Genomic DNA, 144,179 nt, shown 5'->3' with positions numbered 1-144,179 from the left:
TATGGTTGTAAAGTCTTAAAAGTTGTTTACAAGGCTAAGCAACAACACGATAATTATTTTTTAGAGGCGCTTTAGTAAGCACAAAGGTGCTTGGTGACAATTTCACAGTTAGTTTGACTGGGTTTAGGTGAATTTGTAATAAATATTAATAAAATGTGCATAATATTTTCATGAGTTATAGATTGATCTTGGCCTGACATAAAATCAAAAGAAGTAGACTAGTTAGCTATAGCAACACCACGGGGGGGGGCATGTGCTCCAAATGCAAATGCACCATCCTGGATCCGCCATTGATTGTGTGTCCCATGTTTTTGTTAACCAGTGCTTAGTAAATGCCGTATAAGTATTCACCCGACCTATTCCATAGCTCCTTAACCAGATTACTGCACCTTTTGCACATATCCTCAAAATAATATTAGGCCATCATTATTAATTTCCTTGTTTCCCACCACCACCCACATAAATTTTTATGTACCCGGCTACCCGCACCAAATTTTAATTATTTGATTATAGATCATGTGAATGCACTATTTCATGATATAAGCAGTCACAGAGTGACCAAATTGTGAAGTAAATGCATTAGCTCTGTATATAAAGGGTGCCATGGAAATCCCATGACTCTTGTTCAACAGGGTGTGTCGGAGTACATTCCTGGCAATTAATTGTTTTAAATCATTGTTACACTCTCACTTAGCTAATTCTAGATTTATTTTTGTATAGCCATCTTATGATTGTACAAATTCTGTGTTGACCCGGTATACAGGCAGTGCCTTTGCCAGTAATTAATAATACTATAGTACGTTCGCGTTGAGCTGAACCCTCAAAAACGATTAATAACTCACGATTGCTACATTGCTCGATACGTAGCGCTTCTCGATCCGCTAAAAATATATTAAAAGTGCTTCATTCGAATGTAAGACACTCCAGTTATGACACTGTAAAGTTTTGCCATACATTTTCAATGGGGAAGCCTCTAAAACGTGGCCCTTTGATGGTCATGTTGACACATGTTTGTGGCGAAGCCAGACGTCACACACCTGCCCTCAACACGCATGATTTTATGTAAAAGGCTGTAATACACTTTTACAAGAAAAATAAAACATAAAACAGAGTTGCATGCTGGGGCCACTGTTGCACTGTATTTAGAAGATAAGTGGCCTGCTTATATTCAGGTAAAAAACTTCTTCAGCCTTAAAAGAGAAAAAAACCAAATTATAACAGCTCAAAATCCGTTATGTAGCATTAGTGTTCCTGCAAGTGAGCCAAACAACATGTATTTTACTTCACATTCACTACAGCTGACTATCGTCTTCTGTTCCCATTTAGTCAATTTGTCATTTTAATCCTTTTCTCATCACTTCGCCACACATGTACACAATTTTTCCAGCCAGCATTTTGTTTTTGAAGTTACATTCCCAAAAAAAACTCTAAAAGTTTCAACAAATGAAATAATACTGTTTGTATGAATTTGGGCTGGTAGCACCTGTAGTGACTTCCAAACACTCCTGCACTGATTAAATATACAAGGGATGGTATGTTCAACTTCTGCTAGCCCAAATAAAGCAATGATATTTTTTATTAAAGTGCACACACTTACACTTCATCTGTATTTTCATGTACTTCACAGAGTTTAATCCCAGCTACCTGATGACTCCTGGAGAACAAAATCACGTTGTAACACCAATGCTGCAAATATCAAACAATCTTACATCAGATGAAGTAAGCCCAGAAGAAGGCTTGGACCTGCTGCTGCTAGTGGACGATTCATTAATACCACCATCACCATCTTCACTATCACTGCTGATTTGGATGAGGAATTGCTCTAGAAGTTCTTCATTACCCAAGTCTCATCCAAATACACAACTGGTCTTCCTTCAGTTCTGTTGCACCTCATTCGTCTTTAATATTTATGATGCTGATGGACTGTGCAGGGCTGCTCATAGCATACCCTGCATATACGTGTAGTGACATTAAAGCACAAATAGTTTCAATGCTAACCTCTTGTCATTAATTGTCTTGTACTTAAATCCCATATCACTCAACACTCTTTAAAGCAATGTTCTACCCCCAGAGAAAACACCATCATTCTTAAGTTTGGCCTAAGACGGAGTATGTGACAAAGTTCCAGGTTTCAAAATTTAACTTACCAAAATCTTTGAGAGCGATAGATTTCCTTCGTTCCATACAATGAATGGATCTTGTCTGATAGTATTTGGGTCAAAACTGTCTGCATCAACATGGACTCGTGAACATTTGTACCTGACGATTACAATTGAGCGGACTTGTGCAAAGTGCATTTTGTACCTTTTTCTTGGCGTAAATAAACCGCCTTTCTTGCGGTGCTCCATTCTTATGGATGTCCTTGAAATCCCTGCTTGGTGTAATGTAAGCCAAAAACCAGCAAAGAAGGCATTACGTACAATACCGGTGGACTTCGAGATTCTCTCCGTGATGTTGATAGAAATTTTACATTTCTTCGCTTCTTGCTTAAAGTACTCCCATAGTTTCATAAGTAGATACTTCGTTTGGCTGTTTAACTTATTTCCAAGAGGGTTTCGCTCTGCACTCGCTGACGGTACACTGGACGCCATATTCTCAACAATTCATTGCGCGCCCGTAACATGGGCTTACGAATAAATGTGTCATAAACATTATGTTTAAAGCCTTTGATCTTGTATGGATTCTTAATCAACAACCCAGGATTCAGCTCAACGCAAACGTACTATAATACTGGCAGCCTTCAAGATCGAGATACTCTAATAGAGCAGTCAGGGACTGAAATAAAAGAGTCAAGCGTATAATTAATAATCAATAATGACCTCCCGCCCGCATCAGTTTTTGTTCCATTGGGAAACAATCAATATAACAATAGTGGCCTTATTATTAAAAATGCTTTGTACAACTAAATCTGAAGTGCAAAGCAAAAATACCATACATATGTACTGTGAAAAGTTATGCATCTGCGTTACTGCATTCAAACCTAACACATAGCATATTTAATTGTATCATTTAAGTTTCTTCTTTCTTTCAGATATCTACAGTACAGCTCACAGGTAACGTCGCGAGTATACACAAGCGAGTAATGCTCGCATCTTCTCGCGGGATCATTCTTTTGCAATGTACTGTACAATACCTGTGGAATATCACATGGATATGGTGTTCAACATCTCTGTTTCATGTCAGTACTCTCAAGGAGACAGAAGATATCAGCGTTAGTCTGCCTTGCGTTGGACGAGCGGTTCACTATCACTTTTTATTTATTTATTTATTTATTTATTATTATTGATTAGCAAAACCCATTGGGTAAATCGCTAATGTACAAAAACAAAATTTTAGTGTCTATGCATTTTGCAAACAGTTCTTGAAAGTAAGTAAGTCTATATTGTCAAGATCTTCCATATCTAAATTGTTCCAGTCTGGTATTGATCTTTTTCTCACGTTAGTTCGCCTTCGCCGGTCCCCCGTGGACGTAGGAAAGGCCTGGAAGACAAAACTTACCCAGCAATGGATTTGCTTGTTCATGGAGAATTCGATGGTGCAAGTTTCATCTTGGTAGAGGACTGCATCCGTATGTTATGATCGTTTTATTAAACGCCTGTAGTTTATTGTCACTGTACAAATCGATTTGTTGCTGTTAGCACTTCGTAGGGGCGCTGTAACTTCGAAATTTCTTGGCTTCTAAAGTTGAAACTTCGGTTGACCATTCCTTTAACCATCTAGATAAAGAAAATATGAATTAGAAAAATGCACTAACTGGGGTTTTGTGGCATTACTTGGCGACCAATTCATCTAGGTTTACGGTAGCTACTGTTAGCTACAGTACTGATTGTAGTCGGTGACAGAGTCGAGATCAAGTCAGTAGCTAAGTTACCAAGTATTCGGTAGCTGTAACACAGAAATTACAATAGGAGACTTCACAGATGGCGGAACTGAGCCAGTGCCGCCTCCCAAGACCATAGGTGAGACCTGTTATCTGGTCTTGCATGACGCTCTAGAGTAAAGTTAGCTATCGTGGAACATTACTGTAGCCTTGCTGCATCCACACGGGTCACTTGAGCGCGCATCATGTGTGTACATGCGACGTTACCCGTGAGCTGTACTGTATCTCCTGAGATTGATAGCCATGCACTAGTACATGTATGTCTATCAACACTGCATGAAGTCCTTTCTGTAGCTGGATAGATATTTTAGACAAATGCTGCAAAAAAATTGTATGTGATTACTATGTTACGGATACTGTATACGTATATGTGTGCATTATATCAAGAGTTCATAATATTCGTATGGTGGAGAGTGTCAAACTTTTTTTTCCCGGGCAGGACCGGGCTAGATGGTCTACCCTTGCCACCACCCCCAGCACCAGTTGGCATTTGCTGGACAACTGTTAGAGGATAAAACAGGTTGGACTCAGTAGTCCCTGTGCCCATCAAAGCGGCCCATCTCTGGAGAGACATCAGGAGAGTGTCTAACTTGAATGCATTCACAAAACACTCTGCGTACAATAACAGCTCAGCCTTATTTCAGAACAAAGGCTTTGCCTTTATCAACACCAATCAACACCAATCAACAGTTTTCTATCCCCAGTGAAGATGTTGATTTGATAAAAGGTGAACTTTGGTGAACTTTACGCAGGGTGTTTGTACAGGCCATACTGAGAGTTAGACACTCTCCCCCATACAAATACCGTACGGAGGGAAACTTTGGAGGGGGGAAAATTTGGCGAATCAAGCAAAATATCACTGTTGGCGAAATAAAATTTGGTGAATTGTTAGCAAAGCGCACGCCATATTGAATTAATTAGATCACTGAAACGAGAACTGGAGTGCCACGCCTCTCAGCGATTCGGCGCCTGGAGTCAGCTACCAAATAAAAGGTAATATTATATAAACAGTAGATCTACACCCTCTGGAATAGTGAATATCGTACTTAACATGGTAGGACTCGCTATACTTATCATGCCCGTTTCGAGTTGAAGTTTGAGGATACCACGTGTACAGTAACTAGCTACCTAGTGAGGTAGTCGAGGCAGGCTTGGCTCTAGCGTAATGTCTGGCCCACTATCCCTTGGTTGAGTAGAAAATTGATTAGTTCGAGGCTCGGTTTGCTATTTTCTTCGCCACCAAAATATTTGGATGGGGAAAATTTGGCGAATTTATGGTCAGTCGCCAAATTCGCCAAATTTTAACGGCGCCAAAGTTTCCCTCCATACGGTATTATGAACTCTTGATTATATCATATTCATGTTTCAGTTATATGGTTTCTCTCCCACCACACCTAAAGTCCTATTGCTTCAATTTTGAATGGAATGGAGTGAACAGAGCGGCTATATTATATCTACTCCAAAACAGTCAAGCTGTAAAAAAAAGAGTGTGGCCCCCAAAAAGGCTATGGTGAAAAAAGATGTGAAATCCAAGGTGGTGGCCAAGAAATGACTGTGATGGTAGGTAGGGTCTGCAGTGAAAAAAATTGATGATCATGAAATTACTCCCCTACTATTTCAACCTGTAGGGAATATCAAAGTATTTTTCTACGTACCAATAAAACTTATTTAACTTTCTCCATACAACGGGAATCGCGATTGTTTTGTGCTGGAAATCGTGACTTGAAAAATTACGCGTTCTCCAGATGAAGCATGGGTTCCTTCCCATACTTGGCATATATAGTTCAGGTCTATACCTGATTATAACCCACAGTAGAAATAAATCGATTTGCTACTGTGGATTTGGTACGGAGCTACTCTTTGTTGAAAATCGGCCAAAAATCACTCATTTTTGGATTCGGAGTAACCCAGCAATCAACAAAAGGAAAGCCCACAAACCGTCACTATACAACGATATAGTTTGGTTATCACTTCATGTACAGCGCAAGTTTCATATGGATCTGAGCTTTCCTTCCATCAAACTAAGTGGCATGAAATTTTTCCTAGCGCGTCTGAGACTAAAATGGGAGGCGTGGCTGCAATAACTCCCAAGTTTTAGTTTTTCCAGCAATTTATTTAGATTTCAATATTATGTTGTGACCACCTAATGGTACTAGTCTCAAACTAGAAATGGATCACGTGATTATGGATTGATTTTTCGTATCCATTATAGCTATACATGATTAGCTATGTAGTGGTATTATCCAGGCAAATTTCACTAGTATTTTTATCAACATCTGACTGCCACACCATTCACGAAGCTACTACAGTAAAACTTGGGTCCTACCAAGAATGGCAGGGTTGTTTGCATGTAAGATTGAGATACTCTAATAGAACACTCATGTAAACAGTCGTGGTATTTAACGGATTTGAAGCAGACAGCAGACAAAGAGTATTTCATACTATATATATATTTTTTTAGAGCCAACAAAAATCATTTACATCAGTGGTATATAAGTTTAGCTAGTTTGTACTTAATTTCTTCTTAAAAGTAAGGGAGGTATGTCCTCAATCTTATTTTTTACAGTAGGCTGCAGGAAGTTACTCTGTGCTATATTATATATATGAGCCTTTAATAAAAAACAAGTAATTTTAGGTTTTTCACCCATAGCTGAAGGGTATTACTTATTTTTGGCTTTATCGTGAGAAACCGCACCAAAGGCCTGTTGGATAACTGTTATACCAACAGCCACAATGTACTGAGTGCTCTATAATGTATGTATAACATGCACTTTGCAGAGCTGTCTATACATGTGTATAGCCATTCCTGAATTGTGACCAGATTTTACAAAACTGATCCAAATCGCACATGAGGCAAAATCAAATTAACACCACAAGTGGATAGCTACACTATTGTACTAGTAGTTTTACCACTCAGCACCACTCAAACTACTCGAGGCTGGTTTCAACAGACGTGTTTTCTGGGGTGTGTTTTAGGGCTGAGCGATAACACCGTTTTAGCGATATATCGCGATATTTTGAAAGTATCAATATCACGATATTTTGTTTTTAATTATTGTGATACCATGCCTGTACATTACTGTCAATAAAAATCCATTTGTTATGCAGTACTTGGCTAAGAATCCTTGTAAATGATAAAGTCCACCCATCTGGTTTCCCCTGCAGAGAGGTGTGAACACCATAACAACCTAAAAGCATGTGTTACAATAACTGTTACTGTAAACAAGGATGATAGTGGCTAGTTTGCTATCACCTATAAGGACTTCCTGCAGGAATGCTGAGCAATATGTTATGTGGCACCAGCTATGATTGACTTATTTGTAAGTATTGTGAACTATTCAGTATCATGAATAGTGGCTTTAGTATCGATCATGGTACTAAAATGGCAGTATCGCTCAGCCCTAGTGTGTAGAACTCGAATGGCGGTTTTAGGCCTTGTGAAGGACCTGGCTTGGCAAGAATCAGTGGTTTACTGGTGGACAGCCTGACAATGTTGGCCAGACATTTTTTCTGTAGATTTTGTTACATATCAACCACTAAGGAGCCAACACAGCCCAGTAATCTTGTCTCTGGACTCCAATCGTAGTCTGTCTCCATTTTGAGGTCTAACCCTTGCCCACCCTGCCACCCTCCACCCTTTTGTGAGCACTCATGATACTACTTCACTCATCCAACAGCTCAGATTTTGTATCTTATTTGGCAGGAAACTCTACAAGCAGCTACAAGTACTGGAAGTGGTCTGAAAGGTAACAGATTGATGTATCTTTAGTGTAAGTTCATACCCATGCTTACTATCCTTGGAGAGTTATGCTGGCTTGAATTCTTTAAAACCGTTTATCTCGAAACTTCTAATGTGCGATTTGGATCGTTTTTTCAAAATCCATCGCTACTTATGTGAGGTTTATAAGTCATTTACATGTACTTTAGAAATCACATTTTAAGTCACATTTAAGGTAATAGATCCATAGTGGGAAGACATAGGCCATTGAAACTGCATGTTATACCGAGTTCACAAGTCCTTAAACTTATGATTCATAATAAAAGGTTATCTATAGTAAATGTCTACATCTCACACATACACATGCAATATGTTACCAAAATCAAGACACACGGTAGTGTGTCGTGCGGCCCAAGAAGCCGGCGCGCAACACCCGTGAGTATATTGACAGGAAGGAAGAAAACGCAATTTTCGCACCTCCGTAGCTCTGTGCTTCCTTGATGAAACAAGATGATTTTTGCTGTGGACATTCCCTCCACCTTCAGCACTCCACATTCCAAATTTGAGCGAAATCGCTTCAAGCGTTCCCGAGATATGCGACTTCAAAAATTGGCTTAGTTTCTTCGTTTTTTTTCTTCTTATTTTTCTTCCTCTTTTCGCACACTTACAAAAACTGCTATAAAACGCGAACGCCATATCCGATCGCCTTGAAATTTGGCACACAGAAGGGGGGTATAAAGGCGCATCTCTGTACCAACTTTAGTTGGAATACAATACACAGGCAAAGAGTTATGAGCGATTATTCACGAAAAATAACACTAATATGTTGTCACGCCTACAGGGTAAACCGCGTATGGGAAGAAGCTGAAAATCGGTGGGTGAATAGGTTAACTATTGAACCTCAAACCTTGTGTGATTTGAAAGAAATCGAGCTAAAAACCAGGAAGATACAACGAAAAAACCAACAGTGTGTAACAATTACGCAATCGAGATTAGCTAATAAAAAACTATTACTTGCCACGCCTACCAGATAAACTGCTTGGGGTAATGCTTTGAAAATCGCTGTATAGATGGAGCAATCATCTTAGAAAGGCTCTTCAATGGTGTAGAAGAATCAGACTTAAAGCCACGGAGTTATAACACGAAATCCAACTTGGTGCAGCAAGTGCGAGATCGAGATACTCTAATAGAGCAGTCATCCTAATAGAGCAGTCACCCTGAAGAGAATTCAAGAGATCAGCTAGAAACAGGTAACCTGTATAGAGATCAGCTACAAACAATTCACCCTGTAGAGTGATCAGCTACAAACAATTCACCCTGTAGAGAGATCAGCTAGAAGAAGTTACCTTGTAGGGAGTTCATGCAACTATGAAAAGAGATAGTTCAACTAGAAGAAATCACCTTGTAGAGTTCAGCTGCAAAGAAACTACCATGTAGAGAGTTCAACTACAAACAAATCGCCCTGTAGAGAGATCAATAGAAGAAGCTACCTTGTTATTATTTTTTATTATTATTATTATTAATACTTTACAGAACTGTACAGATCAATAAACAAAATTAAACAATATTGAAGAGCTTATAACAATTAAATTACAGAACTGAAGGTCTACCAGTGTCTTGCACTGGTAGCCATAATTAATTACTTACAAATTACAATAAGCTATATAACTACAAATAATAATTACAAGGGGTAGCTATAAAGAGTACAAGTTAAAGAATAAAATAGTTTGTAGGAGCTGGAATGTTTAAACATTTGGAACAGGGGCAACGGAAATAAAAAGTACATAGGTTATTACTGTCAAAATTGTTAACAAAATGATTCCTTGTAGATAGTTCAGCTACAAAGAAACCATCATGTAGAGAAATCAGCTACGAAAAAATCACCTGTAGAGAGTTCAATTACAAACAAATCTCCCTGTAGAGAGATCAGCTAGAAGAAGTCACCTAGTTCAGTTACAAAGAAACCATCATGTAGAGAGTTCAGCTGCAAACAAATCTCCCTGTAAAGAGATCAGCTACAAACAAATCACCCTGTAGAAAGATCAGCTAGAAGAAGTCACCTTGTGGAGAGTTCAGCTACAAAGAAACCATCATGTAGAGAGTTCAGCTGCAAAGACATCACCTGTAGAGAGTTCAGCTACAAACAAATCTCCCTGTAGAGAGATCAGCTAGAAGAAGTTTCCTTGTAGAGAGTTCAGCTACAAACAAATCACCCTCTTGAAAGATCAGCTAGAAGAAGTCACCTTGTAGAGAGTTCAGTTACAAAGAAACCACCACGTAGAGAGTTCAGCTACAAACTAGTGACCTTGTAGAGACATCAGTTACCTTGTAGAGAGTTCAGCTACAAAGAAACCATCATGTAGAGAGTTCAGCTGCAAACAAATCACCTGTAGAGAGTTCAGCTACAAACAAATCTCCCTGTAGAGAGATCAGCTAGAAGAAATTACCTTGTAGAGAGTTCAGTTACAAAGAAACCATCATGTAGAGAGTTCAGCTGCAAACAAATCTCCCTGTAGAGAGATCAGCTACAAACAAATCACCCTATAGAGAGATCAGCTAGAAGAAGTTTCCTTGTATAGAGTTCAGCTACAAACAAATCACCCTGTAGAAAGATCAGCTAGAAGAAGTTACCTTGTGGAGAGTTCAGCTACAAAGAAACCATCATGTAGAGAGTTCAGCTGCAAACAAAACATCTGTAGAGAGTTCAGCTACAAACAAATCTCCCTGTAGAGAGATCAGCTAGAAGAAGTTACCTTGTGGAGAGTTCAGCTACAAAGAAACCATCATGTAGAGAGTTCAGCTGCAAACAAATCACCTGTAGAGAGTTCAGCTACAAACAAATCTCCCTGTAGAGAGATCATCTAGAAGAAATTACCTTGTAGAGAGTTCAGTTACAAAGAAACCATCATGTAGAGAGTTCAGCTACAAACAAATCTCCCTGTAGAAAGATCAGCTGGAAGAAGTCACCTTGTAGAGAGTTCAGCTACAAAGAAAGCATCATGTAGAGAGTTCAGCTGCAAAGAAACCACATGTAGAGAGTTCAGCTACAAACAAATCTCCCTGTACAGAGATCTTCTAGAAGAAATTTCCTTGTAGAGAGTTCAGCTACAAACAAATCTCTCTGTAGAAAGATCAGCTAGAAGAAGTCACCTTGTAGAGAGTTCAGTTACAAAGAAACGATCATGTAGAGAGTTCAGCTGCAAACAAATCACCTGTAGAGAGTTCAGCTACAAACAAATCTCCCTGTAGAGAGATCAGCCAGAATAAGTTTCCTTGTAGAGAGTTTAGCTACAAACAAATCACCCTTTAGAAAGATCAGCTAGAAGAAGTTACCTTGTGGAGAGTTCAGCTATAAAGAAACCATCATGTAGAGAGTTCAGCTGCAAACAAATTACCTGTAGAGAGTTCAGCTACAAACAAATCTCCCTGTAGAGAGATCAGCTAGAAGAAATTACCTTGTAGAGAGTTCAGTTACAAAGAAACCATCATGTAGAGAGTTCAGCTGCTAACAAATCTCCCTGTAGAGAGATCAGCTACAAACAAATCACCCTGTAGAAAGATCAGCTAGAAGAAGTCACCTTGTAGAGAGTTCAGCTACAAAGAACCATCATGTAGAGAGTTCAGCTGCAAAGAAATCACCTGTAGAGAGTTCAGCTACAAATAAATCTCCCTGTAGAGAGATCAGCTATAAGAAGTTTCCTTGTATAGAGTTCAGCTCAAACAAATCACCCTGTAGAAAGATCAGCTAGAAGAAGTTACCTTGTGGGGAGTTCAGCTACAAAGAAACCATCATGTAGAGAGTTCAGCTGCAAACAAATCACCTGTAGAGAGTTCAGCTACAAACAAATCTCCTTGTAGAGAGATCAGCTAGAAGAAATTACCTTGTAGAGAGTTCAGTTACAAAGAAACTATCATGTAGAAAGTTCAGCTACAAACAAATCTCCCTGTAGAAAGATCAGCTAGAAGAAGTCACCTTGTAGAGAGTTCAGCTACAAACAAATCACTGTTTAGAAAGTTCAGCTAGAAGACGTTACCTTGTGGAGAGTTCAGCTACAAAGAAACAATCATGTAGAGAGTTCAGCTGCAAACAAATCACCTGTAGAGAGTTCAGCTACAAACAAATCTCCTTGTAGAGAGATCAGCTAGAAGAAATTACCTTGTAGAGAGTTCAGTTACAAATAAACCATCATGTAGAAAGTTCAGCTACAAACAAATCTCCCTGTAGAGAGATTAGCCAGAATAAGTTTCCTTGTAGAGAGTTCAGCTACAAACAAATCACCCTTTAGAAAGTTCAGCTAGAAGAAGTTACCTTGCGGAGAGTTCAGCTATAAAGAAACCATCATGTAGAGAGTTCAGCTGCAAACAAATCACCTGTAGAGAGTTCAGCTACAAACAAATCTCCCTGTAGAGAGATCAGCTAGAAGAAATTACCTTGTAGAGAGTTCAGTTACAAAGAAACCACCATGTAGAGAGTTCAGCTGCAAAGAAATCACCCTGTAGAAAATTCAGCCACAAACAAATTGCCCTGTAGAAAGATCAGTTATAATAAGTTACCTTGAAGAAACCACCATGGAGAGTTCTATGATAAATATATGTATTATATATATAATTTGTACATTTACTGATAAAATCAGAAATATTTAAAGTACATCTGCTTCACATTTTCTTCTTCCTGTAGTAAAGAAAAAAAAAAAGACAGGTTAAAAAAGTCCCAAAGCTGGCCATAGGCTGGCTTTGGGGTATACAAATACAAAAAGAAATGAAATCTAATCCAAAACAGCCAAGCTGTAAAAAAACAGTGCGGCCCTCAAAAAGGCTATGGTGAAAAAAGATGTGAAATCCAAGGTTGCGGCCAAGAAATGGCTGTGATGGTAGGTTAATGGTAAAAATTTTAATAACGGCAATTTAGGTGAATTTTTTTGCCAAGACCAAGTGGCACAAAAATTCACTTGAATTGTCGTTATTAAAATTTTTACCATTAACCTACCATCACAGCCATTTCTTGGCCGCCACCTTGGATTTCACATCTTTTTTCACCATAGCCTTTTTGAGGGCCGCACTGTTTTTTTACAGCTTGGCTGTTTTGGATTAGATATATATACCATACACAGTCTATTTAGTACAACATAAAATTGCATGCACATCCTACAAGCAAAACAGAAATTAAAAAGCTTGCAAAGTTAATTAAAATATAATTATATGCATTTGTACCATTAAAATTATAATTATACTGTATTGTATTTATTGCTGTGCAGAGCCTCCACCAGAGAGTATGATTAAGGCACAGGAAAATTACAGTTTTGCAGATATTTCTACCATTATAATTTGACAGCCCATTTGTGTGATGAAATTTTGTTTAGCAGTCTATTAGAAGGACTTATACAAATCATTACATGTACAAAACTTACAGTTACAGTTAGTATAGGGTATAGCTAATTAATCAAAAGTGTGTGTTGTGCCATTTAGTAGTGCAAGGTGAGCAATTCATACCAATATTTCTTTTTGAAATGCCCCTGCAGCTATATAGAATCATTATTGTAGTGAACTGAAACTCTAGCAGCATAATTATTCTTATTTCCCAATCTTGCTATAAATATTGCCTCTGTGTATAGCCATTCATTTATGGTGTGCCCCCAACCAGTAATCTGATAGTGCTGAGGTTTCTTTCCAATTGCACTTTCACCCTGTTGTTTAATTCTTCCTGTTTATGGATTCCGCTTTCTTACTAAAGAGAACAAAATATAATAGAGAGACTGGAGACTGTTTACATGACTGCTCTATTAGAGTATCTTGCTCTTACATAAAAAGAACACTGCTATTTTTAGTAGAATCCGAGTTTTACTATGCTTAACTCTATGCTTCACCAGTGCGTGGTATCTCAGTCAAATGTTGATAAAAATACTAGTGAAATTTTACCTGGATTATCATAGCTAACCATGTATAGTTATAATCACGAAAAATCTATCCATAACCACGTGATCCATTTCTAGTTGGAAACTAATACCATTAGGTATATATTGAAACCTATATAACTTGCTGGAGAAACTAAAACTTTGGAGTTATTGCAGCCACGCCTCCCATTTTAGTCTCAGACGCACTAGGAAGAAATTTCATGCAGCTTACAGGGGCGGATCCAGAGTCTGGAAAGAGGGGGGGCACCTTGCTGAAAAAAGTTGAAGAGCTAAAAAAAAAAAAAAAAGGTCACAACAATAATTTATCCTTTACCAAATATATTATATCACGTATGTTATGTAAAATAAAATCCTATTTATAGCTTCATAAGTAAGCTGCACTGCCTCATGAACATTGTGACTGCTTTATTAGAGTAATTGACTGCTCTATTAGAGTATCTCGATCTTGTATGCAATTTCTTGAAGGGGGGGGGGGGGGGGGGGCATTTGCCCCAAATGCCCCATCCTGGATCCGCCATTGGCTTAGTTTGATGGAAGGAAAGCTCAGATCCATATGAAACTTGCGCTGTGCATAAAGTGATAACCGAACTATATTACTGTGTAGTGAAGGTTTGTGCCCTTTCCTTTTGTTGATTGCTGGGTTACTCCGAATCCAAAAATGCGTGATTTTCAGCCGATTTCTGGCAAAGAGTAGCTCCGTACCAAATCCACAGTAGCAAATCAATTTATTTCTGCTGTGGGTTATAATCAGGTATAGACCTGAACTATATATGCCAAATATGGGAAGGAACCCATGCATCATCCAGAGAGTGCGCAATTTTTCACAATTTCCAGCACAAAACAATTGCGATTCCCGTCGTATGGAGAAACATAATAAGTTTTATTGGTACGTAGAAAAATACTTTGATATGCCCTACAGGTTGAAATGATAGGGAAGTAATTTCGTGATCATCGATTTTTTCATTACGGACCCTATGGTAGGTTAATGGCAAAAATTCAGGTGAATTTGGTGCTGCTTGGTGAATTGTTATCAAATTTTTTACCATTAACCTACCATCACAGCCATTTCTTGGCTACCACCTTGGATTTCACATCTTTTTTCATCATAGCCTTTTTAGGGGCTGCACTCTTTTTTTACAGCTTGCCTGTTTTGGATTAGATAGATTTCGTCAAGACACACGATAGTGTGTCGTGCGGCCCAAGAAGCCGGTGTGCCACACCGTGGGTGCATTGACAGGAAGAAAATGTCATTTTCACACCTGTGTATCTTGGTGATCCCTTATCCGATTCTAACCAAATTTGCTGCAGCGTTGCCTGCCAACTAGGGGAGTTCACATTCCAAATTTGAAGGATATCACTCAAGCCATTTCCGAACTACGAGCAGCCAAAGTTTTGGTTTATTTTCTTCGTTTTTTTCCTCGTCTTTTCGCACACTTGCAAAAATTGCTGTAAAACGCAAGTGCGTACTCCAATTTCCTTGAACTTTGGCATACAGAAAGGGAGTCCAGAGGCGAATCCTATTATCAAATTTGGTGGAAACCGATGAACGCTTCAGGATGTATGACCAATTATTTACGTAAAACAAGATCGATTTGTTGTCATACCTACAGGGTAAACCACTTAATGGAATGAGCTGAAAATCGGTTTGTGGATAGATCAACTATTGTAGGAGTGCCTTTTCAAGGTTTGAAAGCAATCAAAATAAAGATCACGGAAATATGACATGAAACCGAAGGTGTGTAACAATTGCGCTATCGAGATTCGTGAATAAAAATACCAAGAATTTGCACGTCTATCAGGCAAACCGCTTAGAGCAGTGAGCTGAAAATCGGTATGTAGCTGGAATACTCCTCCTAGAAAGTCCTTGCAGTAGTACAGAAGAATTGGATTACAAACCACTGAGTTATGATTCCAAAGCCAACTCCGTGTAGCAAATGCGAGATCGAGATACTCTAATAAAACAGTCACCCTATAGAGCATTCAGCTTACTCCATTATAGAGTTCTATTGCATTGCAAGTTATTCTGTAGGGAGTTCAGCTGCAAACAGTTACTCTTATAGACAGTTCAACTGAAGCAAGTCACCCTGTGGAGAGTTAAGCTATAAATATATCACTGTAGAGATTCAGAACATTACAAGTCACACTGAAGAGAGTTCAGCTACAATTAAGTCACTCTCTAGAGAATTCAGCTACACACAAGTCACTGTGGAGAGAGTTCAGCTACAAACAAATTACCCTGTAGAGAGATCTGCTACAAACAAAACACTTTGTAGAGAGTTCAGCTACAAACAAATCAACCTGTAAAGCGATCAGCAACAAATAAATCAACTTGTAGAGAGATCAGCTAGAAACAAATCAACCTGCAGAGAGATTAGCTACAAACAAATCAACTTGTAGAGAGATCAGCTACACACATATTAACCTGAAGAGAGATAAGCTAGAAACAAATCACCCTCTAGAGAGTTCAGCTACAAAAAAACCACCCTGAAGAGACATCAGCTAGAAACTAGACACAATGTAAGGAGTTCAGTTACAAGCAAATCACCCTGTAGAGAGTTCAGCTAAAACAAATCAACCTGCAGAGAGATCAGCTAAACACAAATCATCTTGTAGAGTGTTCAGTTACAAACAAACTACCCTGTAGAGAGATCGGCTACAAACACATTAACCTGCAGAGAGATTAGTTACACACAAATCAACTTGTAGAGAGATCAGCTACAAACAAATCACCCTGTAGAGAGATCAGCTAGAAACTAGATGCAATGTAAGAAGTTTAGCTACAAGCAAATCACCTAGTAGAGAGTTCAGTTACAAACAAATCAACCTGCAGAGAGATCAGCTACAAACAAATCACCTTGTAGAGAGATCAGCTACAAACAAATCACCCTGTAGAGAGATCAGCTAGAAACTAGACACAATGTAAGGAATTCAGCTACAAGCAAATCAACCTGCAGAGAAATCAGGTACAAAAAAGCGCCTTGTAGAGGGTTCAGTTACAAACAAATTACCCTGTAGAGAGATCAGCTAGAAGAATTCACCTTGTAGAGAGTTCAGCTACATAGAAACCACCATGTAGAGAGTTTGGATGCAAACAATTCACCCTGTAGAAAGTTCAGTTACAAAAAAATCGCCCTGTAGAAAGATCAGCTAGAAGAATTACCTTGTAGAGAGTTCAGCTACAAAGAAACTATTTTGTAAAGAGCTTAGCTGCAAACAAATCACCTGTACAGAATTCAGCTACAAACAAATCACCATGTAGAGAGATCAGCTAGATGAAGTTACCTTGTAGATAGTTCAGCTATAAACAAATCACCCTGTAGGGAGATCAGCTAGAAGAAGAGTCACCTTGTAGATAGTTCAGCTACAAACAATTTACCCTGTAGAGAGATCAGCTAGAAGAAGTAACCTTGTAGAGTGTCAAGTTACAAAAAAACCACCATGCAGAGAGTTCTGTAATAGATATATGTATTATATATATATAATTTGTACATTTACTAATAAATTCAAAAATATTTAAAGTATTTAACATCTGCTTCACCTTTTCTTCTTCCTGTGGTAAAGAAAAAAAAAATAGGTTAAAAAAGCCTCAAAGCTGGCCATGCAGTAGGTCAGCTTTGGGGTATACAAATACAAAAAGAAGTGAAATCTAATCCAAAACAGCCAAGCTGTAAAAAAAGAGTGCGGCCCTCAAAAAGGCTATGGTGAAAAAAGATGTGAAATCCAAGGTGGCAGCCAAGAAATGGCTGTGATGGTAGGTTAATGGTAAAATTTTTACTAACGACAATCCAAGTGAATTTTCTGACATGACCAAGCAGCACCAAAATTCACCTGAATTGTCGTTATTAAAATTTTTACCATTAACCTACCATCACAGCCATTTCTTGGTTACCACCTTGGATTTTACATCTTTTTTCACCATAGCCTTTTTGAGGGTCACACTCTTTTTTACAGCTTGGCTGTTTTGGATATATACTTGAATATTGAAAGTACTGTGCAGTCACAAATGCAGTAAAATACCTACAGTGCAAACAGCCATAACCCGGAATGGGATCAAAGAAATCAAAATGAAACTTGGAGTGCAACTTGGTCACATGATACACTGTCCTTGTGCCAATTTTGAAGAAATTTGAGAAGAGTGGGTTGGCATTTTAATTTCTCTGATAATTCAGCATGGAATGACCAAAATACTGGAATTCCGGAGTTAATATTCCAATTTGCCCAAGGTCCAGCAGGTGGTTTTGAGTAGTCCATAGTATGAAAAAGTATTTTGCTGCATAAAATAAACTATAGACCATATTGCAAGGTTCAGCCAAAAAAGCCCCTTTTTCTGCCAGACTAAAAAAGTTTTTATCCATAAAAATAGATCACATAATTGTGACACAGGTTGAGATTTGTGTCATACAGGTGTATCTCCATGGTCTTTATATTGATTCCTTTCAAACCACAAAAGGCACTCCTGCGATGGTTACTCCATCTACACTGTAATTTTCAACTCATTCCTCCAAGGAGTTTACCCTGTGGGCGTGACAGAAGTTTGACCTTATTTTATGCAAATAATCGGTCATAACTCTGTGAATGTTCATCGGATACCTATCAATCGTGGTACTGAGATTTTCCTTAATGAGCCCTTTAAGTATACCAAATTTCAGTTTGATCGGAGTACGCATTTGCATTTTATGGCAGATTTGGTAAAGTGTGTGAAAAGAAGTAGAAGAATAAGAAGAAAAAAACAAAGAAAAACATCCCAAACTTTGGCCGCTTATATCTCGGAACTGTCTGGAGCGATTTTCTTCAAGTTAAGTATGTAGGCCCCCATACCTGGCTGACACTTCTGTAGCAAATTTGGTTCGAATCGGATAAGGGATCACTGAGTTATATAGGTATGAAAATCTTGTTTTCTTTCTGTTAATATACTCATGGTGTGGCACTGGCTTCTTGGGCTGCATGACACACTACCGTGTGTCTTGATTAACAAACCGTCAATACAGTAACATCATTGCTTGGACATAGTTTTCAGCAATAGCATTCTTTCTTTCATGTTAATATTGGGAGTCCTTAATCAATGCATGCCGCATACCACAACAATAATAACACATCCATTTAGTTTGTATTCTAATTAGTAGTATGGTGTGTGGGTAGATCAAAGGCTGCCACCAGTGATACAAATCAGCTGTAACAAATGGTTGCAACATAGCTGAGTATGTAGCTCCTTTTAGCCACAAATCTGGCCACTAATTAGTTCAAAAGAAACCATGCATGGCTAATGAATTAAACAAGTTAATGAATGAATATTGCTATCCACAGCTTACTTGTCTTAATGAATGGGAAGTGGTGCAACCACTGTGCCAAATTAGTATCCATATATGGATGTTACTATTCAGTGAACTGGACTACTGGACTGGAACACTGGACTGGACTACTGGACTACTGGACTGAAATATTTTTGGTTTTTGCACATTCTATGGTTGGATTTACAGTGTCTTGCTAGTAAGCACCCTTATGCCACACTTCTAAATGCTGAGAAGACAAACAATGGAGTATGTGAAAACTGTCTCTTAATAGTTTCACTACTGTTCATTATTCCACTATACAACACCTATTCCTTACCCTGATGTGTAATAATTGAATGTGACAGCAATAGTTAACCAGCAATTAACTTGCTAGTAGACAATATCCTTCGAGATATCCTTAGAGCAAGCCCGAGGAGCAAGCTAGTCACACTAGTCTTGTGCCAGACTTTTGTTTCAGTACAAGGGCTAATCAATTAAAGATTATTGGTGCTCATTCTGAAAAATCTCTAATTGGTAAGCCCCTGCACTGAACTAGAGGCAAGTTGAGATCTGGCCATGCTGATGAGACTAGCTTGCTCCTCAAGCTTGCTCTAAGGATATCTCGTCTACTGGCAAGGTGATTGCTTTATTAAGTATTGCTGTCACATTCCCTGCACTGCTTGCAGCATTACTACACACCAGGGTAAGGAATAAATAAGTGTTGTATAGTGGAATAATGAACAATAGCGAAATTATTATGAGACAGTGTTCGTATAATCCACTATTCATCTTCAGCGTTTAGAAGTGGGCTACTATATATGGATGGGCGTTACTATTCAGTGGACTGGACTACTAGGCTGGAAAACTGGACTGGACTACTGGACTGACATATTTTTGATTTTTGCACACTCTATGGTTGGATTTACAGAGTCTTGCTAGTAAGCACCCTTAGGGTACCTGTGCCAGACATCATATCTTTTCCAAAAATTTATGCGAAGTGCTATATAACTTGATTGGCCACTACGCATGATTGTAAACAAAGCTGTGTAATTTTAAACGTGTTTATGCTATGGCTACACAATAAATGTCATTTTACTTGTGATGTAATAAGGAGTAAAATGATACCTAGGGATTTACCCTACAGCGAAAACATGAGGATAAAAACACACCATGAAAATAAATTTAGTTTATAAGAACACAAATCCTTTATATACCTTTAGCAAATGACCCATAACTTGTTGCCAGTAGATCCCATTCACTCCAAATAACTGCTAGCTGATTTGTCATTCAATGGCAAGTAAGACCATAATTTTATATAGATCATGTGATTCAAATGCTAATAAACATGGTAGACAAAGTGTGGAATGTGATGAAACCAGTTGTTGTTCTTCATTGCTTAATAACAAGTAGGCTTCCGTTGTTACAGTGGTTATTTAGCCTTCCCTAGTAGCTTAACAAATAAGCTTTCTTTAGATATCTGGTTTTAGGCTAATGGAGTTAGAACCTGACCATATAGCTCAGCCTGTTTGGTATAAACACGCATTCCTCAAAGAATTTGTGTGGCTTTACAGGGTCCCTCTGTGTTTAAAAACTGTAACTTTTGACTAAATTTTATTTTTATAAATCTGGTCTATATAGATTTTTGTACATGTTTTATTTTGTCTCTGTGCCAAGTTTCACTGTATCATTGGCTAGAAAAAGTGAACTTTTTTGTTTCACAATAACATTGAAATAAAATGTGACCAGATTTGTGAAAAGGTACCTTTTTCACACACAAAATTTGACCCATTTTTGAAATTTAAAGCCTCATAACTTTTTGATCATGGCATATAGTTGCTTGAAATTTTCAATTAATGCAGCTACAGTATCTGGCTACATTTTGATACTAAGAGCAGGTTAATCAGTATAAGGAGTCAAGTGTTACATCATTTTGTTAGTTGGTATGTCAAATATGTGGAAAAGGTACCTTTTCGCAACAAATATGATATCAAAAATTCAGTCTATGGAAATTTAGATCCATCACTGTACTCCATTCCCTCAGGTTTGTGGCTTGCACCCACATGGAGAAAAAGTGAAAATGTAAAGTACTGAATCTAATTGGTTATTACATCATTGCATGAAAAGTTCACATTGGCATGGTTTCAACTTCCGTTTGTAAAACCACAATGTTTATATACTACTTGTCCAAATTTCATATTGACCAAACTTATGACACCACAAACATAGAAAACAACTTTTGGAACCTTATGATGTCCAGCACTATACCAAGTGCTTGTTTGCCAATATAATATATTAAGTATATTGCTAAACCACTCAGCAATGAATGTCATGTCAGCTACACCTGTAAAGGTGAAGCAGTACACAGCTGGACTAGATGGCCATCCTACCAACAAATAAACTAGCTACTAAGGATTTAACTAACCATCACATCAAGACAGTTACTGTAATTAGTGAGTAAAATTGCTCCTTGGACGCAGCACTCTGGCTTTCTTCTTCCATGTTACAAATGCATGCCTTTGATCTGCACACACCCTATACAGTTTAATGCATCTATTTGGTTTGTATCTGCGTCCACCCTGGGCCTGTAGCCCTTAGGTGTCTTGTTTACAAGTCACAAACCTCATGACTTTGGCTTGTAAACACTCTGCTTTCAGGTGTTGTGTTTACAAATACAAACCTCAATGGTATGTTTTAACATACTGCATATATATGTAATTTTTGGTATGTTCTAATTGCAATTTTGTATGTTTAAATTTATTCTTACAGGCAACAATTACTACATTGGATTTTTTCAGAATTACAATAGTGGTTCAATATCTCTCTATTTAACCAATACTGGATCACTAAATATATCTTATACCGTAGAAGTTCTTGGAGTAGGATATTACACTAGTGGAACTATTTCAGGTACAGGATCAAAAATTGTAAGTCTTTCTTCAATTCTCATCACTGGTTCATACAATGATCAAAATAAGGGGATCTGCCTTAAGACCAACAGTACTAATGTAGTTGTGATTGGTCAAAATGATGCATCCCGGAGTAGTGATACATTCCTTGCTTTACCCACCGTAAGAATGTTCTCCACTCATTACATTTATTATGGAATTTCAGTATCCTCTGGTGTATCATATTATGATAATGTAGTACTGATTGTTGGTACAGAGAACAACACAATGATGAATTTAACAGTAACACAATCTGTTAATGTCAAGATTAATGATACTGTTAGTTCCCTGACCAGTGGTAGTCAATACTCCTTCATAGTCAACAGGTTACAAACAGTGTATATTGGATCATCAAGTGACTTGACTGGGACCAGAATTATCACAGACAAGCCAGTGTCTGTGTTTAGTGGTCATCAGTGTGGATATGTACTATCATTGAGTTCTAGCTATTGTGATCACTTAATAGAACAGATTCCACCTACCACATACTGGGGTAAAACATATTACATTGCACCACTGCAAGGTAGAAGTGTTTACATCATCAGAGTGTTAGCAGCATATAACTCAACTGAAGTTTTCATGGACTGTAACAATGTGAAGAATTCCTATACTATTAATGCAGGGAATAGTTTTACAGTAACTTATCAAATCTATTGTGCAATCCACTCTAACAAGGAAATCTTAGTAGCTCAGTATAGCACTGGTGATCCAATGATGATGCTTGTACCAGCTACAATTTATTACAACGATGAAATCAACCTATCCACAACATCATCAGGTTACAATGACTATATCAACATTATAGTATTGAAGGAGTATTATCAGCCTAGTATGATGTATTGGATAACAGGAGGAGTGAAGAGGTCATTACAGTCACAATCTTGGAACACAATAACATTCAACCAGGTCACTGAGGCATATTATACACAACTATCTGTATCAAATGGTCCAGTAACAATTATGCACACAACAACCAATGCATTGATGTCAGCTGTAGTGTATGGATTTGTATACGACAGAGCTTATGGTCACCCTGGAGGATTCAGTGTTCAGAAAAAGATTCAAGGTTAGAAATTCATGGAAAACAATCTAAATATAAATAGTGTATTACTTAAACTAGTTTACTATTCAGAATTTATGTAATAATCCAAGTATAGTGAAATGTATGAATGATGGTATTACAGCATAGCTGTGTGGAAAAATCCTGTTCAATACCAAAGTGCATAGGGATCTTTCATTCAAATAGTCCATATGAAACAACAGCCATAAGGATTTCTTGTATGTATGTGACCCAATTTTGGAAAACCGATCCAAATCACACATTTATAAAATCAAGATATAGGCAAAAACATATATTCTGAAAAACCTACCTCCCCCCCTTTCATTGCATCCACATGTAGCTACATCATTTAACTTTGCTATGCTACTATTATTATTTGCACAATTGTTTCACTCACTGAGATATAAAGCAAAAAGTGCAGGTGTGTAGAGACTCACTTGCCATTCATAAATGGAGATGGGAAAATATCACTCCATTTTTTCAGCTAGGCAGTATTTTTTCTTTCCAAAGTATTGTAATGGTGACTTCCTCTTCAAAGAAGGCAGGATCGTTGCAGCGATAAATTCTCGAGGTGACGACAGTGTCTTTGGACTGCAATAATTTTGAGGCACTTATTGGAGATTATTTTGAAGACAGTGATGAAAGTGGATGTAAAGATGACTTGGAATGTGGTAAAATTTAATGTATGAAGCCACAAGTATTGTTGATTTTTGCCACTTTGCAGACTCAGAAGATTCTTGACTGAGTCCTAGTGGCAGCCAGCAGATTGTTAACCAAAGTACAGGTAAGATAGTTATGTTATTAATGATAAGCTTGTACAAACTTCACATCACAGACATGATTGAAGGACTTACATTGCAGCAATGGTACATACAATATGGTTGGTTTTACTACATAAATCATTATTTAAAATGCGGATAGATTTATTTGAAGCTGATATGACTGAAGTCTTAATCAGTCCATTGGTAGCTGAGGAGAGGTGTATTGATGACAAAGTTGTTTGTGAAGGATTTGAGAGATATACCTTTGGTTGCAAGAAGTCACCAAACAAGCAACCATGCAGCTCTCTGTTTTCCATCTAGCGCTACACACTTTGTGCATGGACTTACAAGCTCAAGCAGCACTCTTAACACCACAAGAGTTGGATATGGCACTGATTGGATAACTGATGACCACATTTCTCGATGGGACACATACTGTGAAGGATGGCAGTGCTAAAAGGAGCAAGGTGTCTTCAAACTTTATGCGCCATGGCTATAAAGTATGTAAACATACCTTCAGTTTCCTATATGGACTAGGTGTAAACCATCGAGTCCTTAATGTACAAAAGCACTATCAAGATGAAGAAATGATGGTGAGAGTTCATAAAAACTCTAACATACCTCCACCCAATACCATGTCATTTAATTATATTGGTTCTCTTGTGGCCTTTCTGCAGCAGTATGCTGAGCAGGATGGGATACTACTTCCTGGGAGAATTCCAGGATACAAATGTGATGAAGTGAAGCTTCTACCATCTAACAACAGAAAAGGAGTAAGGAATTTACAATCATGCCACTGCATATTTAATTAATACTCTCATACTACATATACACTTGGAAATAGACTGTATTCCAAACGATGTCGCACAAATTTTCTACTTGGGGGACTCTTATATTTCGAGTGTTATTACCAATGGCGATCGAGACTTGAAGATTGATATAGAGGCTATAACAAACAAGATATCAAGGCAAAACTATCAGGTTTGGTTATTACAGCAAAGAAACAATAGTATTTCTTCTAAACTTTGAAAGCCAGCTGAAAAATTCTGACCTGGCATTAGAGAATAGATTTTGTACCCTTATAACTGTACTGGTAGTTGTAGGTCACTATCTTATTCTAGGATTGAATAGTTATTTTAATCTTATTAAGCCCCATTGGAACTCTCTCTTGAAATTGTTAGAATACCCCCAAATAGCCGTAGCTATTTTATTTCATGATATCATTTGGAATACGGTCTATACACATACTGTATGACAGTGTGCACCTTATAGAACTAAACATTACATGACTGACAATTAAGGTGGTATGTTATGAACAGTACAGCTTCGTACAATACTATTATGATGAAAACTAATAGCCTCTGTATTATTAGGTCATCCACAAACAGTACAAACAGTGTTGCTTACTTGCTGGAAAAAGGTCAGCTGCCTATTCAACCTTTCGTTATTACTGGCGAACTCTGATGCCATACATCATTGTCACAAAACCCAGAAGTGACTTGTGCTGGATATGCCAACAAAATAGTGCAGCCATCATAAAGCTATGAATGCAAATGAAAGAGAAAAATCTAAGGTATGTAACATCCAATGTTGAACAAATGGGTACATTTATACCTCCTGTAGACCATCAAACAGGCTGAAGAATACATATCCCTTGTACACAAATAGCGTTCTCACTACCGCAGTGTTTTGAAAGCATGTGAGGAGAATCTTAGGAAGATGTTTACTTGTGGAGAAGTACTCCAAGTGCCACCACCCTTTAGCAGAATTCCTACCATGTCAAACAAGACAACATTACATTATCATTTTGATATGGCACAGCAGGTATTTGCCTGCTATTTAAACTGAACAGCATTATCACAATGTATCAAGACACATGGTAGTGTGTCATGCGGCCCAAGAAGCCGGCGCCCCACACCGTGAGTATATTAACAGGAAGAAAATGTGATATTCACACCTTTGTAGCTCAGTGATCCCTTATCCGATTGAAACCAAATTTGCAGCATAAGTGCCTGCTAGGTCGGGGAGCCTACATTCAAAATTTGAAGAAAATTGCTCCATCCATTTCCGAGATACAAGTGGCCAAGATTTGGGTTTTTTTTTATCTTCGTTTTTCTTCTTTTTGCACACTTTGCAAAATCCACCATAAAACACGAATGTGTACTCCAATCAGGCTGAAATTTGGCACACTTAAAGGGCACATTAAGGCAAATCTCAGTACCAATTTTGGTAGGAATCTGATAAACATTCATGGAGTTATAACCACCTTGTAGAGAGTTCAGCTATAAGTAATAGAACACCCTGTAGAGAGTTCAGCTATAATGAAACCATCCTGTACAGAGGTCAGCTAGAAGCAAGTCACCCTATAGAGAGATCAGCTAGAAACAAGTCACTCTGTAGAGAGGTCAGCTACAAACAGATCTACATGTAGTGAGTTCAAGTTGAAACAAGTCGTGCTCTTGAGACATCAGCTAGAAGAAGTCACTTTGTACAGAGTTCAGCTACAAAAAAACTACCCTGTGGAGAGTTCAGAGCTATGAACAGATCACCCTGGAGGGTAAAAGAGCTACAAACAAGTCACGCTGTAGAGAGATCAGCTAGGAGAAGTCACCTTGTAGAGAGTTGAGACACAAAGAAACTACCCTTTAAAGAGTTAAGCTACTAACAAATCACATCCTGCAGAGGGATCCTGTAGAGAGTTCAGCTACAAAAAAATCACCCTGTAGAGAGTTCGACTACAAGTAAATCACTAAGCAGGATCTCAACTACAAAAAAATTACCTTGTAGAGAGTTCAGCTACAAACCGTAAGAGAGTTCAGCTACAACCAAATTACCCTGTAGAGAGATCAGCTAGAAACAAGTTACAGAGATCAGCTAGAAGAAGTCACCGTATAAAGAGTTCAGTGCACCTGACTGGTGCTTTGGCCTATTTAAGCCATTATAGCCTTACAAAAATAGGCTGTCTTGATGACATTACAGCATATGTGAACCAGTCAGTATCACCAAATGTTGTGTAACTTGTAGGGGCCCAAAATGGCAGTACAATTGTACCAATGTGTGACTGGAGCTCCTTCTTTGATGAACTCACAGTCAAGACTGCCCTGAAAGGGATCACTAAAATGCACCATTTTTGTTTTACTAGCACTCACCCTGGAGAAACATTTGTGAAGAACAAATCATCTGATCCAGATCAACTTATCACCATCCGTAAAGGCATATGGGATGCTACATCAGATAACTTGCCACAAATGATCATACCACAAGGGTTTTCATTGGAATGAAGATGGTACTTCTTCAACACAATTTGATAATTCTGTCCACAGGAGGTCCAAGACATAGTTTGTCCTATGCCAGGAAAAAGGCTGCATTAACAATAATATGATATGTATGTATACTTCACTATTTAAATAGCCATGGTATAGCTAATTAATAATTATGTTGTGTGTTAAAGATACTCAAATGTAACGTCGCACTAGCTCGCATCGCTCGATTACAAGTGATTAAATAACTTGTTAATTAAAGGGCATGGCACCCATTTCCTTCATGAGTATTCATCCCGTTTCATATCGGATGAATACTCTAGTGTTGTTTTAGTAAGTACTTTTAGTTTTAGTTTTAGTTATAGTCATAATCAGTTTTGTCAATAATTTTAGTTTTAGTTTTAGTTATAGTAATTTTTCTTAATTCCTTTTAGTTATTAATTTAGTTATGGTTATATTCTCTATGTTATTTTATAGTTTTAGTTAAAATTGTGAAAATCTTTTAGTTATAGTTATAATTTTAGTAATCTTTCTAAAAATGTTTTAGTTTTAGTTATAGTTTTAATAATCTTTTCCAATTCTTTTTAGTTTAAGGTTTAGTTTTGGTAAATATTCTGTCGTATTTTAGTTATAGATTTAGTTTCGGTTATGTCACGGATTTGCTTTTAGTTATAGTTTTAGTTAACTAATACATATTTGTCTTACTAAAGGTACTTTTAGTTTTAGTAATAGCTACTATCAGGTCACAAACTATAGCATATATAGATGTTTGGATGCTACATATAGCAGTACAATTTCATTCCGTGCTTCGTTCCACCTGTAAAACATATGTAAACTTATACGTGCAGTGATCTGAGCAACTGATGGTGTTGATTTAGTAAAGAGTTTTAGTTTTTAGTTGTAGTCATAGCTAATTTCTTCAATTATTTTCATTTTAGTTTTTAGTTATAGTAATCCTTCTTAATTCATTTTAGTTATAGATTTAGTTATGGTTATATTGTCTTTGTTGTTTTAGTTTTAGTTATAATTTAGTTAAGAACATAAAAACCTTTTAGTTTTAGTTATAGTTTTAGTTGTACATACTGTAAGAAAATCTTTTGGTTTAGGTATAGTTTTAGTTATCTTTCTTAATTCTTTTTAGATTTAGTTTTAGGTATAATATGGATTTGCTTTTAGTTATGGTTTTAGTTAACTAATACATATTTTCCTTACTAAAAGTACTTTTAGTTTTAGTTGTAGTTAACTAAAACAGTACTACTAGAATACTCGCAAAGAAATGGGCACTGTGCCCCTTAATTAGCAAGATTTTTAATCACTCACAATTGAGCGGTGCAAGTGAGTGCGATGTTACGTTTGAGTGATACTGTAAATGTAGGTTTATCTTTAACATGGAAAAGTGTCACATTAAATACCCCATGAAACCAGTAGTCAATTTTGTAAGGAAGATTGTCACACTGTTAAGTTTTTAAGGAAGATTTCTATACATTAGGCACCGACCGATTATGCTACCATAAGTTAAAGCATAATAGGTGACCAAAAGCATTAAGCATAATGCCAGCATAATAGGGACGATGTTTGAAAAATTAATTAATTGCGCAATACGCGCGCCTGAAAGAAAGCAAATATTCACTGCCAATAGTATTATTAGTGCATTTCATATTTAAAAACATGTAATATAACTTATTAAACCGTTTCTTTGTTGGTTATTCACACTTTGCAGAAATAAGATCGAGATACTCTAATAGAGCAGTCATTTACTCTAATAGAGCAGTCAGGAAAGGCTGATATAATCTAATAATACAGTCAGTTCTAGAGCATAATCTTGATTTTGAAAGCATAATTTTGAGCATAATAGGCTTAATTTTTGAGAAATGCTCAAAAGCATAATAGGTAAAATTTTGGGCATAATAGGCCGGTGCCTACTATACATGGCACAGAGTGTAAGACATCTTGCAGTGTACAAATAATACCTACAAGCACAAGAATTTCTCCTGACAAATGTAAGAATAATTTCTACACTGATAGGAAGTATTCCTACACAGCATGAAAATATCCTACACATTGTGCCATGTGTAGGAATCTTTCTTACAAAATTAAACAGAGTGGGAATATTTCCTACAACATTTCTTAAAGGTCATCTCCAGTGGAAATTTTATCTATCAATTTTATTGTTTTGATATGTTTGTATAACCGTACAATGCACAAAAAAACATTTTTAATATTAACATTGTTGTTATTCAGTGAGATAATAAGCCACAAAGTTGCAAAAACGTCACTTCCAAAGTTGCAACCACAGAACTCGTGACGTAACAACGTGATCCGTAAGAATTGTTGTGACGCGAGTTGGGTTGAAGAGTAAGGTCTGTGACCATAACTATGAGTAAATAAGCGCTGTGATTCGTCCTCTGATTAGAACCGTAGACGGTAAGATTAGGATGTGGCGTTGCTTACCCACTTACAAATTTTTCTCCTCCGTGAAGCGTGATTCAAGTGCGCGAATTGTACAGGTAGTGATCGAGTGTCAGTGAAAATGATGGTCACCGCTCCCACTTTCCGTAAGGAATCTTCCTAGTCTAGAGCATAGAAAGGGACTTTGTGATTACTGTGAAGAGTTGCAAAGGCAGTGGCATTGCTCCTATGGCGGAGTATAGACACGGACGAATTAAGGATATGTACTGGTAAGCCATATACATGTACTTTATAAGTGTAGCTACCGGTACATTTGTTATCAGTTGTTCTAGTATCGATTCAGGCAATATATGGCCAGCAGTGCCTTACATAAAAAAAACACCCAATTGCAAATGTAACTTAGAGAAAAAATGTAAGAGGTTACTATTGAGTCTAAATATATCAGTCATTATATCGTGAAAATTCAGGTATTGTGTCTTTGTCTGCATGGATGCATATACTGGCTTGCTAAATGAGGAGGGGCTTTAGGTAACTGAGGTGGCTTTCTGTGCGACCCTTTATCTTCCTGTGCGACCCTTTATCTTCCTCTGCATTTGTTAAACATAGTTGTATTGCTTTCACCATCAATTCATTTGCATAGTCTGTAATGAGTATGTAACAAACAAGATGAATACTTTGACCAACTTACTGTAAGTTTTCGGCACTGGGACTACTTTGGGTGTGCATTCCCCTTGCTTCGATTTTGGAAAAGTCAGCCGTCTCCGCTCTTTGCCATCTCTTGTGAATGCCTCTGGCCTCTTATAATTTTCATTAAAATGCATTGCAGCAATCAATAACCTGTGATATTTATCACTTCAATTTCACTGTATATATACCATATACCTGTTCTTTACCTGCAATGCATTCCATGATAACAAAAAGCCATCAGTTTAGGAGCAAAGTGGTTGATTACACTGTGATAGTTCTCAATGCTGCTGGTCTGTTGGCTAGGGGAGAGCTTTTTAATATCATATATTAATCGAGGGTTTCCAATGATGTCACTGAGTTTCTCCCATGCTTTAGTACCTGTTATACATGTGCAAGGTTGAGTCTAGTTTTGTTTAATTGCCTTTACCTGGTATAAACCACTTTTTACGCCTATTGCCCAGGTCATTAGCGTGGTGACAGTCTTCATGTTCGTCACACAAATGATTCATCAAGGACTTCCAACGAACTGTCATGTCATTACCACTTGTAGCTGATGCTGCACACCAGTACATATGATTGGTAATACTTTTTATCCATTCATTAATAAGTTCGCAGTCCTTGTATTTTGCTACCTTGTTTAATTTCTTCTTTACCCCTATACATAATAAATTACATACAATTCTCCAGAGCAACTACCTTACCTTTTGACACATGCCACACATCATAGCAATGTTCAATGTCTGGGTACTGCTTACTGATAAACTTGTCAATTTGCTTATGCCTATCAGTAACCAATGTGCCCACTTGCAAAGACTTAGCATCTAAGAATTTAAGAGCCCTGGATAGTCCCTCTTTCTCTATGTGATTGCTAGACGTTACTTGATTACTCTGGGAACATATCCAATCACATATGATATAAAAACAGTGTGCAAATTTTACCTGGACTAGTTCCATGTGAATAATTTTGTTGCTATCAAAATCAATAAGACTGTAAGAGCCGTACTTTGCTGAGTGTCCAGGCTGTCAGCTCTCCCATCACCTCCTATAGACAGGGCAGTACCACGACTTCTGCACTCTGCCAACAGCTTTGTTTGATGGCTTTCCCATACTGAAACCACTGCAGGATAAAGGTAAGCTGTATGGTGGTTGTAGAAGGTACTATCACAAATACATGCTATTCGCATCTCATTCATTAGCCGCAATATTTTTCCAGGAGTACTACCACTGAAGAGAATGGCAGCAGAAAGCATCACATTTCCAGCTGGTGTATCCTTGATCATTGGTTGACTCATCCATATCCTTTTGTGGCCACAATGGGAACAGAGCTGTTTTACATAGATAAATGTTCCCTTGGGTTGTGAGATGGTACCATTGCATATGTTGTGGCATGATGTACATGATGTGAATAGCTCCAATAGTGATGACTTAAAGACTATGTACTTTATCTCATCTAGTGTTGATCCTGGATCCATTTGCTGCTCAATTTCATCACTAAGGTGTGGATGTAATTACTAAAGGTGTGAGACTACTGTTTCCTTACTCTGTTGTGGTATCATCCTGTGTGGTCTGAAATGATGAGTCTAGATCAGTTTCCTCATGATCACCCATGTCAGTGTCTTCTGGATCAGTGGTAAATGACTCCTCAAGGGCATTTAGTACCTTTGAAAGTTTCTTCAGTGGTGGAGCAGCCAAGAGGTTACATTGTACCCCTATAGAATCCACGCCAGGCAGGTGCGTAACAGTCACAGGACCTAAGATTGATGTGGTTAGGTTTGCTGTTATATTTTTACATCATTACTTTTGTGTGCAGGTGGCTCAGGAGTTGAGGACAGCTGGATCGATGAAGACTGTGCATCTACACTTAACAACTGAGTCGATGAAGACTGTACACTTGACAACTGGGTCAATGAAGGTTGTGCACCTAGACTTGCTTCCAGTTCTTCTGTTGTTGGAGTTGTTGACATAGCTTCATAAACTAGCTATATTTTATTATGTTAAAATTAAATTGACATGGTGTGTATAAATTACTACATTATTTGCTTACCGCTTTTCGCTGACGCTTTTCAGCAGCTGGTCTGGGTGGTGGAGTACTGGAATAGCAGAAACTTCCGTGCACAGGTCATGGAAATATTGTTGGGACAGCATCAGGTTTTAATCGCTTCTTTATTGGCAATCCCATTTCTTCGCGATACCGTGAACCTTCGATAGCAAAGCATTCAGGCTCGAAATGCTTAGAACAGAGCAGTGAGGTGGGTGTCGGGCCATCCCAATCCTTTCGCTGGCGTTTCACGGCCCTAGTCCATTTAGATTGAACGCCTTCGTCACAGGGCCAACCATGAAGGCTATACCCCATTCCGCTGACCGTGTTGCAATCAGCAGCTACACACTTTCTTGGCATTATATTACTGGAGAACAGATGTATATCTAAGAATCGAAACAAAGAATACTTTACCATAGGTAAAGAGAACATTATGCACACCCGTGATTTAGATCACGATGTGACGTTTAGGGATGCTACTTCCGGAATAAAACCGCAACTTCATAGATCGTGAGCTGCTAGCTATATAATGCATGTTATGTTAAAATAATACACACCACTCTTCATTATTATCAATAAGGAGTGTTTTAAGCAAAAACAAATTTTCCATTGGAGATGACCTTTAATGACTATAGCCCTACTACACATGTTAGTACCATCATGTTTCCTATATACGTATGTACAGGTAAATTTTGGTACACCACATAATTTTGTTGTGTTTTGAGAAAAACTTAAAATTCTGGCTTCCTATTTAGTTTGGAATATGTCAGTAGTCACCATACAAACTGATTTAGTAATCACCATAATTGTGAGTACCTTAGTAGATAGTACTGAGGGAATAAAGAAATGGAGCAAATTATGTGGTTAAATAAACTACACTGAGTTTTCGTATTGCAAAAGTACACACACGAAAACACTGTGTATACAGACCGATAGCATTTATCAGAAAGCCTAATGCTCAGGTACATCAGCCCGACAACTCAGGTCCCATTTATTGGAGGGGAGTAATCACAAAGGCATTGTGATCTCAAAGAAAAAAGTTCAGCACATTTAATCCAACCTTAACGTTGACATAAAATATTCAAATGCATGATTTGACAAATTGCAGCATAGATATACAACTCTTAATAGGGATTGGAAATAGCATTGTATGTTAAAAATAGCCATGTTTGAATGGGCATGTGGTTCCACCGCATACTAGATTCACTGGTCATTGATAGAGTTGGCAGGTTAGTGAGAGGGATTATAAACCATTAGTGAAGTGTGTCGCCATACTAATAGTTTTGTTTAACTGCTTGAGCATTAGATTAAATTAAAAGACAAAGAGTTTCACTATACAACAACCATGCAGAGTTGCAAGAACAGAAAAACAAGGGTATTAGAGCACCAAGCAAAGTTATGACTAAGGAATTAAGCAGACCAAGGGTGTGACTTACAAACCATTCTGTTCAATTCTAATGACCACAGGGGTTCTGAAAGCCATGTATCACTGATACCAGAAGTGTATGCAAAGGCTACAAGAACAGAAACGTACTTTAAACTTCAGCATGACATGACAAGTGTCTTCTGTGGGAAAGGCCACTCAGTGGCTTCCACCAAAGCAGTTTGTATTGCTCAACCAGTAGTATAATAATCACTGGACTAGACTAGTGGACTGAACTGTGGGACACAGTTTTTTTCTTTTTTAGCACAACTGTAGCTATTGCTACATTGAATTTAAAATACACAGGTGAACCTGTCTACTTGATACTGCCTGTTCATCTTAGGATTGTGCACAATTTTGCATAACAACTCTCTCTTGGAATAACCTCCACTGTATGACTAGCATTTGTCTTATCATGAAGTAGATATCATACAGTGCATGTGTAGCTATGTAGTGTTGTAGTAACCATCCATCTTTTAAATACATGTCATAGTCATCCAATCAGAATTAAATAGTTATTCCAAAGCTGAAAAATAGCTGCAGCTGGGCAATGTCGACAAGTCTGGCATGATCACATCTTTCTTTTGTGTGTGCGAGCTAATAGTATGTGCAGAGGAGTGGTCAAACTACATGAGACTAGCAACCAGTTGCCCAAATATTGGGAAAATAACTGAGTGCAGTAGTCTAGTCCACCAATTTTCATGCAATGATGAATACAGTGCAGTCCCATTGTCATTATAACATAACAAATGACCTACCCAACTGATGAACTCGCTAATAAACAAGGAAGGAGACACAGTGTTCATGATACATTAGTTTGGGACTACGGTTTCTGTGGCTTTGCTGTAGAAGTATTGTATCACATCTACCATGATACAAGTCTCCATTTTCCTACTTGTTTGGAATGTCTGTATGCTCTCAACTGGCAGTATGGCTGAGATCAATGGCTCTTTAATGTTATGATGATGTCCCCTTTATAATTGTGCCAAACGTACAACTTCACATTCACCACAGCCCATTCACTGTGATTTGTTGAAAAAGGTCCTCCTCTGGTGTTAATCACAATGCTGACATCTAAAAAAATTCCGTACTTGTATAATTTTCTTTGCTATTACAGTATACATGTATCTGCAACACATGATGTTTACCTGAAAGTTACTATTTGCAGTATAAACAGGGGATAACTTTCACTCTGGGCCTTAACGTTTTCTAATAAGACAGCAGCAGATATCACTAAGAATATTTTGACATATATAACAATAAACTTCTCAAAAAGTTCTTTCATTCAATTGCGACATCAAAGATGCATAATGAAAGCATTCTCTATGGCTTGCATTACATATCTAGGTTTCAGCACTAGAAGCAGTATACAGTCAGAACTATTCAACACTTTATTACTTACTGTTCCATTGGAATTGTTGACCGGCAGCCGCCTCAACACATCACCGCAAGGCTCAACACGAGGTAAAACAAAGGGAGGAATGCCATTAAGCCATCGCACATGATTAAACTCAGAGTATTTTTTTCATTTAACAGACACAGATACTATAATCATGTTAACGGGATGATTTGTTGGTGATTTGTTTCAGTGACGAGTTACGGATGGTCTACAGGTTTACAAAGTTGCTTAAAAGGTACCAAACTTATAAAGCAGTTAGTCAATGTATTGCACATAAAAGTGCACATAACTCAGTAGTACTTTAATAAATCACTCAGACTTTTTAGACACAAAACAAGCATGTTAGAAGACATCATTTAAGCTGAAAAAATCACATTTGAGGTATGTGCAATTTGGATCGGTTTCCCAAAATCTGGAAACATATGAAGCAACACCCAAATTAATTACTTATCAAACAACGAGGAATGCTAGGACAAAGCTTTCAATCCCATGTTATTAGTAGTATATTAATGTGATGGAAGCAAGGGGTTTGTGCTGTTGTGCCCTATAGACATGTAATTGTAATACTGTATAGTAATTTCCATAAGTAGTAAATTAATTTGTGGTGTACAGTTATTGTATGCACAAACAGCCTCTGCTTTGTGTATTTATTCCACCATGCAAAGGCCATAGTTAGCCTCCTTAGAATCTTTGTAGCTATATTGAGTACATTTTGAAGATGTGTTGAATGTGATGACTGTTCTATTAGAGTATTTTGGTTGTTTTATAGAAGGATCTTGATCTTGCATGAACGCTAATTTAGTTTGAGGATGGAAAATGGTGAAGTTATCTGCACTCTTGTGTTGTGATCGAATAATTGCAAAATTGTAGAAGTATCAAATAAACAAAATACATGTTCATATCCTTCCCAGCTTAATGTACTGTAATAGCTATGTATGCAGGTATTACAATGCACACTTACATGTTGTTTATTGTTACTTGTTTGATTTTTGTTTTATACACATACACAGGAGAGAATGTTACAACTCCAACCTGTATTATTATTCCACTGAACCCTTCCTTTATTCCTGCTGATGGTGCAGTACACAATGGCACGTCAAATGTGATGATCAATTGCAAATGTCTTAATTTTGACTATCAACATATCAGGTGGTATTCTCCAGATCAGAGAAAAGTTCCTTTTAATTATACAGAGTCAGAAGATTTACCTTATGTCATAAAGGGAACTTTGATTTTTCCTATATTCAACAATTCATATCAAGGAACCTACTATTGTGGAGTTAGAAATGACTCAGTGTTTGATGCAAATATTACTCTTACACTCTGGACTGGTATGTTGGTGTGTGTGCATGTGTGTGCGTGTATGTGTGTACCACCCCCCCACAAACACACAAACACACACACACACCTTGAGGTGAATTTGTGGGTGTATATAGCTGAACTCTCTACACAGCAACTTTAATTTGTATAGCCAAACTCTTTACTGGGTGAATTGTTTGTAGTTGGACTCTACACAGAATAGCTTATTTGTAGTAGTTAAACTCTGTATAGGTGACTTGCACTAATTGTTTGTAGTTAAACTCTGTGCAAGCGACTGGTTTGTAACTGAATTCTCCGCTGCATGAATTGTTTGTAACTTAACTTTCCACAGGTTGATTTATGTATCTGAACTCTCTACTGGGTGACTTTTTTGTGGCTAAACTCTCTACTGGGTATTTAGTTTGTAGCTAAACTGTCTTCTTCTGAGTAACTTATTTGTAGCTGTACTCTATACTGGATGACTTGTTTGTAGCTGCACCAGGTGACTTGTCTGTATATAACTGAACTATCCACAGGGTGATTTTTATGTAGCTGAATTCTCTACAGTATCACATGTTTGTAGCTGAATTCTCTACTGGGTGACTTGCTTGTAGGTAAACTCTCTGCCGGGTGACTTGTATATAGTTGAACTCTCTACAGGTGCCTTGTTGTAACTGAATTCTCTACTGGAAGACTTACTTGTAAATCAACCTTTAGAGCAATCAGCAACAAACAAATCAACTTGTAGAGAGATCAGCTAGAAACAAATCAACCTGCAGAGAGATCAGCTACAAACAAATCAGCTTGTAGAGAGATCAGTTACACACAAATCAACCTGTAGAGAGATAAGCTAGAAACAAATCACCCTGAGGATAGTTCAACTACAAAAAGTCACCCTGTAGAGACATTAGCTAGAAACTAGACATGGGAGTTCAGCTAGAAGCAAATCACCCTGTAGAGAGTTCAGCTAAAACAAATCAACCTGCAGAGAGATCAGCTACAAACAAATCAACCTGCAGAGAGATCAGCTACAAACAAATCAACCTGCAGAGAGATCAACTACACACAAATCAACTTGTACAGAGATCAGCTACAAACATATCACCCTGTAGAGAGATCAGTTAGAAACTAACACAATGTAAGGAGTTCAGCTACAAGCAAATCACCCTGTAGAGAGTTCAGCTAAAACAAATCAACCTGCAGAGAGATCAGCTACAAACAAATCACCTTATAGATAGTTCAACTACAAACAAATTACCCTGTAGAGAGATCGGCTGTAAACAAATCAACTTGTAGAGAGATCAGCTACAAACCAATCACCCTGTACAGAGATCAGCTAGAAACTAGACACAATGTAAGGAGTTCAGCTACAAGCAATACATCCTGTAGAGATTACAGCTACAAACAAATCAACCTGTATAGCAATCAGCTAGAAACAAATCATCCTGCAGAGAGGTCAGCTACAAAAAATCACCCTGTAGAGAGATCAGCTAGAAACAAATCAGCCTGTAGAGAGTTCAGCTACAAACAAATCAACCTGCAGAGAGATCAGCTACAAACAAATCACCTTGTAGAGAGATCAGCTACAAACAAATCACCCTGTAGAGAGATCAGCTAGAAACTAGACACAATGTAAGGAGTTCAGCTACAAACAAATCACCTGCAGAGAGTTCAATTACACACAAATCACCCTGTAGAGAGATCAGCTAGAAGAAGTCACCTTGTAGAGAGTTCAGCTATAAAGAAACCACCATGTAGAGAGTTCAGCTGCAAACAAATCACCTGTAGAGAATCCAGCTAGAAACAAGTCACCTTGAAGAGAGATCAGCTAGAAACAAGTCATATTGTAGAGAGTTCATCTAGAAGAAGTCACATTGTAGAGAGTTCAGCTACAAAGAAACTACCATGTAGAGAGTTCAGCTGCAAACAAATCACCCTGTAGAGAACTCAGTTACAAACAAATCGCCCTGTAGAAAGATCAGCTAGAAGAAGTTACCTTGTAGGGAGTTCAGCTACAAACAAATCACCCTGTAGAGAGTTGCAAACAAGTTATCTGTAGGGAATAATTAAGATGTAATAAATGCATTATTACATGTATGTATATAGACTGAGTGTGGCCCCGACTAGACATTGGGTGACCTGCAGTTTGATTCCTGGGGTTGGAGGGATTTTTTTTCCTTACTTTGGCCCCTTTTCTGTTACACCTTTTCAGCTATAAGTCACTAAGTCTAAGTCCTTGAAATTAGGTTAGGTTATCCTAAGGCTGCAGCACATGTTGCTGCAGACCTTCAGTGCTGGTCACTGTAAAGCATTAATACAATACAATACAATATATAATTTGTACATTTACTGATAAAATCAGAATTAGTTAAAGTATTTAAAAACTTCTTCATCTTTCTCTTCTTCCTGTGGTAAAGAAAAAAAAGATAAGTTAAAAAATCCCCAAAGCCAGCCTATATACAAATACCAAAAGAAGCAAAATCTCATCCAAAACAGCCAAGCTGTAAAAAAAGAGTGCGGCCCTCAAAAAGGCTATGGTCAAAAAAAGATGTGAAATCCAAGGTGGCGGCCAAGAAATGGCTGTGATGATAGGTTAATGGTAAAAATTTTAATAACGACAATTCAGGTGAATTTTTGTGCCACTTCACAAAATTTACCTGAATTGTCATTATTAAAATTTTTACCATTAACCTACCATCACAGCCATTTCTTGGCCGCCACCTTGGATTTCACATCTTTTTTCACCATAGCCTTTCTGAGGGCCGCACACTTTTTTTACAGCTTGGCTGTTTTGGATTAGATATTATATTACTTGACTTGTTTTGTGGTTCTCACCTATGCTACATTGTTGACATGACAATTTTCATTACTAGGAGACATATAAACTAGGAGGGACTAACAGCTATAGCATAATGGTAAAAAAGTTACATCAGCAAAGGAAATTTTATAACCAGCAGTGATCTAGTTGATAGATAAAGGTAGAAGACAATTTGTAGTTTCTCCAGTCCTTGTTTGAGAATAAGCACATTAGCACAACAAAAGCAAGACAGCCTAAATTTTAACACAAGGTTTATGGTGCAAACCTACCAATGTGTTGCCCCACCACCCCACTTGGATGTAAGTGGGGCTTTACAAGCTGAATTGACATGAAACTGCTGCCCCACTATAGGGGACAATCATTCATTAAGCACCCAAGTATTTTTTCTACACTGTGTCAAATCCTGAGTAAATCCCCACGTACTGGAGCCAATGGGTGGGGATTTAACACAACAGCTTTGCCCTACCATGGGGCATTTAACATTTGGTTGTGCCCACTATAGCCCTATATATGCCCGAAGGGAGGGGTAGTGGGGCAATACATTGATAGATGCGTTACAGGGGTAAATAGATTAAGCCTGTACCTTGCGGGCCTAAGCATGATCCTCTCCTGTTTTGAAAAATAGTCTTTTATTGCCTGGCCCTAACTGGAGTTTGCCGGACACCTTTAACAACACAAAAATCTATCTAAAACGGTTAATTTAGCTTCGACCATTGGCAACTATAACACTCAACAATTATATCAGAGTACACATAACTCTATATATCTGTACAGTTACTATATAGTAGGGTCCATGGTTGTCTCAGATCTGCACATATTATCATCACATCAATCGATTGATGCATAGTACTGTATGTACGCATTGAGCTGAACCCTCAAAAATATTTACTTATTAGTTGTGTAGTATTGACTTACTTGCTAAACATTCAAATGCCTGACACATTATTTATAGCCAAAGATTTCACCATACATTAGAGAAAGCCATAAAAGCATATAGCCTTATAGCCTTTCCTAAACTATTGATGGAAGCATTTGCCTGCTCTTGACAACTTCGTTGTAATCACCAACCATCTGGTTGGTTGAAATGTTGAGAAAAAATCTTCTTTCACTTTTAGCTGTTGGTTCAGCTCAACTTGTTCGTGGTCTGACCCACACAGTTGCTAGAACAAGCCAGCTGCAAGGATCTGGCCTACAAAAGCATAGATATATGGAAGCTACTATGGCATGGGGGATTCCTGTCTAAAATTACGACGGTAGTCATATATCCGTTTACAATGACTTATACACGAACTTACTCGGCAATTCGCTGAGAGAATAGTGTGATGCATTCAGTGCCTTCATGTCCATTCCGAGGCATACATTCAGCAACAACTCGCAGCCGATTCGCCTCCACTTGTTACGCACAGAGACTAGTTATATCACCAACCCACCGCTTCAGGAAGAACCATTAAGATGGTAGCCTCAACCTTGTCACTATCCCCGGCCGGTTCTTATTTTCACGTGAAACATCACGCAAAATATCACGTGAGTCCTTGAGAGAAATTTGAACGGTTTGAACGAGTTTTCTCTTAGCAAGTCACTTTTAGTAGCGTTTCTAAACACTGAACTTGAAGCTTTTGCTACTGATTTAGCTAGCTAATCTGATACTGAAGCTGTTATTATGCATGCATGCATGCATGCAGTGTCTCCTATGTTATATAATAGCCAATCTTCAGTAACTGTATGTTCTCCATTCAACAAAAAGTAGTTATACCTATGCCAAAAACAGCCCAGCTGTAAAAAAAGGCGAGGCCAAGAATGCACAAGTACATGTTCATGGAGTAACTACAACCAAAAGACATGATATCAAAATCTGGCCAAGAAAGCATTTACAGTATAGGCATTTTTGTACATTCGTTTTCTATATATATGCTTCACATTATCACATCCAGCTAGCTGTACATGTGTGAAGATGATTACACTGCATTGTTACTAAAATTAATTTAACTAAAAATTTACAATTGGTTTCTACTTGGCCATCTTTTTGCACTGTATATTAAAATAAAAAGATTACCAAGTAGAAACCAATTGTAAATTTTAGTTAAATTAATTTTGGTAACAATGCAGTGTAATCATCTTTTATCATCTCAGTAGTATTGTTTATATTGCAAGCACACATGTACAGCTAGCTGGATGTGATAATGTGAAGCATATATATAGAAAACGAATGTATAAAAGTGCCTATACTGTAAATGCTTTCTTGGCCAGATTTTGATATCATGTCTTTTGGTTGTAGTTACTCCATGAACATGTACTTGTGCATTCTTGGCCTCGCCTTTTTTTACAGCTAGGCTGTTTTTGGCATAGATAGTATCTACATAAATACAGTTGGAATTCTTCACAATCACTTGATCTTCTCTCCATTTCCTGTTCCATCCGACCCTCATGGCATATATCATAAATGTACAAGGTGTATGGAGCAGAATTTTCTTCTTTTCCACTGGCAGTCTATGTTCCTTGAGTATGCAACACTTTCTGTAGTAGACTAAAGCACAGTTGAACTGAAATGTCAAGGCCAACTACTCGAGATTGAATGGTGGCCATTACACTTCACTCTTATATATTTCAGTCCATTACACATCGCTACAAATGAAGAGTTACAGTATGTACAAAATAAACGTGAATTTACTTGAGGTGTGAAAAGGGCTTTCCGTGAGATTTCTCCTAAATATATCATGTGATGTCAATCATAAATTCAGGCCTTTGGTAAAATCATAATTCAGACAATGTGGTACGTGCCATATTGCTGTCACAGGGCTGTGTGTGCTCTGCCATGAATCTAGTGTAGCATAACTAACATTGAGTTAGTTGCTTGTGATGGCTGGGCAAAGGTTGATGGATGGGAAAGGAACTGCAAAGGTAGGGCAATGCCTGCTCATGCCCACCCTGGCCATGACTACACCTATGGTATGTGTTTGTGTGTGTGTGTGAGTGTGAGTGTGTGTGTGTGTGTGTGTGTGTGTGTTTATCTACATGTGCGCATATGTGTGTATACATGTGTGCATGTGTGTACATGTACAATGTTTGAGTGTGTGTGTGAATTTTTGTGCCCATATGTGTGCATAGTTTAGTGGGTGGCGATGATTGTATGGTAGCAATAGTCTGGCCAGTAGTTTTTTTTTGTATTATAACTGAAGAGGTCCTGGGAACACATGTACTGTTTGTTTTTGCCATTAGTTAAGTCAACCCAGCAGTAGTAATGGAAAAGTGTTAACACTAAAGAAATAATTGGCAACTTCCTACATCTCACTTATTGGGTTGAAAGAAGGGGGAGTTGTGCCATCATCTGTGAACCTCCTGCTGAATGCTAATCTACGAAGTACATGGTAATCAATAAAGCAAAGTGTAAGATTCTCTAGTAGCAATAAATAGTTTGAGTTTGGCCGCCTTTCCATTGTACATAGCATTGCTGTATACATGGAAGGTTACCAAACTCAAATTATTTATACAAGGTAAAGGCTACCATAAATGCTATGCAATGGTGACATAACCAGTTGATACAGTAGGACTTGAATCTTGATTATACAAACTCTTTATTATCTGAACAGTGTAAGTGACTGTTCTATTAGAGTAAGTGTATGTTCTATTAGAGCAGTTAAACGGAACTTACTATATAAATGAATGGGCTTGATATATACAAACGGATTCACTTATCTTAACACTTTTATAATTGAACTGGCACACAGATGCTTGGATAGTGGAGGTCCTACTGTACTTACTATACATCAGTTAGAGAAACAAAATAGAAGTTGTCTTATACGTAAACAATTTACTTGGTTATGTGTGACCCAGTCCTAGTAATAATAATAATAATTTAGAAATGATTTGGGTTGACTATCAGAAGGCATTTAACTCTGTACCATATAGCTGGCTTCTACAGTACCTCAGGTTAATCAACATTCACAAGTCTTTCATAGATTTTTTTAGAAGAGCAATATCTTTGTAGTATACTGAGCTTACTTTGAACAGTATGTCACTTGGATTTGTTGATATTAACCAATATTTCAAGGAGACTCTCTATCTCCTTTACTTTTTGCTGTAATTTTAATTCCACTTACCATGTTGCTAAGAAGTACTAAAATGGATTACAAGTTATCCAGTGGAACAGTTGTCGATCATCTCCTTTATATGGATGACCTTAAACTGTATGGTAAGAATCACAAGGAAATAGAATTTCTGTTGCATACAGTTGAGATATTTAGTTCAGATAAACAGATGAGTTTTGGGACCAGGAAATGTGCCTATATAGGTCTGAAACATGGAAAAGTTTATTCACTTCAGGACATTGACCTGTGTAATGGTGAATCTATTTGTAGCTTGGCCCCAGGATCTACCTACAAATACCTTGGTATTTTGGAGGCTGATGTTTTTCAACAATCTGAAATGAGAAGCAAAGTTACCAAGGAATACTATCAAAGAGTCTGCCTTATACTGAAGTCAGAAGTAAATGCCAGGAACAAGTTTTTAAGTATAAATGCTTATGCCATCCCAGTAATTTGATACTCTGTAGGTCTGATCAAATGGCAAACTAGTTTGCTAAAAGCCATTGATCAACAAACAAGGAAGCTGTTAACTATATATAGGTCCCACTATCCTCAAGCAGATGCAGATAGATTATACCTCCCCCGGTAGACTGGTGGCCGAAGATTAAAGTCTATAGAAGATGTTGTCATGGAAGAGCTCTGTAACATTTCTGGTTATCTGAGGAAGACAAACCAACCATTACTGCAGGAAGTCAAAGATTTTGGACTTGTTCCTGAGTTGGAGCCCAGAGCTGATTTTGTTTCTAGACAACAACTAGAGAGAGAGTAGAAAATTATCACAGTAAACCACTTCATGGATATTATCCTCAAACATGTGCAGAGCTGATAGATCAGAAGCTTAATTTTCTTTGGCTTTTTAAGGGTTTTTAAACTGGGGAGACAGAGGGTCTTTTGATTGCAGCACAGGATCAGGCCCTTTCAACTAGAGCTATGCAACATATTTATTCTGCAGCTATTTCACCTCTTTGTCACCTTTGTGGAAGCTGTGATGAAACATATGAACATCTAGTCAGTGGTTGCAGTTTTTTTGGCAGTTTCTCAATATATTACAAGACATAACAATGTTGCAAAGCACATTCACTGGTCACTGTGTACAAAGTTTGGATTGAATCATACTGAGTCCAGTTGGAATCACTGCCCACCATCTGTTATAGAAAACGATGAGGTAAAACGTTTGTGGGGATTTTAACATCCGGACTGTCATCCAGACATAGTAGTGATTAATAAATTGGTCAATACAGTGGAACTCATTGATATTTCTATCCCAGCAGACTGCCACATCGTTTTTTTTTTTTTAATCATATCCAAGGGGAATGAAAAAATAGAGAAATATCAAGATCTTAGAATTGAATTTGAAAGTCTTTGGAAGAAGAAAACCTCTGCTATGCCAATTGTAATTGGTGCAATTTTTCCCAGTACGTTGACTTGCTCGATTTACACGACGTTAAATATTTCCATCTGAAAAAGCTTGCTCTACTTGGCACAGCTTCAATCCTTCACTGGGTGTTACATCTCTCAGGTACTGGATAGTGCTCAAGCTGAAACTGACTCTTATCAGTTTATATAATTAATCATTAATATACTCTGTGTGTGTATTTATAATAATAATGTGTAAAGGTGAAGCAGTACAATGGCTGCACTAATTGGCCATGTGCTTGTTCTTGAGAACCATGCTATCAACAAATAAGCTACATACTAATGAATTAACTAGCCATCAAGACAGCTACTGTAATTAGTGAGCAAAATCATTCCTTGGACACAGCACTCACAATAGCCTGGCTTTCTTGCTTCTTCTGTGTTATGAATGCATGCCTTTGATCTGTGCACGCCCCATACTATGAATCAATTTAACACATATATTTGGTTTGTGTCTGATTTGTAAACACTCCACCCCAGGCCTGTAACCCTCCACCTGGGCCTGTGGCCCTCAGGCGTCTTGTTTACAAATCACAACCCTCACAACTATAACTAGTAAACACACTGCCTCCAGGTGTTGTGTTTACGAATACAAACCTCATGAGTATGTTCAGCATGGGCGTTCAAAGGAACCGCTCAGTGTTTAATTCGCATATTGCCCGGGAAATATCATGGGAAAGCAGTTTGCCAATGACTTTGCCCAGCCAGTTCAAAGAAACGATACTCTTTGACTCGTTATATTGAGCGACATAGAGCTTTGCATTGTGGGACTCGATTTTGTAGTGGTTGCTAAGCTGAGTATATTCGCTCAGAAGGACTAGTTGGTTGTTAGTAAAGGATAATGAAGGCACAAAATAATTGTTTGGGCGATCGTGGATGCGTATTTCTACCCACCGCGTATCAGCCTTTGAACAGACCACAGAACGGAAAAGCTACTACTGCTACACTGAAATAGGTTAGTAACTTACTGTCCTAAGTACTTAACTTAATATAATAACTTACTTACTGTCCCAATAGCGAAGTTAGTTGGCTTAACTTGGTACAAAAATGATAACAATATAAACTCAATCCCACAATCGCAAGTTTTCTAACATAGCGTGTTGAAACATAGTAACGTATTAATGAAGTTTTAACGTATGGACAACGTTTTGATGGCTATTAGCCCATGCTTTTAAAACCACAACCGATTTTCAGATGCTGCTGTATAAAACAAAGGGGATGAGTTCTCGTTAGTTCTTTCACCTATTAGGTGAGTGCCCCAAGTGATATATATCAATTATACCACGGCTGCTTGGGATTTTACCAGCAGCTCTCGGGCCTGTGGTGGCCCGAGAGCTTTGAGTGTATTTATCAGCAAAATCCCTTGCAACCATGGTATAACTATTAATTAACATACTGCAAATTAACATAATTTTTGATATGTTCTAATTGCAGTTTTGTTTATGTTTAAATGTATTTCTTATAGGTAACAATTACTACATTGGATTTTTTCAGAATAATGATGGTGGTTCGATATCTCTCTATTTAACCAATACTGGATCAACAGATTTGTCTTATACCATAGAAGCTCCTGGAGTAGGATATCACACAAACGGAACTATTTCAGGTAGAGGATCAACAATTATAAGTCTTTCTTCAAGTCTCATCACTGGTTCATACAATAATCAAAATAATGGAATTTACCTTAAGACCAACAGTACTAGTGTAGTTGTGATTGGTCAAAATGATGTATATCAGAGTAGTGATACATTCCTTGCCTTACCCACTGTAAAAGTGTGCTGTACTCATTACATTTTTTATGGAATTTCAGTATCCTCTGTTGAATATGATAATGTAGTACTAATTGTTGGCACAGAGGACAACACAATGATGAATTTAACAGTGACACAATATGTTCGTCTCAGGATTAATGATGCTGATAGCTCCCTAAGACATGGTAGTCAATACTCTTTCATAGTCAACAGGTTACAAACAGTGTATATTGGATCATCAAGTGACTTGACTGGGACCAGAATTATCACAGACAAGCCAGTGTCTGTGTTTAGTGGTCATCAGTGTGGATATGTACTATCATCGAATTATAGCGATTGTGATCACTTAATAGAACAGATTCCACCTACCACATACTGGGGTAAAACATATTACATTGCACCATTACACAGTAGAAGTGCTTACACCATCAGAGTGTTAGCAGCAAATAACTCAACTGAAGTCTTTATGGACTGTAACAATGTGAGGAATTCCTATACTATTAATGCAGGGAATAGTTTTACAGTAACTCATCAATACTATTGTGCAATCCACTCTAACAAGGAAATCTTAGTAGCTCAGTATAGCATTGGTAATCCAATGATGATGCTTGTACCAGCTACAATGCATTACGATAATGAAATCAACCTATCCACAATATCATCAGGTTACAGTAACTATATCAACATTATAGTATTGAAGGAGTATTATCAGCCTAGTATGATGTATTGGATAACAGGAGGAGTGAAGTGGTCATTACAGTCACAATATTGGAACACAATAACATTCAACCAGGTCACTGAGGCATATTATACACAACTATCTGTATCAAATGGTCCAGTAACAATTATACACACAACAACCAATGCATTGATGTCAGCTGTAGTGTATGGATATGGATATGGAAGCGGCTATGGTCACTCTGGAGGATTCAGTATTCCGAAAAAAGCTCGAGGTTAGAAATTCATTAGTTTATTAATTTAACTAGTTTAGTAATTCACAAGTATAGTGAAACAAGAGATATGAATGATGGTGTTAGGGCATATAGCTGTTTGGGAAAATAGTTCATTGTGATGCAATGACCAAATTATCATCTAATTTGTGTCTCTTCTAGACCTCATATTTGATACAGTTCATGCATACTATTGCTAACTATGTCAATTGGTTAGCTTTATAACAAATAAAATATGTTTGTAAAACTTGTTCTCAGTAAAAACAAGCAGTCATATGCACTTTTCAAACTATGTGGTCATGTTTCAATTTTCACATGCAATATTGCAATAATCTCATTAAGTGATTCATGCAGTAATTGCATATCACAAATTCAATATCGCCCAACACTAAATTGCATGTTATTAGTATTTATAGTTAATATGATGGGAGCAAGAGATCTGGATTGTTGTGCCCTCTAGATGCTATAGACATTAAATTTTAGATGTGATTTTGTTCATTGATTTCCATAAGTAGTAAATTATGCTGCAAACGCCTGCCAACTTTAGCACCCCACACTCCAAATTTGAGCAAGATTGCTTAATGCAGTTGTAAAATATGAGCCTTTAAAATTTAGCTTAATTTCTTTGTTTTTCTCTTTGTTTAGGTGGTGCGGGGGTTGGTGGTCCGGAGATTATGTCAGCATAATTTCGAGCATAATATTCTGACATTTTGAAGTGATTTAAGAGCATAATTGGCATAGTAGATGATTTCACATAAGTTGAGATCAAGATTTTCTAATAGAACAGTCACATACTCTTGACTAATAGAAAGTTTAATGGAATATTTTTTGTCTATTGCAACAATAACTAAACATCTTGCCAACTTAGAAATAGCTTTCCTGTCTAGTAGTACAGCATGATTACTGCTCTATAATCTTGCAAAGCATTAATTGCAAAAGTCAAATATATATATTTTTCGGAATTCTTTTGAAAAATTTGACATAATGATAACTTTTCTGTAGAAATTTGGAATAGAATAATGATGAAAATTTGGAGCATAATTCCCTGAGACCTAGTTTGGGGGGCGTAGATTATTCTTTCTGCACACTTTACAAAAAAAATATAATTGCAAATGCATAGCCAGAGTTGGGGTCGTTACTTCAAAAAAGTAATCAGTTACTACACTGTTAAAAATGAAGTGCTATGGTAGCACCTCTAGGTGCTATTTTTTGATCAGAGCAGTCAAAATTTAGCACTTTTAGGTGCTACCATAGGATTTTTAGGTGCTATCATAGCACTTCATTTTTAACAGTGTAGTTACTTTCATCTCATGTAATTCAGTTACATTTACAGTTACTTTTACCAAGTAACTAGTAGTTACATTACTAGTTACTTCTTACTATCAATATCATTTCAAAGTAGTGGACATAAAGTGAATTAAGTGATAATAAATTTGTAATGTAACCATGTGAGACAATAATACCATTAAACTATGCACAAGCACTGTCCATAACATAAAATCTAAATAATTATGTAAAAAATCCTTGTTGTATCTCATGAGAAGTAATTTTTCAAATCTGTCATCAATTAATCGGTTCCGTTTTAGCGTTAACACTAATCCACCTAGACTGAATAGTCATTCAACTGGTGCACTGGAAGGCAATGCTGTATTGTGTAAAAGGAAAAAACATTTTCACTACAGGATGACTCTCAATTGTCTGTGCATTATTTAAATAATCATTTGCTTCAATTTCCACATTGCTGTGTGACTCTGATTCCTCATCTGATTTAAGGTCATATAAATCATATTTTTTCTTTTTAGTTAGCTGATCCTGTGATTTTGCACAGCCACAACTTTGTCTGTAGCATGTGATCACATATCTTGGATAAGCATTTGCTTATACAGATCCTTTTTGCTTTGTGGTTCCACCCATTTGAACTTAAACTTTGACAAAGTTATGGCTGCTATGGTGGCATTACCATTTTTGAAAACCTTCTGGAAACAATGTCTGATGGCATCTTCTACTGCACCAGCAAGCCCAATGATCATTGATGAAACATCAGGTTGAAGGTCCACCACTTTCTTGATAATAGGCTCTAAGGTTGGCAATACAGTACCAAAAAAAATAAACAGTTATCTTCTACTTGCCAAATGTCTAAATCTCTTGAAAGAGGCTTTAAAACAACACAATACTCCTTCGGAAACTTAAACTCTCGGTCACTGAAACAATGCAACTTCAATTTCATACAGAGTTCATTTAACTCTACTAAAGAATTCTCTGTAACTCTAACTGCTGCATCATAATAAGAGTTCCACCTTGTGGCAGTGGGCACAATCAGCTTTCTCTTGGTTACTTCTTGTACAGTATCTGAAGCTATGGTGGATCTACTTGTCTTATTCCATAAGGCGGTACTCTTAGTAAATGAGTTGCGGTATACAGTCTTTGATGTAGTGGAAGATGAAAAAAAATTGTCGACATCTTTATTGGCAACCAGATTAAGTGTGTGTGCAGCACACCTATAGTGTGGTGGTAAGTCCTACTGCACTTGAGTTAAATCATAATCAATGTTAATTTCTTCTGGGTCCACTGATAGTTCATCAACATTTTCAAAGGCCACATCCTCTCCTTCTTCCTCGACGTCTTCACATTCTTCAGTAGTACAATTAACAGAATCTGAGAATGCTGTAAGAGCTTTAAAAAAGTTGGATCCATTATCTGTGATCAAAGCAAAAACTTTTCCAGCTAAGCTATAGCTTGTTCTATAGATTGTTCTATAGCTTGTTCTATTTGTTCTATTTTACATGCCAGAACATTATAGGTGTGTCTTCCTGTCATCTTCGTACATGCTATGGCTGCTTTATGCCGTTTTAACATCTGTGATCTATCCAGTGGACAGTCATCCCTAAATAGCTCCTGTGATGAGCTGTCCACACATCAACAGTAGTGCAAACAACATCATTTTTTTCCAATATCTGCTTAATCTTACTGAGCATCAAGTCGTAAACTTTGGGTGAAAGATTTTCTGTCCAGAATTTGGGTGGAGCAAACGTTATTGATTAATTTATGAAACTTTGTGACTCTACAGTCGACAAAAGCTGCATATCCTCTATTATATACTCACAGAGCAAACTTTGCATCTTCTATGCAGCGATGGAGTTCCTGGCTAATACATCTGGCAAACCTCTTTGGTTCACTATCATCAGTATTGCTTCTTCGCCACCTCTTTTCAGTTTCAGGTTTTTCTATTTCTTTTGCAACCAATTTAGTATTTTTATGTACAGCAGTCAAGCGTTCCTTGAAATTGGAAGTTATGTTTGTAGTAGAAGAAAATGTATTGCCACCACCACATAAGATACAATGTACTCTTAAATTCTTTGAATCCTCACTAACAACATGAAAATAGTGCTTGTACATCCAACCATGAAATGTAGCAACTCTTGGTCCCGCCTTCGCTACTTCAGTGGAACTAGAATCTCGTATTAACGATATAGAATTATCTTCCACCACCATCCCAGATTTGCTAAATTCACCATCATTCTCCATCACTGAGTCACTGAGTCACGCCTGATTGAGCTGAGTCATGAATGAACTGAGTCAGTAAGTGTATGCCACGAGTTGGATCATGAGACAATAAGATGTGCATTAATAAAAATTGGGTTTAAATAGGGATTTAAATGCTGATTGCTCAACAGGATTTGTGTAAGTCACTGAATGCATTTGCTGTATTGTAACATGCTACATTAATGCATTATTAGTGTGACACAAATCCTGATTAAGCACATCGCTACTGTAGTGGAGTAACTCATTAATGAAGTAACGTTGTTACTATTGTAATATACTTACTTTTTAGGCATTAGTAATCAGTTACTAGTTACTAGTTACAACAGTTGTAACGTGTTATATTACTTCGCTACTTTAAAAGTAATATATTACATAACATGTTACAATTGTAACGTGTTAGCCCCAACTCTGTGCACAGCTTGATTTTCTTGAGCTTTGGTACACTTTAAGAATGTATTGTGCATGATCAAGTACCAAGTTTGGTGCAAATCTGATTAATAGTCATAGAGCTATAGATGATTATTTGCATTAAAAAGGCCGACTTGTTATCATGCCTACAGGGTAAGCTGCATATGGGATTAACTTAAATTTTGGCATGTGTATAGTTTAACCACCATAGCTTAAACCTTTGTGTTTTAAAGGAAATCACATTCACAGCTATAGATTTACATGATTACATGACAAAAGCCAAACAACTGTAAATCACAGGGTTGAAATACTCTAATAGAACAGTCACCGTGGGGTAAAAAGTGCATGAAAATGTTGAAATAAACTCAGATCAATCAATAGATTAGCTAGAATATTTTATGTGTGTTCTATTAGAAAGTGTCAAAAAATGTGCCTAAGGTGAATTTGATGCCACTTGGTCTTGGCACAAAATTCACTTCAATCGTCGTTATTAAAATTTTTACCGTTAACCTACCATCACAGCCATTTCTTGGCCGCCACCTTGGATTTCACATCTTTTTTCACCATAGCCTTTCTGAGAGCCACACTCTTTTTTACAGTTTGGCTGTTTTGGATTAGATTTCACTTCTATTTGTATTTGTATACGCCAAAGCCATTGGGCTTTTTTTAACCTATCTTCTTTTCTTACCACAGGAAGAAGAAAAGGATAAAACTACTTTAACTAATTCAGATTTTATCAGTAAATGTACAAATTATATATATAATACATACAGTTATTACATGTCAATTATTCCCTACGGATAACTTGTTTGCAGCTGATCTCTCTACTGGGTAACTTGAAATGCAGCTGAACTCTATGCAAGGCGGTTTGCTTGTAGATGAACTCTCTACAGGATTCTCTCTACAAGGTGACTTCTTCTAGCTGAACTCTCTACAGGGTGATATTTTTTTAGCTGAACTCTCTACAGGATGATTGATGTTTTTTTGCAGCTGAACTCTCTAGTTGATGGTTTCTTTGTAGCTGAACTCTCTACAAGGTGACTTCTTCTAGCTGATCTTTCTACAGGGAGATTTGTTTGTAGCTGAACTCTCTACATGATGGTTTCATAGTAACTGAACTCTCTACAGGATGACTTGTTTCTAGCTGTACTCTCTACAGGGTGATCTGTTCGTAGCTGAACTCTGTACAGGGTGATTTGTTTGCAGTTGAATTCTCTACATGGTAGTTTCTTTGTAGCTGAACTATCTCTACAAGGTAACTTATTCTAGCCAATCTCTCTACAGGGTGATTTGTTTGTAGTTGAACTCTCTACAGGGTGATCTGTTCGTAGCTGAACTATCTACAAGGTGATTTGTTTGCAGCTGAAATCTCTACATGATGGTATCTTTGTAGCTAAACTCTCTACAAGGTGGCTTTCTCTCTACAGGGTGATTTGTTTCAAGATGAACTCCCTACAGGGTCAGCGTTGAAACCGGGTCACTATTGCTGACCCGGATGACCCACTGACCCGGATAGCAATCTGGGTCAGACCCGGATTTGACCCGGATTGATCCGGATTGAATTAAACCGAGGCGCGCAATAAGAGCTATGTTTAGGGTATTCTCGAGCGAGCGAGACTACGTTTTGAGCGTTCTATTCGTGTTGAGTAAACCAGTAGTTATGTGATAACTAAGCCGGTAAGTTTATAATTTAAAATCAGTCAGTGGGTTTGGTTCCACGTAGCTACTGTGAGTTTACAGACAACAATTGGGTGTGGCTTCATACATACTTCGTATTGCAATTTCCCAATACATTAAAATGGGTGTGGCTCACAAAAGTACTTATCCTACTGCAAGATTATACCTAGAGTATATACAACTCATACAATAATCGATTAGTGGGCGTGGCTCCACGTAAGCTTGCAGACAGCAACGAACACAGTTTCATGCTACAGTCTGCACTTACTAATAAATGGGCGTGGCTGAGCATATGTTTTTAATGCGATAAGTGGGCATAGCTCACGAAAGAGCTACGCGACTAGCGTTTATAGGTTCCACGTCGTCAAACGATGAATTTTGTTTCTCACGTGATCCAATCCGGGTCAGACCCGGATAATTTGTAAACCGGGTCAGACTCGGATGACCAGAAGAAAATGTGACCCGGATGACCCAACCCGGTTTCAACGCTGCACAGGGTGACTTGCCTGTAGCTGAATTATCTATCAGATTAACTGTTTGTAGCTGAATTCCCCACAGAATAAATTGCAATGTAGCTAATACAATTCTATAATGGAGTAAGTTATAAACGTAGCTGAATGCTTTATTAGGGTGACTGTTCTATTAGAGTATCTCGATCTTGCATTTGCTACATGTAGTTGCGTTCCGAATCATAACTCAGTGGTTTGTATTTCGATTCTTATGTACTACTGCAAGGACTTTCTATGATGATTATTCCAGCTACACACTGATTTTCAGCTCTTTGCTTAAGCGATTTGCCTGGTAGACGTGAAAACTGATAGTTATTATTCATAAAAATCGATCACGTAACTTTGACACAGGTTGAGTTTTGTGTCATATCTCCATGGTCTTTATCTCTATTCCTTTCAAACCACAAAAAGGCACTCCTATACTGGTTACTCCATCTACAAATCAATTTTCAACTCATTCCTCCAAGGGGTTTACCCTGTAGGCGTGACAAACCTTAGACTTTATTTTACGCAAATAATCGGTCATAACACCGTGAATATTCATCGGATTCCTACCAAAGTTGGTACAGAGATCCGCCTTAATGAGCCCTTTAAGGTGGTGCTGAACCAATTAAGTCCAGCCGCACAAAATAATTTGTTTCAACCCACGCGCTTAATGAGCTATTTTAGGGTGACCCAAAACTTTGCTAGTGTACAACTTAATCTACGCCTTAAAAGCTGTTGTGATAGCCTGTGATGCTTTAGTTTAGCATACAAAGTTTCATGAAATAACACCCCTCCATTTTTCGCCTATAAAACTCTGAAGTCTTAACCCGATTTTTTAAATAACTTGGCCAATGAACAACCTAGCGCTAAGCCACTTCAGTTCCAACCATTTCTCACCTTGTAGAACAATTCTACACTTTCCTTTTCACTGATAACAACATGGAAAGTAGTGAAAACGCACACTCGTGGGCTACAACATTGGCTAACAACTCCATCAAACCCGAATCACAAAAATTCTAAGCGTATTATTGTAGAGTATCGCTTACCCAATGCCTATACCAAATTTTGATTGTCAGTGGTGCATAATTTTGAAGTTATTTAGTGAGAAAGGAGACAGTGTGGCTAATCAGGGCGCGTTGCGTATAACAGCAATCACGCGATGGCAGCTGGTGCCGTTCGTCAGTGAATTAACAAGAGTTATGACAAGCTAATAGTTTTAAAGCGTGAATAACGTTAGTTGTATCAACAAAAGTAGCAAGGTGGTCTGACAGAGCTTGTTCTGTTAGTCAACTGAGACGCTTCGCTGCAGTCTATGAATTTCCACGTTTGTTCTCGCATTACCACAAACATGCTGTACAATTAACTTTGTGTGGCTGCCCTTAATCGGTTCAGCGCCACCTTAAGTGTGCAAAATGTTAGACCGATCCGAGCACGTGTTCGTGTTTTATGGCGGATTTTGCGAAGTGTGCAAAATGAAGAAGAAAAAAATGAAGAAATTAAAACGTGTTGTTCATATCTCGGAAATGGCTGGAGCGATTTTCTTCAAAGTTGGTAGGTAGAGTCCCCTAACTGGCCGACACTTCTGTAGCAAATTTGGTTCCAATTGGATTAGGGACCATAGAGCTACATAGGTGTGAAAATTGCATTTTCTTTCTTCCTATTAATGTACTCACGGTGTGGTGCGCCAGCTTCTTGGGCCACACGACACACTACCATGTGTCTTGATTAATACACATGCCTTGCACAAAGAGCTATAGCTTTCAAAATGTCCATCCTATGGCTATGAAATTTATGTCATTCTACTTATGATGTAACAAGGATTAAAATGATACCTAAGGTTTTACCCTAAGTAGCACTAAATAGTGAAACCATTAGCTGTGAAAATAACTTTTCAGTAAGGAAACATGCAAACTCTTTACATACCTTTATTAGTGATGGGTAACAAGATGGTGATTACTCCTATCACCTTGCAACAATTTCCATTTGATTCACCATTATATTTTCTATTATGCCATATCTGACTCATGTGAGTAAACCCACAAAATCAAATTAAACACATAGCACTGATTTTGAAACATGTAGATGTAACTCACTGCTGTTCATCGCTTCATAAAAATTAAGCCACTGTAGTTACAGTGTTCGTTTAAGCTTCTCCAAGTCGCCCAGTGAACACACTTTTAGTCGATGTGTAGTTGTAGGCTGTAAGGATTAAGTTACCACACTTAGTGTCGCTATGTGTGCCTATACTGTGTACACATGCATTCCCCAACAGTTCTCTATGGGTTTTAGGATTAAATATTGAGCAACTGCAACTTATTACATTTGCATGAAAATTTAAATACTCTAATAGAACAGTCACTGCAAAATCTTACTAGACAAATAGTGCAATCATATATACCAAACTTGGAAGGAATTTACTTTGTTATAAAACACTATTGCAAATAAATACAGACACTTTATATAGCTATGAATAAGCAAGAGCATTTTAACACAGATCCTTTGACTTTGGTATCAGATTGGTTGGTATTTTTATGTATTGGTAGAGGAATAATTTGTCTAATATCATCGTTGTTCAATCTGTGGATTGTTTGCTATTTTTCTGACTGCACCAAAAATACAGCAAAACACATGAACACAGTACATAATATTAATTTTCATGATTACTCATTATAGTGTACAACATAACTATTTCCTGGTTTATATTGCATACATATTGTATCATTATGCTTTTACAGCTCCTTTGGTCACTATAATGAGTAATCCGGCTGGTACACCAGTTAGTGGATCTACTAGCACATTTGAATATCCCATATTGAGTAGTGTCACTCTGACATGTATGGTGACATCAAGCGATGGGTCAACTTTTACAGTGACCAACTACCAGTGGAACACTACAGGATGTTACACTCATCCTGCTCATAATAGTGGTAATCCAACATGTTTTCCTACTGACCAGACTTCACAAAATGTAACTGGTAATGATCTAACTGCAGAGGATGCTGGTACCATTACTTGTGCTGTAATTATTGGCGGTGTTAACTATACCAGTGGACCATTAACACTTCGTATATCAGGTACATACATAATATAGTTTGTGTTAAGACTTTGCTAACCTATTTAAGTAATCGCTTTGTGTTTATATATAATGACTTTTACATACGTTTATCACACAGTATGTTAGTACTGTAAAGATAGGAGCTCCCATGGTAACTGCTGCAATGCTACTACTAAAAAGTGTTAGAAATATTTTGCATACCTTTGTGGATAAGTCCAGTGCATTTAACATCAAATCCAGCATTAAAATTAATATAAATACCCTTACAAAAACAGTAATATTGAATTTTTTAAATTACTAATGGGTCATTCCATGTCAACCAAAACTGAATTAGGGTCACCTCTCAGATTTTGATGAAACTAGGTGTGTTTGTAGTACCTGTGATGCTTATCTTATAGTTTGAGCAAATTTTTAGCTCCATACACCTGATTTATAACCACAAATATTTTTAATATTTCATAAAAAATTAGTCCATTTCTAGTTATAAAGTCAACTGTAACTTTGCACAGTGTAAACATTTTTGAAAACAATTTTCACTGATGGAAAAGGCTGTTGATCAACCTTTTCAGTGATCTCTAAATTATAGGATATATACTTAATTACTGTTCAAAAGTACTTATTGAAAACTTTAATCCTTTATATTTTAAAAAAACTACTTGAAGTTCTTTTGTGAACAATGATTGGAATATGGCCTATGTTTGATAAACATTTTGTGATGGGACCACAATGGGCTCAAGAGATATAATGAATTATATTGTGGTGTACAGTGGAATTCTGTAGCCTATTACTGCTATATGGGAGTGTACACCACTGCAACATTACAGAATGAAGGTGTCTAGGTACAGTGCAACCTGTATTAGTAACCACCTGTGCTGAAAAACCACCTATGTGTTGTAGTTAATTTGTACTTCTTTAATTATATTAATGTATAGGATCAACTCAAATCCAACATGATCTGGCAGACTTTACATGAGATCCATAAACATGTGAATGTTGTATCATTTCTTCAGAAATACCTTATTAAGTCAAATCCCCACCATAGTGCACTTACATATGTAACTCCACACCATTCAAGTTGCATGCATAGCTGCATAGTTCCTATGTAGGACTTGTTTTACCTCTACCATATCATTTCAAAATGTAATATTTCCTTGGATTCTTTGGGAGTGCGCATGTTCCAAGAACCAGCTTCCTTTGTCAGTATTCGATATTGAGCCATATACAGTGGAATTTCAGCTTTCCAAATCCCTAGGGACTGAAATGTTCACAACTCTGAAATTGTGTGCAAATCACCTTAAGCCGTGTATTTAACAAAAAAAATATTGATTTTTACTACTCTAATAGAACATACGCTTGTTTGTTCTAATAGAACACACTCTAATAGAACAATCACTTTTGACATCCAAAAGTTGCGGATAAGTGGAGTTCAGATAACACTGTGTATTACTGCTTTCACTTAAACTGTTCTGGCACCCTAGGCCTGAATTTTCTTTACTGTATTGTAAGTTACCTGTATGTACAGTATTGCTATGCACATATTCACATTAGGTATTGCAATGACTGGATTATTAACTGGTGGTAATGAGATTGTAACTAGTAATCTCCTCACCAACTACTCAAAAATTAGAGATACTGAAATGGGTCTGGTTGCGCGTTGTGTATCCGGACTAGGACCTGCTGTTAGTGAGGATAATGCAGCACTGGGTTTATGGTACTTTAATGGAGCTCCAATACCATATGGACTGTGTGAATTGCCTTTGGCTAATCCAATACAATCACATATAGCAGGTCTCATGAATTTTATTGGAGTGATTAATTTGTGGCAGTGTATAACATCCTTGACTCCAGCTGCAGAAGGTGTTTATACATGTGTTATACTGGACAGTTCAATGATGAACCAAACAACTAAATTGGGTGTATACTTTAGTGGAAGAAGTAAGTCACTTGATACGTGGCGTACCCATCCCCTCATTGATAACCGTCTTTGTCTCTCTATACAGCTGCCCCGATGATAGACCCTACGTCATCATCTGCTGTAACAGTTGCTGTTGGTTCTCCCCTCACATTGTCTTGTACCTCACGAGGCTCTCCCCCAGACACATTCACATGGAGGAAGGATAGTAATCCAATAGTGCAGTCCACTAGTATTACTACAGTAGAGCATACTAGTACTACTGCAGTATTCCGTGCTAACTACTCCATTGATAGTGTTACTTTGGATGATAGTGGAGTATACACATGTACTGTGATTAATCCTATTGGAAGTGATAGTGAAACCATAACTGTTACCGTCATTGGTATGTTTTTCAAATATGATTAGGAAAGTACACATCATTCATGTATAGTGAAAAAACATTGTGGTCTGTTATGTGCATTCACATGTGCAGTCACAGTCATACTGTACATATACATATGCACACATTATAGGTCAGCTGTGTGCTTTATTATAGTTATCTACTTCAGTAGCTATATACACCTCTGAGAAGCAGTTAATCAAAAGTGCAATGGATTCTCAGTTACATAGTTGAACACATTTGGCTTACTCTGTCCAATTACTCAAATAGAACTTTAATAAATTGGACAGTTACTCTAATAAATTAGACCGTCATTCTAATTCTAATAAATGGGATGATTTGCATTTAGATGTCACAAAACTATTTAAAGCAGGGGAGGTGGAGCAGAGGCCAAAGAGTGAGGAGGCCAGGCCAGCTGTAAGTTGAAGACAAAGATAAATATATAAAAGTCACAGCCTGCTGACAATAGCTGCTCTACACCAATCATCTCCTTATTTATAACTACACATACATAGCTAAGCAATTTGCTACACTGCTTCTCTGAATACTGTGACTACTCTATTAGAGTATCCAGATCCTGACTGTTCTATTAGAGTATTTCAATCTTTTCTTGCAAACAGTGTCCCAAAAAGTGGGGGGTCATGGTTCCCCTGACCCCCCCCCCCCCCCCCCCCCCCGTCTCCACCACCTATGATTTAAAGATATCTGTAACTGCACTCATACAATGAATGAATTACTACTGAAAGAGAGCATGCCATTAAACAATTAGAATCTGGTGATTATGTCCTTAAATGTGACCCACTGAGCAAAAACCCTACGTGTTTGCATAATTTTCTGTTTTAGAGATTGAAATACAATGGATAAAAAATGTGTGCTACATAAATAATTGTACACAACAGTTTGATTGCATTGAAAAAAGACTCAAATTGAAATATTTATTATACCAATGGATTCCCCTTTTCATGGAGAGTAAGCATATCTATATTTTATTTCTGTACCATAGAATGTTTGTTTATGTTGCAGTAAAATGTAATTTTATTGTTGCTGTTTTTGAGCTTGAACAGCCTTCTTGCTTGATAGCATGGGTGTATTTAAACCAAAAACTATATCATACAGTACGATAGTAACTGTATAGTAGGGACCACAAAGGAGTAGGCATGGCCCACGGAATAATATCACCCCAAAACAGCCTCAATTTTTGATGAAGCAGTATTGGTTAGGTAAAACTAATCCCAAAAAGCTTTCAGATTGACCCAAAATACTTTCAACAAGCTGCTACGGAATTTTAAAACTAATTATTTAACGGAAATTTCTACTGACTGACTGAGTGACTGCCCGATACCTTCAGACAAGCGTAACTTGGTAACGGCTAAGGCTATGGGCTTGATTTTTTCACTATTCGATGTTGCTTCGGCCCGACTGGTGCCTTTTGGCATGCCGCAGTACACACAATGCATTCTTCATGGACTTACCAGTGTCCTCTTTTGTGTCCCATTCATCTTGCTGACAGTGAAAAGTGTTTATTTGGGGGTAGCATGTGATTGCTTCCCTTCGTAACGGAAATCATCTGTATTTTTCGTAGTGGCTATTTTGATTGCAGAGAGCTTTTCTAAAAGTTCTTGATTCGTACTGTTGTGTAACGGGTTGAACATAGCAGACAACAAAGCATAATGGATACTTCACATCCCTACTGTTCACTTTTCAGACGATAATTCATATAACTGGGGTGTGCAGCACCATTTCTTTTGTTGTGCATGGATTGCAGAGGTGCTGTTCTTGATCTGAAATGCTGTGTAACATAGCTGACAATGAAACATAATGGATACTTCACTTTTAAGACGATAATTAACTTAACTGGGGCGCACGCCGCCATTCAGATGCGATATGCATGGGCTCACCAGTCATAATAATTATTTACAAAAAAGTTAACAAACAAGTACACAGAAAATTTTGGAATTTTCAAGTAGAGTAGGGACCATACATAGCACATCGATAAAAAGTACTGAAACAAATTGGAGTGTAGTGTACAATATTAAATCACAGTAAAACAATAAGAAGTGGTATATCCCTACTGTGCAATTCTATTATGGTAAATCTTGAGCATAGTAGGGATATAACACTTCTTATTGTTTTACTGTGATTTAATATCGTGCACAACACTTCAACTTGACTCCATCATTTTTATTGATGTGCTATGGTTTCTACTGTAGTTGAAATTCCAAATTTTTCTGTGTTTTTGTACCTTGATGAATTCCCCATTTCATGGTGAAAAGAATGACAGAAGTATCCTGTAGCCATTACACTTGAGATTTATGATCGATTAAACGAGTGCCAGTATTTTTGTCTGTATAGGCACTGTACAAATCAATTATTTTGCTCTTCTTGTTGGCTAATGCTATAACTCCAAAAGCACTTACCAGAAAAGGCTGAAACTTTAACACTCTTCCTCTAGAAAATTAAAAAGTCATAATATGAAGTTCGAGGAAAATAGAAACAAGTCAGGTTTTTTGCTCAGCAGGTCACAAATGATTAGAGCATGGCAACCATGCACCCTTAGTGATCTGACTACATTATTTTAAGCTGAAACTACATACCAATTGGCTAAAAGAATAGAGATAAAAATGTAGATAAAAAATTGACTATAGCAGATCTCACCTGCGATCAGCACTAATCCATGACCTTCATTCAGCTACTGCTGCCAGCTAACCACCCTCCCTTCTTTTCTATCTTATGAATACAAGTCAAGAAAGGTGGTATATCAAACAGCATGGTATTACTGTTTAAGTTAAGTAGGGATCCCCACAAAATGATGTGTGCCATCTAAAATGCTGACATTAAAACCTATTCTAGAAACATATTACACGATGAAAATTACTTATGGAATAACATCTAACACTAAATACAGAATTATAAACAAGAAAACACTTATAGGTCACTGGATATATATAAGATTTTAAAAAATCACAGAAACTCAAATTTTTGACTGCCTGCCCTGCCCTGCCTGCCCTTCCCTACTCTGCCCTGGCTGCCTGCCTGCCTGCCTGCCTGCCTGCCTGCCTGCCTGCCTGCCTGCCTGCCTGCCTGCCTGCCTGCCTGCCTGCCTGCCTGCCTGCCTGCCTGCCTGCCTGCCTGCCTGCCTGCCTGCCTGCCTGCCTGCCTGCCTGCCTGCCTGCCTGCCTGCCTGCCTGCCTGCCTGCCTGCCTGCCTGCCTGCCTGCCTGCCTGCCTGCCTGCCTGCCTGCCTGCCTGCCCACATTCACAAGCCTGGAGGCCAAATGAAGCAGCGTTTGGCTACCATTTGTGACCGGATCTGCGAAAACCTGACAGAATTGCTCATTTTTCAAATTCCTCTTTACTAAATATTTATAATCTACTTAGCCAAGTGTACACTCTGGCTAAATTTCAGCTTCATATGCCAATAATTTTCAGAGTTACAACCCTACAGAGTAGCAACAACAGAAACATCTATTTGTACAGCAAATGTAGGGAACAAATTACAGGCACTTGCTAAAATGGTTGTAGTTTACGAACAGATTGACATACAGAACTGAATATTTCACCATCGTGTGCACCATGAATAGGGGAACTAACTATTGGGTAATTTGACCTTTCTTTACCACATACAAAGGCAAAATTCGTGAAGCAAAATTGATCATGTATGATTGCTTTGGCGTGATGAAAATAAATGCTCATACCTTTCAAATCCTTAGGTTTACTGCAACAAAATAAAGATTTTCCAGCTCCTTTTGAGGAGGCGAATAAGATGATATCCAGGGTTTACTGTTAGTTCCTTCCTTCACTGAGAAAGAAGAGTTAAAAATTTACAGAAATTTTTCTATAATATGCAAATGACTATTTCACCCATTGTATTCAGTGCTTTATACTGTAAATTTAAAGCTTGTGCAATTGTGTTGGGTTTTAGCAGATCTGGTCACATTTTACTCCACAATTACAAGCTCACAATGGATGTGCCTTTTGGGGTTCCGATGAGTGTGTGTCCTCTGTTCCTTGTCTTTCCTTTTATCTTGAAGTCGTCTTCTTCTTGATGCAATGAAACCATATCTAGGCATTCATTTTCCTTATCAATGCTTTTCTTGAGCAGTATAATATTTAGATGCCACAAACTTATTTTAAATGCTCACGCTCAGTAGATACCTGTAACTTCATGATAGGTTCATTGCCATGCCTATTAACATGGTCTTGATATAGTAATAACAATCGAGCATGCACCTCTTAACAATCTATCACAATGACACACCCCATTATTATTGGCCTAGCTGTATTGATAATGCATAGTGGTAAGTGAGAAGCTGCTCAAGATACTCTAATACAACAGTCACCTTAATAGAACAGTCACACATGTATAGCTGTATGCTATAACAAAATATCAAACAAATTAGTAAAATATGAATCAAGCAATAAAAGCAGTGAAATGAGAGATGAATGATAGTATTGCAGCATAACTCGGAGGGAAATCCCTACTGACATGCCAAAGTAGGGATTTTCCCACTGAGCTATGCTGTAACTCCATCATTCATCTCTACTTTTTATCAATTGGATCCCTACTTCATTTTATAAAGTAATTTTAATACACTAGTTAAATATAGAAGGAACCACATCCAGTGAACAAGAAACTAAAGCTGAACCTAACCCTTACCGAATTGTTACCTGAGGTTTACGTGTCAATGTATTAATGTCTTCTACTGTGTCTGTATACAAGTAAGTTTTGATAAGTTTGGGGTGAGCTAGGGTTTTACTTTTCATGCTGTCCAACCTTTGCTATGCTCAGGTCAACACAAAAGCTTATACCTTCATACAACTAAATACTTGTGTTTTTCCAGTTGTTGTCAATAGCTTGTGCCAGTGGATCTTATTGACAGTGATGGTTGGTGTCAATAGCTACTGCATTTATATCATAACTATCAGCTATTCAAAAAACAGGACTACTAATTACCTGTGACACAAAAGAGCATAACGCTTCTGTGAATGTAGATGGCTTTTCCTAACAGATACTTTGTTACCAGCATAACACAGTTTATCCACCCAATTTGTACACATAATGATTATCTAATCCAAAACAGCTAAGCTGTAAAAAATAAAAAGAGTGTGGCCCTGAAAAAAGATGTGAAATCCAAGGTGGCGGCGAAGAAATGGCTGTGATGGTAGGTTAATGGTAAAATTTTAATAACGACAATATTTATTAGTGTTCTGTGATACAGTGAATTTTGTGTATCACTTATCACCATCAATAAACTGTTCGATACAATACCATATCACGATACTATAGTGAAGTGATCATAGCTAGTTATGATTGCATATTAGCTAATAATTATAATAATATCCAATTTATCTGTATCTTAAAGAGCCGCACTGATTCTATGTACATTCACTGTGTATTCTTTATTCAGTGAAACTACAGTATTATACTGATGTGACATATAGCTAGTGTGTTCTGATAATATTTGAAAAATAGAGTTGCTGTTAAAAAGTACATCTCTACCCAGATACCTGCCTCTACCAGACATTTAGCTACTGCAAACATTTTAATGCATGCTCTCACAAAGGCTTGTCTGGATTACTCTGCATTTTGATGAGTTGTCAAGATGGCTACAGCAGGTTGTTTACTGCTTGGTGGTTCAGTTCTTTATACTTATACTTAAAGTGTAACAGCTACTGTTTTTAGAAGATCCGAGTAAGAATATTTTAGCCATAGTAGCAGCACTTATACACACGTATTTGTATGGCTTCTCATAACATTGCATTTTATAGCACGGGTAAATAGAGAGGCTTTCTATTTGAGTATCTAGAGTACTGTTACAGTAATAGAGCAATCACTGACTGTTCTGCTACAAAACTTCCGCTGCTTGAAGGTTCTTAGTTTACTAATTTGTTAAGCTGCTTTACTGTAGTTGTACCCAGTTATACTGATAGTAAAATGTCAGTAACTTTAAGTATATGGAACATAATTGTTGTACTAAGTTTTAAATTCTCAGTAAAACATCAGTGAATGTGGGTTTACTGAAAAACTACTAAAATAACACACAATTAACTGTTCCATATACTGGGGATATACCACTCAAGTAATCTAAGACACTTCAAGCAGTGTTTGATATATCGATATTTTCTAAGTACAGTATCATATCATTATACTTATTTACTGTATCGATATATTGCCATATCGATATGTATTGCAGATCCCTAACGACAATTCAGATGAATTTAGTGCCGCTTGGTCTTGGCACAAAATTCACCTGAATTGTTGTTATTAAATTTTTTTACCATTAACCTACCATCACAGCCATTTCTTGGCCACCACCGTGTAATTTACACCTTTTTTTCACAATAGCCTTTTTAAGGGCCACACTCTTTTTTTACAGCTTGGCTGTTTCGGATTAGTTTTCATTTCTTTTTGTATTTATATACCCCAAAGTTGGCCTATGACCAGCTTTAGGGCTTTATTAACCTATATTTTTTTCTCTACCACAAGAAGAAGAAAAAGATGAAGAAGATTTTGAATACTTTAACTAATTCTGAATTTATCGGTAAATGTACAAATTATATATATATATATATATATATATATATATATGTACTAGATAAAGCACTGCCACGAGTGCTATACGGGAAATATAGCATGAAAAGAGTGGGCGAGAGACAAATATAGCATGAGGCGAAGCCGAGTGCTATATTTCATCTCAAGACCACTCTTTGAGCGAAAGGCAGTGCTTTATCTGGTATAGAGAACTGTCAACTTGAGGTACACACAAGACACACGAAACAATTAGAAACTCACGGAGAAGTGTTATCATCGGTAGAATAGACATTGCGCCTGCGTTTCACCTGCGTTGCACTGTGCTACTCCTTCATTAGTCGTTTTGTGAAACTAAACCGTCTTCTCAATATGAAAAATTTTTGATTGTGGTATTTTAATAAGCATATTTCCGTGATATTTTTAGGACTCATTCGTTCATGTGAGCAAAACGTACTAAGAACGTTCACTGCTGCTGACCACAAGCAACCATCATCGGAATCTTTAAGTGTGTCTATAAATTAAACCCAGTGGTTTCCTCTTACTGGTTGGGTTGACTGGTCAGCCAGCAGTCAGGCTATCAGCCTACACTGGCTTGGTTGATTGGTTGTACTAACCAAAATGAGTGATTACTTACTCAAAGTAGGCTATCAGCCTACAAAATAGACCTGGCAGTTCTATAACTACCTGATATAGAACACTTGCACCTTTATGGCGAATATAGAACACTTTTTTGCTTTGATCCTCCCACGCAAAGTTCTTTATATATATATGTATATGTATATAATACATATAAATTATATATTATTCCCTACGGATAACTTGTTTGCAGTTGATCTCTCTACTGGGTGACTTGATATGTAGCTGAACTCTCTACAGGGTGATTTGCTTGTAGATGAACTCTCTACAGGTGATTTGTTTCTAGCTGATCTCTCTACAGGGTAACTTGTTTACGCAGTAGCTGAACTCTCTACAGGGTGACTTGTTTGTAGCTGAACTCTCTACATGTTATTAATTTCTTTGTAGCTGAATTCTCTTCAGGGTGATTTGTTTGCAGCTGAACTATCTACATGGTGGTTTCTTTGTAACTGAACTCTCTACAAGGTGACTTCTTCTAGCTGAACTCTCTACAGGGTGATCTTTTCGTAACTGAACTCTCTACAGGGTGACTTGTTTCTAGCTGATCTCTCTACAGTGTGATTTGTTTGCAGCTGAACTGTCTACATGTTAGTTTCTTTGTAGCTGATCTCTCTTCAAGGCAACTACTTCTTGCTGATCTCTCTACAGGGTGACTTCTTCTAGCTGAACTCTGTGATGTTTTCGTAGCTAAACTCTCGACAGGGTGACTTGTTTGTAGCTGAACTCTATGCATGTTAGTTTCTTTGTAGCTGAATTCTCTTCAGGGTGATTTGTTTGCAGCTGAACTCTCTACATGGTGGTTTCTTTGTAGCTGAACTCTCTACAAGGTGACTTCTTCTAGCTGAACTCTACAGGGTGATTTTTTCGTAGCTGAACTCTCTACTGGGTGACTTGTTTTTAGCTGATCTTTCTACAGTGTAATTTTTTTGTAGCTGAACTCTCTACAGGATGGTTTCTATGTAGCTGATCTCTCTACAGCGTGACTTGTTTCTAGCTGATCTCTCTACAGTGTAATTTGTTGCATCTGAACTTTTTACATGACAGTGTCTTTGTAGCTGAACTCTCTACAAGGTGACCACTTCTAGCTGATCTCTCTACAGGGTGATTTGTTTGTAGCTGGACTCTCTACAGATGCTTTGTTTGCAGCTGAACGTTTTACATGATGGTTTCTTTGTAGCTGAACTCTCTACAAGATGACCTCTTCTAGCTGATCTCTCTACAGGGTGATTTGTTCGTAGCTGAACTCTCTACAGGTGATTAGTTTGCAGCTGAACTCTTTACATGATGGTTTCTTTGTAGCTGAACTCTCTACAAGGTGACCTCTTCTAGCTAAATTCTCTACTGATGATTTGTTTGCAACTGACCTGTCTACATGGCAGTTTCTTTGTAGCTGAACTCTCTACAAGGTAACTTCTTCTTGCTGATCTTTATACAGGGTGACTTGTTTGTAGCTGAACTCTCTACAAGGTAACTTCTTCTTGCTGATCTTTTACAGGTTGACTTGTTTGTAGCTGATCTCTCTACAGGATGATTTGTTTCTAGCTGAACACTCTACAGGGTGATCTATTCATAGCTGAACTTTCTACTGGATGATTTTGTTTGTAGGCTTGAGCCAATTATGCATTGAAAATATTTTTTTTTAATTTAATAATGCTTTACAGCACAAGTGCTGAAGGTCTGTAGGACACCTGGTCCTACAGCCTGCTCACAGACTTTAGCTACTTAAAGTGTGTTTGAAAAGTTGGGGAAAGGAAAAAAATTCATGACTGGACCTAGGTAGCCTTGAACCTGCAGCCATCCGATTTACACTCGAACACTTACAGGAGTCTACCATATCCTATTATGCTTTTGAGCAGTGCTCAAAAATCCAGCCTATTATGCTCAAAATTATGCTCTCAAAATCAAGATTATGCTCGACAGCTGACTGTTTTATTAGAGTATATCTGCATTTCCTGATGCTGTATTAGAGTAAGTGACTGTTCTATTAGAGTATCTCGATATTATTACCATAAAGTGTAAATAGCCAGTCAAGAAATAGTAAAACTAATAGCACTGCAAGGTTTTTGATATGAAATGCAGTAATAATGTGCAGTGTGTCCATGTAGTGCAGTGTTTTTGGCATGCGTTTTGCACATTTTAGTTAAAATTCTTGAAAATCGTCATATTATGCTGGCATAATGCTTGATGTTTTGTCAGCCTATTATGCTCAAACTTATGCTCAAAATTATGCTGGCATAATTGGTGCAAGCCTAGTTTGCAGCTGCTCTCTCTACATGATGGTTTCTTTGTAGCTGAACTCTCTGCAAGGTAATTTCTTCTAGCTGATCTCTCTACAGGACAATTTGTTTATAGCTAATTCTCTTCAGGGTGATTTGTTTGCAGCTGAACTCTCTACATATGGTTTCTTTGCAGCTGAACTCTCTACAAGGGAACTTCCTCTAGCTGATTTCTCTACTGGGTGACTTGTGTCTAGCTGAACTCTCTACAGGGTGATTTGTTTGTAGCTGAACTCTCTACAGGATGATTTCTTTGTAGCTGAACTTTCTGCAAAATAATTTCTTCTAGCTGATCTCTCTAGTTGGTGATTTGTTTGTAGCTGAACTCACTACAGGGTGATTTGCTTGTAGCTGAACTCTCAACAGGATAGTTTCTCTGTAGCTAAACTCTCTGTAAGGTGATTTCTTTTAGCTGATCGCTCTACAGGGTGACTTTTTCTAGATGATCTGAGTGATCTCTCTATTGGGTGACTTGTTTCAAGCTGAACTCCTTCTAGGGTGATTTGTTCATAGCTGAACTCTCCATATGATGATTTGTTTGTAGTTTATCTCTCTACAGGGTGACATTTTTCTAGCTGAAATCCCTACAGTTGTTAGCTGAACTCTCTACAGGGTGACTTGTGTCTAGCTGAACTCTCTACAAAGTGACTTGTTTGTAGCTCAATTCTCTACAAAGTGACTTGTTTCTAGCTGATCTCTCTACAGGGTGATTTTTTTTTGTAGTTGAACTCTCTGCATGCACGGTGATTTGTTTGTAGCTATACCCTCTACTGAATGGTTTCTTTGTAGCTGAACTCACTGCAAGGTGATTTCTTCTAGCTGATTGCTGTACAGGGCTCTAGCTGATCTCTCTACTGGGTGACTTGTTTCAAGCTGAACTCCTTCTAGGGTGATTTGTTCACTGCTGAACTCTCTACAGGGTGATTTAGTTGTAGCTGAACTCTCTACAGGGTGACTTATATCTAGCTGAACTCTCTACAAGGTGATTTGTTTGTAGCTGAACACTCTACAGGGTGATTTTTTGTAGCTGAACTCTCTGCAGGGTGATTTGTTTGTAGCTGAACTCTCTACAAGGTGATGTTTTCTAGCTGAGATCACTCTTGTTTCTAGCTGATCTAAGAGTAACATGTTATAATTAGTAAAGCTGAACTCTTTACAGGGTGATATTGGTTGTTAAACTCTCTGCATGAAGATTTGTTTGTAGCAGAATTCTCTACAGGGTGAATTGTTTGTAGCTGAACTCATTACCGAGTGCATGACTTGTTGATAGCTGAACTCTCTTCAGTATGACTTGTTTGTAGCTGAACTGTCTACAATATTAAGTGGTTGTTGCTGAACTCCCCACAGCATAACTTGCAATGTAATAGAAATCTGTAATGGAATAAGCCATGAACTAGCTGAATGCTCTATTAGGGTGACTGTTCTATTAGAGTATCTGCATAAAAACAGCCAAGCTGTGAAGAAAGGTGCAGCCATAAAACTTGGATGAAAAAGGTAGTGAAGTCAAAGTTGGCAGCCAAAAAATGGCTGCAATGATGTTAATGCTAATAAATTAATTTTAATAATGGCTGTGTGCATTGTTAAAATTTATTAGTATTAACATCATTGCAGTCATGTTTTGGCTGCCACCTTTGATTTCACAACTTTTTCACCCAGGATTTTTAAGGCCACACCTTTTATCACAGCTTGGCTGTTTTTGTGCGGATTATGTACACGTTGATGTACTCTATGATGCCCAATAACATTAACTGTGTGCAGCAGTATTCCAGCATATCACTAATAGTGACATATAATGTGTCAATTGTTGACCGTATCAAGATAAACAGTAGTGTGTCATGTGGCCAAGAAAGCTGGTGTGCCACACTGTGGTCAAGATGCACAATAGTGTGTTGTGTGACCAAGAAAGCCATTGTGTTGAATACATTGACAGGAAGAAAGAAAACTGCTTTTTCATGAGTACATAGCTCTATTGCCCCTTCTCCAAAGCACACCATTTTTGCGTTATAGCTGTCCAGCAGGTAGAGCAACTCAGGTGTTATTGGCCTTCATGAGTTTTCAAACACGATATTTCCTAGAAGAGCAATGAGAGCCGATCATTTATGGTACTGTTATGACTATAACCTCCATGTATAAAATTTGAAAGGATTTGGTTATGTCTTGTGGCTACAGCGGCCTTCACAAGCCACTCTCCAAAAAAATTGATACTCAGACAAAGTAATGTTCATTTGGATGCCTTCATCTCTACTCTTCCCATGCAACTTATATTGGTAGTGATTGATAGAGCTATCCTTGAGCTATCCCATGATATAAGCAGATTAGATTTTTATCAACTAGAATTGTAGATACCGCCTGTTTCCCTGGCGTTGTAACTTGATGAATCATCGGACACCAAATAGCAATTATAATTTTGGACACGTTGTGAATATTTTGGCATTTTTAGTTAGGAAACAATTAATTTAGGCACCTGTATAAAGTAACTTTTGTGAATTCTTGATGGAAATAGTAGTTAGCTACACAATACATTAGGTCTAGAATAGCTATATAAATTGTTCAAATTTACACATTTGAACTTGTCTGAGATATGTTAAGTCAGCTATAAATAGAAACAGTATATAGAAGGTCACCACTGCCTCATTATCTCTGTGACTGTTCTATTAGAGTATATTAAATGCAATATTGCTTTAATTGATTGAACTTTATTAATTGCACCCATATTATAATTTTATGCGCATACAGACTGTCTGAGTCTCTGAGAGTGCCTCAGTATGAAAACTATAGATTTAATTAATATACAGTCCATCCTCGCTTATCCGAACCTCAGTTATCCAAACACCTCGATTATCCGAACGCCAAATGTGACTGTTCTATTAGAGTATTTTGTCATCAGTGTGCATTCTATTAGAGTAAATGACTGTTCTATTAGAGTAGTTGAACGAAGATCTGTATATAAATCAATGGGCTTCAGTTATCCAAACAAATTCACTTATCTGAACACTTTTGGCTAACTATAAGAACAAAGCTGTTCGGATAACTGAGAATCCACTGTACTCTAATAGAACAGTCACTGAGATGATTAGGCAGTGATAACCTTCTATTATACCGCTTCAATTTATAGTTGACCTCACAAATCTCAAAAAAATTAAGTTCATATTGTAAAATTATTAAATTTGAGCAATTTTATGTAGCTATTCTAGACCTAATGTATTGTAGACTACAGTAGCTATATAAAGTAACTACTATTTCCATCTCAAATTTACAAAAATCACTTTATACAGGTGCCTAAATAGCTTTTTTCAAATGTTTGTTACCTAGTACTATACTTAAACTTCAAAAATACCACAATAATCACAAGAAATAGCTGTGTCTAGAATTATAATTGCAATTTGGTGTCCGATAATTCATCAAGTTACCACGTCTGGGAAACAGGCGGTATCAGCAATTCTAGGTGATAAAAATTTAATCTGCTTATATCATGGGATAACTCAAGGATAGCTCTACCAATCTTTACCAATATATATGTTACATGGGAAGGGTAGAGATGAAGGCGTCCGAACTAACATCACTTTGTCCAAGCATAAATTTTTTTGGAGAGTGGTTTTTGAAGGTCACTGCAGCCATAAGATATAACCAAATCCTTTCAAATTTTATACATGGAGGTTATAGTCATAGGTCTTCATAATAGTGCCATAAAGGATAGGCTCTCATTGCTCTTCTAGGAAATATCATGTCTGAAAACTCATGGAGACTGATAACATCTGGGGTAGGTCACACAGCAAAATTTGATGAAATTTGCAACAGCCATTTGCATGATATGGGCATTCAATGTTTTGATTTAATTTATTTGTTTTTTCTTCTTATGGCGTATGGGGTGGGGGGGCTAGGGGGGCTTCAATTTATTTTCATACACTTTGCAAAATCTGTAAATGTGTAATTCTATTGCCTCAGTCTTTGGCACAAATGAAGAGTGTATAAAGATGAATCGACATACTAAGTTTTATGAGCGTTTATTCACATAAAAAAGTATCAAACTTCTGTCATGGCTACAGGGTAAATTGAGTAAGGGAATAATTTAAAAATTGGTGTGTACATAGGTTGATCATCATAGCAGTGCCTTTTGATAGTTTGAATAGCAATAGAGTTACAAAGTTATAAAGCAAAACCAAGCAAGTGTAAAATCATGTGATCTAATCTAATGCAGTTACTTTTGGGTAAAAAATATGCACAAAAAATGTCAAAAAACCTTACAGAGTTTGAACCAGGGACCTCCATACCTATCACCCGCATCCTTTACCACTGAACCACTGCTATCTTGGCTGATTATCTCACTCAATTTCTGCTTTATAAATGAAAATTAAATCTGCTTATAGACCTACCGTTCTGTGTATGTTTTATAAGAAGTCCTAAAATAACATTATAATAACATTACCAAATATTGAGGTAAATCATGCTATACAATACATTTATTTATTTATAAGTCTGTCTTCAACAATTATCACGGTGCAGGCCCGTAGCCAGGGGGGTTCGGGGGGTTCGGAAGAACCGCCCTCTTGGGAAAAAGGTCCACAATTTCAGTAAAAAGGTCCACAATTTTAGCAAAAAGGTCCACAATTTTAGTATACAAGTCCAAATTTTCAGTAGCAAAAGTCTATAGCTCCAGTTTAATAAACACCACTAATAAGAAGCTAAATTAAGTGCTCCGAGTAGCTGGATCATTCAGTGCTTGTAATGCAATGCAAGATCGAGATACTCTAATAGAGCAGTCAACCACCCTAATAGGACAATCACTCTAATAAAACAATCACTCTAATAGAACAGTCACAATTACATTTTCTTCTAAAATCTGTATGTAATTTATGACACCACGTTTGTTCAGTGTCTAAACTAGAACTTTCATAATATAAAATTTTTGGTGGGCAAGCCTCTCCCATGCAGAGCCCATAAATAGCATCCATGCTTCAATGCACAATCCAACAGAGTGCTCAATCTTTCCCATTCTTATTCACTGTGACATTCCAATATATTATAGACACAGATGGTATAATCACAGATGGTATAATTACAGTAGTAGTAGAGTTATTTCCCAGGTGTCATCCAAATAGCTGCCAGGTCTTGAGCTTACCTAAAAATTGTTATTCTTATTGACTGAAATGCCACTAAATTCAACCTTTTAGCGTCTATTTTCAAGAAATTTCCTGGGGGGGGCATGCCCCCAAACCCCCCTAGTTTCAGCGTGCTTCGCACACTATAATGTAATTCATATAAAAAGGGCCTCAAAAAGGTCCACTTTTTTTCTAAAAGAACCTACCCAGATAAAAAGTCTGGCTACGGCCCTGCTGTGTCTGTATATAGAAAAGAAGAAATGTGACTAAAAACAGACCCTGAAATCAGCCATAGGTTTTGGGGCCCTATAAAGTACAAAAAGAAGTCAAAAACAGCCAAGATGTGAAAAAATGGTGCAGTAAAATTTCTTAGCATTAACATCATTGCAGCCATTTCTTGACTGCCACCTTTGATTTCACAACTTTTTTTCACCCAGGCTTTTTAAGGCTGTACCATTGTTTTCACAGCTTGGCTGTTTTTTTTTTGCGTGGAAATACTTTGCATACAAAATTGCCACCAGACTGATATTAGAATTCTACATTGGGTGTGTGCACCCCATCTGGGGTGATGTCAGTGACACAGATTGGTAATGGTGATGTGATGTGGCAATTATTTAGTATGTATCTTCACTTAAAGAGTGTGTGTATGTGCATTTTTGGCTTAGTGACATCAAATTAGGTGGACATATTGAATATATAGGCCCTACCAGTGTCAGATTGCAGGCATTAATATGTAGTGTTAAGTATTTATGTAAATACATTATGGAGTGACCTTTATGCACTCAGGTGTGCCAAAATGCGACAGTTGTACTCACAATTTTGAAGTATTGCTCAACACTAGGTACATATAACTACTGTATGATTACATCTTATTCGTACTTGTTTAGTTAATAGTACCAGGTTCAGGACACAGGTTATGAACTGGCGTTATCTTACCACTGCCTCTCTCTCAAATATATACACACATAGAAGAGACAAGCCTTCACCTGCTGTGGTTATATCAATATTAACACTACCCAGTTGAACACAGGGCCACCTTGTACTTGTATTACAGTGTTAAGGATCAGTATAAAAGGCACAGCTATATACAACCATTATCATGTCTTACAAGCAAATGTGAGCACCCAAAGTCCCACCTGGCCCTTAGTTGAACATGGGAACAGTGAGCATTTTCTTTCATATTGTAGCACAGCAAGTTTATACGAGCAAACAAAGCTACCAACAATTCACTATTTCACACCACAACTAACTGTACAAAGAAAACAAAACTTATCTATACCTGCTAGTAGAGTTACAGTGATACAGTGTGTAGACGTATCGATACAGTATATTGCCTCTGGTATATCATGATACAGCGATATATTGCATGATACAAAGTGGAGTCTAAACAATGGTCTATGTCATTTTTTTACAAGAAATAAGTGAGCTGTTTGTTTTTCTTTGAGAAGCATTAAATGCTATTCAGTTTAACCACTATGTACAATAATTGATTGTCAACCATGTTAACAAGCCACAATATGTCGATATATCACGATATGCGATATATCGATACGGTTTGGCTTTGTATCAATACAGCGATATTGTCTTAAAACGATACAATATGCAATATATTGATAGTTATATTGTTGCATCTCAACCTACTAGTGTTAAAAATTTTACAAAAGGTGTTGATTATACAAAAATATAAAATAAACTATCGTAGCTAGTGAGTTACATTCAATCTATTACAGTCTGTTACATTATCTCCCTCCACTAAGTAGATTTCCCATCTTCACGATCTTACATAATCTTGTAGTCTTGCTGGGGGTCTGTGGTCGCAAGTTGGATATCGCCTTGTCTCAGTGACAGGCTGGCTATGTACAGTGTAAGTACTATCTCCTGTAGTATCACCAGTGTGATGATCATTCACTAAATAGTCTTCATCATCATCTACTAACTGTAGGTGAGTTCCTATAGGCAGTGGTGGTGTCTTTTTGTTGTTTTTTGGTAAAGTCTCTTTTGTACTAGGGTGGTGTACTGGAGATGCCTGGTCACTATGATCCAGTCAAATATCTTTTGGACATGGCTTCAGTCGATTGAATTGTACTACTTGTCTCTGCCTTCAGCTATCTTGCCTTTGTACCCTATATGTACACTTTGAGAGCTTCTTAATCACTCTGAAAGGTCCACTCCATGGGTGAAATAACTTCTTGCTACTGTTCTTGGGTACCTTTGGGTTCAGTACCCAGACCAAATCACCTGCTGCATGTGGATCATTGATAGCCTTCCTATCATAGTACTCCTTATGCTGCGCTCCAGCTGTTTTTCGAGCTAGTTCAAAAGCAGATAAGAGTCAATGACTCAGTTCAGCAACATACTCAGTTTGTGAGGCTGTCTGGTGTGACTGAGCAGTGCCATACTGAACGTCAATGGGTAAGGTTGTCTGACGTCCATACATTACATAAAATGGTGTGTAACCATGGACACTTGTGATGTATGCATAGCATACCTTACAGATGCATTCTTCCCAATTCCATGAGTTGTCCTTGCAGTGAGTAGCTAACATACTTAACAATGTTCTGTTGAATCATTCCACCATACCATCACATTGGGAATGATATGGTGTAATCCTACTCTTCTGAATACCCAACAGTTTGCAGACTTCTGACATTAGTTATGACTCAAACTGTGGACCTTGGTCAGAATGCAATTGCTTGGGAATGGCATAACACATGAATACTCCATCTAGACAGATATTGGCAACAGTACTGGCCTCCTGGTTTAGAATAGAAAATGCCTTCATCCATCAAGTGAACAAATCTGCAACAACCAATATATAGGAGTTCCCTCTTTCGCTCTCTGGAAATGATCCCAAAATATCCATGGCCATAATTTCAGCTGGTTGACTAGCTGTGATGGTTCCAAGTGGTGTTCTCCTAGCTGTCGGAGATTGTTTTCTAGTTGCACAACTGGCACAGGTTTGGCACCATCTCCATGTATCGTCATAATGCCCAGGCCAGTAAAATCATTCTTTGACTCGATTAAATGTATTTTCCTGCCCTAGGTGGCCACTGGCTACCCCTTTATGTAGTGCTGCTAAAATTTCAGAACAGTGTTTCTGGGGAACCACTAATTGCAACCAAGATTGATCCTGACTTTGGTCTTTAAACATTCTATACAACAGTCCATTACTTACTGTTAGCTGGTCCCACAGCTACCACAGTCTTCAATCTCCTGTACCATTATTTGGTATGGTGTCAGGGTAGTGATTATCCTCCTTAGAAGTCAGGACCAATCCAATACTCAGATTTTCTAGTTGGGTAGCTTGTAACAGTATGCCATTGTTGAAGCCAAATCTGTAGTTTAGGTAGTACACTCATCCACAGGAATCATTCCACACTGTCTACATGGCAACCTTGATAATGCATCAGCATTGTTGTGATGATTACCAAGGAAGTGAATGATAGTAAATTGGTATTCCTGTAGTATCTGCACCCACTGAGCAATCTGGCCTTCTGGTTCCTTAATTTTTTTGTATCCATGCAAGTGCACCGTGGTCTGTTCTTATGAAGGGTGCTCCTAGAAGGTAGGGCTGAAACTGCAGTACAAATGTGACAATGGCTAGTAGCTCCCTCCTTGTTACATAATAATTGTGTTAATGTAACAGAACAACTCAATAAACATTAACTTTGTAATAGTAATGTACTGTATAGAATGTATTTTAGGGTAGGCATTAATAAGAGTTGGCACGTGAGCACTTCAGGTTCCTCGTGTGTGTTTTTGTGTGCGAAATTATACTAAGTCTGATTGTTCCCGGGTTACATTTCGGGGCTTGTCCGGGGAGAGAAGAGAGAAGAAAGAGATCCAGAGGTGACAAAGTGATTCGCCAGGAAGAATCTGCCCTCGAGGCCGAGTCGAGCTTAGCGGTAGAGTAAGTAACCACAGAAGACCAGTGTGTAAACCTGTACTGATGAAGGTACCCCAAAAATTAAGTCACTCCCATCTGTGGAACATTTATTTTGTGCTGGTCTCTTTCAGTTGCAAGCAAAGTTATCCAAGGTGTGAAGTAGCTTTCTTTTTTTTTTACTACTGCGAACCAACATGAGTAACATCAAAGTACTGAGACTACAAGTAGATAATCTCCAGCTAGAACTTCAATAACTTAAAGTAGAAAACGCCAATTTTTGTGCAGAAAATACAACTGTAGCATCCGAAATAGATGCTGAGAATAGACTCCGTACCACAGTTGAGAATGTCAATAAGGAAGTCACAGAGCTTCGCCAAAGGTTGCACGAAGCTCAGGAGGGGCAAGCCCTTTGCGAGGATAAACTTGCTTCACTAAGTACAGAGTATAAGGTTATTGAAGTCCCCCTTCATTGAAGTCCCTCTAATGAAGGGGGACTTCAATAACCAGTGTGAGTTTGGATGTGTCTCTTCGAGATCTAGTGTAGTGGTAGTATCTCCAACCAGTGTGAGCATAGACAGTGTCTCTTCAGGATCTAGTGTAGTGGTAGTATCCTTGCCCCAGCAAAGATTGTCAAGTGCTGTTAACAGCTCAGGCTCAGCCTGCTATACATAGAGCGGAGTGTCTGCAATTCCCTACATACCTCCAGCTACCTGGTTGTTTGGTGCTACCTCTGTGCTGACCCATGGGTTGCCAAATGCTCCTACTATTAGTCTGCCACAAGTCATTCTCACTGTAGTATCCGGTGGTTCTCGATCACAGTAAAACAGGTTGCCTCAACAGCCACCATCAGCATTAGTCACACACCAACTACCACCAATAAATAAATTTAGTGGAGAGGAGCTAAGGGAGACTTTTCAGGATTGGATTGAGCAGTTTGGGATGATTTCACAGATGTGTGGCTGGGACAATCAATCCCGGCTGGTGAACCTTACAACCCATCTCCGTGGCCAGGCATACTCCTTCTATAGGACCTGTTCGCCTCATCAGAGGTCTGACTATGCCATTGTGAAGTCACAACTAAAGGAGTGGTTTACCCCAGTGAGAATCCAGGCTGTACACTCCAGCCTATTCCACCAATATAAACAAGGTTCTAAGGAGACTGTAGACCAGTATGCTCAGGAGTTGTGAAGACTGTTTTATCAGGCTTACCCAGAGAGAAGTGGAGAAGTGGAAAGTTTTGGTCGGTCTGTGTTAGCACACCAATTTGTCACAGGCCTTTTACCTGTCTTGAGGTCAAAAGTAGTGGGAAATGAAGGTGATCTTGACCACCTACTGATTAAGACTAGATTTGAAGAGTCTAAGATACGGGACCTGGCTTCCCCAAATGATGGACTACCAAGTGGGGTTGTCCCCTGACACCAAGGGCTGCCACCTAATAATAGATTCAATGCTAGCAGTAGGATATCATGACAAGAAGCAATGGACTGTTGTTATACCTGTAACCAGCCAGGACACTTTGCTAGGAATTGTCTCTTAAAGGGCCGAGGAGCTCCACCAGAGTCCAGAGGAAGAACTATACCACATGGGGATACATCTGCTGCCAACCTCTATGAAGAACCAGTCCTGACCTCACTTCCAACTGTTCAGGATGAAATTGCTGAGTTACACTGCAAACCTCAATTAGCGGAAGTCCGTGAAGCACTTGCTAAAGTTTCTGCTACAAATCATGCTCTGTACAAGGATGCAGCTGAACTAGATGAGGACACAGATAACCCTACTCTTGGCCTGACACTGACTGCTGAAGTACATCTAGAAGGACGACCAACCCAGGCACTGCTGGACACAGGATCACCCGTATCAATTGTGTTGATGGACTTTCTAATAAGAGCCCTTGTAGAAGTGAACAGACATTATCAAAGTAGGAAAGGGTAAGGTCTGCTGAAAGTAAGTTGAGACCTCCAACCATCAAAATTCAGAATTTTGGAGGAGGCACTGTCAATGTACTGAGTCAGGCAACTGTTGGCATCCATCAAGGTGACTACCAATGTGAAGCGACTGTGCTCATTCAGAAGGGCTCAGCTTTGGAGTTTTTATTGGGTACTGATGTGTTGGCCAGACTTGGTTTTGACCTGGTACAGACCAAGCAAGATGGGGGAGCAATCAGCCTTCTGGAACGTCATAAAATTCCTAATCCCCATCCTATAGTAACTCCATCATCTACCGAAACTGAGAACAATGATCAGTAGTTGGAAATTAATAACTACCATGTGACTATAAGACTTCTACAGGCTGTAAAAATACCTGCCCGCCACAGTCGGTTGGTCCGTGTAAAGGCTGATAAGAGTGACCGTGGCCACCTTATGTTGTTTGAGGAGCAGAAGGATGAGAGTGACAGTATGGTTCTGACAGTGGAGAATCACAGCTTGCAGCCAGTGGTGTTGGAGAAAAGTCTAGAAATTGGCTGTTTGGAGCTGGTACAGCTTGTTCCAGCAGATTCTGAGGGTTTAGCAGTAACCCACACAGGCGGAGTAGAAACTTCACAAGATAATGAAGAAGTAGAGGTTTGGGGCAGAAAGGAGGAGTTGCTGAGTGAGTTTGATGTAGAAGAGAGTTTGACAAAGGTTAAAAGCAGTAAGTTGAACGGTCTTATTACTAAATTTCATGATGTGTTTGCATTAGACATGACAGAGCTAGGACATACTAATGCTGTACAATATATTATTAATACCGGCACACACCAGCCAATTCGGCAACAGTCACGTAGGATCCCCTTTGTCCTACAGAAATGAGCTGAAAAACAAATTGAAACAATGTTGAAAGAGGGAATAGTTATAGCCCTTGGGCTAGTCCTGCTGTGCTTGTTGCTAAAAAGGATGGAAGTACTAGGTTCTGCATGGATTATCGCAAGTTAAGTGCCGTTACCAAGCTAGATTTATTTCCACTGCCCAGGGTGGATGATTCCCTTGAGTTGCTGGCTAACACGTCACACTTCAGCAGTCTTGACTTGGCTTCAGACTACTGGCAAGTTGGCATGGGCCCAAGAATCGCAGCAGAAAATGGAATTCTGCTCTCACTCAAGTCATTTTGAGTTTACTGTTATGCTTTTCGGACTCTGTAACACGCTAGCCACATTCCAGAGGTGGATGGAAACAGTGCTGGCAGGCTTGGCACGAGAGAATTGCATTGTGTATCTTGATCATATACTGGTGATTGGAAGATCCTTTGAAGGTCATATGAAGAACTTGTGAGAAGTGTTTGGGTGATTAAGAGAATTTGGCCTACGCCTAAAACCTAGTAAGTGCCATCTGGCTAAGCGTCAAGTAATGTACCTGGGTTATAATGTGTCAGTAAATGGCATATCAGCAGATCCCAGCAAGGTGGAAGCAGTGAGAGACTTCCCACCCCTAGAGGATGTTAGTGCTATGAGATCCTTTTAGGGTTGACATCCTACTACCGCCAGTTTGTTTCTGGTTTTTCTAAAATTGTAGAGCCACTTTTTTCCCTGACAAGAAAGGGTATCCCATTTCAGTGAAATGACAAATCTAGTGATGCATTTCAGAAATTAAATGAGTTATTGACCAATGCACCACTGTTGAATTTTTATAAGTTTGATAGAGAGTTTTATCTTGAGAAAATGCCTCAATTCTTGGACTGAGGGCTGTACTGGCACAGAAAAATAAAGCTGACCTCTTTGCCCCCATAGCCTTTGCTAGTTGAAGTCTTCAGAAACATGAAAAGAATTACTGTTCTACTGAATTGGAAGCATTAGCAGTTGTGTGGGCAGTGCGACACTTGAGGTCCTACTTGTATGGTCTGACTTGTCATCTCTTTACTGATCATATGGCACTAAAGTCATTGTTGAACACCCCACACATGTCGGGAAAATTGGTAAGGTGGGGACTTACCATTCAAGAGCTGGACCTCCACATTCATTATTGACCTGGAAAGACAAACAAAGCAGCAGATAACTTATCACGAAATCCATATCAGGTTCTGCACACCAATACAGTGTTGCACACTAATCAAGTAGTACCTCTTACAGAGGATGGGAAGGGGATGGGAAGGGGAAATGGTCAATCAAGTGTGTGGGGAGAAAGATGTACCAGTAACAACAGACCAATCTGTACCTGCACCAAAGGATGGGGAAGAACTAATCTGCCAGTTACTGCAAGAGAATAGTCACCCAAGAGGAACTATCAACTGTGTGACGCCAGAAGATAATATTACCTCAGTAGTTCCATTAGTAAATAGTGAAGATGGAAAGGAGGATGCAGCAACTAGTTCCTTAGAACCTCTAGCAGGACACCAAGATATTGATCCCGAACTAAAGCAGTGGAAAGATTATCTCTTGAGAGGAAAACTGGCATAGGATGAAAAGAAAGCTAGGGAGCTTGTACTGGGAAAATCACAGTTTGAAGTCAAAAATGGAGTTCTGCATCATGTAGAGAAGGACAAAGCATTAAGAGTCATTCCACCGTCAAGTAATAGAAAAGATTTATTTGATGATGTTCACAAAGAAGTCTTTGGAGTACACCTCAGAAGTGTCAAAATTCACAGTCAGCTGGCTCAGCACTACTGGTGGCCATCAATGAGAGCAAACATTGATCATTGGGTCAGGGCCTGTATGGTTTGTGCATCCAGACACATTGGGAAACCACTTCATCCCCCCCTAATGCTGTTGCCTGTAGGAAGACCATTTGACTGAGTAGGGGTGGATGTAGTTCAGCTGCCAATAAGCCATAAGGGAAATAAATATGCGATCGTGTTTGTGGACTATTTGACTAAATGGCCTGAGGTCTTTCTAGCCAGGGACAAGAGCTCACTAACTATTGCCAAGGTATCACTAACTATTGCCAAGGTATTAGTTGAGCGAATTATTCCTACCCATGAAGTCCCTTCACGGTTGCTGTCAGACGGCCTACTTTATTCCATGAACTGGACTGGACTGGACTGGACTGGACTGGACTGGACTGGACTCGTGGACTGAGCTGGAAACAGCTTTTAAGCAATAATGCAGGAATTATCCATCTCTTGCAACACTGGAGACACCACTATTGAGCTACAACTGTGCTGCTGCTGGCTCTTCCTTGCAAGTCATATGACACTAGTACATGCACTAATTAATAAGAATACACTTATGATACATGTGTACTAGCAGTGATACAGAATGATAGAGGCTATTCTTGTAGCATACATGTTTTCCTTTGTTCCTTTATCACTAGTGTTACAGCTGTAGAGATGAGCCAGTAGTTATTCTTAACAGGTAGCTAGGTGGCACCACCAGGCAAGGTGATGGAACTATGCAAATAATGTGGCTCATCACTGCAACCCTAATACTAGTGTTAAATACTGAAGCAACAAAGGAAAACATGTACGCTACAACAATAGCCTGTCACGCTTTATCACTGCGAGTACACGTGTATCATAAGTGTATTCTAATCGATTAGTGCATGTGCTAGTGTCATCTGACTTGTAAGGAAGAGCAGTACCAGCAGTTATAGCTCAATAGTGGTGTCTCCAGTGTTGCAAGAGATGGATAATGCCAAGATTATTGTTTAAAAGCTGTTTCCAGCTCAGTCCACGAGTCCAGTATGAAAGTCCAGTCCATAGAATAAAGTAGGCCCTGACAGACCGGGGAGCTACATTCCTATCTAAGCTCATGTACGAATTGTATAATCTATTGGGTATCAAGAAAATCAGTACTACTGCCTACCACCCCCAGCAGGACAGGCTAGTGGAAAGGCTTAATCGCACCTTAATAGACATGTTATCCAAGAGAGTCCACACATCCGGAAAAGACTGGGACATGCAGCTTCCATATGTTCTATTCGCATACCGTTCTAGCTGTCAGAAGTCAACCAAAGCCAGTCCCTTTTTCTTGTTGTATGGCAGAAACCCTGTGCTCCCTACAGCATCTGTTCTTCAACCACCTGTCGAACGAGACAATGTAGATTCAGTGAACTATCAGACTGAGGTTTCCACTTGATTATCTTCTGCGTGGGAGTCGGCCAGGACTACAATTAATAGAGCTCAAAAGAAACAGAAACATTATCACGATAGACCCTAAGGTTTCTGTGAGAGAGCACGTGTTTGTCTATTTTCCAGCCAAGAGGTCAGGAAAGATGTACAAATCCGCAAGACCATTTCAAGGACCATATTTTGCACAGAAAGTAGTTGACAATGGCGTGCAGTTGAACAAAGTCAGCCACCCTAGAGCCAAGTCCCTTCAAGTTGCACTGAACAGGGTGAGGAAGTGTCCCCAGGAGCTGGTTGGTGAAGGTAACAGTGATGGAACTGGATCAGAATCACCAGCTACCCTGGAACAAATAGATAATCAAGGAAGCAATGACCCTACAGAAGGATTGGAGTATGAATACCTATCTGAGGACCAAGAATCAGAGACATTATTGAGCCAAGATAAGATGTTGAAGACAACTTAGAGCAAGAATCTGAAGATCCCCAGACCAGGGTAATGTATGGAGTGGGCGACTTAGAAGCAGACGGCGTGTGAAACCACAGTCTTAAGGATGGGGATATGTAACAGAACAACTCAATAAACATCAACTGTGTAATAGCAATGTACTGTATAGAACGTATTTTAGGGTAGGCATTAATAAGAGTTGGCACGTGAGCACTTCAGGCTCCTCGTGTGTGTTTTTGTGAGCAAAATTATATTAAGTCTGATTATTCCCAGATTACATTCAACTTTTGTAAGTCTCCTACTTGCTTATGCAATAACACACTCTATCATCTTGGACTTGGGAGAGGACACCTCCAATTCCTGTATCGCTGGCATCGGTATCTAAGAGGAAAGGCTGAGACCAGTCAGGCAATGCAAGTATAGGAGCAGAAACTAAACCATTCTTCAAGCAGTCAAATGAATCTTGACATTGGCTGGTCCACTAAAAATTAACTTTCTTTTCAGTGAGCTTGTGCAGTGGCAATGCTATAGAGGCAAAATTCTTAATAAACCATCTATAATAGCTAGCTAACCCAAGAAACTGCTGGTTTTCCTTGACTGATGTAGGTATTGGCCACTCTCTCACTTAATTGACTTGTCTTTGATGGGTCTGGTGAAATTCCCTCTGCACTCACCACATGTCTAAGGAATTGTACCTTTGGTTGCAGAAATTGGCATTTGTGGGGTTGCAGCTTTAGCCCAGCATTATCCAATCATTTAAAAACTTCTTTCAGAATCTGGAGGTGCTCATCAAAGGTTCTGCCAACTACGATGATGTTGTCAATGTAGACTATGCAACTACTCCTCTGCAGTCCTGTCAGCACCATGTCCGTAAGTCTTTGAAACGTAGCGGGAGTGTTGCATAGCCCAAATGGCATTACATTAAATTGGAAAAGGCCTTCGTAGGTGCAGAATGCTGTCTTCTCCCTATGTTGCTCTTCCACTTCCACCTGCCAGTATCTGCTTTTCAGGTCTAGGGTAGAGAAGCACTTTGGAACCTGCAAGTGTGTCAAGAGTGTCATCTATTCTTGGTATGCGGTATGCATCCTTGTGTATAACATTGTTTACCTTATGGTGGTCAACACAAAAACATACAGATCCATCTTTCTTTGGTACTATATAGTACGATGGAGGATGCCCAAGGACTTTTGGAGGGAGTAATGATCTCTTTCTGCTGCATCTTACTTAACAGTTTGTTAACTTCATCTCTCTTGGGTAGTGGTAATCATCTTACACCTTGCCAAATAGGGGTACCACTAGTCTCAATTCTGTACTTTAAAACATCAGTTCTGCCAAGGTCATCAGGCTTGAGAGTAAATATGTGGGCAAAATACATAATTAATGCACAAAATTGCTTTAGCTGATAGCCATTAAGGTTACGGGATAGTGAGCAACTGTCAACAAAAAAAATATTATGTAATTAAGGTGGGCTTGGTGTTGTTGTGTTGTGTATCAGCTGGTAACAAGCTTAAATTGTTGGAAGAAAAATAGGGTGCTGACTGGATAGTTACAAGGTACAAGAAAACACACGTAACAGCACAAGATAACATAGATATAACACACTTAGCAACTGGCACACCTGTAAGCGCATGCGTAGTTTTGCTGACTAATGGCAATATTTTCCTGAACCAAAAATCAGGACTGTCAAACTAGTTGTTAACATTTTGTATAAACAGACTACTAGTTTGGCTTCTTGTCTAGGGTCTGACAGAGCCATTTGTTAGAAATACTGTTTCTAGTGCTTGTGATATGAATTTAAAAATTAATTTTGTGACCACAGTATCTTGTTTTAGGCCATATTATTGTAGTCATATTTCAGCAACTATACACACTATTCACAAATCCTCTTGTCAGTCCTTCACAAGTGATGTTCTTCAAACCTTAGAATTGTTAGTAAGATCTCATGGTTCTTCATTGGTCTGATTTTGGTTCATAGTTTTCACTAATTGGCAAGGGGACAACTCATGTTTCCATAGCAACATTTGTCAATTAATGAGAAGATAAGAATGCATAAGTATTTGATAAAAATGGATTAAGAACAATCAAAACCCTAAATCATGAAAAATTATTGATAGTGCAGTATCCCGTAACCTTAAGGGTTTCAGGCATTGTACTAAGAATATTGTTCAACACCTCCTCCTGTTCCTGCTCTGTACAAATAGGATTTTTTGTCCCACCTACTGCGGATATCTCCCTAATGTTGTCAATGGCTTCTGGTTCTGCACATGCAATCTTGGTGCCCTTATAAATAGTGACTGGTTGACAATCCATGTTCAACAAGCGAATGGGGATATGTCCATCCTTAGGTGAAACAATGGCCCTGGCCACCATTACCTGTGGGTTTTTGAGTGCTCCACCATCCAAACATCCTCACATGATACAGGCATCATGGCCATGACCTCCACTTCACTAGTGGCAGCAATAGTAAAATTCTCTGGTAGGACAATGTCTACTTGGGCTGTAGTCTGTCCTTGTAAGCTATTGCATGCAAACATATCTTGGCCCCACAAGAGCACATTTCACCCTGATGTAAGTCTAAAACACACTCATTAGCTTCAAGGAAATTTAGTCCAAGAATTCTTTCTGATGTCAGAGCATTTGCTACAATGAGTTCTTGAGAAAAAATGTGTCCTGACATTGTAAATTCAACAGTCACCAATCCTTGTACTTGCAAGCAGGCACCATCAACACCTACTAATTTCATACTCACAGGGTTCACATTTGGGACAATTGCTGGCTTAATGCGTTCCCATAGCTCATTGGACGCATGTGATACAGCTGCCCCTGTATCTACTAAGAACGATACACAACTACCAAATACATGTGCACACACAGAATAATCAGACACACTATTAATAGCAATTGTGGATGCATCATCACTATCACATACCTGGTCGACTGGTGGTAACACTTTCACCTTTGTCTTTGAACTTTAGAAATAGCACTAGCACAACCACAAGCATAGTGTCCAAGCTGGTTACATTTGTGGCAAATTATTTCTTGGGGTTGTTGCTGATGGTGCTGTTGTCATTTCTGTTCATGGCTCCTCTCACTCTAGGTAACTTTGTGCTCAACTTTGTATTCCAGTTTCTCTAGCTTCTCCATCAATAACTTCAACTGTTGTAATATGTTCTGTAGTTTCACTACTGTTCTCCTGGATTGGGTGCCCTGGCTGCTCTGATGCTTTATTGTTACCTCGGTCATGGCTTACAACAGGTGGTATTCCAAGTAAACAGGACTCAAGTTCTAGGGTGGCTATAACTGCTTCTGACACAGTCTTTGGGCAGTTTTGTCTTGCTTCAAAAGCTATGCGAGTGTCTCTCAGTTGCTCTAGATAACAGTTCAACGCAATGTATTCCCTTGATTTATCTTCTAGTTCTGGGTAAGCTCTGTCTGTGAGCACACAGAGTTCATCAGCAAAATCACCCCAACTTTCTGTTAGTTTCTTTATCCGATTTTGAATTCTAGTCTTGTAAAATTCCTTTTGGTGGATGGTTCAAAACTGTCTTGAAGAATGTCCTTCGCCTGTTTGTAGGACTCAGCTTTGGCTCAAGTAAGCACCACACGTGCCTTTCCAGTTACACACACGTGCATCTACAACAATCTTGTGATGTCATCCCACTCGTTGAACTGCCATGCTTTAGAAGTGCTGGATCTATTCAGTAAAATCTTCATTGCCAGTGAACACATCAGGAAAAAAACGGCCTTCCAAGTGGCTGAGTACTCTCATTTCCATGAGTAGGATTGTTATTTTGCTGGCAGTCACGTTGCTCACTCATCCCTCACCACTGAATGGTGTGAAGCTGAAAAGAAGAAAACAAAAACAAGCCACAGCAATCTATGATTCGACCTTTTGGGGTACCGTTAAAAGACGATGCCACGGTACCACAGCTTTTCCACTTTGGGTTAGTAATAGGCTGCTAAAGGCACGAGTCTAGTCTGGCATGGCCCCGGTGATCCTGCCAACTATGCCATTGTAGCACAGTTAGTTTATACGAGAGAGCACTATATGTTGAAGCTACCAACAACATTCACTATTTCACACCATACGTAATTGACTACAAAGAAAACAAAACTCATCTATACCTACTAGTGTTAATAATTTACAAAAGATGTTGATTAGCTATACAAAGATATAAAATAAGCTATAGCTAGTAGCTAGTGAGTTACGTTCAATCTATTACAATCTGTTACAATATCCCCCACTGGGTACAGTGGAGGAATACTGCCCAAATACACAGACAATTACAACCATAGCATGGTAGTTTATAGAACATACCAGTATGGCAGAGTTTTTATACGTATAGCTATATCACACACATACATTGCACACTCAGATGGGATGCGTACATGTATATTTGTATTAGTGTTGTTTTAGTACAGCAAATTCATTTTGGTTTAGTTCTAGTTCTAGTACTCCAATTCTGTCATAGTTTTAGTTAGTTTTAGTTCTAGTACCCCAATTCCACCAAAGTTTTAGTTAGTATTAGTTCTGGTACCCCATATTTCTGTAATTTAGTTAGTATTAGTTTCATTTTAGTTAGTGTTAGCTTTAGTGTTAGATATCTTCACATATACTAACCTTGGTAGCACCCCCTAGACTTACAGAAACTTTAGATTTGGTGTTTTGATGTTCAGCACTATTTCCACTTACCATTGTGCACGAATGTACAAAAGCTCTAATAGAACTGAGCTTAAATAACCTAAATAGGCAGAATTAATGCTGAATAGCAATGTTTCAGAGGAGGTTGGACACGATACAAGCACTTCTGAAATTTATTTCTGTTAATTGCGTAATTCTTATATATGACAAGGAGTAAGTGATAGAAGAAATGTTTAGCAATATCCACACCATGTTACCTTGTGCTTCTTAAGATGAACAGCAAATTCTTATTGCAAGGCGGGTGTGTGAGTTTCTAATTCTCTTTTTGATTCTCTATAAGGCCAAACTAGCGGCGTCCGCTCTTCTTTTTCAATACTCTGAGAGGCTTTGTTAGCATGCACATTGCTTTCTTCGACAATCATTGTGTTTAAATATACGTACATATGGCGTTCCTATAGTATTACACATGGATTCCACCCAGCGAATGCTTACACACGTGATCCTGTAGATTTCAAGATCAATTTACGTGCCTGGAGTAGTGGGGTTGAATGGGGTTGACCGGCTGAATAGACTAAACTTGAAGTGCACTCTCGAATGGTATTTGTGAAAATTTTCGTGAACACTTGGTTAAACTTTCAATACAAAATATATGCACTCATGTGTGCATGTCCAACCTCCTCAGACAGTGTTTATGGTAGCATTTGCAGGCATTTGCAGGCATCACCATCTTCAAAGAAAAGTTTTAAGTGGTTATAGTGTACAACACCCTTTTATGTAGGATTGCTTGAGAAACCTTTTAGTTAATTCTAGTTCTTGAACTAAAAGTTTTAAAGGTTTTGGTTTAGTTCTAGTTTTTGAACCAAAACTTGAAAGAATTTTAGTTTAGTTTTAGTTTTAGAACTAAAATAGACCACGATTTTAGTTTAGTTCTAGTGTACTAGAACTAGAATTAAATTGCTGTACTAAAACTAGATTTAGTTCTAGTTCCTTAGAACTAAAACAACACTAATTTGTATGCAAAGTCTTAGTCTGACTACCACAATCTGATAACTGGACACTCTGAGTACCACTTGCACTTTTACACTGTCGTTATGTTCTTGTGATACCCATGCTGTACAACGTATTATTTACGTATATGTAATTTTTACGGTCTCTACTCTGTTATTCAAATACAATTGACATACTGCAAAACCGTTCAGAAATGAAAATGGACAAGTCAAGTAATGTAACTAACTGATCATTATTTGTGCAATTGACATCAAAGAGAACTGTAAATGGCTAATAAGGAGAACCTTCAGATGAAGATAGCAGACCCACAAACTACTGTAGTACACACAGTATCTTTTGAGTCTGCTGTTTGATGTCATGTATACTGAAATAGAATGCAGGACATTTTTGTGGCTTTTATTACTGATGAGCAACACATTGGTTCAACAGCATGTACAGAAGCAGCACAGCAACAATACATGGAAAGAAATCACCAGGTGGGCATTGAGGCAATTGGTTAATCCATTGTCCCAATATTGAACTACTTGTATCTCCCAACTGACCATGTGTACACTCCTGCCCACTACGCAGTGGCACAAATAACTTACAGGCCAGAATCTCTAGAATTCGCCCACATCACTGGTCTTTTCCAACATAGATAGTATAGAGAGTTTCCAATGAGACTGCCTTTTTTGTTCCACCCGGTTACACATTTGGAATAACCCATTATGCAGTATTTTTCCTGCATGCATACATAATGATTTCAAATTAATATCTGCTGTTCTTTACTACATCTAGTGTTGTGATGCAGGTGTGCTACATGGTACATATGTAGTCTATGTTTACTCTCTAATGCTTGCTAGCTGCAATGTCACTACACAGACACATGCAAATTACCTCCCTCCATTGACTTTGTATACCACGTTAAACTCTAATAAAAAATCTTCCATAAATGCGATTTTAGTCATGTATGATCATTTTCATAGGCAGCAAATTGGGAAGCATACATCACTTTGAGGGGGGAGATCCCTACTATACAGTGCTACCCTACAGTATGACATTTAAGTAGATTGCTGCAATTCCAAATGTAGCTGTAATATTAAAATGTACAGTTATTTGACTTAAAATGTTGCTGTCAGACCGTCAGTGCTGGTCACTGTAAAGTGTTAATAATAGAAACAATAATAATAATAATAAAACCAAGATGTTTTATTTGCCTGTAAGCATATTTAACATTCATGCTCTATGATATAAATGTACTTTTAAACTGATCTTTTCTTTACAGTGTGTAGCTTTGTGTGTCAAAACAATGGAACACAAAGATCAGACTGCTCCAGTTGTCAATGTGTAGCAGGTTTTGCTGGTATGAATTGTGAAACTAACATCAATGAGTGTGATCCAATGCCTTGTGAGAACAATGGAACTTGTACCGATCTGATTAATGCTTACAGTTGTGCATGTGTAGCAGGTTTAACTGATGTGAATTGTACAACTAACATTGATGAGTGTGATCCAATGCCTTGTGAGAACAATGGAACTTGTACAGATCTGATTAATGCTTACAGCTGTCATTGTGTAGCAGGCTTTACTGGTATGAATTGTGAAACTAACATCAATGAGTGTGATCCAATGCCTTGTGAGAACAATGGAACTTGTAACGATCTGATTAATGTTTACATCTGTGCGTGTATAGCAGGTTTTACTGGTATGAATTGTGAAACTGACATCAATGAGTGTGATCCAATGCCTTGTGAGAATAATGGAACTTGTACAGATCTGGTTAATGCTTATAGTTGTCAATGTGTAGCAGGTTTTCATGGGATGAATTGTGAAACTAACATCAATGAGTGCGATCCAATGCCTTGTGAGAACAATGGAACTTGTACAGATCTGATTAATGCTTACAGTTGTCAATGTGTAGCAGGTTTTACTGGTATGAATTGTGAAACTGACATCAATGAGTGTGATCCAATGCCTTGTGAGAACAATGGAACTTGTACAGATCTGATTAATGCTTACAGTTGTGCATGTGTAGCAGGTTTAACTGATATGAATTGTACAACTAACATCGATGCGTGTGATCCAATGCCTTGTGAGAATGATGGAACTTGTACAGATCTGATTAATGCTTACAGTTGTCACTGTGTAGCAGGCTTTACTGGCATGAATTGTGAAGCTAACATTGATGAGTGTGATCCAATGCCTTGTGAGAACAATGGAACTTGTACTGATCTGATTAATGCTTACAGTTGTGCATGTGTAGCAGGTTTTACTGATATGAATTGTACAACTAACATCGATGAGTGTGATCCAATGCCTTGTAAGAATAATGGAACTTGTACAGATCTGATTAATGCTTACAGTTGCACATGTGTAGCAGGCTTTACTGATATGAATTGTGAAACTAACATCAATGAGTGTGATCCAATGCCTTGTGAGAATAATGGAACTTGTACCGATCTGATTAATGCTTACAGTTGTGCATGTGTAGCAGGCTTTACTGATATGAATTGTACAACTAACATTGATGAGTGTGATCCAATGCCTTGTGAGAACAATGGAACTTGTACCGATCTGATTAATGCTTACAGTTGTGCATGTGTAGCAGGCTTTACTGATATGAATTGTACAACTAACATCGATGAGTGTGATCCAATGCCTTGTAAGAATAATGGAACTTGTACAGATCTGATTAATGCTTACAGTTGCACATGTGTAGCAGGCTTTACTGATATGAATTGTACAACTAACATCGATGAGTGTGATCCAATGCCTTGTAAGAATAATGGAACTTGTACAGATCTGATTAATGCTTACAGTTGCACATGTGTAGCAGCTTTTACTGGAATGAATTGTGAAAACACCAATGAATGTGATCCAATGCCTTGTGAGAATAATGGAACTTGTACAGATCTGATGAATACTTACAATTGCACATGTGTAGCAGGTTTTACTGGTATGAATTGTGAAACTAACATTAATGAGTGTGATCCAATGCCTTGTGAGAATAATGGAACATGCATGGATGAAATAAACACATACAGTTGTACTTGTGAAACAGGATTTACTGGAACAGACTGCAAGACTAACATAGATGATTGTGATCCTAATCCTTGTCAAAATAGAGGAACATGCTCTGATGAAGTTAATGGCTTCACTTGTACATGCAATTCATTGTACACTGGTGTTGACTGTTCTGGTAAGTACACATGAGTTCTTCATCGAGACATGTGGTAGAGTGTCCTGCCACCAAGAAAGCTGGTGTTCCATACCATGCAGTATACTTACAGGAATAAAAGAATGTGATTTTCATGCATACGTAGCTCTGTGTTCCTATCTCAAATTGGAATTATTCTTGTACCACAAATACCCTACACCTTCAGTACCCTATATGCCAAAGTTGAGTAAAATTACCGTATGCAAATGTAAAATCCAAGCCCTCAAAAATCCTGCTAATGTTTTTCTTCATTTAGGGGCTTGATGGAACTTAGATAATTTTTTTGCACAATTTACAAAAACCATTATAAAAATTAATGCAAATGCATAGCTAGATTTTTTTAACTTTGGTGCATATTAAGAACGTTTTGCAGTAAAATCAAGTATAAGGTTTAGTGCAAAGCTCATAAATGGCGCTACAGACGATTATTTGCATTAAATAGGCTGACCTTTTGTCATGTATACAGAGTAAATTACTTGTGGGAATAACTTAACAACTGGCATGCGTATAGGCTAACTATCATAGCTAAAACCTTTTGTGGGTAAAAGAATTGCATTGACAGCTATAGAGTTACAAGGCAAAAACCTATCAACTGTAAATTGAATGTTTGATATAGTCTAAAAGAGCAGTCGCTGTGGGGTAAATACAATATTTTAATAACTAATATACCACTTTGACACCTCAGATCAAAGGAAACCACATAATTATATTTCAAATATTGCCCTGACCACAACTGTCTTTGTTGCTGAGGAAGTTACAAAGCATCAGATCCTTTTGATTATCGATTATCCAATGGTACGGTCATACCATTTAAGTAGGAATCCAGGTGAAATTTTCATGCGTCGTCCAAAATTCCACCTTTAAAAATCATCCTAGAGATATCTTCTAGATGAAAAATCACCTTTACGGAATAGTACTAGTCCATATAATCTAATCAAAAACAGTTAAGCTGTAAAAAAAGGTGTGGCCCCTAAAAAGCCATGGTGAAAAAAAATGTGAAATTCAAGGTGGTGGCCAAGAAATGGCTGTGATGGTAGGTTAACGGTAACAATTTTAATAAAGACAGTTTATGTAAATTTGTGTTCGGCACCAAATTCACCTGAATTGTTGTCATTAAATTTTTTACCATTAACAGTAATTATACAAATTATCAAGACACACGGTAGTGTCTCGTGCGGCCCAAGAAGCCGGCGCGCCACACCGTGAGTATATTGACAGGAAGAACGAAAACGTCATTTTCACATCATTGTATCTCGGTGATCACTTATCCGATTGGAACCAAATTTGCTACACAGTTGCCCGCCAGCCAGGGGAGTCTACATTCCAAATTCGAAGGAAACCGCTCCAGCCATTTCCGAGATACGAGCCGCCAAAGTTTGGTTTTTTTTTTCTTCGTCTTTTCGCACACTTGCAAAAATTGCTATAACAGGCAAACGCGTACTCCGATCGCCTTGAAATTTGGCACACAGAAAGGGAATCCAACGGTGAATCCTAGCATCAAATTTGGTACACATCCGATGAATGGTTCAGGTGTTATGACCGATTATTCGCGTAAAACAAGATCGATTTGTTGTCACGCCTACAGGGTAAACCGCTTCATGGAATGAGTTGAAAATTGCTATGTAGATGGAGTAACCATCGTAGGAGTGCCTTTTGGTGGTTTAAAAGGAATGGAAATAAAGACCATGGAGATATGACACAAAACCCAACCTGTGTCACAATTACGCGATCGATTTTTATGAATAAAAAAAGTATTAGTTTTCACGCTAACTAGGCAAACCGCTTAGAGCAATGAGCTGAAAATCGGTGTATAGCTGGAATAATCTTCATAGAAAGTCCTTGCAGTAGTACAGAAGAATCGGAGTACAAACCACTGAATTATGATTCGAAAGCCAACTCCGTGTAGCAAATGCGAGATCGAGATACTCTAATAGAACAGTCACCCTAATAGAGCATTCGGATAATTTATTTACTCCATTATAGAATTTTATTGCATCACAAGTTATTCTGCAGAGAGATCAGCTACAAACAAATCACCTTATAGACAGTTCAGCTACAAACAAATTACCTTGTAGAGAGATCGGCTACAAACAAATCAACCTGCAGAGAGATCAGCTACACGCAATTCAACTTGTAGAGAGATGAGCTACAAACAAATCACCCTGTAGAGAGATCAGCTAGAAACTAGACACAATGTAAGGAGTTCAGCTACAAGCAAATCACCCTGTAGAGAGTTCAGCTACAAACAAACCAACTTGTAGAGCAATCAGCTAGAAACAAATCACCCTGAAGAGAGGTCAGCTACAAAAAATCACCTTGTAGAGAGATCAACTACAAACAAAACACTTTGCAGAGAGTTCAGCTACAAACAAATCAACCTTTAGAGCGATCAGCAACAAACAAATCAACCTGTAGAGAGATCATCTACAAACAAATCAACCTGCAGAGAGATCAGCTACAAACAAATCAGCTTGTAGAGAGATCAGTTACACACAAATCAACCTGTAGAGAGATAAGCTAGAAACAAATCACCCTGTAGAGAGTTCAGCTAAAACAAATCAATCTGCAGAGAGATCAGCTACAAACAAATCACCTTATAGATAGTTCAGCTACAAACAAATTACCTTGTAGAGAGATCGGCTACAAACAAATCACCCTGCAGAGAGATCAGCTACGCACAAATCAACTTGTAGAGAGATGAGCTACAAACAAATTACCCTGTAGAGAGATCAGCTACAAACTAGACACAATGTAAGGAGTTCAGCTACAAGCAAATTACCCTGTAGAGAGTTCATCTACAAACAAATCAACCTGTAGAGCAATCAGCTAGAAACAAATCACCCTGAAGAGAGGTCAGCTACAAAAAATCACCCTGTAGAGAGATCAGCTAGAAACAAATCACCCTGAAGAGTGGTCAGCTACAAAAAATCACCCTGTAGAGAGATCAGCTAGAAACAAATCACCCTGAAGAGAGGTCAGCTACAAACAAAACACTTTGCAGAGAGTTCAGCTACAAACAAATCAACTTTAGAGCGATCAGCAACAAACAAATCAACTTGTAGAGAGATCAGCTAGAAACAAATCAACCTGCAGAGAGATCAGTTACAAACAAATCAGCTTGTAGAGAGATCAGTTACACACAAATCAACCTGTAGAAAGATAAGCTAGAAACAAATCACCCAGTAGAAAGATCAGCTAGAAGAAGTTACCTTGTAGAGAGTTCAGTTACAAAGAAACCATCATTTAGAGAGTTCAGCTACAAAGAAATTACCCCGTAGAGAGTTCAACTAGAAGAAGTCACCTTGTAAAGAGTTCAGCTACAAAGAAACTGTCATGTACAGAGTTCAGCTACAAAGAAACCACCATGTAGAGTGTTTAGCTGCAAAAAATCACCTGTAGAGAGTTCAGCTAGAAACAAATCACCCTGTAGAGAGATCAGCTAGAAGAGATCACCTTGTAGAGAGTTCAGCTACAAAGAAACCACCACATAAAGAGTTCAGCTGCAAATAAATCACTTGTAGAGAGTTCAGCAACAAATAAACCCCCCTGTAGAGGGATCAGCTAGAAGAATTCACCTTGTAGAGAGTTCAGCAACAAAGAAACCACCATGTAGAGAGTTCAGCTGCAAACAGATCACCCAGTAGAAAGATCAGCTAGAAGAAGTTACCTTGTAGAGAGTTCGGTTACAAAGAAACCATCATATAGAGAGTTCAGCTACAAAGAAATTACCCCGTAGAGAGTTCAGCTAGAAGAAGTCACCTTGTAAAGAGTTCAGCTACAAAGAAACCACCATGTAGAGTGTTTAGCTGCAAAAAATCACCTGTAGAGAGTTCAGCTAGAAACAAATCACCCTGTAGAAAGATCAGCTAGAAGAGATCACCTTGTAGAAAGTTCAGCTACAAACAAACCACCACATAAAGAGTTCAGATGCAAATAAATCACTTGTAGAGAGTTCAGCTACAAATAAATCCCCCAGTAGAGGGATCAGCTAGAAGAAGTCACCTTGTAGAGAGTTCAGCTACAAAGAAACCACCACATAAAGAGTTCAGCTGCAAATAAATCACTTGTAGAGAGTTCAGTTACAAACAAATCACCCTGTAGATAGATCAGCTAGAAGAAGTTACCTTGTAGATAGTTCAGCTACAAACAATTCACCCTGTAGAAAGATCAGCTAGAAGAAGTCACCTTGTAGAGAGTTCAGCTACAAAGAAACCGCCATGTAGAGAGTTCAGCCTCAAGCAAACTACCTTGTAGAGAATTCAACTACAACAAATCACCCTGTAGAGAAGAAGTTACCTTGTAGAGAGTTCAGCTACAAAGAAACCATCGTGTAGGGAGTTCAGCTACAAAGAAACCACTATGTAGAGAGATTAGCTGCAAACAAATCACCTGTAGAGAGTTCAGCTAGAAACAAATCACCCCATAGAGAGATCAGCTGGACGAAGTCACCTTGTAGAGAGTTCAGCTACAAAGAAACCATCATGTAAAGAGTTCAGCTGCAAACAAATCACCCTGTACAGAGTTCAGCTACAAAAAAATGACCCTGTAGTAGAGAGTTCAGCTAGACGAAGTCACTTTATAGAGAGTTCAGCTACAAAGAAACCATCATGTAGAGAGTTCATGATCAGCTACAAAGAAACTACCTTGTAGAGAGTTTAGCTGCAAACAAATTACCTGTAGAGAGTTCAGCTACAAACAAATCACCCTGTAGAGAGACCAGCTAGAAGAGGTCACCTTGTAGAGAGTTCAGCTACAAAGAAACCATCCTGTATATAGTTCAGCTACATTTCAAGTCACCCAATAGAGAGATCAGCTGTAAAAAAATATCCTGTGGGGAATAATGGGCATGTAATAAATATATGTATATAATTTGTATAATTACTAATAAAATCAAAATAATTGAAGTATTAAAAATCTTCTTTAAGTTCTTTTCTTCTTCCTGTGGTAAAGAAAAAAACATATGGGTTAAAAAAGCCCCAAAGCCAGCCATAGGCCGGCTTTGCAGTATACAAATACAAAATGAAGTGATATCTAATCAAAAACAGCCTAGCTGTAAAAAAAGGTGCGGCCCAAGAAGTCGGCGCGCCACATCATGAGTATATTAACAGGAAGAAAGAAAACGCAATTTTCACACCTATGTAGCTCTGTGATCCCTTATCTGATTGGAACCAAAGTTGCTGGAGACGTGCCGCCCAGTTAGGGGAGTCTACATACCAAATTTGAAGAAAATGGCTCCAGCCATTTCCGAGATACGAGCGAACAAAATTTCGTTTTAATTTCTTCGTTTTTTTCTTCATCTTCGCAAAATTCGCCATAAAACACGAATGCGTGCTCGGGTTGGGCTGAAATTTGGCACACTTAAAGGGACCATTAAGGCGGATCTCCGTACCAACTTTGGCAGGAATCCGATGAACATTCACGGAGTTATGACCGATTATTTGCGTAAAATAAGGTCAAAGGTCTGTCACGCCTACAGGGTAAACCACTTGGAGGAATCAGTTGAAAATTGATATGTAGATGGAGCAACCATCGTAGGAGTGCCTTTTTGTGGTTTGAAAGGAATCGGGATAAAGACCATGGAGATATGACACGAAACCCAACCTGTGTCAAAATTACGCTATCGATTTTTATGAATAAAAAAAACTATTAGTTTTCGTATCTACCAGGCAAACCGCTTAGAACAACGAGCTTAAAATCTATATGTAGCTGGAGTAATGATCATAGAAAGTCCTTGCAGTAGTACAGAAGAATCGGATTACAAATCACTGAGTTATGATTCGAAAGGAAACTACGTGAGATCGAGATACTCTAATAGAACAGTCACCCTAATAAAGCATTCAGCTACATTTATAATGTACTCAGTTGTATTACATTTTAAGTTATTCTGTAGGGAATTCAGCTACAAACAAGTCACCCTGTAGTCAGATCAGCTAGAAGAAGGTACCTAATAGAGAGTTCAGCTACAAAGAAGCCATCATGTAGAGAGTTCAGCTCAAATAAATCACCCTGTATAGAATTCAGCTACAAACAAATTGCCCTGTAGAGAGATCAGCTAGAAGAAGTTACCTTGTAGAGAGTTCAGTTACAAAGAAACAATCATGCAAAGAGTTTAGCTGCAAACAAATCACCCAGTAGAAAGTTCCGCTATGAACAGATCACACTGTAGAGAGTTCAGTTAGAAACAAGTCATCCTGTAGATAGATCAGCTAGAAGAAGTCACTTTGTAGAGAGTTCAGCTACAAAGAAACCACCATGTAAAAGAGTTCAGCTGCAAACAAATCACCTGTAGAGAATTCAGCTACAAACAAATCACCCTGTAGAAAGATCATCTAGAAGAAGTTACCTTGTAGAGAGTTCAGCTACAAACAAATCACCCTGTAGAGAGTTCAGCTAGAAACAAGTCACCCTGTAGAGAGATCAGCTAGAAACAAGTCATCCTGTAGAGAGTTCAGCTAGACGAAGTTACATTGTAGAGAGTTCAGCTGCAAAGAAACTACCATGTAGAGAGTTCAGCTGCAAATAAATCGCCCTGTAGAGAATTCAGCTACAAACAAATTACCCTGTAGAAAGATCAGCTAGAAGAAGTTACCTTGTAGAGAGTTCAGCTACAAACAAATCACCCTGTGGAGAGTTCAGCTACAAACAAGTCACCCTGTAGAGAGATCAGCTAGAAACAAGCCACCCGTAGAGAATTCAGCTAGAAGAAGTTACATTGTAGAGAGTTCAGCTACAAAGAAGCTACCATGTAGAGAGTTCAGCTGCAAATAAATCGCCTTGTAGAGAATTCAGCTACAAACAAATTACCCTGTAGAAAGATCAGCTAGAAGAAGTTACCTTAGAGAGTTCAGCTACAAACAAATCACCCTGTAGAGAGTTCAGCTACAAACAAGTCACCATGTAGAGAGTTCATCTAGAAGAAGTTACATTGTAGAGAGTTCAGCTACAAAGAAACTACCTTGTAGAGAGTTCAGCTGCAAACAAATCACCCTGTAGAGAATTCAGCTACAAACAAATTACCCTGTAGAAAGATCAGCTAGAAGAAGTTATCTTGTAGAGAGTTCAGCTACAAACAAATCACCCTGTAGAAAGTTCAGCTAGAAACAAGTCAACCTGTAGAGAGATCAGCTAGAAACAAGCCATCCGTAGAGAGTTCAGCTAGAATAAGTTACACTGTAGAGAGTTCAGCTACAAACAAACTACCATGTAGAGAGTTAAGCTGCAAACAAATCGTCCTGTAGAGAATTCGGCTACAAACAAATTACCCTGTAGAAAGATCAGCTAGAAGAAGTTACCTTGTAGAGAGTTCAGCTACAAACAAATCACCCTGTAGAGAGTTCAGCTACAAACAAGTCACCCTACAGATCAGCTAGAAACAAGTCATCCTGTAGAGAGTTCAGCTAGAAGAAGTTACATTGTAGAGAGTTTAGCTACAAAGAAACTATCATGTAGAGAGTTCAGCTGCAAATATATCGCCCTGTATAGAATTCAGCTACAAACAAATTACCCTGTAGAAAGATCAGCTAGAAGAAGTTATCTTGTAGAGAGTTCAGCTACAAACAAATCACCCTGTAGAGAGTTCAGCTAGAAACAAGTCACGCTGTAGAGAGATCAGCTAGAAACAAGCGACCCGTAGAGAGTTCAGCTAGAAGAAGTTACATTGTAGAGAGTTCAGCTACAAAGAAGCTACCATTTAGAGAGTTCAGCTGCAAACAAATCGCCCTGTAGAGAATTCAGCTACAAACAAATCACCCTGTAGAAAGATCAGCTAGAAGAAGTTAAGAAGTTACCTTGTAGAGTGTTCAGCTACAAACAAATCACCCTGTAGAGAGTTCAACTAGAAACAAGTCACCCTGTAGAGAGATCAGCTAGAATAAAGCCACCCGTAGAGAGTTCAGCTAGAAGAAGTTACACTGTAGAGAGTTCAGCAGTTTAGCTGCAAACAATTCGCCCTGTAGAGAATTCAGCTACAAACAAATAACCCTGTAGAAAGATCAGCTAGAAGAAGTTACCTTGTAGAGAGTTCAGCTACAAACAAATCACCCTGTAGAGAGTTCAGCTACAAACAAGTCATCCGGTAGAGAGATCAGCTAGAAGGATCACCTTGCAGAGAGGTCAGCTACAAAGAAATCACCCTGCTTCATCTTTTCTTATTTCTGTAGTAAAGAAAACAATGACAGGTTAAAAAGCCCTAAAGCTGGCCATAGGCCGGCTTTGGGGTATATAAATACAAAAAGAAGTGAAATCTAATCCAAAACAGCCAAGCTGTAAAAAAAGAGTGTGGCCCTCAGAAAGGCTATGGTGAAAAAAGATGTGAAATCCAAGGTGGCGGCCAAGAAATTGCTGTGATGGTAGGTTAATGGTAAAAATTTTAATAACGACAATTCAGGTGAATTTTTGTGCCGCTTGGTCTTGGCACAAAATTCACCTGAATTGTCATTATTAAAATTTTTACCATTAACCTACCATCACAGCCATTTCTTGGCCGCCACCTTGGATTTCACATCTTTTTTCATCATAGCCTTTCTGAGGGCCGCACTCTTTTTTTACAGCTTGGCTGTTTTGGATTAGATATTTATTACATGTCTATTATTCCCTACTGGATAACTTGCTCATAGCTGATCTCTCTACTAAAGGACTTGAAATGTAGCTGAACTCTCTACAGGGTGATTTGCTTGTAGCTGAACTCTACACAGGATTCTCTCTAGAGGGTGAATTGTTTCTAGTTGATCTCTTTACAGGGTGATTTGTTTGTAGCCGAACTCTCTACAGGATGGTTTCTTTGTAGCTGAACTCTCTACAAGGTGACTTGCTTCTAGCTGATCTCTCTAGATGGTGACTTCTTCTAGCTGATCTCTCTACAGGGTGACTTGTATATATAGCTGAACTCTCTACAGGGTGATCTGTTGGGTGATTTGTTTGTAGCTGAAATCTCTTGTTTCAATCTGATCTCATTGTAGGGTAACTTGTTTGTAGCTGAACTCTCTACAGGATGGTTTCTTTGTAGTTGACTTTCTACAGAGTGATTTTTTTTGTAGCTGAACTCTATATAGGGTGATTTGTTTGTGCCTGAACTTTCTACAGGGTGATTTGTTTATAGCTGAATGCTCTGCAAGGTGATTTGTTTGTAGTTGATCTCTCTACAGGATTTCTTTGCAGCTGAGATCTCTACAGGGTGACTTCTTTTAGCTGAGCTATCTCTTGTTTCTAGCTGATCTCTCTACAGAGTAACTTGTTTGTATATAGCTGAACTCTTTACAGGGTGGTTTTTTGGTTGCTGTATTCTCTACACAGTGACTTATTTGTAGCAAACTTCTCTACAGAGTGACTTGTTTGTAGCTGAAGCCTGAATTCTCTTTAGAGTGACTTACTTGTAGCTGAACATTGTATAAACTAAAAAGTGACTTGTTTGTAGCTGAACTCTCTACAGGGTTACTTATTTACAGCTGATCTCTATAGGGTAACTTGTTTGTATAGATGGACTCTCTATAGGGTAGCTTCTTTGTAGCTGAATTCTCTCCACAGTGACTTGTTTGTAGCTGAATTCTCTAGAGAGTTTAGCCGAACTCTCTACAGGGGGCATGACTTGTTTATAGCTGAACTCTCTTCAGTGTGACTTGTAATGCTCTGAATCACTACAGCGATATATTTGTAGCTGAACTCTCTATAGGGTGACTTGCTTCTTGCTGAACTACCTATAAGTGTATCTGTTTGCAGCTGACTCCCTACAGAATAACTTGCAATGTAATAGAATTCTATAATGGAGTATGTAAATTAGCTGAATGCTCTATTAGAGTGACTGTTCTATTAGAGTATCTCGATCTCGCATTTGCTACATGGAGTTGGCTTTCAAATCATAACCTCGATCATAACTCAGTGGTTTGTAATCCCAGTCTTCTGTACTACTGCAAGGACTTTCTATGAAGATTATTCCAGCTATACACCGATTTTCAGCTCATTGCTCTAAGCAGTTTGCCTAGTAGACGTAAAAACTAATACTTTTTTATTCAGTCATAAAAATCGATCGCGTAATTGTGACACGGGTTGGGTTTTGTGTCATATCTCCATGGTCTTTATCTCGATTCCTTTGAAACCACCAAAAGGCACTCCTACGATGGTTAGGCCATACCTATTTGAAAAGTTATTGCTCGGATTTATTTTACAACAAAATGGGTCAGTTGGTAGCAAAAAAGCAAAAAAACAGCTAGCTAACTACAATATTATTTTTAAATATGTACATACTGGTTACAAACCATAATCAGTAAGTCACATTAAAGCTGTATGTATAAATCCTTTCTATACATAGCTATTAAAAACGGATAAACATAGTTAATAGTTCAATGAGCACTGCACTGATGTTATCATAGATTTCTTCGCCAGGAGTGAAGAACATGCTGGTTTTACGCTTACAGTAGCTAGCATTATAATTATTTGAAATCAGTATTGTACCAATTGACTGTTCTATTAGAATATCTCAATCTTTTGCAGCAATTTTAAGGTGTCACATGATCTGATTTTTTGCTTTCTTAATTAATTTCTGTGCAAAATTGGGTCGGTCAGGTCTGAGCACCAACTTTTCAAATACATATGGCCTGACTCCATCTTCATAGCAATTTTCAACTCATTCCATGAAGCGGCTTACCCTGTAGGCGTGACAACAAATCGATCTTGTTTTACGCGAATAATTGGTCATAAATCCTGAACAGTTCATCGTATTTGGACCAAACTTGATACTAGGATTCACCTTTGGACTTCCTTTCTGTGTGACAAATTTCAAGGTGATCGGAGTACGCATTTGCGTTTTGTAGCACTTTTTGCAAGTGTGCGAAAACACGAAGAAAGAAAGAAAAAGAAAAAAAATCGAAACTTTGGCAGGTCGTATCTCGGAAATAGCTGGAGCGATTTCCTTCAAATTTAATAGAGACTCTCCTGGCTGGCAGGTAGTAATTCTGTAGCAAAGTTGGTTCCAATTGGATAAGGGATCACCGAGATACAAAGGTGTGAAAATGATGTTTTCTTTCTTCCTGTTAATATACCATGGTGTGAAGTGCCGGCTTCTTGGGCCACATGACACACTATCGTGTGTCTTGATCTCGATCTCGCATTTGCTGCACGGAGTTGGTTTTGGAATCATAACTCATTGGTTTGTGATCCGATTGTTCTGTACTACTGCAAGGACTTTCTACGATGACTATTTCAGCTACATACCCATTTTCAGCTCACTGCTCTAAGCGATTTGCCTGGAAGGCGTGAAATTTTATTTTTTTATACAAAACCAAAAAAATAAAATAGATACAAAATGAAATAAACACATTAAACAAATGAGTCAAGCTGAACCTCTGCCAAGTGCAGTTCAGCAGAGGTAGCGGGGTGCTCCACAGGTCTCACGGTTCTACTGCCCTGGATGGCCAAGATGGCCGAACGGAGTAAAGAAAATGAGATGGAACATCGCATCAATTATTGGTGATGTAATTTATTCCAATGAGGGTACCACCCAGGGAGATCCTCTGGCTATGCCTTTCTACACCTCGTCCACCATACCCCTAATTCGTAAATTGCCAAATATTGTTGTTCATGCTTGGTATGCAGATGATGCTAATGCTTGTGGACAAATTTCACATTTGCGTTCATGGTGGAACCAGATTTCATCATTTGGACCACCTTTTGGCTACTTCCCTAATGCCTCCAGACTTGGCTTGTTGTCAAAAAACAGTACTTGAAACATGCTCAAATGCTGTTTGCTATTACATGTGTCAGTATAACCACAGATGGGAGACCTCACCTTGGAGCAGCAATTGGTTTTTCTAATTACATCACTCAGTATGTTTCCAGTAAAATTTCAACTTGGCTTCAAGAGTTACATCTGCTGTCATCGTCTGCTATTACCCAACCCCATGCAGCTTACTCTGCCTTTACGCATGGACTAATCAGCAAATGGTTATTCATTGCTCGTACAATTCTTGATGTCGATGATCTTTTTCAACCACTTGAGGAGTGTATTCGACACACCTTCATTCCTGCAGTAACTGGTAATTTATCTCCTGGTGATTTAGAGAGATATTTGTTGGCTCTCCCCACGCAAATTGGTGGCATGGGTATTATCAACCTGTGTGCCTTTGAGTTTTCTGCCTCCAATAAACTTACAAAGCCTTTGCAATCCCTTCTATTATCTCAGACTGGTACCTCCTCCAATGATATTCGAGGTGAACAATTTTCCATCAAAAAAGAAATTTATCGATTGAAATTCTGTGCAACTTCCTCCAACAAAGCAAGTTTATTACATGGAGCCAGTTCTAGTTTGAAGAAATCTATTGAATTGGCTTCTGAAAAAGGAGCTTCGAACTGGCTAACTGTTCTGCCATTGCAGGAACACAATTTCAGCCTACACAAAACCACTTTTCATGATGCAGCTGCCCTCAGATATGGCTGGGATCCAGCCAGGCTCCCTCAACATTGTGCCTGTGGCACAAAGTTTTCTGTTGAACATTCTTTTACATGCCCCAAGGGTGGCTTTCCATCAATTCTCCATAATGAAATTCAGGATTTGACAGCTAGTTTACTTACAGAGGTCTGTCATGAGGTTGAAATGGAGCCCCATTTACAACCAGTCACTGGTGAGCAGTTTATTTTAGCTTCTTCAAACACCGAAGATGGAGCTCGTCTTGACATTTCAGCAAATGGTTTTTGGGGTGGTTGCTGTGAGAAAACCTACATTGACGTAAAAGTTTTCAATCTCCATGCTCCAAGTAATCGAACCACCAATACCAAGAGCATTTACAGAAAACATGAATTGAGTAAGAAACATTTGTATGAAGCTCGTATCCATGAAGTTGAACACAGTTCCTTTACTCCTTTAATTTTCTCAGCCACAGGAGGAATGGCTAATGAAGCAACAGTTTTTACAAGCAACTTGCCTGACATTTGGGACGCAAATTATGCAGCTGTAATGGGATGGGTGCGGTGCTTCCTGTCCTTCTCACTTCTGAGGTCTGCAATCAGATGTTTAAGAGGATCTAGGTCCTCAAAGGGCCGCTTTGGTCATTCGTTAGGAACAGCGCCAATTGATCTTATCCAGGTTGAGACTAAATTGCCAGCTTTCTAAATGGTGACTGTCATATAGTGTTTGTTCTTGTTTTTCTCTTTGTAGCTATTTGTATTTATTCAAAAAAAATAGATTATTGGTATTTTTATTCATGAGTCTCGATCGCGCAATTATTACACACCTTCAGTTTCGTGTCATATGTCCATGATCTTTATTTTGATTGATTTCAAACCACCAAAAGGCACTCCTACAATGGTTGATCTATCCACAAAACGATTTTCAACTCATTCCATGAAGCGGTTTACCCTGTAGCAACAAATTGATCTTGTTTTACACGAATAATTGGTCATAAATCCTTAACCATTCGTCGGGTTTGCACCAAATTTGATACTAGGATTTGCCTTTGGACTGCCTTTCTGTGTGCCAAATTCCAAGGCAATCAGAGTATGTGTTTGCATTTTATAACAATTTGTGCAAGTGTGCGAAAACACGAAGAAAAAAAAGACGAAGAAAACAAACCAAAATTTTGGCTGCTCATAACTCTTGAGCAATTTCCTTCAAATTTGGAATGTGGACTCCCCAGGCAACTCTGCAGTAAATTTGGTTCCAATCGGATAAGGTATCACCGAGATACAAAGGTGTGAAAATGATGTTTTCTTTCTTCCTGTCAATATATCCACAGTGTGATGCGCCGGCTTCTTGGGCCGCACGACACACTATCGTGTGTCTTGATATTATAATGATATTATACAAAAAGTCTGTGTTTATAATTGTTTTGTTTAGCACACAATCTTCTCATAACTATTGAGCCAGTGACAAGAAATGCAAACCCAGGTGATCAAGTGACATTTTCATGCTCAGCAACTGGTTTATGGGCTAATACATTTGTATATGGCTGGTTACTAAATGGAGTTCCTGTTGAAGGAGAAACTAAGTCAAGTCTTGTAGTTACTGCATCAGAAGACAATGCTGGAGATTATGAATGTACTGTCAGAAATAAATACAGTGGTTTTGCCAGATCTAGTGCAGCTAAACTGATCCTAAGTAAGTACATAATGTTTCTTCTAGTATTTTGTGTATTATCTAATTGTTAAGATCAATTTTGCTACCCTGTAATGGTCAGCTATATGGGGTTCAATGTTACTTGGAATGAAACTCTTGTTGGTGTCACTGTTGAAGTCCCATGTACTGGAGCTGGATTAAATGGTAACTTTACATAATATACAGATTATATACTATGTAGTAGATGAAGAGGTTTTGTATTCATAAGCATAAGAAAGGAAGGAACTAAGCCCTCCCTAGTTTACTGAAGAGGGGGTCAAATCTCTCTTAGAAAGGAATGCTATTAAAGTTACAGGGTAGGGATAAAAAACTGCTAATATGACTGAACTATTATTTAAGACCAGTCAAGTAAAGAATCTGATTCCACCAGCAATGATTCAACCCTGTATCTCTTATAATAGTGTATCTTAAACCTGTAACAGACCTTCAACAAGTCTGTATACACATTTGTATACTGTTGTTAAAATTAATGTTGTAGCTACACTACCATATAACCCCAACATATTGTTACTCTGAAACCCTAAAAACCAGCGTTGTCTGTCCCCCACATTGTGAATATGTATTTCCATTAATCCAAACTCTAGCAATTCAGTATGCAATAATTCAAGCTGTGTACTCTAGCAATTCAGTATACAATAATTCAAGCTGTGTAAGTACTGTAACTGTGCAATCAGACGATTATTAAGTACTGCTACATGAAAATATCATGATATTATTTCATGTATTCATTAAGGTACCGTACGAAGAAGGTGCAAAGGTGAGGACAATTGGGAGGAATTTGTTGAGTGCTTTAGGGTTCAATTTAACAAGCTAATCAAAGAGGTAAATTGTAATTTGTAAACATCACATACAAATAGTGCACTACAGGTAAAAAATGTTACCATGTCATTAAGTAACTTGAGGAAAGAAGAAAAGATTATTGCAGTTACCAATATTGCCACAACACTGTCTAACTTAACTTCGTTAGAAGAACAAGTTATTTTTGCACAGGAAATTGGTCTAGCAGTTGACATCATAACATCACTCAACAAGTTAAGTAACTGTAGTCAATTGTTATGCATAGTCAAGTGATATTTGTATACAGTGTTACAGAGACAGTGGTTGACAGGTTAAAACCTAACGATGCATATTTTGAGGTAAAAATATACAATTTATAGACATGTGTATAGTTAAATTGACATTCTGATCATTTACAAACCATTTAAACTGATTTTTTATACACTTAAAGGAAACAACTGAAGTATTCAATAATCTTTTGAATAACAACAACCAGCAAAATTGGCAACAACTGCAACAAGTACAGTACTATAATTGTTCTTGTGTCAATGTGTGTATGAGTAAATGACCTACATATCATAGTTTGGAAGTTCTGCAGAAACAAAGAGTGAATGTAGGGTGATGTTAATGCTTACTCTTGTATGACTAGAAATTATGTATTGTTTGGTATATGTACGAAGTTTGACTGTTGTAAATTTCGCTGACTTGCAGTTGCTTAGCTGTCCACAAAATTTATATTGCAAACATTATCAGGTGTTACTGTATGCTGCTATAAAATATCATAATTCATTTTATTTTTGTGCCAAAAATTTCGTGTAAAAGTATTTTTGTATGATTTATGTGAATGACTGTTCTATTAGAGTGGTTTGATCTCTAAAATTTTCGTGTAAGAAAAATTTTTGCATACAAAATTTTGCATATGGAAATTATTTTACAACAAAAAAAAGCAAATTACAGTGCGTGTGCACCCATGCATGTGGAAATAAATCAAGTGATCTTTATAAATAAAATAGCTAAATTCTGAAATTTGTTCATCCACTAACAAATATATATAGCCAACTTTCTGTTCACCAAATGTATCATGCTACTAACAGGTAGATACATTATAATACAGTATTGTAGTATGATATCAAAGGTTGCTGCTAGTTTTACACATCATGCAGTACAGTTGTAGCCCATACACTGTGCCACCACAGGAAGTCATAATACAAACCATGTACTTGCCAGGACAGTGCACATTACTGTAACATCTCCAATAGTTACTATCTAAATGGGGAAAAATGGCTAGGCTGAATTGGCACAAGACTGACCACGCAAAATTAGTTACCTAATCACTAAGATAATATTTCCTGGACACAGTTCTTAGAATATTTATGGCTAGCATACCTCTATAGTTTTAGCTTTCTTTCTCCTTCCATGTCTCCAGTAGTTCATAAGCACCATAAAATGCAATTGGTATTTATAAGGGCCTGAAATTACAAATGGGCACCTTTTATCCATGCATGTCTCATATATACCATTAAATGATTCATATTATATCCATTCAGTTTGCATCTAATTTGTAAACACTCTGCCCTCATCCATGTGGCCCTCGGATGTCATGTTTACAAATCTTATAGGTGTGTTACAATTAATATTACTTTACAAATTTCTTTGTACATGCAGACATCACCAAAAACCAGCCAAAGTTTGGTTAACAGTACTGAACAGTTTGGAAAACTTTTAGGTGAAACACTAAACAGTGACATAAGTGAAGCAATCAAGACAAAGGAAAACATTAGTAAGTCAGTAACATTGCATGAAGCATAACAATTGACCAGTATAATTATATTGTAATCACATTACTTGTAGTTGTGAAAGCTCAGCTTATTTCAAATGATAGTGTACAAGCAGGGGAATCTTATGAATTTCCTACTAAAAATGATGATTTGACAAATTTTACTCATGGAAGTGCTCAAATCATGTTCTCTAATGCTCTGCTAAGAGGTGTCTTAGATCAACTTTCACCAAGTGAGTGCTTATGGCGCTATACAAACAACATCCTGTGCAATTCAATACAGATGTACAGTTTCAGTGGATAACCCAGTTTTAATTTATTTATTTGCGTTATAGATACTACAACATTTCCTATTACAAATACAATACTAAGAGAAGATATCTTTCAGCTGCCAAATCCTAGGAATGGGTAAGTACAGGATTATGTATAGAAGAATTGTTTACTCAATATGACATTTCTTCTATTACAGAACTGAAATGCTTGTACCAATATCTCCAATAGTATCAATACAAGCACCTGTTCCTGTTACCACTAATGAGAGCAATCCTATATTATTAACTCTTGATGTGGTAAGTATTGAGATTTTATATTTTGTATGTAGTGGGAACATTGTGCAAAACAATTTTAGTAACTTATTGTACTTTAGGTGAAAGATCAAAGTGAAAAGTGTGCTTTTATTTCCATATTGTACACCTGGCTGCACACTTTAAAGCTGGCAGTGTGCTGTATCTGTTTCAACTGTGCTGTATTTTCCCTTTGATCCCAATACAGTACTGTTGAAACAGTAAACAAGTTGACCAAAGCATGACCAATGCCAGACACATTAATGCATTCCTTTCACCAAACCACTGCAATGTTATGAAGCCATTCAACAATTATGACATATCATAAACACATAGAACAATGCATGACCTAAACACAAGTGGGCGAATTACCCTGAAAGCCATTCTTAGCGAATGCAGTTAGCAAGGGAACAGAGCAGATGGCATTATCAACACTACAAAGTGACTCCTGTTCACACGTTGTAAAGCCAGTTGGAACATGCTAAGTTAATTCACTTACAGTTGCCTTCGTGGTATCGTTTCCAGTGCCACACCATGGCTTCTATAAATGTACTCTCACCCGCTAAACACGATAGCAAGAATCTCTATAACAAAGACACAGACTTACTCATGGGCATTAAGCCAGGCCTCAAACGAGGAACAAACAGTTGGCCACTTACTGTCGCTCTTGGCAGCTCAAATCGCTACACAGCTAGCTAGTTTCATCACGCTGAATCACTGTAATACACACGGTCTCGAACTTACACGGATAGGCACTCACCTCTTGCTACTTGGCGTCACCCCCACTCTTCGCAGCCACTACTTTAGTACAATAAACCAGTTAAAGCACCGACATTGTTCGTGCAATATGGAAAAATAGCACTCGGGCATGGTCTTGAACCTAATACAGCACTCGGCTTCGCCTCATGCTGTATTAGTCTCTCACCCACACCCTTGTGCTATTTTTTCCATATTGCACTCGCGGCGGTGCTTTAACTAGTATTTGTAGAATTTAATATGTACTGCTACACACTTTTTACTACTTAATAAGCCACCCTGAATATACGTATTTAATGTAGTGTAATTTGTATTGGTAGATAAGAATTTTGTGACTGCTATAGTTAAGAGTATATAATGTGGGAGGGAGAGTCAAGCTGCATTATATGCTGTGAAAAATGAGGCCATAAAGTTCTATGGTATTGTTCATATGACTCAGTAACTTGTGTTGGTTGGTGACTAACTATAAGTGCAGTGTACATGCATGTACGCTGTGAAGAAACTGAAGTTATGGAGTGAAAGAACAGTACACTTGAAAAGTATGGCACATTGTACAGGGGAACTTGGTACAATGAGGAAGACACATGTAGCTAACCTGGAAAGTAAACATCACCAGGAACATTGATGCTGCCTTGGATGAATTGACATCTTCATTTCATCTGCTGTCTCGACAGATTTGCAAGCAAAATTGACATGTCTAGATGGAGTTTCAGCCATTGCAATTCCATGTGGACCACCTGCTATGAACTAGCAAAGTGTAAAATCTGTCAGGTTTATGAGAGGAAACGAAGGTATGTGGGTTACTTTATGGGCTAATTTTTCACAGTTTATATAGTGCAGTTTGACACTCTCCCTCCTCCATTACATACGCTTGCTATAGTGGATCAATGTTTATTTCTAATTTGCAGTTCGATACAAATTCTTCACTGCAACGTAGAATATGTCAATTCTATGATCACACATTGTTGGATACACAGCTGTGAGTAGTATGAACAATAACCATAGTGATATCACAATATGGACATGTAGTAATCAGGCTGGTGGTTGGTCAAGTAAAGGAGTACTATTTGACAAAGATAATTCTGATGACACTAGAGTAACTTGTCTTGCAACTCATCTGACCAGTTTTGCTGTACTTGTGAGCATTGGAGATGAACCAACTGCAAATGTATGACATGGTGTTTTGTTAACTATAGTTACTGTGTTGCTCATTTTTTTGCAGCAAACTGATCATCCAATGTCAATAATTTCATACATTGGATGTGCAATTTCTCTAGTGTGTCTTTGTCTTTCTATCATCTTACTGACAATTGTTATGTTTAGGTAAGAGTCACATTGTAATGCTAGTTCTCCTTACCCTGTTGCATGCACAGAAAAACAGATAAAATCAACCATGCTTTCATTCACCTAAACTTGTGCATTGCACTTGCATTGGGTCTTGTGGTGTTTCTCGCTGGAATAGAGACAGCTACTGATCATCACGTAAGTACACTTCACTGTAATTTCTATAGGTCTTCTCTAATATTTTTGTTTCTTCTGTCATGTAGCATTACATGAAACTTTGTGTGTGTGCTTGCGTACACTGTACCTGATAGGAGCTGCATGCTTTTATAACAATTGTATGTTGTTTGCTATATGTATGGATCAGAAGATATATCATAATATGTACAAATTTTTGACATCCACCAAATTTTCTTATTCAAAATTAATGACTATCAGGATTGGCTCTATGCTATAACCTGAATTAAAAATGTGACTACCACTGAAAATCTGAAAACTAACTTGTCAATCTACACAAATTTTGTATCTTGAAAATTTGTATATGTACGGTATGTGCATGAAACCATTCCAAAAGAATGTTTATTCAAGTGTCCACCAACAAATGGCTGCACTGCAATAATGCTAATGTCATTATTAAAGTGCAGGAAGTTACTGCCAGCTTTTACAGATTTAAAATCTAAATTTTTAAGGCTTTTACCATTTATTCACAGCTTGGATATTTATGCTGGCACTGGAATTTCACTTTTTTACCCATTGTGCACTTTACAATACATTTTGCAAGCAAGTGGAAACATTTATTAAATTGTTCTCAAATTTGATATATTTGAAGAGACTGAAGGCTTGATTTGAGAAAAGGACATATGCAACTATTACACTTGCACATTTTTGTTATTCCTTTTAACAACACACTAATGTAGTACTCTTGCTTTATTGACCACACTACACCTACGTTATACCACTTGTTAGGCTTGAGTCAAATATGCTCAAAATTTGCCCAAAATGCTTGCAGGATTTCCCAAAATTTTTGCCTATTATGCTCTTCAGTGTTTCCATTATGCTCCTAAATTAGCAACATTTTCTACAATTATCTTGGAACATTTTAATTAGTGAATGCTCTATTAGAGTACTTCACTACAAATTGACTGTTCTATTAGAGAGTATCAATCTAAGGAGAAATGTTACAAATGTACATTAGATTTGACTGCTCTATTGCAGTTTGCACTTTCCATTGTCTGCTCTATTAGGAAGTATCAATCTATTTTCATGGACTTAAGCTCCATTAATTTAAAATATCCGCCTCATTATATTGGCATAGCACTCCAGCCTATTATGCTTTTTATTATGCTGGCATATTTGACACAGGCCAACCACTTGTCTTGATGATACTGTAGATTTGTATATTGTTTTATGTGAAAATATTATTTCTATATTTGTATTGCATAGGTCTCTTGTGTAATTGTGGCAGTATTTCTACAATATTTCTTCACATCTGCATTTTGTTGGATGTTATGTGAAGGAGTAATGCTCTACATGTTGCTGGTCACTGTGTTTGGTAATAAACTGAACCGTCGACGATTCTTCTTTGTCTTGGGTTGGGGTAAGAATTACTATAGGCTTATAATGCTGTGTTGAAATACTATTTTGTAGGACCAGCAATTCCTATAATTGCAATTTCAGTTGGAATAGCTCATAGGCAATATGGAACTGATGATTAGTGAGTATATACCGTATATCAATTAAATTTGGCAGTGAACTTAATTTGGCAAATTGGCAATTCATCAATAAACTGCCAAATTTAAAAATTATTTTCATTCCTTGGGTCAAACTAGTCTGGCACTGCCACCCCTTCGCTTACAGGAGGGCCTGGTGACTCTAGCATACAGCACTTCTGCAGACTTACCAAAAATTGGTGCGTCCAATCATAATGCTTGCCTGCTCATTTAGTGACATGAATATCCATTTAGGGTAATTCAACATGCAGAAAATTATGGCTTCTGTCTTGCTTTCCTTGAGTTTTGTATAGATAGCAATGCTATGAATATCATAATAAGTAATGATAGTGATGCAATCTAATTATACGCTCTACCATTAATCACATTCCACTCTGACAGGTGCATAATGTTGAAGTAGGTTTTGACAACCCAAGTGTGACTTTGCGGATACTACTTAAACGCACCTTTACATTAGTGGTTGCAAATGGGTGTGGCTTACAGACTAAACTAGAACTCATACTCAATTAGTACGAATGGCTCCATGTCAACTTGCAGATAGCAATAGCCATGAATTTGTGCTCAGCCATTGATAAATGGGTGAGGCTCTACGTATGCCTACAGGCAAAAAACAATCCTGATAAGTGGCATGACTGCAGAAGGACATATATTCTTTAAAGCAGGTCAGATCCAGGCCCGGTTCAATAATGAAAGCAACTTTCCAGACTGATGCATGCTTTTACTGAATCCGTAACATTTCAGCACAAAAAGGATTGTATGCTACAGCACACATGCTTTGTCCTTACACCGCTTGTGTGCACTGCCAATTTTTTAATGAGAGCATATTGCCGAATGAAAGTTTTTCCAACCATAATTTTATAGCAAATTGCCAATATTAATTTCACCAATGTTTGTTGTTATATGGTAACTTTAGTGGTTGATGTGTATTAAAATTTTTAATATGTTTAGTTGCTGGATAAAGTCAGAAGATGGAGCAATTGCAGCATTCATTGTACCCATTGTGATCATTATCTTGGTATATTATACAGTAGTAATAATTATCATCTACATAAACTATTTGCAGATAAACAGTCTATTTCTGGGGATAACTCTGAAAGTTTTGTATGTAAGCAAGCGAAATGCTAATAATGAAAATACAAGTACTGCAAAGTAATTGTTAATTTGTCCATTGTGTGTATTTTTTAATTTATTGATTTTTGCTTAATATTCAGGCACCTGTTGAAGGCTGCAATATTCCTCTTGCCACTACTTGGAGTGACATGGATAATTGGAATTTTGGCTGTTAACGATGACACTGAAGTGTTTGCGTGGATATTTACAATTTTAAATTCTTTACAAGTAATGAAACTAATAAACTATGCATCACAAATTACAGGATGATACATATCTTTAGGGATTCTTCATATTCCTATTCCATGTTCTCAGAAACAAACAGGTGATAAATCTATGTGATTATATACTTCTAATGTATTTACTGTGGTACTTAGGTTATTAGAGAAGCTAATGAGTTCTACAACTTTTGGAGGACCAGCCAAGTTTACAGTGTATATAGCAGAGTGCGTTCAGTAAGTGCCATTTTAAAATCAAAGCTAATTGTATGATATTGAGTTACCGTATAGGGACGTGGAAGTTCAAGTACCTTGAGGAGTACATTGAAGGAAAAGAGTACGTACTGTATATGTGAATGAATATATACAACAAATTTCGTTATTACTAGTTGTATGTGGTGTATAGGAGCCTGGTATTTTGAAATAACCAGTATATTGCAACCTGTTTGGCAGAAAAACACAAATTTTGTGATTCTGCATTGTTTCAAACAGTACATTATTATAATTTGTGTCTGTAGCCTCTCAGAGCAGTACTAGTGGTTTCAGTACTCATGGGAATAAAACATCAACCACTTCAACGAGTATTTCTGGTGTTAATAACAAAGAAGAGTCAGAAATCCCAATAGGTACTATTATACTGACTATATCATAGCAAATTGAATGGTTTTGTTGGTAGATGATGATGTGTTTGCAATAAATTTAAAGCCAATTAATGAGTCAATTGACAAAAGGAAAGATACAAGTTTTGTAAAGAAGAAAGTGCCATTTGAAGTTCATGGTGATGAAAAAGAGTACTCTAAACAAGAATTGGAAAAAGAATCCACTTTTAAAGAGCTGTACACCAATGCTGATGAAAGCACTTCAGATGTAAATGAAGATAGCAAAATAGAATGGTCTGGAAATACGAATGAAAAGCCGATCTCTTTACCATATCCTAAGAAATAACAAGAGGTATTTTAATGCTCTTAGTATGGTAGTAGTGATATTATACAGTATGGCAGTATATTAGAGGTTTGTACTTTTCACAAAATATATTGACCAGAAACCAGCCTTACAATGACCTTCATGGAACCTTGGCAGCATCGGTTGAGTGTAAGTAAGCCTAAAAGTGCCTTTTGTTCAGCCCGACTTGCTCCAAACCAGGCTCACTTTTCTTTATACCAGCTTGGTAGGATGGGCTAGGTAAAATCAAGCCCAAAAATGCCTTTTTAGTGACCCAACAATTTCTAGCTTCAGTGCTGACTATCACAAGAGTTGTCTGTATTTTCCATAGTAACTGGAATAATTGCAGAGGCACTTCTCGTATTGTTCTTCATCTTTAATCATATACTGTATATTAGGGATCATGAAGAACTGATTTTTTTTCAGCCAAAAATAACCAGCCTTGATTTCCCTTCATGACAATGTGGCAGTATACAGCCAACCCCAAAATGTCTTCAAACCAACTTTAAACCCTTCCAAAATGTTTTTTGTGGAATTTAAAAAAAATTCAATTAAACAGAATTTTATTCTGACTAACTGATGCCTTCAGCCAAGCATAGCTCGACAATGGATATAGCTACAGGCTTGATTTCTTCACTGACTGACATCACTTTGTCCTGAGATGTGCTCCTTCACCAACTGCAGTACATACAATACATGCATCATGGACTTGCTTTTGTCCTCCTTTGTGTTCCAGTTCTTATTGCTGCCAACATAAGGTGTCTATTCATGATAGCAGTCCATTCACGGTAACACGATGTGGCTTCCCTGTGGTTGTGTTGGTATCTCACCAGTATTTTCTATAGCAACTGGATTGATTGCAGAGACACTTCTTGTACTGTTATTCATTAGACATAGTAGATTGCTGGTTTCATCAGCCACTTCCTATATGCACGGGGGGCAGTCATATTTTATTATTAATTGAAGGAAGCACCCAAAATCAAAACAACAGCAGGCTATTTCTCACTACAAGGATTATCAAAGGCCTTCTTAAAGCTTGCGCTTACACTTTACCACTTTTCCGAAGCAGATGTAATATTTTCAGTAGTAGAAAATGATGGCTAGGTTGCCTAAACATTGAAGCAGCAGGTGATGTGGGCGGGTGATGAGAAACTATAAAAATTAATTAACTTTGTCTGGCCTAAAATTGTTAAAAAATTTATAAATACTCTCTCAGTATATACTTATAAAAAAATTTTCAAATTTTCCTGTGGGCAAGTCCCCAGATCCCCATGGATATCATTCATGTCTGTCGAATGCTTCATACACCATTGTGTAAATTTCACTGTCAAAGTTTTCCCCCTCACTCTTTAGCCTGCTTCACTGTTCCTGAATCTGAAACTGTTCTATTAGTTGGTACATTTTGCATGTTAACTTTGTAGTTTCAGTGTATGCAGTGGTTAACCACAGTAAGGACCCAACATGTTAGAGGACATTATTAATTTACAGGAATTAGCCTGTAAGTCCTGAGTCAATACAAACTGTCAATACATTCTATCAGTCCAGGTCTTTGTTTAAAAACATCAGTTGATAGTGACTTAACTACATATGAGGGTAAAGTATTCCAATCATTGATTACTCTAGCACCGAAACTATGTACTCTTGTCATCCTATTAGCAAATGGTTTGAATCAAGACACACGGTAGTGTGTCGTGCGGCCCAAGAAGCCGGCGCAACACCCGTAGTATATTGACAGGAAGAAAGAAGACGCAATTTTCGCACCTCCGTAGCTCTGTGCTGCCTTGATGAAACAAGACGATTATTGCTGTGGACACTCCCTCCACCTTCAGCACTCCACATTCCAAATTAGAGCGAAATCGCTTAACGCGTTCCCGAGATATGCGACTTCAAAAATTGGCTTAGTTTCTTCGTTTTTTTCTTCTTATTTTTCTTCCTCTTTTCGCACTCTTACAAAAACTGCTATAAAACGTGAACGCAATATCCGATTGCCTTGAAGTTTAGCACACAGAAGGGGGGTATAAAGGCGCATCTCTGTACCAACTTTGGCTAGGATACGATAAACAGGAAAAGAGGTATGATCGATTATTCACGAAAAATAACACCAATATGTTGTCACGCCTACAGGGTAAACTGCGTATGGGAAGAAGCTGAAAATCGGTGGGTAATTAGGTTAACTATTGAACCTCAAACCTTTTGTGGTTTGAAAGAAATCGAGCTAAAAACCAGGAAGATACAACGAAAAAACCAACAGTGTGTAACAATTACGCAATCGAGATTAGCTAATAAAAAACGACTACTTGCCACGCCTACCAGATAAACCGCTAAGGAGAATGCTTTGAAAATCGCTGTATAGATGGAGTAATCATATTAGAAAGGTTCTTCAATGGTGTAGAAGAATCAGACTTAAAGCCACGGAGTTATAACACGAAATCCAATATGGTGCAGCAAGTGCGAGATCGAGATACTCTAATAGAGCAGTCATCCTAATAGAGCAGTCACCCTGAAGAGAATTCAAGAGATCAGCTAGAAAGCAACCTGTATGGAGATCAGCTAGAAACAAGTCACCCTGTAGAGAGATCAGCTACAAACAATTCACCCTGTAGAGAAATCAGCTAGAAAAAGTTACCTTATAGGGAGTTCATGCAACTATGGAAAGGGATAGTTCAGCTAGAAGAAATCACCTTGTAGAGTTCAGCCACAAGAAACTACCATGTAGAGAGTTCAACTACAAACAAATTGCCCTGTAGAGAGATCAATAGAAGAAGTTACCTTGTAGAGAGTTCAGCTACAAAGAAACCATCATATAGAGAGTTTAGCTGCAAACAAATCACCTGTAGAGAGTTCAGCTACAAACGAATCTCTCTGTAGAGAGATCAGCCAGAAAAAGTTTCCTTGTAGAGAGTTCAGCTACAAACAAATCACCCTGTAGAGAGATCAGCTAGAAGAAGTAACCTTGCAGAGAGTTCAGTTACAAAGAAACCATCATGTAGAAAGTTCAGCTACAAACTAGTGACCTTGTAGAGACATCAGCTAAAAGAAGTTACCTTAGCTACAGAGAAACTATCATGTAGAGAGTTCAGCTGCAAACAAATTACATGTAGAGAGTTCAGCTACAAGCAAATCTCCCTGTAGAGAGATCAGCTAGACGAAGTTTCCTTGTAGAGAGTTCAGCTACAAACAAATCACCCTGTAGAAAGATCAGCTAGAAGAAATTACCTTGTAGAGAGTTCAGCTACAAAGAAACCATCATGTAGAGAGTTCAGCTTCAAACAAAACACCTGTAGAGAGTTCAGCTACAAGCAAATCTCCCTGTAGAGAGATCAGCTAGAAGAAGTTTCCTTGTAGAGAGTTCAGCTACAAACAAATCACCCTGTAGAAAGATCAGCTAGAAGGAGTCACCTTGTAGAGAGTTCAGTTACAAAGAAACCATCATGTAGAGAATTCAGCTACAAACTAGTGACCTTGTAGAGACATCAGCTAAAAGAAATTACCTTGTAGAGAGTTCAGCTACAAAGAAACCACCATGTAGAGAGTTCAGCTGCAAACAAATCACCTGTAGAGAGTTCAGCTACAAACAAATCTCCCTGTAGAGAGATCAGCTAGAAGAAGTTTCCTTGTAGAGAGTTCAGCTACAAACAAATCACCCTGTAGAAAGATCAACTAGAAGAAGTTACCTTGTGGAGAGTTCAGCTACAAAGAAGCCATGTTGTAGAGAGTTCAGCTGCAAACAAATCACCTATAGAGCGTTCAGCTACAAGCAAATCTCCCTGTAGAGGGATCAGCTAGAAGAAGTTATCTTGTAGAGAGTTCAGCTGCAAAGAAACCATCATGTAGAGAGTTCAGCTGCAAACAAATCACCTGTAGAGAGTTCAGCTACAAACAAATCTCCCTGTAGAGAGATCAGTTAGAAGAAGTTTCCTTGTAGAGAGTTCAGCTACAAACAAATCACCCTGTAGAAAGATCAGCTAGAAGAAGTTACTTTGTGAAGAGTTCAGTTACAAAGAAACCATCATGTAGAGAATTCAGCTGCAAACAAATAACCTGTAGAGAGTTCAGCTAGAAACAAATCTCCCTATAGAGAGATCAGCTAGAAGAGGTCATCTTGTAGAGAGTTCAGCTGCAAAGAAACCATCATGTAGAGAGTTCAGCTGCAAACAAATCACCTGTAGAGAGTTCAGCTACAAACAAATCTTCCTGTAGAGAGATCAGCTAGAAGAAGTTTCTTTGTAGAGGGTTCAGCTACAAACAAATCACCCTATAGAAAGATCAGCTAGAAGGAGTCACCTTGTAGAGAGTTCAGTTACAAAGAAATCATAATGTAGAGAGTTCAGCTACAAACTAGTGACCTTTTAGAGACATCAGCTAAAAGAAATTACCTTGTAGAGAGTTCAGCTACCAAGAAACCATCATTTAGAGAGTTCAACTGCAAACAAATCACCTGTAGAGAGTTCAGCTACAAACAAATCTCCCTGTAGAGAGATCAGCTAGAAGAAGTTTCCTTGTAGAGAATTCAGCTATAAACAAATCACCCTCTAGAAACATCAGCTAGAAGAAGTCACCTTGTAGAGAGTTCAGTTACAAAGAAACAATCATGTAGAGAGTTCAGCTGCAAACAAATCTCCCTGTAGAAAGATCAACTAGAAGAAGTCACCTTGTAGAGAGTTCAGCTACAAAGAACCATCATGTAGAGAGTTCAGCTGTAAACAAATCACCTGTAGAGAGTTCAGCTACAAACAAATCTCCCTGTAGAAAGATCAGCTAGAAGAAGTTACCTTGTAGAGAGTTCAGCTTCAAAGAAATCACCCTGTAGAAAATTCAGCCACAAACAAATTGCCCTGTAGAAAGATTAGTTAGAAGCAGTTACCTTGTAGAGAGTTCAGCTACAAACAAATCACCCTGTCGAGAGATCAGCTAGAAGAAGTTACCTTGTAGATTATTCAGCTACTAACAATTCACCCTGTAGAGAGGGCATCAAGAAGAAGTCACGTTGTAGAGTGTTCAGTTACAAAGAAACCACCATGGAGAGTTCTGTAATAAATATATGTATTATATATATAATTTGTACATTTACTGATTTAAATCAGCAATATTTAAAGTACATCTGCTTCATCTTTTCTTCTTCCTGTGGTAAAGAACAAAAAGACAGGTTAAAAAAGTCCCAAAGTTTGTGGTATACAAATACAAAAAGAAATGAAATCTAATCCAAAACAGCCAAGCTGTAAAAAAACAGTGCGGCCCTCAAAAAGGCTATGGTAAAAAAAGATGTGAAATCCAAGGTGGCGGCCAAGAAATGGCTGTGATGGTAGGTTAATGGTAAAAAATTTAATAATGGCAATTTAGGTGAATTTTTTGCCAAGACCAAGCGGCACAAAAATTCATCTGAATTGTCGTTATTAAAATTTTTACCATTAACCTACCATCACAGCTATTTCTTGGCCACCACCTTGGATTTCACATCTTTTTTCACCATAGCCTTTTTGAGGGCCGCACTGTTTTTTTACAGCTTGGCTGTTTTGGATTAGATAGCTTTATGGGGAATATTCTAGAAAATTTATCATACAGTATGTTAGTTACTGTATGGCAGGGACCACAAAGGAGTAGGCGTGGCCCACAAAATAATATCACCCAAAAAATAGCCTCAATTTCCCCTGACGACAATGAGACAGTATTGGTTAAGTGAAACTAAGCCCAAACAAGCTTTCAAATCAACCCAAAACGCTTTCAACAAGTTGCTACGGAATTTTAAAAATAATTTATTTAATGGAATTTTCTACTGACTGACTGAGTAACTGACTAACCAACTGATGCCTTCAGAAAAGCGTGACTCGATAACAGCTAAGGCTACAGGCTTGATTTTTTTACTGTTCAACATTGCTTCGGCCCAACAGATGCCTTTTGGAATACCGCAGTATGTACAATGCATTCTTCATGGACTTACCAGCGCCAACATGTGATGGCTTCCCTTCATATTAAACAGAAGTCGTCTGTATTTGTCATAGCGGCTATTTTGATAGCAGAGGTGCTTTTCAAAGAGTTCTTCGTGTAACAGGTTGAACATAGCTGACATCGAAGCGTAATGGATACTTCACTTTTCAGACAACAATTGGGGTGCGCGGTGCCATTTCAGATGCGATATGCATGGGTTCACCAGTCTTAATCATTTATTTACAAAAAAAGTTTACAAACAAGTACACAGAAAAATTAGGAATTTTCAGCTAGAGTAGGGACCATAGCACATCGATAAAAAGTACTGAAACAAGTTGGAGTAGTGCACAATATTAAATCACAGTAAAACAATAAGAATTGATATATCCCTATTGTGCATGGGATATAACATTTCTTATTGTTTTACTGTGATTTAATATCATGCACTACTCCAGCTTGTTTCAGTACCTTTTATCAATGTGCTATGGTTCAGTATCCATTATGCTTTGTTGACAGCTATGTTCAACCCTTTACACAACGTTACGAATCAAGAACTGTTTGAAAAGCACTCTGCAATCAAAGTAGCCACTATGAAAAATACGGATGATTTCCATTTCGTAGGGAAGCCATTACGTGCTACCACCAAATCGACACTTTTTGCTGTCAGCAAAGATGAATGGGACACAAAGGAGGACGCTGGTAAGTCCATGAAGAATGCATTGTACGTACTGCAGTATGCCAAAAGGCGCCTCTTGGGTCAAAGCGACATAGAACAGTGAAAAAATCAGGCCCATGTCCTTAGCCGTTATCAAGTTATGGTTGTCTGAAGGCATCAGTCAGTCAGTTACTCAGTCAGTAGAAAATTCTGGTTAAATAAATTATTTTAAAATTCCATAGTAACTTGTTGAAAGTATTTTGGGTTGATCAGAAAGCCTGTTTAGGCTTAGTTTTACCTAACCAATATTGAAATTGAGGCTGGTTTTTTGGTGATATTATTTCATGGGCCATGCCTACTCCTTTGTGGTCCCTACTATACACTACTATCATACTGTATATACTACTTCCACCTTGAATGGACAGAAAAAGCACCTTATTATTGTGCTTCACTGAAACTCACAAATTATTACAAATAATTGACTTGTCCAAAAATAAAATAGCTTTTTGGCATCTGATGCTTGATTACATTACCATTATTGAGAAAAAGAGGCTATCTACAATACCAGTTAATAAAATCTACTTATATCCCAGGGGTAGCTCATGTGGTTTTCACTATACATTACTTACACACAATACCTTATAATTTGTACAGAAGGTGGTGTCTAAATGCATATGTTGTTGTCAAATTTTCAATGGTGGCTTTCATAGGTCACTGCAGATACATGAATTCATTCATATTTTATGCGTGGAGCTTGTAGTCACAGGTATTCAGAAATAATTGAGTCTTGTATGTTGCTTTTCTAGGAAAATTTGAGTCCAAAAGTTTATAATTTCTGAGTTGCTCTAATTTGTTTTGATTGCTGTAGTTAATGGTTGTAGTGCAGGACTGCTATCAGCTGCAGAATATCTGGAGTTTACAATTTCTATCTCTTCAGTATATCCAGTTTCTCTATTGCTCTGTTGTACCGCAAAGCACTTAACACACAATTCATGTTGAAATGTAGGTAAAGTAATACCTGTTGATTAAACATCTACCTTATTTTCTCAACAATTATATACCCATCCTATAATGTCCTTGACATGTTCTAGATTTAAGAATGCAAGTATATATACACCTGTGGTGCCACACAATTACTCAAAATTAATGTGGTGATTAGAAAATAGACACAAGCTACAGACTACAAAGCCTCAATTTACCTAGTTTATTTTACCGTCGAAATCGTATGGACTTAATTATGACATATAAAATTTTGAATGGAGCAGTATTAGTAGATAAAGAATAATTTTTTTACAATGAACACTAGTTACAGTACTACATCTAATGGATTTAAGATTTATAAGAAATTTAACAAGACTTCAACACAACACTTTGCCTTTTCACAGAGAATAATTAATAACTGGAATTCTTTACCCTATGAAATTGCCACTTCTCCCAATGTACTAAGTTTAAGACTAATTTAGAACATTTTTTTGTATAATCAACATTTTTCATTTGTATGATTTAATTGAGATTGGTTTTATAAGACTCTGTCTTCTTTTTGACCAATTATACATAATAATAATATAGTATATATATGCATCGGTTATGAAGTATAATGTAGAAGTGGTGTTACAAATTAAATCTCATGCTTTTTGTGTTTTCCTACAGAAGTTGAAAGATGATTAACTCACATTTCAAAACTTATCAAGACAGTAGAATGTAGAGATTTTTCTTTTTGATTATTGTACATTTTGTACATTCCATACATACGTAGTTTTAGCATTGACCCTTTAGCATCATTTTGAGCTGTTTTGTCAATTTTTGCATTTAAATTGTGTGACATAATTCGTATTGTGCACATTTATGACTTTCATTGAGAAGATAGTAACTATTGCTAGCTCACTGCATTACAGAAGGGTTGATGCATGGACGACTGCACATGTAGGTTTAAAATAAATATTTGACTTGAGTTTGGAACACCTACCTTTTGGGCAAATAAACAAGTTTTAAAATAACACCAACACAAGATGGCTATACTAGCTATCTGACTGGGAAGACAATGGAGTGCACGTGGCTTCAGACGGTGTCATAATATTATTGACTTGGAATGGCTGACTAAGTCATGCAAACATGAATACATTTTTGTCACAGAAAATAAACCACACATAACCTTATCCATGAGGCATTGGATGAATCCTGGTGTTCAGGTGTGTTGGAAGGATCCTAGGCTCCAGTGAGGTAAGATGGCATCTATCTGAATTGGTACAGTCCCATACCAAGGCCAGGACGGAACAATCAAACTTAAAGAACGGTGCCCCTCTGGCACCATTCCTTTCTTTGATGCAGTGATATAGGAGTTCAATTATTGTGTTAGAAAAAAGTTAACAAACTCTAAACTTTCCCTTACCGTGACTGTAGGAACTCTAGCTTTCCCTTGGTAGTAACAGCAAGGAACATACTAGAGAGGTGTTGTCCTGAGGCTTTATAAAGGGACTGAGTTTAACACCTTGATTCATTGACATCATAAAGCACTTTGCATGTATCAGTGGAAAAGATCCTTGATATGTGCACTTCATATTTATTTAAAATACAAAAATAGTACATTAATGATTAATAGGCCAAAGGCCTTTGACAATGTACATATCAAGTTTCCCTCCAGTATTGGTCTAGCGAGCGTTTGAACGACGATGTTCTTTTTACCAGTACTACTTCCTTGGGTAAGTCATTCCATTGCAAAAGTGTTGACCTCTCCTCTTCGTCATCTACAAAAAAAGTGAGTGCAAGTCAAGTTGTATAGAATAATTATAGTATAGAATATAGTATAGTAGAATAGTGTTGTTAGTATAGAATATTGTGAATTGTATAAAATTCCAAGAAGAGTTGGATACCCGAGGGTCTTCAGGTCCACTGTTTTTACCTGCCCGGCTAGGGCTCCAAACTTCACTGCTTATTATAGGGTTGGCTGTGTGGTTACCACAAAACATAAACAAATTACCTAAGTACATGCCAGAACCTTTGACCAGTCCTCCAACTGCTGAAGCTGAATAATCTGCTGGCCACAGCCCATTACAACTGATTTCCGATTATGGAAAAACAGCTAATTATCGGCTTCTACCGACGGGAAAGAAGATTTAGTGTGGAATTGGCAGAAACAGAAGAATCATCGTTTACATATTATGGACACTCACAGTAGCTACTAGCAGATTATAACTAGTCTTTGTTGATCTGACATTATGTCACATCAAAGTCTTGCTGCCATTTTGCCGGATATACAGTTAAATTTCTGGTATTCAACTATAAAACAGAAGCTAAGTGAGACTGCACATCATGATTGTATCAAAGCAAGGACAACAGAAAATAAGTCACGAGCATGTATAGAGTAACACAATTGGTGACTTCATCACAATTACAGTGGAACCTGTCTTAGTATGAAACCTAGGCCACCTTTCCATTAAGACCAACTATAAATTCTTCAAATGAGACATCTATACATTAATTCACCTGTCACTTGCTCATTAAAGCCAGACTGAAAGTGGCTGGTTTAGACTGGTTCCACTGAATTGATACAGGAGTCCATGGGGATATTGTATTATGGTGAACTTGTACAAAATAATACCATGAGTAAATATTTTAAAATACTAGTAGAGTTTTAAACATTTTCTACTCACCAACATTTCTCCCTTGTCTCCATCAGGCGGTAGATGAGGGGGCAGGTTGGGAGCTTGTTTGATACTGTCACTAGCACAACGTAGAAACACCTCTGCCACATATACCAGCTTTGTTATGCTCTAGAACAGGCAGAACACTGCAGTAACATTATTTCAATACCAATACACGTACCTGTATACCAGCTACAGAAAAAGCAACAGAATTGCTCTCAGTTAACCTTTGACTGGAACTTCCTCTGAAAGTTTACAATACATCCCCAGCCAAAATCTTTAGTACCATTCTCAACCTGTATATAAACACAATTAATAATGCCATCACATCATTAATTTTATCCTTGTACATGTATACAGTAAGACACAAGACACCACACAGTATATACACATACGTATATGTACACATGGCTTGACCAAATTGTCAATATACTTATTACAATCCTCTTGCTGGGTAGCAGTAGCTCTGTGAATAATTTGCACTAGTGTAAAAGGTACCATGCAAGTGAGACTTGTATTTTAGACTGAATTTCTTTATCCAGTATCCATGTAGAGTAGATAAAATGCACATTTTATTGCAATTGTCCCACATCCACTATTTTGCCTAGTCATAGAAAGGGCAGCATCACGATGAATTGCTGCACTCTCTTTTCCTAGTTGTTGCCTCAGTTTGTAGTAGGTGGCTATCTCTTCTTCATGAGGAATATCCACCTCGTTATACCTCCCCTGTAGAAACGTGGGCAGAAGGTACATACTTTTCCATGTAAACACCTTTTTAACACACACATACAAACAAAACAAACCTGTAGTTGCCATTGTTATATAGTCATGCATAACTGGTGACACACTGAGCCACCTGTGCACTGCTTGTAAGTGCAGGCAAATCATTCTGGGGGGCAGGGTATCCTAACCCAGTAAGTGAGACATGGACATGCATTTGTTCCCTGGGTAGAATGGTTCCCTGGTTACTCACAACATTCATTACAAGAAAACTCAGTGTGCATACATCAAGACACACAATAGTGTGTCGTGCGGCCCAAGAAGCCGGCGCGCAACACCCGTGAGTATATTGACAGGAAGAAAGAAAACGCAATTTTCACACCTCCGTAGCTCTGTGCTGCCTTGGTGAAACAAGACGATTTTTGCTGTGGATACTCCCTCCAACTTCAGCACATCCAAATTTGAACGAAATCACTTCAAGCGTTCCCAAGATATGCGACTTCAAAAATTGGCTTAGTTTCTTCTTTTCTTCTTATTTTTCTTCCTCTTTTCGCACACTTACAAAAACTGCTATAAAACGTGAACGCAATATCCGATTGCCTTGAAGTTTAGCACACAGAAGGGGGGTATAAAGGCGCATCTTTGTACCGACTTTGGCTAGAACACGATAAACAGGAAAGGAGTTATGATTGATTATTCACGAAAAATAACACCAATATGTTGTCATGCCTACAGGGTAAACCGCGTATGGGAAGAAGCTGAAAATCGGTGGGTGAATGGGTTAACTATGGAATCTCAAACCTTTTGTGGTTTGAAAGAAATCAAGCCAAAAACCAGGAAGATACAACGAAAAACCCAACAGTGTGTAACAATTACGCAATTGAGATTAGCTATATAATAAAAAGCGACTGCTTGCCACACCTACCAGATAAACCGCTTGGGGTAATGCTTTGAAAATCGTTTTACAGATGGAGTAATCATATTAGAAAGGCTCTTCAATGGTGTAGAAGAATCAGACTTAAAGCCACGGAGTTATAACACAAACTCTAACTTGGTGCAGCAAGTGCGAGATCAAGATACTCTAATAGAGCAGTCATCCTAATAGAGCAGTCACCCTGAAGAGAATTCAAGAGATCGGCTAGAAACAAGTAACCTGTATAGAGATCAGCTAGAAACAAGTCACCCTGTAGAGAGATCAGCTACAAACAATTCACCCTGTAGAGAGATCAGCTAGAAGAAGTTACCTTGTAGGGAGTTCACGCAACTATGGAAAGAGATAGTTCAGCTAGAAGATATCACCTTGTAGAGTTCAGCTACAAAGAAACTACCAAGTAGAGAGTTCAGCTACAAGCAAATAGCCCTGTAGAGAGATCAATAGAAGAAGTTACCTTGTAGAAAGTTCAGCTACAAAGAAACCATCATGTAGAGAGTTCAGCTGCAAACAAATCACTTGTAGAGAGTTCAGCTACAAACAAATCTCCTGTAGAGAGATCAGCTAGAAGAAGTTTCCTTATAGAGAGTTCAACTACAAACAAATCACCCTGTAGAAAGATCAGCTAGAAGAAATCACCTTGTAGAGAGTTCAGTTACAAAGAAACCATCTTGTAGAGAGTTCAGCTATAAACTAGTGACCTTGTAGAGACATCAGCTAAAAGAAGTTACCTTGTAGAAAGTTCAGCTACAAAGAAACCATCATGTAGAGAGTTCAGCTGCAAACAAATCACCTGTAGTGAGTTCAGCTACAAACAAATCTCCCTGTAGAGAGATCAGCTAGAAGAAGTTACCTTGTAGAGAGTTCAGCTACAAAGAAACCATCATGTAGAGAGTTCAGCTGCAAACAAATCACCTGCAGAGAGTTCAGCTACAAACAAATCTCCCTGTAGAGAGATCAGCTAAAAGAAGTTTCCTTGTAGAGAATTCAGCTACAAACAAATCACCCTGTGGAAAGATCAGCTAGAAGAAGTTACCTTGTAGAGAGTTCAGCTACAAAGAAACCATCATGTAGATAGTTCAGCTGCAAACAAATCACCTGTAGAGAGTTCAGCTAGAAGAAGATTCCTTGTAGAGAGTTCAGCTACAAACAAATCACCCTGTAGAAAGATCAACTAGAAGAAGATACCTTGTAGAGAGTTCAGCTACAAACAAATCACCCTGTAGAAAGATCAACTAGAAGAAGATTCCTTGTAGAGAGTTCAGCTACAAACAAATCACCCTGTAGAAAGATCAACTAGAAGAAGATACCTTGTAGAGTGTTCAGCTACAAACAAATCACCCTGTAAAGAAATCAGCTAGAAGAAGTTACCTTGTAGATTTTTCAACTACAAACAATTCACCCTGTAGAGAGAGCAGCAAAAAGAAGTCACCTTGTAGAGTGTTCAGTTACAAAGAAACCACCATGGAGAGTTCTATAATAAATATATGTATTATATATATAATTTGTACATTTACTGATTTAAATCAGAAATATTTAAAGTACATCTGCTTCATCTTTTCTTCTTCCTGTGGTAAAGAAAAAAACACAGGTTAAAAAAGTCCCAAAGCCGGCCATAGGCTGGCTTTGGGGTATACAAATACAAAAAGGAATGAAATCTAATCCAAAACAGCCAAGCTGTAAAAAAACAGTGCGGCCCTCAAAAAGGCTATGGTGAAAAAGATGTGAAATCCAAGGTGGCAGCCAAGAAATGGCTGTGATGGTAGGTTAATGGTAAAAATTTTAACAATGGCAATATAGGTGAATTTTTTAAGCGGCATAAAATTCACCTAAATTGCCGTTATTAAATTTTTTACCATTAACCTACCATCACAGCCATTTCTTGGCCGCCACCTTGGATTTCACATCTTTTTTCACCATAGCCTTTTTGAGGGCCGCACTGTTTTTTTACAGCTTGGCTGCTTTGGATTAGATATGTACTACATGTACAACACACAATACTACACACACAGTTGTAGCTGTTACTCACTTTCCTCTAGTACAGGGATGGAGGAGTTATTCTGGAACTGGTAGAAGGACCTCTCCAGCATGTACTCTGGGTTGATCTCTTCCACCCTCAACAGGTTAAGCACCATGTTGTAGGTGAGGTGGAAAGCACTATTTAGAGGATTGGCCTCACCCTAACACCAACATAACAGTACATAACATAACGAATACAGATGGATGAAGTGAGGAAAAATAATCAAATGAAAGGCGCCATGCCCTACTGCATATAACTATTAAAGTATGAAAAACGAGTGATAAAAAATGTCAATGACAAGGATAGGATTCGAACCGACGCATTCAGAGCAAAATGGATAAGCAGTCCACCGCCTTAACCACTCAGCCATCTTGTCAATAAGTACTACTTTCCTTCTCACTTGTACTTTGAGCATAACATAAAAACTATTCAAACAGTTGTAAGAACCGCAGTAAGGACTTTATGATAGTTACAAGGCATACTCTTGGACTTATTTGTTGGTACAACATTTGATTATTTGATTCTAGTTGTAAAATGACTTAAAATACTAATAATGGTATCATGACAGAGTGAATAATGTAATACATTGTTGTTACTCTACATATGTAACTAGGTCAGGGAAAACCGGTCTTATTGCCCATGACAGCAGATTTGAATTTTCACCAAGAACACAAAATCACATAAATAAACTATCAAATTTCACAATCAAAATTAGCTAGACTTGAGTGGTCTGCCTTTCCCAAGCACAGTGGTGGTCTGCTTTTCCCAAGCACAATGGTGATCTGTATGTGTGGTCTGGGGCCTTAACGGAGCTCTGGTAAGCCTGGGTGCTCCATGGTGTTGAATAAAGGCTTTTGTTGTAAATTTCCTTCCATTTTAGCCAGTTTTGACACCTGAATGGCCCACAACTTGACCTAATTTATCCCTACACCTTCCTCTTCAAAATTTTAACAGCCTTTTGCCCTCCTTCCTGGCCTCATCCACCCACCCTTATGGAGCTCACCTGATACAGTCAACCCCAGTTTAAAAACTATCTAAAATGTCAGGAAATTAGCTGTTGGTTACTTATATAGTGGATGCTCTGGAAGGTAAGGAATTGGTGTAAAACATGTGAAAATTGGTACACATAGCTTCAACCATTGGTGAGCTACAATACACTAAATATTTAAAACCGGCATTTCTTGATACTTTTGAATAAGCAATAAGACCAGTTTTCCCAGACTAGGTTACATATGTTTTGTACAGTATTGTATGTGTGCATCAGCGTTTAACCCTTTTAACTTGCAAAGAACATTTGGGAAATAAATGTGTTCCCTACTGCGCTCAAGATACCACAATGAAAGTGCACAGTGGAGATATAACATTTCTTGCTTTACTGTGTATCATGCACTACTCAATTATCGTCTGAAAAGTGAAGTATCCACTGCGCTTTTCTGTCAACCTGTTACACAGCAGTATGAATCAAGAACTGTTTGAAAAGCACCAATTTATCCACTATGAAAAATACGGACAATTACTGAAAGGGAAGCCATCACATGCTACCACCAAATCAACACTTTTTGCTGTCAGCAAAAGTGAATGGGACACAAAGGAGGACACTAGTAAGTCCATGAAGAATACATTGTATGTACTGCGGTATGTCAAAAGGCACCTATCAGACCAAAGTGACATCAATCAGTAAAAAAATTAAGCTTGTAGCCTTACCTGTTATCAAGTTACACTTGTCTGAAGGCATCAGTCAGTCAGTTACTAGAAAATCCTGTTAAATAATATAATTTTAAAAATTCCGTAACAATTTGTTGAAAGCATTTTGGGTTGATCTGAAGGCTTGTTTGGGCTTAGTTGTACCTAATCAATACTACCTCATCGTTGTCTGGGAAAAGTGAGACTGGTTTTTGATGTTTTTCATGGCCCACACCTTTGTGGTCCCTACTATACAGTACAATGTGATACGAGAGATTTAATGTACCCCCATGCTAAACGACTCCAATATAATATGGGAGTGCATATCAAATTAGTGTAATTCTATACTTAATCGGTTACTGATATGTCCAGGGGACCAAATACATGATTTTAGCTAAATTGTTCAATAGTAAGAGATTTGATGAAAATTCATTGTACATTGATGTGATAAGTAGACCACTGGTGTTCTTCAAACATACTACTATCCATATTTGATTGTTACTACACTGCTTCTCTGAATACTGTGACTGCTCTATTAGAGTATCTAGAATTGACTGTTCTATTAGAGTATCTTGATCTTTTCTTGCAAACATTTCCCATAAAAGTATGGGGGCCAAGGCCCCCCCCCCCGTCTCCACTGCCTATGCCACAATGTATTCTAAGGGATCAAGGTAATATAAGCCACACACATGCACATTACAATGGATACATCTGAACTCTACAGGCTTAATGGTTCATCAATACACAGTAACCAGACCCTGAAATTAGAGAGAACGCTACACTCCTATACATATCAACTTTAGTAATCATGTCATGCCACCAACCACCAACAAAATGTTGAACTGCACAACTAAGGCATGACAAGGTGGCTGAGTGGTTATGGTGATGGAATGGTGCTCTGCACTCATGGGTTCAAATCCCATCCTTGTTGACTGCTTTTTTGCTTGTTACATATCTAAATAGTCAACTTATCTTCTTTCCATTCTAACCCACACATGAAAGATGCTACCAGAATTTTGGTACTGACAAACAAACTTTAACAAGAAATTACATTTATGTGGTGATCAAAACGCCGGTAAAGTGTTAATCACAATTGCTCATACAGTATAGCATTCATCATAGCACCACATAGCAACTGTTTCCAATTTAAATATTTGCACATTCTAATAAATGACAGGCACGTTGTTTTCCTCTCCAAAATGCCTTGTATGTATAGCTACACACGTGGGAACACACTCACCCAAGCATGCACACCCCCCACATGCACACAAACATGAATACACACAACACACACTTGTACCAGTAAAGGCTACAGTAGGAAAGCACACAATGGCTAGCTCACCTTGAGGAGGTTCTTGTCGGCAGCAGAGTCCAGCTTCTGGTCTACCATCATCATCACCATGCCTCGCTTGTCAAGACCACGCCTCACTGCATGCCCACTCATCTGAATGTACTCTCCAGATATGATCTGTTCACAGTTAAAACAAAGAAAGTCCATAGTCATATGTATTACAAAACAATTTTCTGGATGCAACTTTTAAAGCAATCAGCCACTACTATCCTCCTTGCCTTAAGTAATTTGTTACATAACAAGTTGATGTTGTGCAACTTCTAAAAACCAGGCGCCATGCAGCAAACAAACCTAACCGGAATTAATTAACAGTGTATTAAACTAATATTTATATTGGGTTTTGCTTTGTTGCTACATACACAATTGAATCATAGTAATTTGTATTTCAAAATTGTTGCAATTCTGTAATTATATTGCTAAGCACTGCTAAGGAGGCATACCTTTAGGTAACCCACTAATACTGCACAAAAGTATCTTCTTAACTGTTTTATAGTTTGTCAGTAACATTTTCTTATGCAAATTCTCTAGGCAAAGCCTCAAAGCTGCTCTTCATTTTTGTGAGAATCAAACTCCGGTAGTCAAGCAAGCCAATACCTTATTCATAAAAATGGCCAAAACAGATTCTTAACAGAAGTTCTATGGAACAAGCTCTGGACAATATGTAGACAGTTATTCTAGACATTAGGAAGCTCACCTTAATAAGTCCCTCTGAGAACAATATCTCAATAGTCTCCTTCAGTATGTGTAGTAGTCCAGAATGATGAATATCAATACCTCTCTTTAGTAGTGGTAGTACATGCTCCACCTAGTGAGGTACACGTATACAATAACTGAACATGGTGAACTCTAGCCATGTCTAATCTTTCTGACCATAAGCAGATGGCTGTAGTAATAAAAACTTGCATACTTCCTCATGAACCACTATAGTGGGCTCATAGTAGGGATTGCCCATGTTTTTAAACGAAGTGTGTGCCCACAGCCAGCCAAAGGCCGGCTGTGGGTGCACCTGGTTTACTGAAATTGTTTTCGTAAAAGTGTGTGTGTACCTACCTATGTGTCTATCTACCTATCTTCAGTATGTTTATCCGTATGCACCCACACGCGCAAAATTGTTAGATGGTAAAATGCAGCCAGGATATAGGAATTGAAAGCTCTGTATGAAATTTCCACATACATAAACTCTGCTATGCAGTGGTTTCTTCTCAGTGGTCTGAAATATGGGTATGGCGACTCTTTGTGAACGGTCTTCCCTTTCAGTTTTATAGACGTTTAACAACTTCAAAACAACGTTGAAAGGCCTATTAGGCTACCAGAGATAGCGTATCCTTTGAGTTTAAAAGGAGGCATCACCATACTGTACTTATGCGAACAAAAATGAAGGGAAGCCTCAAGGCTTTCTCTAAACAATTTGGGTGAGAAAGCACGATAGATGCACAATAAAACAGTTAAGATACTTCTGTGTGTGATTTGCGGTTTACAGTGATTTGTTATAGTTACGCTTTGTTAGCAGCACATAGCAATGTAATTACAGAATTACAAAATAATTCATGAATTATGAAATACACTAAATTACAGTATTTTTCAAATCCAATTATCTAGCTGAATGAATAAAATATACATGGTTGACTAGTTGCGTTGAATGGGAAAGTATTAACTTTATGGCTGCCTGGTTTTTAGAAATAGAACACATGCCTAAAACACCTTGGAAAGCATCCTCCAACTCAAAATAATCATCCGGTGGTTATTTGTAAATGGTATATTATGTACAGTAGGTGCACTAGAAAGTCACAAGTGAAAAGAAATCAGCATGTGTATTTGAGACAAAACTGAAATTTGCTGTTTTGTTCATAATATGTGATCCGCTGAGTGAAAACTGGTTGTTGTCACAAAATTATATTTTGCTACGGTATATTGAAATAAACTGGGTAAACAGACGAGTGCTATATAAAAACCATGCACATTTTAATTGCTTTGGTATGTACTGAAACAAAGCTCAAATCAATACATCACAAAAGGATGAAATTTTGGCTAACAGAGAAGCAATGAAATGGAATTCAACGAATGTGCAAAAACAGCTGGGTTTTGCTCAGCTGGTCACATATAGTTTCACAGGCATGCGTGTAGTAAAGTTTACATTGTGTGTGTCCATGACATATTATTGATTTCATTTTTGAATTAAATAGCCAAAACCAGGCCATTTCTTCTTGTCAAACATCATTATGCACACAAAGCCATAAAATTCATACTTAGAGTTAGGTTCCTGGTACACATTGCTTGTAGCTAATAAAAACGTGTTCTTGTTAAACCCATTAGCCAGGAAGCTTATGATGAATACAGTGTTGCAAGGTGGTTTTATTTTTCCTTTACCGTATGTGGGTGGGCTATCCAAGTTCAAAAAGTACTCTAATAGAGCAGTCACACAAATACTCTAATAATGCAGTCGAGTGTGTATCTGAAAGCAACAAAGATTACAATGAATTTGATAGCTACTAAAGGCTTCGCAATGTAAACTCTAAGGACACTCTGTATGCACATTACAATTTGATTAGTTCATGTGTACATACCAAAACATTGACTGCATACAGCTATGTAGAATGGAAAACTGACAACAGTCTTCATTATCAATAAAACAAATTAAACTATATGAACAAAAATTTTGAAAGGAGAATAGGGATCCTTGAAGTCATGAAACAAGAAGGGATTGCTGGGGTGGTCATAAATCCTCATTTTAAAAGATGAATAAAGCATAAAGATAGTCAAAATAGGAATTTGTGATTTACATGATCACTTTTTGTTTCATGGATTTTTTTGGTGATCCTGTTCCTCTTTTACAATTTAATTTCTTTCGTCTAGTATTATTTTGTTTCATGGATGTACAGCAAAAGTTAGTGCTAAAAACTATACAGCCATGCTCACTTAGTGCTCCCCCCCACATGTCCATGATGGACGTATAATAAACTTGTATTCCACTTAACTGACCATGATAAAATTTCAAAGTTCTCTTCACCATCAACAGTTGCGTACACTAAAGAAGCTATATAAACATAAAATTATGGGATGGTGTTTAGGTGTGAGTGGACTTTGTTGTAGCATTAGTCAAGGCTGAAACAGTACCCCTTACCCTAAGATGATCATCTCTGCATGGTGAGCCCTTCCTGTAAGCAATCATGATTTGCTACCAGAGACCATACAAATGCACTCTCAAAATAATACAGTATGGTAGTACCATATTAGGGATCATGGAAAACTGGGCTTTTCCAGCCAAAAATATTACCCTAAAACCAGCCTCAATTTTCCAAGGCCAAAAAAGGCTTTTTAGATCAATCCCAAATCCTTCAAAAAATTTCTATGGAATTTAAAAAAAATTTTATGGAATTCAAAAAAAAATTCTAATTAACAGAATTTAAGCTGACTGACTAACTAACTAACTGATTCCTTCAGCCAAGCATAACTTGACAATGGATAAGCTTGATTTCTTCACTGTTTTACGTCGCTTCCTTCCGAGATGTGCCTTTTCGCCAACCACAGTACTTACAACACTTGCATCATGAACTTGCCTTTGTTCTCCTTTGTGTTCCAGTTGTTTTCGCTGACAACACAAGGTGTCGATTTATGACAGCACGATGTGGCTTCCCTGTGGCTGCGATGGCTAATCGCCTGTCAACTGGACTGATTTCAGAGATGCTTCTCGGAACTGTTTTTCATTTGTAACACTGTGTACAGCATAGCTGAAAACAAAGCATAAAGGCCACCTCCCTTTCTGTTACGTAATTGATTGTTGGGCACACGTTCTGATGTAAAATTACTTTTAGGCATTCCTGGCACCATTCTTTCTTTTAATGCGGTATGCGCTGGTTCATTTGCCATAACTATGTTACACAAACAAGTAGAAGGAAAATTAGGAATTTTAAGCTGGATTAGGGATCAAAGAAAAAAAAAGTAGTGAAACAAGGAAATAGTCAAAAAGTGGTGAAACAAGGGAGGTTGCCTATGCCTACAGATATACTAGTGGACATCAAATCCCTGCAGGTATAGGCAACCTTCCCTGTTTCACCACCTTTTTAGCTTTCCCTTGTTTCACTACTTTTGTTTCTTTGATCCCTAAGGATAATGGCTAATAATTAACACCTGATGAAAACACATAAGTCATGATGTTTACAGGACAAGTCATGATGTTTACAGGACAAGTCATGATGTTTACATACAGGTTGAATACAGAGAAATATGCCTGGGTCCCAGGCTGTATGGCCCCTCAGGCACCTGGCTAGACTGTTAGCTGTCTATGGATAAGACACCATTTGGTTTGGGATTTTTTTCTGCATTCAACATAGTTTTAGTATCATGTTTCTGACTACACAGGTCTGACCATCTCATCACAGTGGTCACATACTCACATACAGCCTAAGACTACGAGCTTAAGTATGGCAATACTTTATTATAGTGTTTCACGAGTTTTTCAGCAATCCCCATTCCTTAATAAAAATTCTAATATGCCTAGTAAAAGCTGATTTGGTGGCCACCTGATGATCTCATCACAGTAATCACACATGCATATTTGTAGGCCTGTGGAGGCCCAACACACTGAATATGAGCCTTCACTATACTCACAATACATACAGACTAAATTACCTGTGGTAGTTTCTTGTCATCTTCAGACAGACAGTTGATGGCATTAGTGAAAACCTGTTTAACCAGTTTCTTCTCATCAGCTGAAACACATTCAATAGATGTAAATACATGTAAGTGAAGTGTGTAAATGTGAATGTTGTCATGTACCAGGTAACCATTGGGTGCACTACAAAACAATTAAGTTTTGCTGTCTATGTAGGCTAATCCTCATGGGGGGATTTCACAGCTGTGTGGTGCATGCATAGTTGGCATTTAGGTCCCTTCCCACCTCAACATACAAAGCCAGCAAAGCAACACACACATTTCAGGGAGGCAAGCAACAAGCTTGTCACCTATGAGAATATGTACAGAAAATTAATTACTGTATTTACTTGATTAGACGCTGCATGCTTTAATACCTTAAAATTGCTTTGATGTGGTGAGTGACTAATCAAAATCAGCCACCACTGGATGACATTTAAGCCTTTATTTTTGAAATCGAAAGTCGCACCACACAAATGTGGCTACCATTGAAGGTATGGCATTTAATCAAGGAAATATGGTAACTAATGGAAACAGTTGCTGTGATGAACATATTGCTATATTGTATAAACGATTGTGATTAACACTTTACCTTAACACTTTATCGACATTCTGAGCACCACACAACTACACACATTGCACATATTACACAGCGCCCTTACCAGAGTTAAAGTCCAATTTAGACATTTGTAGAGCATATGCCTCACAGTCTCTCTTACTGAAGCTGAACACAATCACCGGCTGAAGGTTACGCTCCATTGTCATCTTAACCACCTTGATGGACCTGCATGGATAGGAAACTAAAGGTAATAGTACTAAAGAAGTATCCTGCTTATCCAGGTCGGTTTAAAGGAAAACTTACGTAGGTAGTAATTAGAAATACAGAGTACTAGAAAACAAATGGTCAAAGTTACTTTTACTGCTTTCTCTTCTTCCTTTGGTCTCTGGCTGTCCTCCATCATTTAACTTGTTCATCGCCTTCTGAAAGTTAGCCTCTCTAAAGTTACCCTGATAAGTGAACAATACACAACACATAAACTGATAGACACACAGTACCTTCTCATCCACTACCAGATACAAGCCATCAGCTCCAGCAGGGAACAGGTAGTGTTGTGATGGTACAGGATGATAATCAGTATAGACTACGTGACATGGCTGTAGTGGGGTAGAGAGTACACATGAATGCAGTTGTGTGGGACTTTATATATGCTTAATTTAATTTGAAGTTAGGCACAACTGAAATTACTATACGACAGATATTATCATATAGTACGGTAGTACTGCACATTTATGCTGCCTGATGGACTGATGCTGCATAACTCAACAATGGATAAGGCTACAGGCTTGATTTCTTTACTGCTCGATGTTGCTTAGTCCCGAGATGTGCCTTTTTGCCAACTGCAGTACGTACAATACACGCATCATAGACTTGCCTTTGTCCTCCTCTGTGTTCCAGTTCTTTTTGCTGGCAACGCAAGGTGTTGATTCGCAATAGCGCAACGCAGCTTCTCTGTGGCTGTGTTGGCTATTAGCTATGGTTTTTGCTTGTATTTTCCATAGTGGCTAGATTGATTGCTGAGATGCTTTTTGTACTGTTCTTCATTTGTAACACTGTGTAACTGACTGAACATAGATGAAAGCAAAGCATAATAGCTCATATGGCCACTGACTTAATTCACTTGGGGCTTGCAAATCGTCCGTAATTTTTATGGTGACTAGATTGGTTGCAGAGATGCTTCTTCATTTGTAATACTGTACAAAGGGCTGAACATACGTAGCTGAAAGTGAAGCGTAATGGCCAGTTCACTTGAGACAGTAATTGATAGCTGGGCTGTATGTTCAGACGAAAACATTATCTCTGGCATCATCCTTTCCTTTGATGTGGTATGGGTGGGTTCACAGTTATAATAATGCTACAAAAAAGTAAACAAACAAGTAGGAATTCTAGGATCACAGAAAAAGTATATGTCAGGAAATAAGGGAGGTCACCTATACCACAGGGATTACATGTTTAATAGTATATCTGCAGGTGTAGGTGGCCTCCCTTGTTTCCCTACTTTTTCTATGATCCCTAATTAAACTTGGAGCATGACATACAAATACTGTATACCAGTCAGTATCTCAAGGTTGACAGGCCAGAATTGCATAGGTATTAACATTTATAAGTATTAAAAAATTTTACATAATGCTTCCTTTGATGTCTGAGGTTACTAAATGCAATAGAAACCTATGGCAGGGTTACTAATGGTTATTTATTACATTCATTAAATGAAAATTGGCAAAGCCAAAAACAAAATGTCCGTACTGTTAGCTTACTTTCTGGACAAATTAATGTTGAGATCTACTGTAGATGTTCAATACAACAATGTCATGGTGTAGCAATGACACAATAAACTAAAGGATAATCTCAATGCTAGCATCCAGTTTGCTTCTTAATAGCTTACTAACTGACAAGACAAATGTCATTCTAGCTAGGCCTGCATAGTACAGTAACTACTTGATACTAACACTATTATCATGCAATGCTATGAATGTCATACCAGTGCAGTAGCACTATAACACAATCAACTCAACTTAAGGATAAATCCCAATTATAAATCCCAATGTTATCACGCACAGTTTGCCACTTGCTCTCACTCTTTCTTTACGAACTTTGTTTAAGAAAATTTTCTAAATCACTTAGAACAAGCCGACATCAGTTTCTATGCTATTTAGAGCCCCTCATAAGATGTGGGCTTGGCTACCCACAATTAATTGTCTCAGTCTGATAGCTTAGGTTCCTATTCTAACAGGTGATTTATATTAGGGCCAGGGGTAGCATTCCAATAATGATGTCCTGAAAAATCAATAGTGGAAAAACATTGGTTGTGCCAAGGCTACAATACTGGATGTGGCCTTGGTAATTAAATTTGTGGGTAGCCATCCACAGGTCTTTAAATGGTATAGAACTTTGTCAGCTCTGGTGTTTACATGGTTGGTATGGTTAAGCACTTTGACTTAGTGGTTGAGCTATATTACACTTAGGTGGTTTCTGGTTGTAATGTTTGGTCTATATGCTGATAGCCTTATTAAGGAGATAAAATTACCATACATTCAAGCATTCAAGCATCACAGCTATTCTCATAATTGGCTCACTAAGGCTTGATCACCCTAACTACACTATATAGCAGTAAACAAAATTATTGCATTAATGGCTGACCTGTTTATGCAGGTGACATATCCACTTGGCAAACTCTATGGCATTAGGTATGGTGGCTGACAGGAACACATAGTGGACATTACCTGGCAACAAGATGATAGTCTCTTCCCACACTACACCTCTCTCTGTAGGAAATACAAACCCACAATGATTAGTGTGTAGGGAGGTACGGTATATATATTATCCTTCATGTAGTGGATCTCATCTAAACCACCCTTCTCTCATCACCTGTATCATATGATGTAGTGTTTATATCTGTGGTGTAGTGTAGTGTATCCAGCAGTACATTGCTCTAACACATCATTATAAGGCCACCTACCTATGTGATACCAATCCTCAAAATTAATGTGCATGTATGTATGTGGAGAGTGGTTGTACTGTACAAGAGCAGCCACTACTTACTATAGTATGGAAGCCAGAGATTAGACCAGTGATTTAATGTACAGTATTAATAGTAAAAATATACTATGAGACATACCTCTGATCCATGATACAACATTGATCTCAAAATCTACAGAAAAATTATAAATATACGTAGTTATCTACACAGAAATTAAGTGGCATGTGTGTGTGTGTTTCATTGTTTACTAACACTCACCTCAGTTGTCACAACAAGACAAGAGGCACTAGGGTTAATAGCAACATCACCCGTCATCAGCTCCAAATCTTGAAATTGTTCATACATCTCACAATACTTATGGCTGCTAAGGGCCTATAAACCAATAATGTTCAATATGCCCTAACTGAAGACACAAGCATTTTTATAATACTTGTACTCATCCCCTAACCTTAATAGGAGTGGTGTAGATGACTCTCTGGGTCTCCCTCAATTATAAAGTAATCATACACCTACAAACATAAAATTGCAACAACTGAATGACATACACAACCCGCAGAATATATAATACTAAATTTTATCATATATACATATACTAACACAGTACAGGATGCATATAGAATTATTGTTGAGAGAAGTTGCTTTTCTCCCAAGGTTCACACAGGTTCCACAGCATACTTAGCTTATTCTGCTAATGCAGTCTTTCCAGCTGAGGTGTGGGCAGAAACTAACACTGACTGTTTATTCTCAACACAATTAATGGCTTCCTTCTGGAATGGGTCCAGTACAAATGGATATTCCTGTGAACAGGCAACAAGAAATGTTTATGGTACACTGACCACTGAATGATTTAATCATACATTTTGAGCTGTGTAATACATAGTTAGTGACGGATTAGATACACACTTGAAAAATAACTGGAAAATACCTACATATGTATACAGTCTTAACTATAGCTATACTGATACTGTAGTCGTGTGACATGTGCAGTTGAACTTCAGCCATTCAAAATATGAACTAAATTTTTAACCAGATGGCAAAACTGATCACTTATTACAACAGTTGGTTCTGAACACCATGGTAGTCCCAAGTTTAACACTGAGACAGTTGTTGTAGTACCGTTACAACCAAGACACACACCTTAGCTGGTGGACCAGTTGGTTTTACTATAGTATGTATGCGTTGAGCTGGATCCTCAAAATCATTTAATAACACATGGATGCAATTACACATATCTTGAAATTTGGCTTATTTGTAGCATGGCTTATTTGAAGTACAGCTTGACCCGCTAAAAATCTTTTTTTCAAATGTCTGACATAATCCAATCAAAGAATTCACCATGCACTTCCTAAGAGGAAGCCATAAAAGTGTAAGGTCCATTACAGCCCTTTTAATAGAGCCAAAGTACACATGTCTGTTGTTGACACTTTTGCTGTCACCAATAATCGTCTGGTTGGCTGACATGTTTTACTCTCTTGAGAAAAATCCATTTTTAAGTTACTTATTAGCTGTTTTTCAGATCCAGCTCAACTTGTACATACGTACTACACTATAATGTCGCTCTGCACCCACGAAAATATTTTTACTCGAAAATTTCTGAAACAAAAATATTTTTACACGCAAATTTCCCTGCCTACGGTACATCATTCTTATTGCATCTCATCATTCCACAGGTACAACAATACCGCAGTTTTCACCAATGATTAGTGTTTGTAACAGGTCAGAACACTATTACATCATACCACAAACAAACATGTGATGCTACTGGAGACAAAGGCCTGGTACTTGCAAGTCCAAAATCATTGCAAAAGACTGAGATACCAGTCACATAAATAGTGAAAGTTATTGGCATACGAGATGGAAAGTTTTCCAGATGGTACACTTGGCTAAGTAGATTATATTTAATTAACAGGAATTTGAAAAATGCACGATTGTGTTGGGTTTTTGCACAAATAGTAGCCCAAAGGAGACCTCACAAATTTTCATTTCATTGTTATTTGGTTTCTCTAGTGTATGGAACTACTTTTACTGCAGTAATGGCAAAGCGAACTTAAAATTATCGAGGTGTAAGGTAGTTGGCGACCTGAAGAATACAGGTTTATTAATAGGGGTGTGCAATATCAGGACTTTGATTTCGATATGATATCGATTGATAATCAGTAAAATATCACAATATCGATTCGATTTTGATAATTAAATTGTGTGGGCGGACAATATTTATAAATATGCTTTAAATACAATAGATTCAAAAAAATCATTATACAACACTACTAAAAAGCCTAGGAAACTGGTAGATAAGCTTTTAAAATGGCTAAATTGCACAGAACTGACCTTCATATCTAGCACGACTGCACATTCAGACCAAAATACTATAACTTTATCAAAATTTTTAGTAGAGTGACTAAGCAAGAAATTTTGATGAAAGCGTTCACTTTATGATAAAAGCACCAAATTTTCTGTGAAAGTTGATTCAGCAAGGTACCGTAGATTCCCTAAAAATTTGGAAGTAATAAATTAATTCCGTTCGTGTCTGGCCGAACAATTAGGAAAAAATGCACCAACACGGTGATATTGTTGAATTTTTAGGGATCTATTCCTAATACAGTCTGCACGCTTCATGGCTATGTTATTTGCGATTCTGAATTTCTCTCTACAGGGACCAACAGGAACGCCTTGAGGCGGAGCTGACGATACCACAATACACACTTGGCCGCAGCACTATATACTATGATTGCCTACATTATCCAGGAGAGATGGTCAATGTCATTACTACATCGCTTTTGAATACAATCACCCAGATGTAATATCAGTTAAGGATTTCAACAAGTAATAAAAATAGAAACCACAATCCATAATATTATTAAACTATCTCGTGATAAGTCAGATGCTACATGAAGTGTTCCATGGCTTAACAAAGCATTATCTGAGGGTGTATCATGTTACAAGGAGATGTGGTGGGGCTAGGAGAGATTTTATTCTGTGAACAGAAACGAATATCGTTTCGCGGTAGCCATGTCACACGATGATATCGTTGGGCACGTTCCCTGAACAATTTCACACTTGGTGCTTCATCCAGCATAAAGGTAGCATATTGTGTGAGATCACTGGGAATCCTCAGTACTCAGTCCAGAGACCTTCGTCAACTAGTGCTCCAAGTGCCGAAAAATTAGTGCGCTTATAATTAGAAACTTTCCTGCGCTTGCCGAAATTTAGAGCACATTGCGTTCAAAGCATTGGGAGTGCCGAATATTTAGAGATGCCGAAATTTTAGGGAATCTACGGTATACTAAATCATTTGAGATACGGTGCCACATCAAAATCATTGCCTTAGGGAATGTTTTGAAACTCTAAAACTAGGTTCTAAACCCATTTCTAGCTACTCAGGAAACCATACAAGTATATCCAAAATCTTCGTTTTGCTTAAATAGCATGAATGTATCTCAAATTTACAATAATCAGAAAATCTTTCAAAATGTGGTAAATAACCTGTTTTTAAACATTTACAATGGAGCCAATATTTCAGTATTAAAAACATTTACTATTGAGTTAGCTCAGAGTACATTTATGG

The 144,179-nt window shown here is 37.9% G+C and overlaps 5 protein-coding genes and 2 long non-coding RNA genes across 10 annotated transcripts; 4 read left to right on the top strand and 3 right to left on the bottom strand.

Annotated features, from left to right (window-relative positions):
* Positions 1-1,125: 1,125 nt before the first annotated feature.
* On the bottom strand, positions 1,126-2,372 carry LOC136256220 (uncharacterized). Of its 2 annotated transcripts, none has more exons than XR_010701385.1 (7): positions 2,305-2,372; positions 2,148-2,259; positions 1,999-2,099; positions 1,710-1,949; positions 1,598-1,654; positions 1,484-1,545; positions 1,126-1,427 (listed from the first exon to the last, which is right to left on the bottom strand). It is a non-coding gene; the product is annotated as an uncharacterized lncRNA (long non-coding RNA). The 2 variants fall into 2 exon arrangements; XR_010701386.1 differs by having other exon boundaries at positions 1,484-1,542; positions 1,600-1,654.
* An 18,782-nt stretch (positions 2,373-21,154) lies between these two features.
* On the top strand, positions 21,155-22,796 carry LOC136255054 (uncharacterized). Its single transcript, XM_066047773.1, has 2 exons — positions 21,155-21,230; positions 21,547-22,796. Exons 1-2 carry the CDS (start codon positions 21,155-21,157, stop codon positions 22,794-22,796), a joined length of 1,326 nt encoding a protein of 441 aa, XP_065903845.1.
* Positions 22,797-28,952: 6,156 nt separating this feature from the next.
* On the top strand, positions 28,953-31,929 carry LOC136256042 (uncharacterized). Of its 3 annotated transcripts, XR_010701296.1 has the most exons (5): positions 28,965-29,230; positions 29,287-29,484; positions 31,116-31,419; positions 31,487-31,633; positions 31,713-31,929. It is a non-coding gene; the product is annotated as an uncharacterized lncRNA (long non-coding RNA). The 3 variants fall into 3 exon arrangements; XR_010701297.1 differs by having other exon boundaries at positions 28,953-29,230; positions 31,116-31,667; XR_010701295.1 differs by having other exon boundaries at positions 28,962-29,230; positions 31,116-31,633.
* LOC136256428 (uncharacterized) lies at positions 29,723-32,296 on the bottom strand. The gene is made up of 9 exons (XM_066049383.1): positions 31,947-32,296; positions 31,701-31,881; positions 31,443-31,653; positions 30,842-31,393; positions 30,604-30,790; positions 30,330-30,557; positions 30,109-30,280; positions 29,904-30,052; positions 29,723-29,856 (listed from the first exon to the last, which is right to left on the bottom strand). Exons 4-9 carry the CDS (start codon positions 30,854-30,856, stop codon positions 29,723-29,725), a joined length of 885 nt encoding a protein of 294 aa, XP_065905455.1. The 5' UTR covers positions 30,857-31,393; positions 31,443-31,653; positions 31,701-31,881; positions 31,947-32,296.
* Positions 32,297-78,456: 46,160 nt separating this feature from the next.
* Positions 78,457-79,766, top strand: LOC136255053 (uncharacterized). The gene is made up of 3 exons (XM_066047772.1): positions 78,457-78,895; positions 79,012-79,219; positions 79,292-79,766. The coding sequence occupies exons 1-3, from the start codon at positions 78,457-78,459 to the stop codon at positions 79,764-79,766; spliced, it is 1,122 nt and encodes a 373-aa protein (XP_065903844.1).
* A 10,626-nt stretch (positions 79,767-90,392) lies between these two features.
* LOC136255052 (uncharacterized) lies at positions 90,393-123,933 on the top strand. Its single transcript, XM_066047771.1, has 26 exons — positions 90,393-92,226; positions 106,067-106,327; positions 106,379-106,489; positions 107,079-107,167; positions 107,213-107,376; positions 107,430-107,481; positions 107,574-107,642; positions 108,788-108,902; positions 108,974-109,132; positions 109,235-109,307; positions 109,369-109,468; positions 111,127-111,197; positions 111,248-111,386; positions 111,441-111,541; positions 111,592-111,700; positions 112,943-113,096; positions 113,147-113,213; positions 114,178-114,244; positions 114,293-114,378; positions 114,441-114,567; positions 114,623-114,664; positions 114,717-114,794; positions 114,849-114,894; positions 115,076-115,183; positions 115,234-115,508; positions 123,730-123,933. Exons 1-25 carry the CDS (start codon positions 90,393-90,395, stop codon positions 115,500-115,502), a joined length of 4,491 nt encoding a protein of 1,496 aa, XP_065903843.1. The 3' UTR covers positions 115,503-115,508; positions 123,730-123,933.
* Positions 123,934-124,616: 683 nt separating this feature from the next.
* Positions 124,617-140,959, bottom strand: LOC136255051 (exosome RNA helicase MTR4-like). The gene is made up of 14 exons (XM_066047770.1): positions 140,863-140,959; positions 140,753-140,785; positions 140,358-140,399; positions 140,275-140,309; positions 138,132-138,230; positions 137,959-138,083; positions 137,738-137,859; positions 137,055-137,134; positions 133,120-133,230; positions 132,417-132,542; positions 129,401-129,551; positions 125,902-126,446; positions 125,730-125,849; positions 124,617-124,823 (listed from the first exon to the last, which is right to left on the bottom strand). The coding sequence occupies exons 1-12, from the start codon at positions 140,957-140,959 to the stop codon at positions 126,436-126,438; spliced, it is 1,032 nt and encodes a 343-aa protein (XP_065903842.1). The 3' UTR covers positions 124,617-124,823; positions 125,730-125,849; positions 125,902-126,435.
* Positions 140,960-144,179: the final 3,220 nt, after the last annotated feature.

The sequence above is a fragment of the Dysidea avara genome, chromosome 5 (genome assembly GCF_963678975.1).
Source record: "Dysidea avara chromosome 5, odDysAvar1.4, whole genome shotgun sequence".
NCBI lineage: Eukaryota > Metazoa > Porifera > Demospongiae > Dictyoceratida > Dysideidae > Dysidea > Dysidea avara.
This window is presented reverse-complemented; position numbering and strand designations above follow the sequence as displayed.

Bases quoted from the DNA above. Each gene is read 5' to 3' on its own strand.
- LOC136255054 (XM_066047773.1), top strand. From the start codon at position 21,155: ATGGCCATCCTACCAACAAATAAACTAGCTACTAAGGATTTAACTAAC. The intron at 21,231-21,546 runs GTGAGTAAAATT...TTATTCTTACAG, and splicing joins CAAGACAGTTACTGTAATTA to GCAACAATTACTACATTGGA.
- LOC136256428 (XM_066049383.1), bottom strand. The intron at 30,558-30,603 runs GTAAGGTAGTTG...TATTATGTATAG, and splicing joins TGTGTGGCATGTGTCAAAAG to GGGTAAAGAAGAAATTAAAC. The intron at 29,857-29,903 runs GTAAGTTGGTCA...TACTCATTACAG, and splicing joins CCCAGTGCCGAAAACTTACA to ACTATGCAAATGAATTGATG.
- LOC136255053 (XM_066047772.1), top strand. From the start codon at position 78,457: ATGGACTGTTGTTATACCTGTAACCAGCCAGGACACTTTGCTAGGAAT. The intron at 78,896-79,011 runs GTAGGAAAGGGT...GCATCCATCAAG, and splicing joins AGTGAACAGACATTATCAAA to GTGACTACCAATGTGAAGCG. The intron at 79,220-79,291 runs GTAGTTGGAAAT...TGCCCGCCACAG, and splicing joins GAAACTGAGAACAATGATCA to TCGGTTGGTCCGTGTAAAGG.
- LOC136255052 (XM_066047771.1), top strand. From the start codon at position 90,393: ATGAATTGTGAAACTAACATCAATGAGTGTGATCCAATGCCTTGTGAG. The intron at 106,328-106,378 runs GTAAGTACATAA...CTAATTGTTAAG, and splicing joins TGCAGCTAAACTGATCCTAA to ATCAATTTTGCTACCCTGTA. The intron at 111,701-112,942 runs GTAAGTACACTT...TGTATTGCATAG, and splicing joins AGACAGCTACTGATCATCAC to GTCTCTTGTGTAATTGTGGC.
- LOC136255051 (XM_066047770.1), bottom strand. From the start codon at position 140,959: ATGTATGAACAATTTCAAGATTTGGAGCTGATGACGGGTGATGTTGCT. The intron at 140,310-140,357 runs GTAATGTCCACT...CTAATGCCATAG, and splicing joins GACTATCATCTTGTTGCCAG to AGTTTGCCAAGTGGATATGT. The intron at 137,135-137,737 runs GTAAGGGCGCTG...AATGTGTTTCAG, and splicing joins TAAATTGGACTTTAACTCTG to CTGATGAGAAGAAACTGGTT.